The sequence below is a fragment of the Mastacembelus armatus genome, chromosome 8 (assembly GCF_900324485.2).
Source record: "Mastacembelus armatus chromosome 8, fMasArm1.2, whole genome shotgun sequence".
Classification (NCBI taxonomy): Eukaryota; Metazoa; Chordata; class Actinopteri; order Synbranchiformes; family Mastacembelidae; genus Mastacembelus; species Mastacembelus armatus.
The window spans coordinates 8,786,875-8,914,769 of NC_046640.1; the positions used below are offsets into that span (position 1 = coordinate 8,786,875).

The 127,895-nt window shown below is 40.7% G+C and overlaps 9 protein-coding genes across 16 annotated transcripts; 3 read left to right on the forward strand and 6 right to left on the reverse strand.

Moving 5' to 3' along the window:
• Positions 1-958: 958 nt before the first annotated feature.
• On the forward strand, positions 959-9,250 carry ntf4 (neurotrophin 4). The gene is made up of 2 exons (XM_026325178.1): positions 959-1,457; positions 6,592-9,250. The coding sequence occupies exon 2, from the start codon at positions 6,611-6,613 to the stop codon at positions 8,063-8,065; it is 1,455 nt and encodes a 484-aa protein (XP_026180963.1). The 5' UTR covers positions 959-1,457; positions 6,592-6,610; the 3' UTR covers positions 8,066-9,250.
• Positions 9,251-9,375: 125 nt separating this feature from the next.
• On the reverse strand, positions 9,376-31,902 carry ppfia3 (PTPRF interacting protein alpha 3). 2 transcript variants are annotated; one of them, XM_026325177.1, is made up of 30 exons: positions 31,570-31,902; positions 27,342-27,443; positions 26,991-27,230; positions 26,846-26,905; positions 26,162-26,290; positions 25,940-26,032; positions 25,295-25,347; positions 25,091-25,184; positions 24,751-24,885; positions 23,997-24,080; positions 23,583-23,714; positions 23,125-23,187; positions 22,507-22,586; positions 21,761-21,929; positions 20,942-21,135; positions 20,346-20,583; positions 19,433-19,566; positions 18,992-19,146; positions 18,719-18,818; positions 18,536-18,617; positions 18,218-18,418; positions 17,154-17,219; positions 16,652-16,678; positions 16,296-16,471; positions 15,875-15,972; positions 14,414-14,589; positions 12,704-12,772; positions 12,452-12,614; positions 11,812-11,873; positions 9,376-11,522 (listed from the first exon to the last, which is right to left on the reverse strand). In XM_026325177.1, exons 1-29 carry the CDS (start codon positions 31,900-31,902, stop codon positions 11,821-11,823), a joined length of 3,699 nt encoding a protein of 1,232 aa, XP_026180962.1. In that variant the 3' UTR covers positions 9,376-11,522; positions 11,812-11,820. The 2 variants fall into 2 exon arrangements, with proteins under 2 accessions (XP_026180962.1, XP_026180961.1); XM_026325176.1 differs by lacking the exons at positions 9,376-11,522; positions 11,812-11,873; positions 12,452-12,614; ... (1 more) ...; positions 14,414-14,589; positions 15,875-15,972 and having other exon boundaries at positions 16,469-16,946.
• Positions 31,903-36,702: 4,800 nt separating this feature from the next.
• Positions 36,703-41,516, reverse strand: nucb1 (nucleobindin 1). Its single transcript, XM_026326237.1, has 13 exons — positions 41,432-41,516; positions 40,397-40,520; positions 40,177-40,284; positions 39,907-40,039; positions 39,591-39,694; positions 39,269-39,454; positions 39,057-39,147; positions 38,912-38,970; positions 38,698-38,790; positions 38,492-38,581; positions 37,384-37,554; positions 37,188-37,305; positions 36,703-37,112 (listed from the first exon to the last, which is right to left on the reverse strand). Exons 1-13 carry the CDS (start codon positions 41,503-41,505, stop codon positions 37,027-37,029), a joined length of 1,437 nt encoding a protein of 478 aa, XP_026182022.1. The 5' UTR covers positions 41,506-41,516; the 3' UTR covers positions 36,703-37,026.
• A 794-nt stretch (positions 41,517-42,310) lies between these two features.
• ccndx (cyclin Dx) lies at positions 42,311-44,062 on the reverse strand. The gene is made up of 4 exons (XM_026325863.1): positions 43,796-44,062; positions 43,495-43,710; positions 42,678-43,007; positions 42,311-42,460 (listed from the first exon to the last, which is right to left on the reverse strand). The coding sequence occupies exons 1-4, from the start codon at positions 44,060-44,062 to the stop codon at positions 42,311-42,313; spliced, it is 963 nt and encodes a 320-aa protein (XP_026181648.1).
• A 3,355-nt stretch (positions 44,063-47,417) lies between these two features.
• Positions 47,418-54,051, reverse strand: tbc1d17 (TBC1 domain family, member 17). The gene is made up of 17 exons (XM_026325940.1): positions 53,951-54,051; positions 52,794-52,889; positions 52,624-52,701; positions 52,402-52,513; positions 52,128-52,311; positions 51,902-52,013; positions 51,468-51,638; positions 51,210-51,335; positions 51,010-51,113; positions 50,537-50,631; positions 50,311-50,427; positions 49,840-49,940; positions 49,407-49,506; positions 48,941-49,038; positions 48,558-48,674; positions 48,368-48,454; positions 47,418-48,176 (listed from the first exon to the last, which is right to left on the reverse strand). Exons 1-17 carry the CDS (start codon positions 53,975-53,977, stop codon positions 48,015-48,017), a joined length of 1,887 nt encoding a protein of 628 aa, XP_026181725.1. The 5' UTR covers positions 53,978-54,051; the 3' UTR covers positions 47,418-48,014.
• A 1,945-nt stretch (positions 54,052-55,996) lies between these two features.
• akt1s1 (AKT1 substrate 1 (proline-rich)) lies at positions 55,997-60,725 on the forward strand. Its single transcript, XM_026325936.1, has 6 exons — positions 55,997-56,132; positions 56,632-57,400; positions 57,484-57,745; positions 57,830-57,913; positions 58,001-58,176; positions 59,096-60,725. The coding sequence occupies exons 2-6, from the start codon at positions 57,005-57,007 to the stop codon at positions 59,231-59,233; spliced, it is 1,056 nt and encodes a 351-aa protein (XP_026181721.1). The 5' UTR covers positions 55,997-56,132; positions 56,632-57,004; the 3' UTR covers positions 59,234-60,725.
• Positions 60,726-61,582: 857 nt separating this feature from the next.
• On the reverse strand, positions 61,583-67,385 carry LOC113141326 (tripartite motif-containing protein 16). Its single transcript, XM_026325673.1, has 5 exons — positions 67,331-67,385; positions 63,269-63,295; positions 63,037-63,099; positions 62,736-62,875; positions 61,583-62,371 (listed from the first exon to the last, which is right to left on the reverse strand). Exons 1-5 carry the CDS (start codon positions 67,383-67,385, stop codon positions 61,961-61,963), a joined length of 696 nt encoding a protein of 231 aa, XP_026181458.1. The 3' UTR covers positions 61,583-61,960.
• A 4,723-nt stretch (positions 67,386-72,108) lies between these two features.
• On the reverse strand, positions 72,109-76,243 carry emc10 (ER membrane protein complex subunit 10). Of its 2 annotated transcripts, XM_026325409.1 has the most exons (8): positions 76,087-76,243; positions 75,897-75,963; positions 75,468-75,580; positions 75,073-75,186; positions 74,431-74,615; positions 74,007-74,100; positions 72,943-73,039; positions 72,109-72,417 (listed from the first exon to the last, which is right to left on the reverse strand). In XM_026325409.1, exons 1-7 carry the CDS (start codon positions 76,177-76,179, stop codon positions 72,953-72,955), a joined length of 753 nt encoding a protein of 250 aa, XP_026181194.1. In that variant the 5' UTR covers positions 76,180-76,243; the 3' UTR covers positions 72,109-72,417; positions 72,943-72,952. The 2 variants fall into 2 exon arrangements, with proteins under 2 accessions (XP_026181194.1, XP_026181193.1); XM_026325408.1 differs by lacking the exon at positions 72,943-73,039.
• Positions 75,595-127,658, forward strand: mybpc2a (myosin binding protein Ca). 6 transcript variants are annotated; one of them, XM_026325401.1, is made up of 30 exons: positions 75,595-75,655; positions 96,538-96,573; positions 96,736-96,744; positions 96,885-96,908; positions 103,120-103,203; positions 103,306-103,454; positions 104,216-104,333; positions 104,573-104,621; positions 107,433-107,489; positions 107,593-107,759; positions 108,033-108,165; positions 110,373-110,497; positions 113,201-113,306; positions 113,811-113,980; positions 115,177-115,342; positions 115,850-115,956; positions 116,051-116,080; positions 116,818-116,957; positions 117,205-117,364; positions 117,858-117,962; positions 118,105-118,293; positions 118,433-118,567; positions 119,303-119,470; positions 119,924-120,012; positions 121,398-121,593; positions 122,741-122,880; positions 124,162-124,321; positions 125,838-125,974; positions 126,860-127,046; positions 127,383-127,658. In XM_026325401.1, exons 1-30 carry the CDS (start codon positions 75,631-75,633, stop codon positions 127,415-127,417), a joined length of 3,396 nt encoding a protein of 1,131 aa, XP_026181186.1. In that variant the 5' UTR covers positions 75,595-75,630; the 3' UTR covers positions 127,418-127,658. The 6 variants fall into 6 exon arrangements, with proteins under 6 accessions (XP_026181186.1, XP_026181188.1, XP_026181189.1 ...); XM_026325403.1 differs by having other exon boundaries at positions 126,866-127,046; XM_026325402.1 differs by lacking the exon at positions 75,595-75,655 and adding an exon at positions 82,343-82,402.
• The last annotated feature ends 237 nt before the right edge of the window (positions 127,659-127,895 follow it).

Genomic DNA, 127,895 nt, shown 5'->3' on the forward strand with positions numbered 1-127,895 from the left:
GAACTGGTAGAGGATGTGCAGGGGTTGTCAGAGTACACTGTATCCTTCTGGATTATTTTTGGCCTATTCACATGTATCTGGCATATGTTGTGCATTTATGCTTTTTATAAATATAGTGACCTGTGTCCATAAAGCATGAAAGGAGATCCTAACAACAGCAAATTAGGTCATCAGGATCCACGCTATCCTGTCAAAGGCCCCCTCTCTCTTCAGCAAGACATCTACCTGTCAAAGCAAACAGGAAGCAATCTGAAACACATATTCGGATTTGGCATCAAAACATGATCCGTCCTCATGCCTGGTGGTGCCAAACGGGATTATGTTGCACCCTGACGCAGACCCTGGACGGCTTCACTGCATGTTGTTTGTAATAATTTGCCCTGTTACCAATGATCTCACACGACGTGGACCCGAGCCAACACACTGCTGATAATTCATCAAATGGGTTTGCTTGTGAAGTGCGGGGTGGGGATCTGAGGTTGGGTGGCCGGGAGAAGGTAAAAAAAATATCTGTCACGCACATGACAAGTCTGACAATTGCTAGCTAGCGAGGAAATGTGACTTTTTGGTAACTTTGCACAGTAAACCCTTGATAACTGTTTTTCTTTTATATCAGTCTGTTTAGGAAACGGGTCTTAGATAGTCCTGCTCGCAAAGATATTACTGGTTTCTTGTGGGTCTCTTTTCAACATACTAACCTCCTGAGGGAAAAAAAAAAAAACTTCGTCTTGTCTTTGCGCTTCCCAAGAGAAATCGGAGTCGTTAGCTTGTCAAGCTAGCGGTAGCTAACGAGAAAAACTGCTCCGGAAGTAGCTGTTTTTTCCCCTTTGAAATAAAAGCACTGTCGCTTACCGCCCGTTTGTCTTCAATACAAGTTGCGCTCGAGAAGGTTTAATTTTGAAAGTCGTGACCAGAAGTTGAATTTCTAACCCGAGCTCACTTGACTGTTTGTCCGACTTTACGCGATTCAGGCGGAGTTCGGATCTTAAAACATTTGGACAACTTCTTTACCTCTCCACTTCTTCGTTCACATATTTGAGCTGAGAAACCTTGTTCCCGACCTGCCTGGGCTGAGTAACACCTCATGGGATATCTACATTTTAGGGCATATTTTCATTTTTGATACTTTCCTGGGCTTACTATATAACTTACTGCCTTTTTTTTTCCAAAGTAGAAGCGCTCACAGGGCAGGAGATAGTTTTGTGGTTTGTAACTTCTTTACTTTCCTTTTTTTTTTATTATTATTTTTTTTTTTACCTCGTCTGATTTTGGGGGGCCACGTGCGATGTCACGGAGTATTAAAAGACGAAAGAAATGTTTGTGACCAGTGTTGTGATTAGCATGCGAATGTGTTTTTTGACTTTATTTTTTAAAACCAGTTGAGCAACTGGCGACAGGACTCTATAATCAATGTGGTGTCAGCTGGAAGGACGCGGGGTCCGGATCTCACCTAAACGGTATGGACTGAAATCATACACGTAGGCCCCAGACTATGCGCTTTAAACAGAGATTAGGAATAATTAACATGCATTAATTAGCATGGGCACATATTAGTTAACTTAAGGAGAGACTACTAGTTAGCCTACATTATGTAACAAACACCTATTTATTAAATTAGGTCAGTTTATTAACCTTATGTACGTATTAGAAAATCCTGTATTTTATAATTTGGTATTTATTAATGTATTTACTTAGTTATCTATCAGTCAGCCCACTTAATGCATTCTAGCACGGAAACATATACTTATATATTGTTTTAAGTGTATTTTTTAAATTAATTTCATGTTTTGCATTTTAATATCCAGTGTAGCAGCTTTTTCTCCCCCCGGTCCTTTGTAGAAGATTCAGACATTTGGAGCACTCGTAGTTCTGCAGTATTTCTCATTTTATTGTCCTTGGCAGCGCTGCAGCTAAATCCTATTTTGCATTTGTGTTTTCTTTGGTAGTCAGTCAGGTGAAGTGAAAACTAACGAGTGACAATCCAAACCCGCAGGTAGATCGCACAGGTCGTCTTTTAAAAAGCTTACCTGCACATGTCCAAATCCAGTGCTTTCAACAGTTTGGGTGTTCAATATGCTCCGTGGGACACTTACTTTTCTGGTGCAAGTGGAATAATCACTAAGAAATCCAGCACCTATATATTTTTGTTGAAAGTCACATTTGTCTTTGATCACCATTTATATGAAGTTAACCTTTTAAAATACCTTTTCTTTTATTGCAATACTGAATGTACAAAGCTGTGTTATTGCCAGCTTGTGTGTGTAAAAGAGAGTGATTTGAGAGCGATGTCACTGATATGGAGCCAAGGTTAGAGAGGAGGGGTCTGGATCTCGCAGGCTGAGCTTGGTATGAAACAGCCACAGACCTGGAATTAATGGGCTGTTTGCACTGTAGGACAGCAAGGCATTGTAATTGAGCACATGTGAGGCTAAGGCTTTTACTGTACACATCCAAAGAGAAGAGAGGGGGTAAGAGAAACACAGAGAGAGAAGGTAGACAAACATTTACCTTTAGGTGTTTTCCATGTCACATGGTGTCACTCTTCTTGTCACTGTTCTAATGGTCATACTCACATGCGTTAGTCTGACTGAATCTGTCCAAAAGAATCTGCTAAAAGATGCGATGTGAGGTGTAAACTATTTTTAGAAGAACTTCCTCCAATCAGCCAAACTCCAGACATCTTCCATCCCATCTATCTTCACGTTACAGGCTGGATTAGGACAGGTCTCCTGTCCTAACACTAACACAGAATGCATTATCTTTCTGACAGATGGACGTGTCTGACATTAGCCACACACGAGAGGACGGATTAGTTTGTTAACAGGCTAATAGCACAGCAGCCACTGCCAGGTGTGGGGCTGCTTTATGACATCTGTTTTCTGGAGAGGGTTTCGCAGTCAGGGGGCCCTCTGCATTTTCCCTGATTCCTCCTTCATTCGTGCTGTCACATCTGGATTAAACCCCCGTGGTTCCCACTGATAACACTCAAAACAGAAGTCAAGGCAATTTGCCAGGTGCCAAATTTAGTCAAGAAACATTTTATTTTCACGTTTCTCTGTTCACGTTGTTGTCTGTTATGTTTCTGAACAAAAGTCTCACATCAGCAAGGAGCTTTGTTTCATGTTTGATGAAATAAAAACAATTTTTTAAACTCCAGAAATTTGTTGTTTAATTAATCAGTTAACTAAAGAAACAACTTATCAATTTTAATCAATCATCAATTTGTCATTTCTTAAGCAGAAACGTTTTCTTTGGCTCAAGCTTCTCGAATGTGAGAATTAGCTGCTTTCTCCTTTCTTACATTATAGTAAATCTAATTTCTGTGGGTTTTGGACTATTAGTGGAAAAAAGTGAATGAACGGATTATAGGGAAATAAAATACTGAATAGTGATACAGAGCCAGGGAAACTAAATAGCATCTTAAAAGACAAAAAAAAAAAAAAAGTGAAATAGATCTTTTTGAAGCTGTTACTAAAATGTTCACTGATATCCTTGGACACTGTTAGAATATTGCACAGTGTGGGAGAAGAGTTGAAACAAGTTGCATCTTCAGGTTTCTTCTGACTGTGGACGTGCTTCTTTCTCAACATCTAAACAGCGAAGGTTTAGAGTGAAATAGCAGGGAATATGAAATGTGCTGTAGACTAGTCATTAGATACTTAGAGATCAAGATTCAGCCAAAAGGGCTTGATAATCTATGCTAAGTGATGCAGGGAGTCACTGTAGTTTATGGAGATCTTACAGTTACTGCCAGAGTTTAGTCTGTTTAGTTACATTTACCCTGTTTATTCATGCATTTTTGCTTGATGAGGTGGTTGGTTTCTGTCTGTTGGTTGAGGCTCTGTCCTTTGGTTTCATGGTATTATTCCTGCACTCATTTTGGAAGAAGTTCAGACTACGGAGATTAGGATTAACATAAGTGTGTTATGTTGAGTGGGGTTTTTTTTTACTAAGTGAGGTTTTAGAGAGACTCGGATTTGTTTCTGTGTCTGTATGTGTTCTCGTCTGGAGGAGGGGAACTCGGAGTGCTTGGGTTGGATCCAGAGGGTGAAAGAACGTCGTGGTCCTTGTCCAGCCTGGCAGGGAGCTCAAATGATGCGTGTCATTGTAACAAATGGAGCATGGTGATGAAGTGCTGCTGCCACTGCTATTATGCAAAGAAACCATTTAGAGAGTCTGCTTGCCCGCCTTCTGTGTGGTGTCTGAGTGCTCTGAGGAAGCCCTTAAGAAGCATATAACTCTCCAACAACAGAGCATGTACTCACGTAATTCAGATTCTCTACATTTTTCCTGGATATTTTCTACTGGCTCCTTGATCTTCTCCTCCCTTTTCTACAGAGTTCACTGTAGATGCACATACTTTGTTTTTGGCTTTAATTGCCGTTGGCTGGCCTCTCTATGTTTTGAGGGGTGTGTTAACAGCCAGGTTTACCGTTTAATCCGCTTTTGTCACACAAAACATTATTTGGCAAGGCCAGCGTGTGGATCAGTAGCCTGAGCAATAACCTGAGCAAACAGGAAGCTCAGTGCACTTTGATGTGATTTATCATCAGCATGACAAGCAAGCACTTTGAGCGCCCCAGGTGACTGCATGAATGATGTGTCAACCAAACGCTGTTGGTCTTCAGTGGCATTATGTCCAGGGTGTGGCCCTGCTGAGTTCAAGTCCTTTCACCGAAAGGGTTTTTGTTTTGTCACTCGTTCACATGCTGGCACACAATCACTGATGGCCACCGGTGAACCATCCACTCAGTCACTGTCACACATCTATACAGACGAACACAATAACAGTCACGTCATCCTCTCCTTCAAATGTGCTTTTTTTTCCTGCCCCTTCGCTGCCTGAGGAAATCATGAAGAAGCCTCATGAGTAAAGCTGCATCACTGACATTCTGATCATTCCACCTATTTTAAGTCTTTCCAAGTGACCTTCTCCCCGCTTTCAAACTAATAACAAAACTGACGTTCACGTCTCCTCTAAGGAGGCTGCTGCGTGCTGGTTGACTGCTATCCTACTGCATGTGCCACATGGACGGGTGACTGGAATACTTTTCCGGTTAGTCACAGGTGAATCTGACTTTGAAACACAGATGAATGTGGTTGACTCATGATCTCTCTTTAATCCAAATGATGTCAGACATGGCAAAGTAATAGTCTGCACCAGCTAAGTCTTCTGTATGTCAGGAAATGTTTATATGTGGATTACACTAGGGAGTGCTTTATTTGAGTTTTGTAATAGTTATTCTAATGACTTTTCAATGTGACGCCATTTAACATTCTGCACTAATTAAGAGAAAAGAAGGTGTTTCTTTGTTATTAATTATACATTTTAAAGTGAATATATGTCAAACTTCACCTTTTCATCAGTGTAACATTAAAGTGTATTAAAAGAATTACATCTATAATAGATAAATGCAAATAGCATTGGCTATAATTGAATAGAATTAAGTCAAATGTGCAATGTGAATATGCAAATTAACCAAATAATTAATTAGCCAATCAATCCGCCAATTAATTAATCAATTAATTAATTTTGGTTAATTGATTAATTTGTTAATTGTTTAGTCTAGAAAGCATTAAACAGTCAACAATGTCCATGTTTCTGGTGTAAAATAAACTTTTAAACACATTTTAGAAAATTGCTCAACATGTTTTAATAACATACTGTGCTGTCAATGACTTTTGCAAACCTACTCTTATTTTTTTTTTTGAATCAAGCCATAAAGGAATTATTTAGAAGACTTTCTTCAGTATTTGTTTCATATTTTTGCTATTCAAAATCTGGCACTTATCCGTTTATGACAAGTTGCACAGTTTGGATAATGCAGGTTCCAGCAGGCAGGATGTTTACAGTGGTGATGGTTGGACTATAATCAAAACACTTCCATTCCAGCATGGCTAATATATTATCATATTTCTGGCACATAGTGTTTGTAAGAAAAACAAATTTACCCACAGTCCACGTGCGATCAGGGAGGATACGTGTGATGTGCTCTGGCAATACCAGCATGTTTTCTTGTAATGAGTGAGTTTTGGCAAGTAGATATAATGCAGGCCATGTTTGTTACCACAGATTCAAAGGCTTTCCCAGATTCATGGATCCTAGAAAATATTGTAACAAAAGAACAGAAAAAAAAGGAGAAAAAAAACACATGTCCTTGAAAGCTGTGAGGGAATGCCTGTTTTCTCCGGTTGCACATCTTTTTAATCCTTTTTCTTGGGCTGTAAAGTTTCTGACTTGCATACATACCAGGTTGTCAGTGTCTCCATGTAAAGGTCAGTCCTTCAGACAGCAGAATCTACAGCATTTGTAGCTGAGCTCCATCTTCCCACATAAAGAAGCAGAGGGTGACCTCACTGTACTGGGGCCTTTTTTTCACAAGTTCTGCCAAGATTTTAAAGCCATACATTAAAGGTTAAAGTAGCATGGTTATAAAAGCTGCAGGCCACCAGTAAAACCTCTCATTTTACAATATAATTGATTATATAACATATATAATTCTTTGTTTGACCACATAGGACACAGTTTGCATTGTGTAAAAATAACTTTGTCTCTCTCTTCCTCTGTGTCTGCTCTCCTTGAACCACCAGCTGATACGTCTTGGGAGTGATGCACTGGCTTCCCCTGGTTGCCATGGTGATTGCCTCGGCCCTGCCCTTCCCTCACAACCCCGTGTCCAGGATTGCTGCCGCGATTACAGACCCTGGATTTGACGACCGCAGAGAGCACCGTCATGACCCGGCCTCTCGCCTCTCAGATCCCCCTGTGGATTACAGCTTTCATGGAAACGCTTCACAAACGGACTACAACATGCCTGCTGCTCTTAGCCAAGACACCAACAGACAAAAACTCCAGAACCATAAGGACTATGTGAAATCCTCCGTGCATGAAGACACCTCCACCCTCAAAGTGGACAGTCAAGGAACCTACCAGTCAAATAGCGACTCAGGCAGCGAAGACAAAAGCAGTGTCAGTTTGGATGTTCCCACAGGAGGAACACTCAGGACCGAGGGTATTTTCGAGGATCATTTTCTATCAAAGGACTACAAAGGAGACAGCAGCAGCAGGCAAGACCCCCACTTTGTAGACTCCTCAAGAAAGGACAGTCTTCATGACTCTACAGATAGACTCTCTGCAGTGGAAATCCATAATCCCGTCAGTCCTCCTGCTACTCTAAGGGGTCAAAGAGGACCAGAACCGACCACTCCTTCAGAGCACCTGAGAGATGCAACGACAGTCGGGATGGGGAGTCAACAGACACTGGGGGTTGGAAGAGGTCTGGCTGAGGTGAGCCTGACTTTGGAGGCAGTGTTGGGCATGGGGACTGGGCTGGACAGCGTCCTAGAAGGAGACGAGATGTTTCTGGATGCACATCCACGAGTCCTGTTCTCACCCTCCCCATCGCCTCCAGAACACCCCCCTCTGCTGCTCATGTTGGAGACTGGCATGCTGGATGATGACAGGGCTGGAGAGGAGCAGGAGGACATGGACGGATACATCGAAGGCCATGGGGACCGGGCAATTGATCGGGGAGCAACTCTGAGTTGGGCAGATGCTTCCAGATTTACCAGTGAGGTCGCCCGTCCTCTTAAAAGGGATAAACGCTCGCATTTGAATGATAGAAGGAGAGGGGAAAAGTCTGTGTGTGAGGCAGAAAGCGTTTGGGTCACTGATAAGAAGACTGCCATTGACTCTCACGGTCAACAGGTCACCATTTTACAGGAAATCCAAACCCAGACAGGACCACTCAAACAGTACTTTTATGAGACTCGCTGTCGTCAGGCTGAGCAGCAGACCAATGCCGGCAGGTCAAACGGTGCCGGTGCAGCAGCGAGATCACTGGGGACGGGTGTAGCTGGGGCTGGCTGCCTGGGTGTGGATAAAAAACAGTGGTTGAGTGAGTGTAAAGCCAAGCAGTCGTACGTCCGAGCACTCACAAAAGATGCGAACAACAGAACCGGGTGGAGGTGGATCCGCATCGACTCATCCTGCGTCTGTGTGCTGCTGTCCAGAGCAAATCAGACACCGGGGAGGGAGGTCTTGACAAGGAAGGGGAGAGGCTGAGAGAGTGAGGGGGAGATGGCAAGAAGTAGAACGTGACACAGAGCAGAGCAGCTGAGACATCCTTCTGTGTGCACTTTCACTTGCCGTTTTCCTTAAGAAGATGGAAGTTATTCCTACCTTAATCCCCAGTTTTTCTCTCTTTTCCAATCCCTCCCTCCACCACAACTTCAAATGACTTATGAAAAACACCAGGAGACCTCAATACCAGATCTTAGGGATTTTGTCATATATAGAGATTTTACTTTAAAAAGTACTGTTTTTGTATGATTTGTCTTTCATAATCTAAGTTATTTTTGTTTAGTATGTAAGCATGTGTATGTCTTTAATATTAATATATTCCTTTATCTATGTGTACAATATGACACCAGTATACCTTTATGTACGAAGCTATGTATATCTGTGTATTTATAGAAGAAGTCTTCATGGAGTGGTAGGTCTCTCCAGTGACTGATGATAATTCCAGCCTCTGGTCCGTTCAAGTTGTGAGAGGATGGAGCGCCACCTACTGAGGCTCCAATTTACTGCTCCACACGGCGCTTTTACAGTCTGACGAGGGAAATGTATTCGATACACAAACTACAGCATGGGCACATTTTAGCATTATTTCACTCAGGCTGATGATTTCGTAGTGTTGTGGCAGGATGCATCTCCATCTGGAACTTGTTAAATGTGGTTCATGAATGTAAAACCACATGGTTTGTAAATTGTAAGACAATTTTATCATCTGCTGGTTTGTTCAGTTTGCCTGCCAAATGTGGTAATAAAGGATCTTTGTACTTATTATTTTTGTACAGCATAACTCATGTACATGTAGAAATACAGAATTGATTTCTCTAGGCACTCTGGGATTTACTTGCTAAAGATAACACATCATGAGTGATAAATTTCATGCCTTTTCCAGGCAGTAATCTGCTGGTAAAAACACCTTCCTCTGGAGACCACCAAAACATTAAACTACCGCTGTATAAAACACAGACATAGCGGGAGAATTGTTCACATGTGCTGCCTTAGTAAAAGTATCAATAGTACAATTATTACGGTTATTAAGTTAGAAGTAAAAGTCCTGCATGTTTTGTAGAGCCTGGAAATATGTTGTAGGCAGCAAATAACTTGTGTGTCGTATAAAATGTAAAGTGTTTGCCCTACCAATGTAGAGAAGTGCCATAAACAGAAATACTCAATTAAAGTACAATAGTCTCTAAACTGTAATACTTGACCTTAATTACATTTAACCGCTGCAAACATTTGGATGCTTGCAGAAAACTAAAAAACAATAATCAATGGGGAAAATAAAAATGGAGAAAGTTTGTGACGATCAGCAGATCCACCTGGATTGCTTTATTTTTTTTTTCTTCTTTTACATCACCATTTTCATTATCATCATTATATTTATTATTCTTCAGATGATATTTTCAATTTGTATTACTATCACTTTTAATCATGGAAATCTGTTAAATCATTGCACAATTTGTTCTCAAAATGTACACATACAGTAGCGTATTTGAATGACCATTTTCAGTGTTTCATATTTACTTTTAAAACTAGTTCAAATGAAGTAAAGAAGGAACAGAACATGTACATACATTTATCCAATACATACCTAAAGAAAATAAATACTTATCGTAAAAAATAAAAAAATACAACTGAAAAAAATACACACATTTTACAAATTGATCCCCAGGCTCCCACTCCCTGTAGGTTTATCATACAGATATATATTTTTGAACGACACCTCAAATCATCTTCACCACCAAAAAAAATGTTTTTAGGTCATTGTCGTTTGTTTGACATGCATCGTAAACACGGAGGCTAAAGGTTTCATGTCCTGGGCTTCCTCGGGCTCGCCCCTCTCTTCCTGCCTCTCTCTGATCTCACCCCCCAGAGAGCTCTTGGTTTCTGTTATGGCTTGTGTGTGCAGTAAAATGACCGGCTTTTTCTCCATCCTTTTTTTTTTTGTTGTTGTCTTTCCACCCTGTCGTCTCTCTGTCACCTCTCCCATCATCAGGATTACCCAAGACCCTGAGCTGATGATTACAAGTCATAAACCACAGAACACCATGGTGTACTAGTGAGGAATCTGAGTCTGGCTTCACAGACATAATATATTTAAAACCTCAATACCACTTTCTAGTAAGACGCACTTTACAAAGGGTTTATAATCTTTAATTAATGACATTTATAAGTTACTACATCACTTTTTAATGCTTTATATGCCAGATATAAGCTACTGTATCCTACTGTGGCTCATTAGGTTGTGTAAAAACAACTTGGCTTGTAAACTGAATAACTTGTATTAGCTTCACTTAAAAGTCAAATTGTACAAATGTCACTCCATTAACAACTTATTAACCTTTTTAACCCCATCCAGGATGGACGAAGGAACTCTTTATTCATGCCTTACAAAGATAAAGACTTTACAAAGAGCCATACTAGCTGCTTTGAAAGGTTGTACTTGACTGCAGTGCTCCTTCACCATTGATAAAGCCAAACGTTATAAAGAACATATAAACCCTTTGTAAAGGACGCCATTTACAAAGTGACACCAACACTAACTTTATGGATTTCCTGCTATCGACATCATTTAACACAATGCCTCTGTAGCCTTGCTCCACCCTGTCCCATCCGCCTCCCTGCCTTTGATCCTCTATTATGGACTCTATTCAAAAGAGATTACTCTGCAGATCGACTTTCAAGGTGCCAACAGACAAAGCATGAGGACGGTCCCTCTGATGTGGCCGGAGCTAAACGGTGGTCTGAATTCGGACGTGTTTTACTACACTGCTCCGACCAACTGGGGACACTTTGGCCCTCCTGATGGGGCCATACAAACCAACAACAGAGCCACGACGGCTGACGCTTGACACCAGCTGGGCCGTGAGCAGAAAGGAGAGACACCAGTGTCGTTTACAGGTTAAACGTCCTCTCAGTCCACTAGTTTTTAAAATCAGAAACTTCGCTGTAATGTTAAGTCCTGCCCCGGTTGTCAATAAAAACACCTGTTGTTGAGCAGAGGTTATAAGGCGACATGTTCGGTTGTTTTCATACTGTAAGAGAATAAATGGCAGCAAGTGGTTTCCTCTGAAGGTAGGAAAATAAGCCCTGATATTGCCAACTCTGCTGACTGTTTGCAGACACCGACAGGAATGAAGAGAGGGGAAACCTGCACGACTGGGCAAACCAAAGCAACACTGTCATTGTCACGCTGAGAAAGAGCAAAGACAGAATGAAAAGAAGAGAGAGACAGAGAGAGAAAACAGCTATTCCTGCTCAACCTTCCCAGTCTGGCCGGAAAATACATTCATACATTCTTCATGTCATTTTCCCCTTTATTCCTTTGCTTCTGTTATTGCAGAATGGTCAGACCAATAGATTTATTTTAAAGTAAAATGGTTATATTCATTGCTTCTTTCTCTGAGGATGAGTGAGAGGGTCCTTTAGTCCCAATCCAGTGAGTGCCCTGAGGAGAAAAACAGTATTATTCCCACGTCACTGCTTCTGTGGCCTTAATTTAACTGTGCCTAAATCCCCTCCGGCCAAACCTACCCCTTAAAGACCTCAGGGAAACTACTAAAATCCCAAGCTCTAACCAATCCACTACAACAAACAAATATATAAAACAACTAGGTTCAAAGAAATGTGCTTGCCACATGTGCAAGCCTTTTTCCAAGCTTAAAGGCACACGGCTAAAACCCTACACAGATGAAACTCTGCTACACGGTTTTATTAAAGTGGCAGACAGTTCTCACCTCAGCCCCTCAACAGGAGTACGTCCTCACTGAGGCAGATTCACCCCGGGCACCAGAGTTGGCTGTGTTGACCAAGAGACAGACACAGATGGGGTCATTACTGTTAGTTCGGTGTCTTAAACAGCACTGACCTTCTGAGGGCTTTTCCTATTAAGAAGTGGAATGAGGGATAATAGTCTTCCTCTGCACTTTGAAGCGTCTGTTCCTTGTTATTGCCAATTCGTTTGCTCAAGGAAACAGAAAATTCCTCTGCCAAACTAATGGCAGAGTTGCATGAAAACAACCAACTGCTCTGTGCATGTCATGGCGCTCTGGTTTTACATTCGCAGAGCAGCTTATATAATGTACTGTATGCTGGGTAAAGACAAATGTTTCTGTTCAGGGCTCATTTCCAAGAAATTAAGATGTAAACACATCTTATTATTTATTATAACAGCTGCAGAATAGTTGCACCTGATCAGAGTTCGCCACGTAACCAAGCATACAGCATACTTTTTGCTTAGATTCCTGTCATGCTCTTACTGTGAGTAATGCATGTTTCCACACATTACCTAAATTGGGACGCGCCTCAAGGGCTCCGAGGAGCTGAACAAATGTAAATATGAGAGGAAAAGTGTCAGAGGTCGTGGGTCGTACTCACCATCACTCTGAACCTTTCTCAGGGTAACGGAGGGCGTGGAGATGGCTGAGGCACGAAAGTTAGCAGGCAGGGTCTCGGCAGAGTCAGAGGTCACGCCCCGTAGGTCTTTCTCCCTAAACATCTTCCTCCACGAAGGCGAGCGGGTGAACGTCTTAGTCCCATCCTGCCAGAAAGACAGAGTGTGTGAAAAACCAAAAACAGTCACCTCAATCAGTCACATGTGTTATTTTTATTTTACTCAAGCATACCCACCTCATCAGGTCGTCTCTCGGTTCCCATGGAGATGAGGGAGTTGTACTCTTGCTCCAGGAGCTGTCTGGCCTGCAGGAGAGAGGACATGCAGCTTTGAGATTAGTCCCGACGCAGGGTTTCATGTCTGGATATTCTGCATACTTCAAAAGTGCCGTTGTAGCAAAGTGTGAAGTATCTTTTCTTTTCATTTTGACACTAATTACAGGCAGCAGAGAAGTGACAGGAAATGATGCAACAAAGGTAACAAACTCTGACAAAACCTAAACGTTCGTGTTAAAATAAAAGCTCCAATCATTATTGTAAAATTCAATATTATTAATGAAGACGTATTTAAATCTTGTTCTGCATTAAATACTGTCAGCCAGATACTATATGTTGAAACTATAGTATGATGATTAAAAGTCTCCTTCAGCTCTAAAGTGTGTTTTGATTACTGTCATTTCACTTGGCTGTTTGAGCTTCACTGTGCAGAGTCTGACATCAGAAACTGTCTTCACATTCATCTTGTGACAGAGCAAAGTTTTTCCATGCTCAACTACTTTGGAAGCAAACTTTGGTCCAGGGTGATATGGAAACGTGAAGCCTGCAGCCCAGAATACTGTACACAGAGTACACTGAGACTTTACAGTGAAGCAGGAGACATCTTTTGTCCACATTTGAAGCTAAAATCTTGGCATATTCATTGAGTCTGTTTTAAATTAGGACATTTTTAATAAGGTTTTTAAATTTGTACACATGCACTTTTTTGATAGCTTTCTTTACTCTAAAGTAATAACAATTGTTCCTAAGTGGATAATGAATAGTTCTATATTCCTAAAAGGAAGAAAAATATAAGATGTGTATGTGTTTGATTGACAGCAGCTTGCTACTCCCTCTTCAGAAAGTGTTTCCCTCTCATAAGAATAGTAGTTGCTGTAGCACTTCACCCCAAGGTCGGGGTTAGGGTTTAGACTGGGGTCAGGTCAAGCCCAGCACAAGACGACTGGTTAGGGTTAGGAACCAGGTTAGGCTCAATGTAAGTTAAAACTAAGGTAGAAGTGAAAAGCAAAAATATAACAAGTAATGAAAAAATAAGGAAACAACAAAAAAAGAAAAACTTTGCACTGTAGCTCCATGTCATGTGGATGGTGTATTGTTATTGGCGTAGAGGAATAAGCACCACATCATGTCTAGCTGTTAATTTGTTTATTTGTTGAACACAGACCGAGATGTGTTCATGTTTTTAAGTTAGATAAGAACTTAGCTGGAAAGTTAATGTTGCTTGTTGTTTAAAGTCTGCAGTGCTTAAATAAAAGTTGCTGGTCTTTTTTGGAACATTGGACTGGCTGCATCAGCAGAAAGTTTGACTCTAGATAGATGGACGGTGGAATAGTATTTACTCAAAATAATACCAAACCAGAGCGTGCCATCATAAAATAAAAAAATATTAAAATAAAAATATCTCCCTTTTGGCTTCCCATTTTGTCGCTTTAGTTTTTCCTCAAAGGAATAAAGTATGATGCTCCAGACAGAAAAAAAAAAACAAAAACTGCAGTTTCATTTCAGTTGGACTTAAAAACTTGTCTGGAGTGGTTAGGCTGCGTGTTACATAACCACAATGCTGCTTGTTCAGTTTGGGCTGCCCTTAAAAACTACTTTAATTGCTCTACATATGAACAAGTGAAGGAAAAGGAAAAGATTGTTGGCGACTTTTGACGACCTGCCCATTACCTGTGTGTTCTGATTGGGGATCTGGAGCAGCAGGGCCAGGTCAGTGTAGTCAAAGGTGTCGTCTAAAGCCAGCAGAGCCCCGTGGACGCCACTCTCACGGAGGTTGTCGGCGTACTCCTTCAGGCCGATGGTCTGCACCCAGCACATCACGCGCTCGTTGGACCACACCATCACATCTGGAAGGAAAAGAGGAGAAGGTAAAGGGAGGGAGAGGAGGCATCCATCTGCTAACAGCAAGCTGTCTGCTCTGTGTTTTTATAAGACAGATCCGGTTTCTTAATATTCTGCTCACTTCCTGAAGTTAAAGCCAGATGAGACATGCAGATCTATTTGGGCTTATTAATGGTCTTCTGAGGGGGTTACATTACCTGTTAAGTACTAGTGAGTGATCAAGAGAAATCTTGCGATGTTCCCGCTTTACTGATTTATTTCTGGAGTTGGACGGCACAGTATATCATCAGACAAACCTACAACTCACAGATTTCCTCATTTGGGAAATTCCTCTGTGGGGAAATAAGCCAAGATGAACTGACTGTAAATGTACAACACGTGTATCTCGTGGTGCGGTGGTGGTGGGAGAGCGAGAGGTTTGGGTTTGTTTAATGACTGAGCGTGCTGACATTTATGCAATCATTATCCACCCAAATTGCACTAGAAAGTTGTGGTTTATAATCTCTTCGAAGTATGAGCGGGTAGAGAGGAGGGAACCGAGGAGCGGTCCAAACATCTCCCGACAATGTGGGAGAAAGTGAAAATCAAAGGAAATGTTTGTTTTGTTTGCCATTAAGAGGTTTGTGGTATTTTTTTAAAAAGTAAGCGTTACCCAGTACAAATGTATTATATATCCTAAAGCTGTTGTAAGAAAGTAACTAGTTATTTATGGTTTAATGATGTGAGTCAAAGGGAAGAAGATATTTCTTTTCCACTTAGGTCAACCTACCTCTGGTAAAAGTAGTAGACCAAATCCTACTGCTACTGGCACTCTTAATAATACCATGTAATGTGGCATAGTAATATGATCATCATTTAATAATATGTTCTTCTGGATGGATCATTCATTTTAAGACAAATTTTATTCATGCTGGTGAGGAGATATGTTCATGTGTGAGAAGTGTTAAGTTACCACTGCAACAGTGTTTTTGGTGTCTTATAGGCCATGTTACTGCACAACATAATAAATAAGATGACTAAACAGACAACCAAATGAAAAAAAGAGAACGTAATAATAAAGAATAATTGATGTTAATTAATTAATAATAGGCTAATAATAGTTATAATCATATCAATAGACACCTGGATATAAGTGCAAGGATTTATATAGTAATCACTAAGGTGTGCTTTGAAGAAGACAATAGCAAAGCATGAACAGAGGAATCAATGACGTGTACAGGGTCAGAGAAATGTACAATACCATCTGTAGCATGAATGGTGAGACAATGGCAGAGAAAAGAAAGAGCCTACCTTTGTTCTGGTGGATGCTCTCCTCCCTCCTCCTTTCCAGCTCCTTCCGATCGTAATTCAGACGCTTCAGGCACATGATGCCATAATGCAAACTGACCCTGGGAGAGGTCAAAGAGCCAGAGGGTGAGCACTTCAAACAGGTTAAATGAGGGCGTGTTTCCACTCTCACCTGTACTCAGAAAGCATTAACGCAATCCAAGGCCCCCCGACTCGTTTAAAAGAAAACTTCAAGAGCGCCAGGGGGCACACACCTGAACAGTGAGAGTGTCACAACAACCGGAACTCTGCCGACATGTACCTTCATATTTGAGGTGCCACACAGGCACAGAGAAAGTCAAGAGACATGACAAATGACAAAAGAGTATGTGTCATATGAGTTACGGCTGTAAACTAGAGCGGGCACGCACAAGCGGAGCTCTACCTGTGGAAGCTGTCCACCATTTTGAGCTGTCCCCTAAGGTCCTTCTTGGTCAGGTGGTCCAACATGCGGGCATCCACCAGGGACTCCATAAAATAGCTGCGATATTGTGGCAGGCCCAGGCTGGGCAGCCAGTCGTTGCCCACCCACTCGTGATTCATATCGCCATAGGCCAGTATCTGGAGGGTACAACCACAGAAAATCAACACTGAGTCATGCTTGGTTTGTTATCTGATGGCGGTGCAAGCCAGTGGCTCATGACTCACTGCGGTTGGTCTGACTTGATATGAAAGTCCTGACAAATATGCAAGTTGTGTTAATTCTTTTCAAACTTTTGAAAAGGTGCAGCAGATCCTTACCTGATCCCAGCTGAACTCCTTCAGCTCCTAAAGCACAGACAGACGAGGAGAGGCAGACAGACACAGGCAGAGCCAGAGAGAGCGTGATGTGGAGGTGGTGAGGGAAAAGGACCAGGGGTCAAAAGCAGGGTGGATAGATGGATAGAGGAGAAGCAGAGGAAGAGGGAGCAGCAGCAGCGGCAGGAAAACAGGACAAAAGGGAGGAATAGTGTGTTAGTGAACGGGCAATTAGTTGGAAGCAGTTCACACTAAAACAGCAACCAGAGGAAGAGAAGAAGAAGCTCAACACTATGGCCTGGGCCCACACAGAGACAGATACATAAAGACACAGTGACAGAAATACATAAGAGAAAGAGTGAGAAGAGGAGGAAGGGAAGACACCCGTCAACAAAATTCAGACCAGACAGGATGAGGAAAATAAATTCCAAACTGGGCAAAATAATAATAATAAAAACATAAAAGTGGGTTTGCTGCACAGAGACGGGACAGGCGGGACACTAACCGGAGGCTTGGTGGCAGCGTTCAGTGACTCCATCTCTGCGTGGGTCATCCACACGTTACTGGTTGACTGAGGTCACATGAACAAGGGGAAAGTGAAAGTGTGAGATACCACATATTGACTTGACTAAATGAGCCAGTAAAAAAAACACATTTCAAGACACCAAGTAAAACAGCAGAACAAGAGATCTGACTAGTTCATGCACTAGTTCTGTTAATCAGAACTATGTGACTGATCATTTTCAACATTTCATCACATTAATGTGATTATTGCTGTAAATAAATAGGAGTCTAAGCAGGGAATAGAGAATGCCACACTAAACTAAAATCTGGCAACCAGATGAAGATGGCTTTTAACTATTCCTGATTTTATCTTTCTTAGAACAGGAGACATAAAACACAGCAGCACAAATGTATGTGCATGCAACACTTTTACAACATCTGGAAACATCTGGTTTATCCGTGATGCTTTATGAGGAGGCAAAGTCAGGGAAAATCTAGCTTTTGTTGCCAGGTTTTATTTCCAGGTGAAAGAGGTGGAACTTTATCACTGCAGCTTACTACCATTGTCCTTTGGAAAATCAGTGAATACTTTTATTTATTTTGACATTTATCACATGCAGAATTGTACATGTTCTTATTGCAGTCTACATTTTCCTCTATGCACCTTTCGCTCCTGCTATAAAACAAAGTCCATCTTTATATTTCCTATATTTTGCTTTTCATCATCCCTATTAGAAATGATATCCTCTCAATTCTATTTTAATTTTTCTGTCCTGTTTCCAAAAATGATCTCATCTCATATTTGCTGCATGCATCTGTAGGAGATAAATTGTTTTGCAACAGTCGACATTTACCTCATGCTGGATAAGTTATTAAAATGTTGGCCAAGATGACCTGATGAAAGCATAAATCATCATATGAAGGTGTTTAAGGTCTTAGTCTACACTATTTAAAGGCTTCGTTACCTTTAAGGGATGCAGTCTAGACTGGGTTATTTTATTGCACCAGAACATATTTGTGGCTTTAAGGTGAATATGTTAAATGTATGTGCAGTCACAGACTCACAGAGCGAGTGCTGGCTGGAGCAGACGGGCTAGTGAGGGAGACCATCTCCTGGATGGCCAGCCGCAGTTTGAGGCGGTGCAGTGGGTTGCTGATGCCGATCTCTCTCTGGATCTCTGTGTCGGACAGATTGGCCATGATAGCGCCACTCTTCACGTTTGCACGACAAGCTGCAACATACCAAGCTGGCATTCCCACCCAAAGCTGAGAAGGGCAGATAACAGATTAAATGAATAAGAAAATATGAGAAGAAAACTATTTGGACCCTGTCTTTTTCCAATTTCTATCTTTGTTTTCTAAGGTTTCTGTAACTATACATACCTCCAACCAAGACACAACTGTAGGTCCATCCCAAGATGCAAAGGGAAGTCCTTGGCGACATGCTTCTTCCAGTAGTTCATGCCTGTTAGGAAGTGGAAGTGTTAAAAAAGACCTTGTTTAGTGTTTTTTTTTTTTTTTTTTTTGAGAATCAATCAATCAATCAGTTGTTTTGAGAATAATCACTTCTTCTTGCTGCGGCGGTCTTTATCTGCTGGACCCAGAGTCCCAGTCTTGTTCATCCCCATAGGGTCTCCAGATGCCAGATCCTCAGATGGTGTAGATGCTGGATGACATACAGCAAGGTCAAAGGTCAGACGAATGGCAGTTAATAGACAGACATGAATACGTCAAGACTCAGAGCCAGAACCGCTCATATGTGTTTAAACTGAAATGATGACAGTGTGGATGACTCATATACTGTCAGCCTTATCGGTCCTTTATCCTCCATCTGTTTACCAAGAGAAGCAGATCCATCCCGCCCAGGCTGGCCCATCCTCCCTTTCTCCTTCTTTCCAAAAAGCCGACCAATGGAAGACTTGATGCTTTTCTTCTTACTGGACTTGTGGAGAGAATCTTGGCTGCTGTTGGAGCTGCTGCCATCTGCTGAGAGACTGGAAGGAACAAAGGAAATTACAAGGAGGAAAAGGCTAAATACATCTTAAAAGCCTCATTGTTGATATACTGGCATCTTTTAGAGGTTTTATAAGTTGTAGTAAATGGCTTTATTATCGGTTAATAAATTGTTTGTTGATGGATCACAGTTATAATTATCATTAACAAGAACAATTTTTAGGTTGCCAGACTGCAAAAAAAAAAGTCATCCTCCAGCACGACACTTTGTTTTATCTCTTTTATTCAGATATATCTGTATCAGACCTCACGCCATATCTGCCTTACCTGCGAAACTCCCGTGGGTCATCAAGCATTGCACCTGGATGGGTGAGGGTCATCCTATCCAATCGCAGTGCACGAGGCGTGGGAGGAGGTGTTGAGTCCAGAAGAGCAAGGGACCTATCATCATCTTTACTGTTCTGAAACACAAAAGGTAAAAAAAAAAACAAACAAACAAATATTGTGAAGTTTGGATGTGCACCTCTGTAGACCTACATACAAATGGGATGTTTAGAACCAATTTTTGTCCAGCAAATAAATCACTGAAACCTGAACTGTTCACAATAATACTTTTTTACTGCGATGCACAGACTCTGTCAGACAAATTGAGACTACAAACATCTTGTTCCACCTAATAAAATGTCTCATGTCTCCCCATAATACTCTTGGATCTATAGATTAATGCTTTTTACTCCTAATTGGAATATAAAGTTGAACTTGTGAGTTTTTACCACTTCTCTCTTGTGAAGCACAACTGAATCGTGAATTTCCTGCCATTTTTTTAAAACTCCATTATTGCAGTTTTAATGCCTTAAATTATGTTTTGTGACATTTCCTGCTTCCTAGCTTAAACAGCTCCTTCCACATAAATATGATCTCTGTTTCGTTTTATTTATTGCATTAGCTTTTGTAATGTTGTGCAAAATATAGCGTATCTGTTGTACTTTGCAGTGTAGTGGAACATGAGTGTCTGGCACCAACCATCACACCAACCTACAAGTCACAGGAGTCCATTTTGGCCAATCCTAATATTCCTACTGAATAATAACTGAACCTCTCTGACCCTGTCTGCATGATTTACTTATGCTTTATTTACATGAGTCACTGTCTGGAGGAGTTGTTTGCATAAACAGGGAGGTTGATATCGAGACAAGATAAAAAAAGTTTAACATAAACAAAACAGAAGTTCCAGCTGTACCTGTCTATCAGTCTCGCGGGCAGGGGAGTGAGGCAGGCGAGGGGTGGAGTGTCCAGAGCTGGGTGGGGAGGGGGAGGCCAGGGTGGAGGATGTGATGGATGAGGGGAGGAAGCCCCGTCCTGTGCTGTCTCTACCCAGGGTGGACGGAGGGATGGGAGGACTGTCCAGAGCCACGCTGACTCGGCTCTCGATCTCCTCAGCTCGCAGCTCTGTATTCTCCTTCTCCTCTTGGATGAGTCTGATTTTCCATGGGGAAGGTGAGAAGAAGAGGAGAGATGAAACATTTGGATGACATGAACTGGTTATTTGCTTTAGTTAAATGATAAGACCCATATCATTTCATGTCTGTACACTAAATATGAAACTACCACCAGCAGTTGGTTAGTTTAGCTTAGCATAAAGACTAGAAACAGGGAAACAGATTGCCTGGCTCTCTTCAACGATAAAATTATTCACAGCCACCTTTGACGCTCAACAACTGACATGTTATATTTGATAGGGTGTTCAGACTACCTTGTGCACTGACGTGTTCCTAACAGTCTCACATCCCTGAGACCCCTCCCTACCAGCTGCTGCACAGAGCCACCACTTCTTACTTGATCTCCTTGTTGATGGCCTCCAGCTGTTCCTGCAGCATGATGGCCAGGGTCTGCACATCTGTCTGTCCACTGGGTGACAGCAGCTCAGAGCCAAACCTATGCTCCCCGTCGTCCTCGTCGTCAGAGCAGCCCACGTCCATGCCTGGTTCAAACCCAGTCCCCAGCAGAGCCCCGCTCTCCCAGTCTGGGTACTGCACACAGAAAGACAAAACTATACAGTCATCATGCCATCCCATTCATTATCTCTGTTTCAAAACTATTTTTTGGTCATGCAAGCAGCAGAGCTCTAGGGTTAGCAGTCTTGTTTGTCCACCAGGTTCTGGATTATGGATGAACTTACTGGATGGATTGTTGAAGACGTCATGGTCTCTAAAGGATGAATAGTAACCTTTCCACCACCATGACATTTACATTTGATGCTTTGACTGTCATGTTACAACAACTATTGAATTTGGTACACAACTTTATGTGCCTCCTAGAATGAACTGTAATAACTTTGGTGATCAATTCACTATTTATCTGGCACCTTATTCAAGCCAAGTAGATTTTTCAACTCACACAATAGCAGCAGGAGATAAAATGCCAGAAAAGTGGAAAGACAGATTTCCAATTATACTGTATTGACTTGATGTAACAGGAACAATAATGAGTAATGACAAGCTTCTGCTTCTAAGAAGTTAACGTGCAATCAAACACTAGATGAGTCAAGGAGTCTACATGTTGCTTCAGGCTTTGCTAGGAAAAGGATTAACACTGCAGATGGATGAAAATAAATCTGAGTTTTTGTGGTGGATTGTGGGGATGTGAGATTCTCACCTTTGTAGAGTCCTCCCGGGCGGAGCTCCAACGGGCCCGATGACTTCGCCTGACCACGCCCCCTGTGGAGGTGTTACCAAAGGGATCCAGGTGAGTGGTGGAACCTGTTGGGAGGGACCCGCCCCCGTGGGAATACCTCAACTCCAGAGCGCTACCTGGTAGAGAGCGACTGGAGAAATATAAAGAAAGATGAGATGACAAAAGATAAAATGATAATTATCCCTTCAAGGGGAATAAGGTCCTGGCGGCAACTACAGTAAAATGGTACAACAAAGAAAAACACACACCAAACAAGGTGAAGGAAACAAAGCTGCCAAATCCAATCCTGAAATATCCACACTAGATATATGACAAAATGTACAAAAGAGAAAACCAAAGGTGAAATATGCCAAAAAAAACAAAACAATCTGAACATCTAATAAAAAGCAATAAAGCTTTCTTGTCATGTGTGTAAAAGTGCTTTTTATTCCCATTAACAGGTCTGCAGAAACTATAAATGAAAGTGTGAAGACGTGCAGAAGCCTTGGCTCTTGTGTGTGTTTATGCAACCAGTCAATGAGTGTGTTTACATATCAACACTGCTTTAGCCCTGCATGTGCTGACAGTGTTAAACGCCTCCAACGTGAAGTGATTTGTCTACAATGTCTGACAAGATAAGAGACATGACGCTGGCACCTTCACATTTAGGCCATGCTGGAGAGAGAAAATAATGGTTCAAGTTTCAACAATTTTTAAATGGCACCAACCTGGAATAGGAGCCACCGGGTCTCGCTCTCAGCTGATCTAACTCCAGCTGAAGCCTTTCCAGCTCTGCTATCAGCTGGTCCTGGGGATGGAAAAGAGACACAGTTGGATAAAAAAAAAAAGCATGTATTTTTAACATCACATATAAATGAGGTCTAGATGTGCAGTCGCCTTGTCCTGAATCTCCACTCAGGGATTAATAAAACTTATCTTATCTTACCTTATCTTATTTTACCTTATCTTACCTTACCTTACCTTATCTTACCTTACCTTATCTTACCTTATCTTACCTTACCTTACCTTATCTTACCTTATCTTACCTTATCTTATCTTACCTTATCTTACCTTATCTTACCTTATCTTACCTTACCTTACCTTATCTTACCTTATCTTATCTTATCTTATCTTACCTTACCTTATCTTACCTTATCTTATCTTATCTTATCTTACCTTACCTTATCTTACCTTATCTTATCTTACCTTACCTTACCTTACCTTACCTTACCTTACCTTACCTTACCTTACCTTACCTTATCTTACCTTATCTTACCTTATCTTACCTTATCTTACCTTATCTTATCTTACCTTATCTTACCTTACCTTACCTTATCTTATCTTACCTTATTAGCCAAGAGATCATCTTGGAGTTTCTTCATGTTAGACAGCTCCTCAGATAAGGCATTCTGCAGTGGGAAGAATAAAAAGCCATGAATCATGACTGTTAAAAATGAAAATAAAAACAGTACTGTTTGAACTGATAAAGCTTAGCTAGCTTGTCTTTTGTAAGAGGACTGTTGTCCTGTAAGAATAGGCGGCCCAGCGGTGTGGTGGTTAGTACTGTGGCCTATAAAAACTTGTTGGTTTGTGTTATTGATGATTTAAGTTTTTTGGTTGATTACTGGATGTAGAGCTTACAACCTCTTGGTAGTTATGAACTAAGGTGTTAACTGGTCATTTTCTGAGGGACAGAAGTGATTGACCAAACGCAACACCTGGAGTTTATTTGGAAAATGGGGCAAATCCTTAGGATTTGATTTAGGGGGTTTAAAAACAGCTCGCCTTCATCTGATTTGGTCACCTTTTCTTCCAGGGCGGCCATTCTCTCCTTCAGATGGAGCTGCAGCCTCTCATTGGACTCGGACAGTAGCTTGTCCACTGTGTCGGAGAGACGTTTGTTGTGTTCATCGTTCATCCTCTCCCTCTGCCTCGCCTGAGGGGGAGAGAGAGTGAGGCGGGTATGACCGAAAGAGGAAAAAAAAAAAAAAAAAGAAAACAAGTAGGGAGGAAAAGAAGGATGGTAGGAGAGTTAATAACAAGCATTCTGCTTCACTGAAAGCAAGAAACAAAGATTTCTATCTGAATGTGCACAGTCACATAGAGGGTTTAGAAATTAGCGTGCCTTTGTGCAGCCTGACAAAAGGGACGGCATGAATGAGGGGGAGGATGAAAACAGAGAAAGAGAAAGAGAGATGGAAAAGCAAGCATGACTCACTCTCTGTAGCTCCTGGTTCTTCTCCTCCAGTTGTGCCTCCATCTGTCGCAGTCGCTCCTCAAAGTTACCATGACGCTCCTCCGCCTGGATTATTGGAGAGGAAGTAAGCAGGGTTAGAGCGTGAACCACGTTGCGGCAGTAACACAAATGAACACAAAGGAAACAGCTTGTTGACCAAGTCTACCAATTAGTTACATGCCTGTGCAGATCACAGCATAACAGAAACTGCTCTTTGCCTGTGTCCTACAGGCCATTAATCTTACCCAGCAGCTCTCTTGTCTAAACATGTAAGTAAATTCAGGAGAATTGGCTAATGGGATGAGGCTGAATGTAATTTTTTTTTTTTTTTTTTTAATTTGGCATAGGTGAACACTGTGTTTACGGGAACATTGAAGGGTAACAGTGGAATTGAATTAGTCAGTTTTGAAAAAAAAATTAATTATTTGATGTGCAGAGTGCCCAAGGATCAAAACACTTTGTTGAACATGTGCCCTGATGTGGCTTTTATCTTATGATCGTTTGCTTATGAATTACTGCCAAATATTTGATATTCCATCAGTCATTTGATATCTCAAGTTTCATTTTACTCACGCATGGATGCACACAAATGCACATACATTTATTAGAGCCTACTTGTCCACACGCAACGCAGTCTGAATGAGAGTCTGTTTCCCACCTGCACAGATTTACGCAAACATGCAAACATGCAGTGAAGAGATTGCTGTACACTGGCAGTACAGTTGCAGACACACACCTTGTTGAGCGCTGCCACTCTCTGGGCGAGCTGGGCCTCGATCTCAGGCAGAGTCTCTGCCCTCTGCAGAGTTTGCTGCAGCTTCTGTTTGGCATCATCCAGGCGCTCCTGAAGCTGCCGGTTCTTCTCCTCACTCTGCAAGATGGCAGAATGAGATGGAGCGGAGGTGAAATTTGGAGCGTGAGTGAAGATTGCCAAGGGCGGCAGACATGATTAAAGCCATCAGGAGAAAAGAAAGTGCACCGATGGCATGCTGTGTGTGCCAACGTGAAACGTGGCCAAGCTGCCAATCACCAGCAGGAACATGGACACACACGGTGATGAAAGAGCCGTTTCCCACCTGTCTGTAAAGAGACTCTTTGCTGGCCAACTCGTTCTCCAGTTTATCTTTTATGTCGTGGAGAGATGTCGCCTCCCTCTGGGCGCTCAGGTACCTGCATGTCAGAACAAAACGGCAGACAGCGCAGTGAGTGGAGCGTATTTTATAGAAGAAAATCTCTTATAAGAACAGCAAAAAAAAAAAAAAAAAACCCCCAAAACAAACCTCCGTTCTAATGTGGTGATTCTCTCCTCCATGTCTTCCCTTTGACAGAGCGCCTGGAAAAATCAAAGATAATAAAGGTTAGATACTGATGCAGAGGTAGAAAAGAACAGAAAAAAGCAGGAAAGGGCAAAAGTCAAGTCCACAAGGTGTTGATCCAAAGGAATTCACTGGGCCCAACCAGCTGTTTGCTAAAGAATGATACTGACTAGTTAATAGCTGCTGACAGATTTCATAAGCGCCCACTTCAGCATTTGCTTAAGTTCAAGGGAGGCAGGGGGGTTATGGGAAAATAGGAGTGATTTAGAAGGAACAAAGGAGAAAATGTTTTACGGGTAAACTAGAAACAGTAGACTACCCCTTGTTCCAAAACATGCCAAATACCTTTCAATCAACTACCAACCCGATGACTAACAGGTCTGCCTCCATGTGGAAATGCTTGGAGCTCTACCAATGGTGCTGTCACCAGGGGATAGAGTTTCTTGTGGGTACAGTAGAAGCAAACTACTGCCAAATGGGCTTTGTTGTGATGGTTTTGTTGCCATAGAGAACTGTTACACATTTTTGCACGAGCTAAATTGACTGTGCCATTGCGACAGACACAGATTGCAGCCGTTTACTGCCAGTCAACAGCTCAGCACGTTTCACCTCTTTCACATCCCTCTGTAGTTTCTGGTTGGTCTCCTCCGATCGGGCCAGCTCCCTCCTGGCAGACGTCAGCTGCTCCTCAATCTCCCCGACCTGATGGGAAGTGAGATTATGGAACACAAGGTTGAGTAAGCACACATCAATTTGCGTTTTCCAGCTTGTGATATTTTGTTTGTTTTGGTGAAAGCATCAGACCGTAAGTGCCATAAGTGAATCGAGTACCTGTCTGCACATGAGGGCCAGTCTCTCTTTCAGCTGTCCCAGCTCTGACCTCTGACGCTCTATCTCCCCCTCCCTCTGTCTGTCAATTTCTCCGTCATCCAGGATGGAGGAAGGCCCGTTGGGAAGCCGCTGAACGAAGAGCAAAGACTGACTTAAATCAATGGTGCAACCTATAACAGACAGTTCTCATAATATGGGTAATAAAGTAGTGATCAGTATGAATGACTCAGCTCTGGGTTCTTGGTTACACTTCACGTGCTCACATGGATTTCCCATCTCAATAATGGGTGATGGTACTATTCTTCGAAATTTGAATTTTATAAAACAAGCCTGTCTCTCTTATAAATGCTATGATAAAGTTGCACAGGTCCAGGACTGTCACAGCAGATAGCAAACTCCCTCATTTCAGGCATTTAGTGCTAATTAAACTGCTTCCATGAAGATTTTTAAAATATGAATATGAAGTGTTTTCATGTTAGTGCCTCATAGAGGGCTGCAGACTCTTATTGTTTCAGTATATTTCATGTCAATATGTTATATTAGCAAGCTGGCTCATCTCACTTGGAGAAATGAGATGTGAGAAATACAGGCCTCTGTAGGCTGACCTTAATGTTGCAGGATCTCTATGAGGCATGTACTGTACGTTTCTGAAATCTGTAAATGAAATGCATGTCATTACTGTACCTCTTTGCCGTTGTCCAGTCCCTGCTGCCGTCGTTTGATTTGTTCCCTTAAAGACAGGACCTAAAACAGCAGAATCATCAGGAGACAAAAACGGTCAAAAACGGCAAAAGAAAAAAATCCAACAAGCACAGAAACATGAACTCACCTCTTGAGAGGAGGACTGCAGCTCTTCCTCCAGAACCGCTACTCTCTCCAAAGCCACCCGTAGTCTTTCCCGCACCTTCTCATCCAGCGCTTTGTGGTGCTCAAAGAGGGATTTGAGTGCTTTCAGGACCTCCACCTCACTGGAGACCCCTGCCGGGGACTGGGCCTGCCTCTTTACCACAGTCATCCTCAGGCTGCGCTCGTGACGGGACACCAGGCACTCCAGATGTTCAAGCAGCAGCTGGAAACACATTTGACATAAGAACTCTCCACTGTGTAACTTGTTAAGAAGAGACCAGGCTTCAATATAAGACCTGAACACCAGGTTAAACAGACAAATAGGTATACTGACTCGTGTGTTGTTCCTCTCTGCCTTCAACTCGGCTATCTCCTCCTCTCTCTCCAGCAGCTGCTCCCGGCAGAGGTTCAGCTCTTTGGTCAGCACTGCAAACTCCTGCAGGGTCACAAGAGGGTGCTGTTATTGACTCCGTGCTGTTACTGCTACTGCATGAGGTAATGTGTGCATTTTATCCACACTGAACACAAACGCTCAATAAATTGCAAGGTTCACTGCATCCACAGGTTATTTTGTAATGAAACAATGTGTTTTCCCACATGCACACACCCAAACAGGCCTGGAAGTATCTCAGCATGTGGTTGGCTCTTCTTCCTCCGACCAGTTACCCCAAGGAATAAGAAACATGAGTCACTAAACATAAAAACTAACAAAAAGACTCTGGGCTGTAAAGTTTACTGCCAATATTTATCTGTTTACTCGCAGTGGGATAAACTACGGTGAACAATTTGACAAATCTTGATTTAATAAGCGAACATCCTCTTACACACAAAGCGTGCACAAAGCCATTAGAGTGCAGGCATAAACCTGGTTTAGCTGGTTGGTTTGAAGAGGTGGAGGGATCAGTAACATCTAGCAGGGGAGTGAAGGTTTCCAGTATAAATCACTACCTCATGTGTTATGGCTTCAGTGCAGATGCACCGCTCCATTTTTAGTAGGTTTCTGATGATTCATACTGTAAATGATGAGTTCGAGCAACTAAAACCAACAAATAATTTTATAATCACTGAAAATCTTGTCACACCATAATACTAAAAATGGACTGGAGATTTCTCAGCACGAGGTTATTGTGTCTAACTTTGGACTGTTATACAAAACAATGAGAAACACACGCCACTACCCCAAAAAGACTAGAAGGTTTACTTCCAAGACATTAAACTGAATCATAAAGCACAATTACCTACAGCGCATAATGTGAGAAACGCGATGGGACGTTTTCTTGCATTAGAGACACGCATACATGCACAAAACTGTGGCTACATGTTGGCTTGTAAGAGGAAATGACTCACTAAAAACCAGCCCATACAGCACAATCATTGCCACATCTACCACAGCATTCTCTGTTCATGGCTGGCGGGAGTCTTAAAACAGGCCTCAATATAAAATCTAACAACCAGGTTTACTGCACATGTTTCACCTGAAATTGGTTTAATTGCACAATAACTATGACTGGCTGTGTGTTTGCCCATCATTAAAATAAAAGCCTGGAGGTTAAACAAGCATGAGAGTAATAGGAATTAGGCCAGCGCAGTGTAACGTCTTATATTTCCAACTGACTGTGGTCCAGTTCAATTGTTGTGATTTTGCGTAATTTACCCCAATTATGTATAATTGTGAGGTTAGCAATGTGATGATTAAAATCTGTTGCCTTTAATGTAACTAAAGGGTATCCATGGCAACAGATCAACAGAGGCAGGATGAGTGACACTATCAAGTACAAGTCACTTGGATTGGGTTTAACTTTCAGCAGAGACCATCTGCCTTGCTGGGATGATGTCTTTGTTTCTGTAATCACAACGCTCCTCCTGGTGAAGTAAACCAGGACTCTGTGCAAACACACTGCACCGCAACCGCCCGACCACGTATGATGCAGAGCACACAGCCGTCCTCGAACACGTGTGTGTCAAAATCATGCGCATTGTCAGAAAAGGCTTATGCAAACGAGCCGTTAAAGGCCACTGAAGCATGCATGAAGCTGCTATCTTTGTTATCTTTACACACCTTACCTAACACCATTTTCCAGCCAAAATGCATTTAAAAAAGTACAGCAAGAACAGTTCATATCAAGCTTCTGAGCTGATGGGCTCACTGTGCTGAAATAGGGGAGGGTGGGAGAAAGGAGTGAGAGGAAGAAGCTTATTTGAATAGATGGAAGAGGAAAGGATGAAGGAGGAAATTGCTGTGTACAGATGACACGTTCTGGGCCCAGAGGATATCATAATTCTAGGATTAATTCATGTAAGAGATATCAGACACTTTCTAGATTCCTCTCTGTGTCTTTCGATCTTCATCATTTTGGTCAGACACATGCTACAAATCATTCTGCTCACAACTGTGCTGACATTCACCTCTTCCAGGTCTCAATTTTCCACTCTCTCCCATCTCAATCCTGCCATTCTCCCCCTTCATCCATTTCAATCTTCCTCTGTCATCGTAGTCGACGTCTAAAACAGACTCTAGAAGACACCTTATTAGTATGCAGCAATATGCAAATGGTCTTGATTTGTCAGTCTCTCTGTGTTTCATATCAGCAGGATTTAAAAAAAAAATGTTTCTGCCTGTGCCATGCTGTCGCTCTCTCCATCCCCTCTCTACGATTTTTCTCTTGGCAACGTCTACACGCACAGACAAACTCAGTGAACTCATCTACTGTAGCATGTATCACAGCACTCCATGTGTTCCTCTATATGTGTGTGTGTTTCTACAGATATGTGGGCCATATTGATCTCCTCTCAGCGGCCTTTACTGTCCAGTCGCTCTGTGGCAGAATGTGCGGCACTGCTACATCTGTTATTTCATTTTGATATTTCAGTCGTAGTGACAGAGAAAAATAGGTACTAACAATGAGGGAAGCATCGTCGCTGCCTGAGGCATCCAAAAGGACTCCTGTCTGAAAATAGAGATGAAGCCCTCGTATGTTGAGTGGACTTAAAGAACGATTAGCTCACGGCCACTGGGATGTGGGAAAATATTGACTCCTGTGCTACAGAGGAAAATGTACCATTTCGCCATCATCTCCAGGTTTGAGGTAGACTTGGTCTGGGCCTCTCGTATATTACAATCTTTCCATCCCAGTCACAAAGCTAAGCATCAGATTTTTCTACAAAATATAAAGTGATCTTTGAAGAACTCAGAGGGTTGTTTAACGACACTTCCTCCAACTCTGAAGTTGTTTTTCAGAAACCTCAAAGACTCTGTCAACTACCTGGAATAAAACATCAAAGATATAAACTGGGGTTAGATTTTTAGAAATTAGAAATATCCACATAGTTACTTTGTGGAATAAACTCGTAAATTCAACATGACACTCATAATAAAAAAGTATTAGAGAGAGAAAAAGAGCAATCTGATCTGAAAGCATCAAAATCCACAAAACTGGAACTATGAGGTTTTTCAGCCATGCTGCTGTACTTAAAAATCCCCAACAGTGTAATAAAGAAATCAGACTCAGCGCCACCTGGACCAGCCACAACATTAAAATCTGCTTACAGGTTCACACATCAATAATTCAACACTGTGATAGGAACCATTTTCACTAGGAGTACTTTTGATACAAGAGTGCATTCTTCTGATAATACTTGTTTACTTTTTCTGCAGGCAGGTACTCAATGCAGGATTTTGACCAGTGATGGCGTAGCTGCTCATCATCACAAAGGACATACTTGAAGTGCCTTTGATCACAACCAGGCTGAATTATGCACAATTTATTCTGGTATTTGGGGATTGTATTATATTCTATTCTGATATGTGTTTAATAAAATGTTAATTTAAGATGCATTCTGAAGATAAATGTGGTAAATGTGGTTTTTACTTAGCACAGAGTTCTTGTTTTCCCCTTTTTGCAACGGCCTTGTAAAGCGAAACATTTCTAAAACCTGACCATTAAAGATGCAGATCATTTAGGGTCAAATATCCAATATTCACCTAATCATCTCCTCTATTTTCCCTCAGTGATAATGCAGCTGTAAGACGCGCATGTGTACACAGAGCATTGTGGGTAACGAACAGAGATAATGATGTCGATACTGCACTTTTGCATTCACAATACATTGCGTTTGGCTGCAGACCCTAATCTAGTGTGGCATTTTCTGCTTTCAGCTAATCACAGACTCTTCGCGTAGAGCAAAAAATAAAATTGTCACCATACACACAAGACCATGGCACAACAGTGTGTGTAACCTCATGACTAGTATACATTTAACTTGCTATCACACAATTCTTCTTCACTCACACCTTCAATCTGACCTTGGTAAGTTAAAGACAAATATCAGCTAGTCAAGTAGCTAGATATGCTTCCCTTACAATGAAGGGGCTGGGTGAACTGAGTTGTGTGTGTAAGGAGATAAGCTTCCTCCACAGCTGGAGTCTTGTCTCCACAACAGTGTTCAGATCATGTGACACCAAACCTCTAAAATGTGAAGTAGTGAGGTTCTTTCAGGCAGATGGATCAGCAGCTCCTACCCCATCTTGTGAACGTTACTCTGAGCCCATTCGGTCTTGTTACCTGTGGCAGGGCAATGGACAGCTGCCTCTGGAGTGACTCCTTCTCGTGGCCCAGCTCCCGCAGGCGTAGATGGGCTGTCCCCAGGCTGTCCTGGGTCTCCCTCAGGCTCTCCAGCAGCCTCTCCCTCTCCGTCAGCATGTTCACCATCAGCGACTCCAGGTTGCCTGTGCTACCCCCCTCATCGCTGCCGCCTCTGGGATCCCGGCTGCCATAGCCCCCCATTCCTCCCATCCCTCCGCCCATCCCTCCACCTCCCCCTGCCGGGGAAGACGAGCCACCTCCTCCTCCACCTCGCCCGTCCTCTGAGATGGTGGGCATCACCTCGCACATCATCTTGAGGCCTGGGTGTGATAGGCGTTATCTGACGAGATGTCTAGGACACCTGAGTGCAGTGTCTGGTGAGGGACAGATCAACACTCGTCATGAAATGCTCAGGGGTGACTTTTCTATCAGGGGTCTCTCGTCTCAGGCTGACTGGCTGATGCTGGCGAACGAGGAAGTACCACTGGGGGGAGATGAACTGAGTTACTTAGTGAACGGGTGTTTGTGAGTGAAATGTGGTGAGACGGATATAAGACCAGAGTCCCAGTGACAGGATGAAACAGTGTAGGATGACAGAGGCTGAGGGTCCGGTGTGTGGGGGTGAGGGTAGTGGGGTGTAGGATGGGAGTGCTGGGGTAAGAGGGAGAAGTGCAGACTTGGTGGGCGACCTCTGACCCCTGGCCCAGGCTTCACTGAGACGAGATACGAACCTGTAAAGAGAAGAAGAAATGGGAGATAATGTGAGTGGATGTGAGTGCAGCTGCAAGAGGAAAAACCATGGAGGCCGCACATTTCCCATCAGGCACCACATCATCACTCATATGGATCCATCCTTGTACACACACAAACACACACAGAAACAGTACATGCATGTTTCTCAGGGTCCTCCAATCATGAAAGGAAATAGAACCACTGCTGTTGCAGCTCTGCTCACTCCTCCACTGACTGGCATCTCGATACTCAACGTCTGGAGTAATTCATCCATCAGTGCATGTCTCCGCTTTATGTATCCGAGCGTCCACGGTCATAATGGGGATAATGAATGCGCATGATGCACGGAAATGAGTCGTGAATGGTGGCTTTCACCTCAGCAGGCGACAAAAATAAAGAACAATCTCCGGGCTTGTAGGTAGGAGAAAGATGCGGCGCTGTTTCATACATTCATGTGAAAAAAAGGGTGTCATCATGAATTGTAATTACGGGCTGTAGCCAGGAGGAAATAGCCTGCTTTTCTGCGGCTCATCCCATCTGTAAAAATATTCTGGGTGAATCGGGAGGCTTATCGTTCTCAGACGGGAAATGAATAGCTGTCTTAACAAAATAAATGGACTAAATGCTGGGGAAACGGTCTATTTTTACAGCCTATTTAGGGCTCACACCGCTATCACATCATGGTGGGAGGTGCCAATCATCCTGTAAATGATGTAGGCCTAATTACCTGATCACATCACAAGATATTACGCAATTGGATTATTTTTAGTGATTTGATTAACCTTAATTTCGGAAAGCTGTGCGCCTCTGTGGCTTTATTCCGACTGCAAGGCGTCTATTTCCTATCAACACCCCCCCCCCCCCCCCCAACACACACACACACACACACACACACACACACACACACACACACCACCCTGCCCCCCTCCCACCCATAAAAACAGCTGGACGGTCTAACGCACGGTCAGATCTGTGCACCCTACATCACCGTGGTTTTCCGCCGCCACCAGAGAATTTGCGTGTCTTACCCTTTCCATGACCGACAGAGAAAGGAAATAAAGGCGCATCGTTGGCCGGTTCACTCCATCAGAGCATCTGAGAGACGGAGGCTGCAGGTTATCCCCGTTACAGCCCGGTTACCAGCCTGCCCCATCCCCTCCCTGTCCCTGCCGCGTCAAACTGCGCGCAGGACGCACAGCCAACATCCAGACAGGACTTTCAGAATAAAACACGCAAGTCTGGAACAGCTGATCTGGGCAAAGGGCCACAAGGAAAACATGACGAACCCAAATCTAGTTTTATAGACACTATCATTTATAGACCCGATCAATGTACACTCATTTTAATGGCTGTATTAAATCTATTTATTTTTAAACTCTCCTGTATTATGCTGTAGGCTTATATTTCTTTTCGCTCAATTTTACTCTAATTATTATTGATAATTACACCGGTCTTATACCACTTTTACCCAAAGAGAGCTGGGATAGGCCGCACCAACCCCCGTGAGCCTAAATAGGAATAAGCGGCTATAGGTAATGAGTTGATGGATGTTTTATGGAGAAAATAAATATATAAATAAATAAAGGCTAATGCAAATAAACACACAAAAAAGAAATGAAAAAAACACCAGACAACACTTTAAAGCAGCATACGCATTGGGAGCTGGGAAACACTGATTTACAACACAGACAGCAGACTCAGGTGAAATTAGCAGGTGTAAGGATACAGATATAATAGGCATAGCCTACAGCTTATGACTATGCTTTGAGAAATGAGCAACATACCATAATTTCTGTGAAAAAGAGAAAAAGTTAAAGGCTTATAAATTTCATTATAGGTTAGTGGAAGGTGAAGCATTACTCTGAAGACATGTAACAGCGCTTCCTCCTTCCTGCCTGCTTTTTGTATGGACCTTGACGGCCTCCATCGTTTATCTTCCCTCATCTCTCCTTCTCCTGTGAAGGATGCTGGGTTTTAAAGAAACAAGCGTGTACCGGCTTTCACCGTGTGAATCCCTCACATCCTCACACTGTCTGCTATTGTCTGTCTGCAAACACAAACCCAACACAACCTCATCACAGCAGCTGTATGTGCGAATTATTCCTCTTTTTATTCCTACTGTGGTATAGGAAACAAAATATTTAAACAAGTCTGCCCTCTAGCGTCTGGACTGGAGAAATGCAATGCACTAGACCCATGAGGTTTTAGGCGAAATGTCTAGATTGAAGGCAAATGTCCTGGATTCCTGGTTTTAGTTAAACTGGAAAAACTTTTAAAAGATCGCAGGCCTCTATAAACATCACCTGTTTTGTTAAAGGTTTATACTGGACTCAGATATTAAAAGTTATTATTATTATTATTTGGGGGTTTACGGGTCTCATTGTGGATGTTCATTTATTTGATATAAGTGAATACAATTAAAACTGGACCATATTTCTTTCACATGATTAAATGAACCTTTAATCGTATCTACAATAAAACTCACAACCACCAATCATTACAGGGTCCCTCAGCCAATCAGAGCTCAAAGGAGGTGGGCACTAAGGAGGAGGAGGAAGGGGGGAGTGATGTAATGTCCTCTTCAGAGAGGGTGATGCAGAGTGCATCCAAATTAAATTTACAAAAAGTATTTTGGAGAGATGGAGGGAAGAAAGAAAGAACAAGGACAAAATATCACAAAGGAAGGAAAAAAGGAGGAGGTCTGACACAATCAGCAAACAGCAGATAAGATCCTGCAGTGACTTTAGAAAAAAGCTCCCTCTCTGAATCAAGTCTTTTAGTGGTGAGAGCAGCCTGAGAGGTGAGTCACACAACAACGAGCTAGTTTCTCTCTAGTTTCTCACAGACATCACAGACTGCAAAGACCTAAAGCCAAATAAACCTCAAATCACAACTTCAAAAAATGTATAGAAAGAGATTAGATAATGCACCAGCACCTACGCATAGTGATTAGGGAGAAACACAACACAACAAGTTGAACAGACAAAGAAAAAATACCAACGTCTCAGTCAAGAACAATACTCTACTAGACGTAAAAGTTCTGCTTTTAAAGTGGAAATGCAGTAAAGTAAAAAGTTAAATAGCAGTTTAAATAAATAAAAAAAATGTAATAAGACAGTGCAGTTATATAATTTCTGGCAGTGTTATTGAGGTTTTAAAAACCAGATTGGTATTTTCCAGTAATATTTAACCATTGAAAGACTGACAGGGGAACTGGCATTCTGACTTCACTGCGACTGCACCACTTAATACAACAGAGAAAGGAGCAATAAAAGATGGTCTTCATAAATCAGTCTGCTTAAACGCAACAACGTAGGGAGAATATCCATCCCATAATGTGCATGCCTACACTCACATGAGATGGGGTCTAATGTAAATACAACATCAAAAATAAAAGTGTGCAGATTCCTGAGCCAGGCAGCGTCTTTAAGACGTCTTCATCTGGCTGATATGACAGCAGTGACTGACAGGAAGCAGCTGCATGGACACCAGGACAGGAGGGGCCATGCGGGGTCATGGCAGGTCAGCGGGTTAGAGGAATGCTGATAGGAATGCAGGCCAGGGGAGCACCTCCTCAGCTGGACAACAACAAGGATCAGCAGGTCCCTGGGGAGCCATGACAGTGGACAACAGGCCCAGAGTCTGCAGAGACACACAGTGACCCAGAGGAAGAGGAGGAGGGATTCATAAAAAAAACACACACACACACACATCTGAGCAGGGTGATACCACGGTGTGTGTTACACAGACATTCAGGACACTGACACTGCTCTGCTTCACCATTGTCCTGATCAGTGAATATTTTAAATTGCTTAGTTTATATTTCTATATATATTATACTAGATTTTATTTAATAATGTATATTTCATCGTACTATACTGTTATAACATATCCTGTTATATTACATTACGTTGGTACTTCGATTACAATCTGTTCTATTATTGTTAGAGTATTTCTATTCTATCATATTTTCTATTTCTATCATATTACTCCTACATTTAATAATAAAAGCATATGAGTAATGTGCTACCATAAAACATAATAATATAATAGGTAAATATATATTAGTTTATTATTCTATACAGTACCAGTGTATGTTATAGTCTATTATTACATTGTATACTAATACTAAGAAATTCAACCTCATGTGTTGTTGAAACGAAAGTGTAGCGTGAGAGATCGAAGGAAGAGGAGAGAAAACTTCTCATTTCTGCAGTTAATCTGTTAAAAGTAAATCAACACAATAATGTGTCCAAACCGCGAAGGGGTCTGAATTCTTTCTAAAACCACTGTAGTGATGTGATGTTGTGCTGAAGAAAATACAGGCGTTTTTATCTGTGGACACTAGTCCCCCAAATAATTTGAATTCAGGAAGCCTTATTTGGAAGTTTTAAATTAAGACTTTATTTGAAGTTGTTTCTGATACTTTACACAAGAGACTCTGCATGAATGAAAACTTCATTTAAAATTTCTTAAAATACATACAGCGATGTCTGTTGTTCTGAGAGGTTTAATCTAGTGTCGACCACAGAGATGAACGCACAGTACAATATGTTCACAAACTAAGTCTGTCCGGAGTTATACATACAGCTGATATAACTGCGTTTGTAGAATCCATCTGGAGGGCATCTGTGTCAGTGCAAACCCGAGTGTGTGTGTGTGTGTGTGTGTGTGTGTGTGTTAAGGCTGACAGAGCGTGCTGCATTAAGTGTGTAAGGGCAGATTCTGTGGAGGCTCTGCAGGCAGATTATTCTGGGCTTCAGCTTTGTGTTCAGCTGGGGCCTTTGCCTCTGTGGGAGACAGAAAACAATTATTGCACAATCAAATATTATCATATCATATATATATTATCATATCATATATACCTTTATCTTCAGGTTTGTGAGTTCCTGGCTGGAACTGTAGTTCTCCATTAGGACCTGCAGGAGGCTGTCCGTCTACTGGCTGCAGCTCTTTCTGTCTCTGGGACATCTCTAATACAGCCTGACATTAAAAAAATAACCACTTTGTAGTTCGGTTTCAGAAAGTCTGAAGCAGTAAGCGATGCGATGGGACAGTTACCTGTTGGTACTCTCTCCTCTGGGCCTCTAGGGCTTTGCCTCTCTCCTTCAGCAGCTCCTGCTCTTGGCGCAGAGTCTCTGCCCTCCTCTTCAGCTCCTCCTCTTTGTCCCGGAGTTCAGCCTCAAATCGTTGGAGCTCCTCTTCTGTGTACACAGGCTTTGTGTCCAGGGTCTGGAGAGACAACAGTGGAACGTATGAAAACTGCTGGGTTTAAATCTCATACAGTGTATGTTTATAAAAGGCTAAAAGCGAACTGAATAGTTTCTGATTTCTTGCTGGAGACAGGAGCCATCTTTATAATTTACCATTATCATGGCAAACAAATTGATCGATTGATCATAAAGTTTACATGAATGTTTTTCATGTAAAAACCTTACAATTTTTACACTTAATTAATGCTTATATTAACTCATTTAATCTTAATTTAATCCTGAAGCTAAACAATGGAAATATAGGTAGGAGTATTAAAAAGTCTATTTCCCTGTGAAATTTAGTGCAGCATAATACAAACTATCATAAACATATGAAAATAAACTACTGCAAACTGAAGCTTAAGTACACTACATTACTTAAGTGAAGTACTATGAAAATTTTCCTTCTTATCTTCTGTCAACAGTTTGAATGGTCCTTTGTGTACACAACATGCACATTTATGGGATGTGTAATATCCTTTTCTTATTACGCACACTGAACACAAACATCGGTTTGCAGGTTTACATGCACAAAGCTAAAGCTAACACTGATAAAGGCAGAGCTCATTCTTGTTTTCTCAGCAGCTTGTTCTGCCTGTCCATTACCTCTATTCTTAGGATACGTCTACACATTTGTTTTAGCAAAAAAAAAAAAAAGAAGAAAAAGAATAAATAGAATATAATATATATAATATTTAGCTTTGACAGTGACACATCTATAGAAATGGAATCCAGTCCATATTTGATCAAGCAGCACACAGTAACAGTAACTAAACAAAACAAAACACTTATGCTAACGTTATTCACAGTAGTCAATGCAGGGAGCAGCACCAAGTGCATCTGTTTGCTCAGGGAACGGCTCACAGTCCCCATTTAACTTTACCACCCACATTTCCCACCACCTCTGGGCTCCTTACCTCCCACTCTTTGAGATTACTGAACTCCTTCTTCTCCGTAGACTTGAGGAACTCCTCCAGGCTGACGAGCCGGTCTTTATTTGTATCCACCTTTCAAAACACAGAAACCTTACTGGCATCAGTCAAGGCAAAGCAGAGAAAAAGCTTGACATGATGGCTGACAGGATGTGATGAAGGCAAAGGTACACTGAATATCTAAGACTCACGTTCTTCATGACATGCTCTCTCATCCTGAGCCTTTCTTCCTCCATCTCCATCATATCATCTTCCTCATTCTTCGGGTTGTAGACCTTTTCCAGCTGTTACATGAAATACACATCACTGCTGTCAGGTTCTAAACCTTTACTTCCAAAAAGACTGCAGGAAACTTCAGTTTTAGCTGAAGCTAAACTAAAAAAAATGTACTGTAAGATTCTATACCTCCTTAGTGAAGAGTGCCTCCAATTCCTGCTCATCTAAAACACCATCCTCATTTGTGTCTAAATGGGGCAGAGAAAAAATAAAATCAGAATCTTCATATCAAACTAATCAGTCTAATGAACAAGAACACTGATTTGTTATCCACCATGTAGCTTGAAGAAGGTTTTGGGGTTGAACTCCTGAGGATCGAGCCCATCCGTCTCCTCCCACACTTCCCGTAGCTGAGCAACGCTACCCTGATCAAGATGAAAAGCACCAGAAAGTGGGAAAAAGGACAAAGAACAAAGAAACATAAGAGAACGTGACTGCTTGCATTCATTTTTATTAAAAGTCAACAGAAATGCTTTTGTCACCCACCGGAGAGTTGACTTTGGGGTGCTGGCGGTGTTTCTCCTTCAGCTCCTGCATTCTCTTCTCCTCTCTCTCCCTCTTCTCCTGGTCCAAACTCTTCAGATACTCTCGCCTCTCGTGCTCCTTCAGCATCTCGTACCGTTTGAACTCCTCGTGCCTCTCGGCGTCATAGTTCTCCAGGTCCTTGGTGGCCTGAATAACAAACCAGAGGGAGACAAAGTCATCATCTTGAAATTCTGTAAAACCTTCCATCAAAAAGCGAGGTCAGATATAACACAAAACTGTTTTGTCTTGTCACTCTTAAAACAAAAATGCTGCAGGACTTTACCGTTGAGATTAGCAGCTCGAGGTCTTTGGCCTCAAAGGTGTTCTGATTGTGCGGATCCAGATGTTCGAACTGCTTCAGTAAGGAGGCGTGGTCCATCTGCAGGCCTGCACAGCAAATACATAGTTTACAATAACAATATGTTGGAATTGAGGCGTGCATGACTTCTCCAATACACATCACTGACCAGACTGAAGTTATGTTTATCTCTCAATGCTAACCTATTCAGTTTTTGCTCTGCTGACCGTATGTTGCTCTCCTAATGGTAAGAAAAAGGCAGATTAATGACAATGAGCCAAAACATAACAAGGTCACTCACTCTGTCTGTTTGTGCTGTCCAGTTTGGCCTTCAGCAGCATCCTGAGACGAGACACCTCCTGCCGCTTCAGCTCATCGAGTCGAGTCCTCACATGGTGACTGACCAGGTCCAGCTCTTTACTGAGACGACCGGTCTAACGGAGGCCACGTGGCAGCCCAGGTGAGACGAACACATTAAGCATCAAACCTTCTTGTTGCATGCAGAAGTGAAACGAGGGAAGTTCATGGGTGAGAATGAAAAAGAAAGCCAGCAGCGGAAAGAGACACTAACCTTGATGTCCTCTGTGTTTGCTGTCTGCAGCTTCTCTCTGAAGTGAGGGTCTGTCTCCAGAACCTCTATCACCTCTCTGAGGTACCTGTCGTAGTACAGGCCAGTGTCCTGTGAAAGTGTTGTATAAAGGTCAGGTTACACGTAACAAACTGAGTCAGATTGTGAAAAGTACATCACAGAGTAAAAGAAAAACTGGGTTATCAATTACTGAAACAGTTACCACGCTCTCCTCCTGTACTTCTTCTTTAACTTCTTGGTTGCCTCCATTGCGATCAATAGGCACTGACCAGACCCCAGCAGAGACAGAGAGAAGCAGCAGCCAGCCAGGTTTTAAGTTCATCCTCCTTCAATAGAAACAAGGACAAAAATGACCAGATTGTACCTAACAGATTGAGAAATCCGTGTTAGCAGTGAAAAACACTAGGTCCAAAACTGTCAGGTTTCAAATGTTGTTCACCAGATTCCACAGATTTGGGTCTTACATATATATCTCTGTAGTTTTTGTTAATTCACCAAGCAGCACTTAAATTTCACATTACATAACTCTGTTTCTGTAAATTATGAGTCTCCTTTAAAACACAATAACTAGAGGATTTATATCACTGTATAATGATTTTATCCCTTCAACACCTCTGGGGAAAAAAAACCCATATCTTTCTTTGCTAACTCTGCAAATGCAAAAGTATTCATTGGTAATCGTTTTCATTTGTGACTTAGCCAATCTTATTCAGATTTTAGTGTATTTCATGGTTCGCTGGAGTGTATGTTGTTTGCCGATGTAAACAGGAGACTTCAGATATTTGTAAGGTATAAACTTATCATCTTTTTACACATGTAGCCATGTTCCATTAACAGCCGTAAGAAATATCTAATTTCTTAAGTGGAGTTTGGCGTAAGACACATCTTCAGAGAGAAGATGTGGGACAACACGTATACGGATACGAGGTTTACAGAATGAATACAATTCATTACAAACCTGGTATTTCTATAGATATAGTCAGGTGAGAGTTTGAATATATATGTATTTGAAATAACGTTTTATTTCTACAACACTTCAACCGCTATTTGATCCTAAAGGTAAATTTACAGGTGATGTAACAGGTGAGCTCTAGAAAAATCTAGCTCCGTGTTTCCTGCGTTGTATCCCACGATGTTTCTATGAATTCCTCACGTAAACGACGCCAATAATAATAATAAAAACACAGTGGAAACACGTTTACAACACAAACATGTCTGTAAATAGCTCGTGTCTTACCTCAGTTTGTAGTGAAGCCCTGATCCAACGCTCAAAGCACCATCTATACTGGCGTCGGATAAAATTGACGTCATGGCACTGCAGCACCATGCCTTCACGTACGGTCGGAAATATTGAATTCATTTTTTTCTTCATGAATAAAAAGAGATAATATTATGGTTGAGTTGTTGAATTCAGATGACGAATGTAAACTAAAAGTAATGTCAGCTCATTGTGAAAACTGCGTCTAGTAATTAGTTAAAACGCTGCTTATATTGCATTCATTTTAGGCTTACTCCATTTTGTGCTGTTGTAGAAAATTAGTCTTAAAGCAAGGACTGAATGAATAACAAGTAATAAATAAATATAATTCGCTTCTGTCGAAGACCAGCTGTGGAGTTCTCGTGTCCCACCAAAGGTAGATAAACGGGCAGTGACGTACGGGCTTATTGATAACACGTGAATGCATCATTACCCCCTTAGTAAATAAAACACAAAGGTTTTTAATTGGTTTGAAAAATAGATTTTCTCTGTATTTAATTCAGTACACAAACACAAAGTCATGGCAAATCGAAATAAATTAACATCAAAGGAGTGAACAATTGGACGAGATAATAAATAAAAGTTATAAATATTATGCATCAAAATTTCTAAGTCTAAAATAAAGACAACAATAGATCATAAAATATGGCACATAGAAATCACGTATAGTTTACAACTTGTTCACCAATAAATAAAGAACAAAACCGTAATAATAAATTAAGAGTTAATAGTAATTTCAAAATAAATAAAAGCATGTTTGAACTTTTGTGGTCGTTTGCAATTTATATCAGTTTGACTGATGAATGTGAAGGCTTTGATTGATTCACACTTTTCAATGCAACAGATGATTCAGTGTGTTTAGAAATCAATCTCTCTCATGTCAGTAGGTGTCCCGGGTCTCTCGTTCTCCACCTCCTCATCTTTCTCCATGGGGCCCCGTTGATGCCCACTCCTCAGCCGCTGTCGGAGGGCATATTCAATCATCTCACTGTAGCACTGCAGTACTGCCTGGGATGCAAGGCAAAGAAAATTTTCTCTTTCTGCATTCAGGATGACTATGAAACAAAGACATCCCTCAAAACACAGGTACACTTAATCTGTCTGCTCAAATGACATCATTCATGCAACTCCCATCCCTTACTACAACTAACACCATAAGCCTAAATCTAATTGTAATCAAACAAACTGGTCTATTTGCAATCTCTTCTCTTGCAGGTCTACTCACCAGGTCAGTCTGGCATAGGTCTGCCAGTGTTTCACTAATGAGAGCCAGCTGGGATGGCCCCTTGTTGCCCAGACCTCTCAGGGCACAGTTCAGTGATGCTGCAGCAACAAGGGATGGTGGTGCTCCCAGAAAACGGGAGTCGCAGACACACATGGCAGACAGTGTGTCGCTGTGCCGCCGCAGGGTGGAGAGCCGCTCCTCCTCAGACTCACCACCGACTTCATTGGCTCCTCTCTGCTCCACAAATGCAAGAAAATGTGGGAGAAAGTCCTGAGGAGTGACTGCTGCTGTGTCCCAACGGAGGGTGGCGAGGATGACACGCTCCATTTCCTGATGAAGGTAAGAAGGGAAAATATAAGGGTCAGAAATGGTTGTGTGATGGTAAAATTATCAATTGAATATACAACTAATTATCAGTTAATTGCATATACAGGTATTATTTGCTATATGATTTACTGCTTCTACTATTCTGGTACATTTACTAGACTGAACAATTAACTGATTAATTAAAAGCTGTTATAGTGATATATAATGGAACGTATGAGAATTCTTGTCTGTATCATCCACATTCATTAGTTTCAAAGAAAATCAATATTTATAGTTATTCAACTATTTCAGTTTCTCTTTAGACACTTTCTTTGTACTTTGCACCTAAGCTGCCCCAAAAACTCTAGTTTTTTGAAATATGATGGGTGACAGTAGAAAACTTAAGGGTGTTCAGAGTTAGTTAAGCCTGCATGTGCTCCACTGCAGCACTGATCGCAAAATATATTAAGCAATCAGGTTTTTAAGCATGTTTTAATGCTGGGAGACTCACCCTCAGGTTAGAGGGCTGGAAGCTGTACTCAGCTGCAGCACAGAGAGTGTCAGCGGTGATGTTGTCACACTCTGTGAGCTTGGAGGCGATGAGGATGCAGCCGGCGGTCAGGCAGTACGGTGAGACAGGTAGAGACAAAGAAGCAGACAGGAACCTGTCCATCAGAGAGACAGACAGAGGGAAGACTGCCTCATCACAGCCGCACTCACAGCACACCTGCAGAGGTTGAAAATATGTGAGACAGCTGCCACCCAGCATCGCGAGGCAAATTAAGAAACCTGAGCCGGAGAAATTTTCCTACCTCTAGGGCCCATTTGGTGAGCTCCTCCCTGCGCTCTGGGTCCCGCTGGATGAGGGTGATGTAGAGCATGGAGGGCATGTACCTCTCCTCCACATGAAGCAGCTTCTGGATCACCCGGTGCCCTGACACGGTGGGGTCCCAGGCAGCTCGCACCTGGGACAAACCTGTGATGTGGTCCTGGGTTGGTGCCTCAGCCTGACCCTGGTCCTGAATCTGGTCTTCCTCCACCTCCTCACACCACAGAGACACAGACACACCTCTGTCCATCTGCACAGCCTGATGGGTAAAATATAAACTAGTTAGAGTCCTACTGAGGCACAGCAACTACTGTCACCTCAGGAGCTGTGCAGGTAAACTGGTAAATCCCTGCAGAAGCTCCTTTGTGTCCTTGAAATTTGAAATTTTGACTTTGTCTTCCTGTGGTGCTCTGCTGAATACCACCCCTCAGCTGTCCTTAGAGTTTTATACCCAGCAGGCAGAGAGAGAGAAAGAGAGAGAGAGAAGGGGGCGTGGCTGAGAGGGAGAGTGACATAAAAAAATAAGAAGACAACAATGCGGTCTGTGCAACAATTGTTTTAACAGGTGGGGAGAGGGAGAAAGAAGGAGAGCGAGGGGAGAGAGGGAAGCAGGGGAGGAGGAGAGAGGAGCAGACAAGAGAGGGAGTGGCCCACAGGGACAGGGCAACAGCTTGTCTTCGACAGTGAAAGAGAGAGGGGAGGAAAAGAAAAGACGGCGAGGGGTGAGAGGCAGAGAGAGAGGAGAGAAAAGGTCATCTCCAGACTCTGACAATGAGAATGGATGACAGAAGGATGAGTGTATGTTTACAACGTGAGGAGGGCAGGAAATACCTCCAACACAAGATGCTCAGTCTTAAATTCTGATATTTATTAATTTTTCCAAACCTACCTTAAATAGGTACTCATATTCTCAATTAGGCTACATTAATACAATTGTATAGAATTAATTTGAACATTTTCTATACTACTATAATACTTTCAGTAGAAATTCTCACACATTTATTTGGGTTGCAAACGTGAAGGGTCGTGATATGATTCAGGGAGAGTTTTAGTTAGATGTATGTTTTGCTTCTTCCTATTAGATACTGAATAGTTTTATCTCTTCTGGGTAAAACACATAAATGTAACAAGAAAATAAAACTATTAGTCATTTAAATGATTATTATACTGACCAAAAATCAGTCAACAACAATAAACATGTTTTCAAGCAACAATGCTTGAAGATGTGCCAGTTCCAACTTTATTCTTGCCAGTTCCAACTTTATTCTTAAATATTTTAGAATTGTAATTTAAGTTTTTGTCTTTTTAAAACAAATAACCTTTAGTGCTTATATTTCTTACTATAGATAATTCCATGAAGATAGTTAAACTAAGGTTTTAATGAGATATTTATCCTTTTGGTAAATGTGTTATTCTAAGTTTTGGCACAGTCTCTCCTCTCATTGTCAAAGCAACCTGTGGCCCTTCAGCCTCCCCTCCCTGCGCCTGTGGCAATCTGCTGCTCCTGTTTAAAGAGCAGCGAAGGGCTGGGCGAGGTATGTGCAGCAGACAGTGGAGCTGGGCAGGTCAATGAACCGTATTGTCTCCCTTTACAAATCAGTGTCAGACAACAGCCCCTGGCCTTCTGCCTGCTGCTGGCTCCTCACACACACTTCACACATTCACAGGGTAGACACACTTTTCACACGCTCCCCGGGGACTCCTCTGGTGGCCACAATAGGACCGCACTCACCAGTGGAGAATACAGATTGTATTTGACACAGTCATTACAGGTGGCTGTTCACACGTTAGAGCTTCACTGGCTGATCACGTTTCATATAGGAGTTAAATGGACGGCCACACTGACACACGATCGGCATGACTTGATCTCAGCTGAGCATCAATAATTCATGCTCTATTCAACATGGAGGTGATCACCATTTTTCACTAATACGACTAAAAGTAGATTCACATCATGCTGTTGACATAAAATGAGATTTAAGCCTTTTTTTTGTGAAAATAAATACATTTCACTGGACATGGATCAATCAAGTAACTCAGGTAATTTTTGATACTTGTATAGAATTGATCCCAATTCAGAGCCTTTTTTTGAATAAAAGTAGCAATACTGCAATACAAAAATCCAGTACTAAAAGTATAGCTGTCTAATGAAGTAACAAGTATAATATTTGCCCATCACAGTGGAGCAAAAATAGAAAGTAGGGTGAAATGGAAATACTTAAGTTATGTACTAGTATGTCAAATTTGAACACACAGTGATTTCTCTGCTGTACTTCTAAATGGGGAATGTACTCCTGGATAAGATCATGGATGAGCTCTGGGCATGAAAAGTGACTGGATTTAAAACATCTCCATATCATTTTATCATTTACTAAGTATTTAATACTAGGCAGTAAATTATTGATTACTTTTATAAATAAAGCAGATAAAAGCAGTTGTACTGTTTTATAAAAGAAATTCAAAAACTGACTGAAGTCATACTCCTGGTTTTTAAAATCAAACCCAACTAGCTCATCGACTGCAGAGCAGATAACAGCTTTTTTAAGACACCCAGCACAATCACAGCATGAAGAGACCATAATCCTCCAATGCTTAGTCGATTGTAGCATTAGTGAGAGAATATTGGGTTTAAAGCTGTCGACAAGGCCTTTAGCTATAAAACAGGCTTTCACTGAGGCTGAAAGCAGATTGAGTTTGAATGAAGGACTGAGTAAGTTTGGCTCTGCCCTGTCAAGCGAGGTCAGGGTGGGGTGGACGCTGAGTGTGTGTGTGTGTGTGTGTGTGTGTGTGTGTGTTGGGGGGGTCATGAGTAACAGAGTGACAGATCGCCAGCCTGTTTAACACCCTGCTAAATTCATACATCACAGCTGTATTCAAACAACATGGATGGAGGGGGTAAAAGAGTGACGAGCCAAAAGAGGAGTGCAGTGGGTCCTGAGAAGGGGGTGTGGTTCCCCGCCCCTCATTTTCCAGCTCATTTCCCAGGACAGTGGAGAACAGAGGCCCCATTTTCCCCTCAGCCATTTACCTCATACAGACACCTGCTGGCCAGCGGGGGGGAGGAGAGGGGAGAGGGCAAAGTTTACCCAGTTCACAAGTTAAGACACTACATAAACAAAATGTTGTTGGAATAATTACAGTTTCAGTCTGATGCTAAAATTCTGCATAGTTGGCATCTTTACTCTCTCGTTTCTTTCTGCTAATAAAGTCGTTTAATAAGTTGACCTATAAGTTTATAAGTCAACATTTAACTCTTGATAGGAAGTTCACACAAATGAGATTTAGGGTGGAAGGAAACTAAGGACATTCTTCTCAAGTACTGCACTTAAATACAATACTACATTTCAGAGGGCAATGCTGTACTTTCTCACCTTTATTTTACAGCTTGAATTACTCGTTGCAGTGTAGTTTAAGATTTTACACAAAACCTATGTTTCATTTATCACTAACACAATAATGATACACAAATATAAATTCACCTATGCTTATTACCTTAGTGTTATACTTTAGTACATCAGTAAATGTTCTCACTATCACTAAAAATAGTTTCAAGATCTGGCTGTGAGCACACCAGAGAGACAGACTGGCAAATAAAGGTAAACAGAAAAAAAAAAATGGTTTCAACCATTTATTCAGTAACAATAAGTGGATGAAAATGTTATAAAGATAATTTCCATGCCACATATGGAAACTATAAGGCATGCAACAACTTTGCATAGGGCTGGAATGGCATCATGAGTTGATAGCCTCATCTTCCTCCCTTTTCATAAACAGCAGTGAGGGGAGGGTAAAGAAATCTAAACCAAACTTAACCAAACGCACTGAAAGGAGAGCGACAAGCATGAATGAGTACGGTTATTAAACAAACGATAAAACAGCAGCATCAAATGGTGGCTGGAGAGCAGGGAGAACAGCGGAGGCACAGAGCACGTAAACAAGTGACAGGCGGTTGTGGAAAAGGAGGAGTGCAGCATACATACAGGAAATGAACACAAACAACAAAGTACGGCTATAGTATTTAAATGTGTTAACATTCATTAAAAGAAAACTGCCTCAACAACGCCCCCTGCCTCTGACAACAGTCTCCTTTCCACCTCACTGGTCATACACAGTATGTTATTTATTTATTTTGTCATACATAAATATCCTCCATACATGTCTTGACAGTCAGTGACAGTCAGTCCATCAGCTGACCTACAGATTTAAGGGTAAGTGGGACCACAAGCTGAATGAGAAGAGGCAGCTGCAGCGTGGGGCTGTCCCAGGAGGCGTTGTGTCTCGCTGGACTGTGAGTCTGGACTGCCCTCCTCAGAGCTAGAGGGGACGCAGACACCCAGAACCTGCTGCACCTCAGGTGGGAGCTCCTGGGGAGGGGCAGAAGAGGAGACGGGGAGTCAACAGGTGCAGGAAAATCCATGGCATAAGGAACAAGCAAAGAACCTTGAGCTGCAATGCTTCACTGGTTTAGCTCCGTTTCATCAAGCTCCTGAAGATTTGTTGTCTTTGCTTGTATTTCTAATAAAAACAGACTGACAGTGGAGTGCGAGATACTAACCTTGCACTGAATCAGCTGCAGGTAGATGCCCTCTGCTTCACGGAGAACAGTCTGCAGGTCCAACTTCATCGTCAGCTCATTAATGTGCTGCAGGTCAAGACATGTTAGCGCAGATGAAAATGCATCTGTTACACACAAAGCTGCTCCACACGTGTTTACACATACACACACAATCTGCACACACACGCACCTTTAGGATAGTGTTGAAGTCGTGGTTTGAGCCGATCAGCTCTCCTCTCTGGGACTCAAGGATTGAACAGGCGATCAACAGGTGGAAGTTGTTACATGGAAGGCGAGTCCAGAGGACCTGAGAGAGACGTGTTGTTACAGAACGATAGACTTTGATAGATAAGACACATGATTAGATTATACTGTCAATTGGATTTTTCCTCAGGAACAATGCAGTTGGATTTAATAACATTTTAATGAAGAAGATATCTCATTAAACATCAATAAACATGACATGAAACAACGTTATTTATACCTCATCCAGGTTTGAACGTGTGCACTTCAGTTGCTTTTGAATTAGAAACTATTAATGTATGTGAGTAAATGCAGCTGTGGTGCGCTCACCTCCCACAGAATGAGGATGTCCTCGAAGGAAAACTCTCTCTTGAACCAGATGAGCAGCCAACGGAAACAGAAGCAGAGCGAGCCGCTGTCCTGAGAGTCTGAGGGACGACAAATGAACAACAAGCTGGTCGTTAATGAGTAACATCACTGATTTATGTATTAGGCACATTTTCAACCCGTGTCATGGAAATATATGAATTCCAATTACTTCCTATCATTTAGCATACATTTTCATGCTTATTATGCATTCATGGTGTGCACCCCATCTGCAGATACTTCTATAATTAATAGATTCTAATGTGTAGCCTAAAGTGTACATTATACAGAATAGCTTCTCCTTTGCTTTATTCTTGTTTCTGCCCTGATTTCTTGTTGAATTGTCCTTATGCCAGGTCTTTGCCTCCGGGCTTGTTAGGGGTTTATCTTAGAGGAATCCAGCCCGAATGGGTGAAATGAACTGACTAACCCAGGAAGTGACACAGCTCTGGGTCCAGAGCCCGTAGCAGATTACTGAGCTGATGGAGCTGCTCCTTCATGGCCTCCTGAGACTCTTCAAAGTTCTGGTGCTGCAGAGAAGGAAAAAAAAAAACAAACATAAAAACAAAAAAATGCAGAGGCCTGTAAAGTCGTAACCCTGTTGATATGTGTTCATAACTGAGCAGTCTCATTTTGTAATAAACAGCATGAAGCTTTAATAAGAAACACACATGTGTGAGTTCTGTTTTCATTTTAAACAGAACTGCTGATGAAGCAACTGAGTCACCGGTGAGGAATCAATTCATTGGCCAGACTCACAATGTCGTACAGCCAGGAATCTCTTCTGATGAACATAAACAGGGGGAAAACAAAAACTAGGCCTGTTTTTGACTAAAAGGCCCCAGAGAGACATTTCTACAAACCACCAGCTCCATGAAGCCTGTCAGACACCAGAAGGACTCCACCTCATTCTGGGTGACGAACAGGAGAGGGGAAAGCAGGTCACTCATCCCCTGAACATAACCTGGACACACAGAAAGAGGTGAAAAGTGTCAGTGATTAGAAAATCATGTTCAAAGGGTCAACTGTAATCAACAATGTGTGTATTTGTGTTGGTTCCTGTACATATGACATGAATATATATGCCCTGCTTTTCTGATTCTTTTTCTTGTAAAGCGATTGTGTGTTACAGAAATAAACTTTGAGACTGAAGTTTTTTATGTGCATAGTCCTTCTTCACAGTGTTGTGTGTTTTAGAGGACATGAATGAAAAAAGGATAAAGATTAGACCTTGTGAATGCTGAACGTCTTCAGTAATATCCTTAATATTTGTATTGGTACCCAAAATGTGGTGTTAGTGTACGTCTGTCTGCCAGTCATTCATAAATCCATACCCAGATCAAAGTTGTACATGCAGTAAGTCATGAGCACATCGTGAAGCAGAGTCAGTCCTGGATTGTCGTCCCCAGAGAAGAAAGTGTTGTGTCTGTCTGTCCTGCTGACATCTCTCTCTGTCACAACAGAACAAAGACAGTTCAACCTCAGCACCTCCTGCTCTCACAGTCAGCTGACTGATACCATGAACGGATCATCTGTTATGTGACGGACTGCAGGGCTGACCTATCAGGCTTCTATATCCTCTGAGGAGGGAGTTCCTCATCTCCTGCTCTTCGCTGACGGACTTCCACTGCACCTTCATTCTGAAGTACTCATCCCTGTAGGCAGAGTGGTCGACTACCGTGAAGTTATGGCTTGAAATTTTGGAAAATACACTTACTCACCATCCTAGCTTGGCGCAAATGCTGCACATAGGGGGAAACAGTTAACTTGGCTATGTCTGAAGGTAACAAAATCTGATTACCAGCACCTCTACAGCTCACTAATTAAAATGGTAGACTTCACCAATTCACCAATACAAAATCCAATGTGAAAATGTTTTATCGTCATATAAAACGGTGCCGGCACAAGTTGTCATTCTTCTCATCTAACGCAGGACAAGAAAACAAAAGCATTGACAGCACAAAAAATATTAAAAGTAAAATATCAAACCAAGAAAAAGAAGTTTTAGACGGTAATAAAAGAACAACACTAACGTTTTGACCCGCAGAATATCTTCCCTTTCCTTAACAGTGCTGTTCCATGGATAAAACCCCAGGAGAAACTTCCAGACCTCTTTCCTCAGCGCTGGCGTGATGCCCTGCAACAGGCAGGAACGACAGACAGAGGGTTGAAAAAATAAACAGAAGGGGTCCTCCAGACAAAAGCTCTATTGCTACTGTATTGTCACTCTTACCCCCCTGAACACAAGCTCTTTGACTTTCTCTGGGTTCTTCACACGGCCCTCAGGGTCCAGAAAACACTCCCATTTGTCCAGAGGTTGCCCCCTGGTTACATCTGGTCTGGGGCCAAGCTCTGCCCCCTTGAAGGAAGACAGAAACAAACATGCAAAACTGATGTCTAATTTTCATGTCTTTTTTTGACACCTATAACCATGCTGTAATCAACATGCTAAAATATTCCCTAAAAGGTTCTTTTTGCGTCCTTCTCTTACACAGGTGATGAGTTCAAAGCCGGGCTCTTCATCCGACTGGGGGGGCACGTTAGGATCCTGAGCAGTGCGAGAGTGGATGGGGGACTCTGGAGGTCGAAGTGCGTCTTTGAAGAAATTGGTAACTTTGGAGAATCCACCAAATGTTGTGGCATAAGGGTCGTGGATAAATCTCTGTTTAGGCAGGAGAACAGGAACACACACATGAGCAGACGTTATGAATTTCAGTTGCTGAGGGTTGGAGTGTGACTTTAACCAGTTATTGATCAGCAAACTTATAAAACCAAAGATTTTAGGATCAATAAAGTGCTGTGTTGCAGTTTAATATTAATACCTTTATTGTGACAACATTATTGCTTCTTTAAATGTAGCATGCACTGTCTTTTTTAATCTTCCTTCTTTTTAAATGTAGCAAAAAGAAAATAAAAATTAATTACCGAGACAAGATCGGAGCCTCCATTATCAAGGAGCTGCAGCTTGTCGAAGGAACGAGAGAGAGCACCTGAGTCGTGAGGGTAGGCAAGAAAGAGCCGCCCATCAACCGGTGACCTGATGTGACAAAGACGTAAACGGCTCTGTCAGAAACTGTACACCAGCTGTTTCAAGAGCTGTCATGATATTAATGCTACTACAGTGAATACTGCTGGTCGTGGTAAAACTTACTGGTCAAGGATGATGTATCGCTGCAGAGCCCTGAAAAGTTCCCTGGTTCCTCCTCTGTGGAAGTGCAGAGGTGGCAGTGGGTCACCCCCTCTACTTGTCAACACTAGGAAGTTTCGCCCCAAAGAGAACCGCGTCCGTCGAATAGAGTACAGCTCAGAGAGAGGCAGAGAGAAGGACCACTGACCTGTACATGAAATAGGAGATATTTAGTTTCACACATCCTGTCTCAACATACAGTAAGTCTTTGCCCAAAGTGATGAAATGTAAACTGCACCTGACTCCTTGACTGGAACGTGTTCTCGATCTTTCTTCACGGCGCTGATAACGGCCCAGTCTGGTTCATAACCAGGGTCAAAGTTTGTATCCTCCTCCCCACCTTCTCCATCCTAATTAGTAAGAAAGTGGGTTTGTGGCTTTTATGTTTTTATAGCTGAGGTAGAAAAAAAATACTTGTACAGTCGCTCTATTAATGTGTAGTAAGCAGATAATTACTGACTTTTTTGGAGTAGAGTACAGCGGGAGTGCTGCCACGCTCATCGTGCAACGGGCTCCACTCTAGAGCTGGCATCCCAGCCTAAAAACAAAGACATGGTTAATAAGCCAGGTGTTTTTTTTGATCGCATTCTTTCTGATCAGAACAGGCCAGAGTCACCCAGATTTGCTTACCCTCTCCACAATGCGGATAAACCCAGGTATGGTGGTGTCCTGGTTACTCCTCTTGGCATTTGTGTGGAGGTACACCCCCTCCTTCTCAAATATCAGCTGAGGGGGAAAAAATCCCAAATAGATATAAAATACCCAAAATCAACTGAATCAAACTGACTTTGGTTATTATTACTCAATCTGAAGATGATTTTCTCACTTATATAAATTATTTTCCCATGAAATGCCACATTAAACATTAAGAAGACATATTCAAACTGATTGCTTTGGCTGACAAACAGCCTCAAATCAGAAGTTGCATAGTGTACTATCATTTTGAAGAGAGAATAAAACCCCAAAAATCCTCACGTTTGTGGAGCCGAAAGTGGATTAGACATGTAAACATTACGACTTCTAGATGTCTTTCATGTTGTCGACACCTTTCCCCCTGTTGCTTTTCTTACCTTACTTAGGATGGATTTCTACACATATACTAGCCTATACTAAACAAACTGTGAACAATCATTTTAGTCTGATTTAAGACTGTCTGACCTGTTGTCAGGGGCAACAGAGGTCAATTCACCTTTTTGTTCATGCTGTAAATGTTCTTTAATGTTGACTGATCAATTATTGATTGATTTTTCGGGACTGACTATGGTCAGAATGATTGTGGAATAACTTACTTATTAATTCGGTCAATAAAAATCAGATCTCCTTAATTTTATTGCAAAATCGTAATATTAATTATCAGATAACATATTTAAAGACACTCAGCAGCACATACTGATCCATAGCTGTGACAGGCAGGTGAGATGGCCTAACAGAGTCTTGGTAAATTAGCACATCACATGACTGCAGCGTGTCAGGTCACTTGGCCAGAGCCTATAGAAAAACTCGGCTAAAAAAAAACTTTGCTGTGGAGTAGCTGTGTGGACGGACTTCGTTAGACAGCTATTGTGTCTGTACGACTGCAGATAGAACAATCGGCTAGATAAACAACACTGAACTGTAAATGTCTGCCAGGTAACAATTAGCTGACTGCCTTATGTGACCTGAAAATAGATATCGATCGCTAGCTCGAATAGTTCACCTTAAAATGTCACAGCCGAATGAGAGGAAAGCTGACAATATTCAGAAATGTAACTGTCGACAGTAATATGTTCGTAAAAACTCGAGACTACCTTATAATCCACAGCGTTTTGCTCCATTCTTCCGCCGCTTGTGTCACTGCTTCGTTCTTCCAAAACAAATGTACGTCACACTTCCTGCTTTCGGACAGCCACGCCCACACACGTCACGTTATGCACGTACCAGTCTTACCAGATTTTTTTTTTTGTAACGTCAGAAAATCATGTGCTTCCTTTTGTAATGGCCATTGTTGTTAGTTAGTACTAGTTTATTATTTCTATTGTACCCATTTTACCATTTTTATTTATTTTTATAATAGTGAAAATGGAGAGTATCTATATGACACCGTGTAGTTTCCCAGATTGAGCACTAGAGGGATTCAAACACAATTTTTCAGAATACCTTGACCCAACCAACGATTGTCCGGGCCCTGCAGCGGCCCCTGAGGGTTAATCAGTGCAACAGCTACCTGGAGCATGTGGCAGCATAGAAAGGATCAAAACACCAAACAGCAGGAAGCACAAAGTTAGCAATCATTACCCACATGTTTTCCTCTGCAGAAGATCAAATCAAAACTAAAAGTGGACATTGAATATTGACCTATATTCTTCTTTACACTATTAGATTTGATCATCAAAACGGCATATACATTAGGCCCATTGGTATCTGCTGCAACAAACTGACATATGCACAAAGAATAATAAATGCATAATAACACAATAACCCAGAGCCTACTTACTGCAGGCTGAAGTTAGATGTCAGGAGGTTTGATATATATAAAAAAAAAAAGATATATTGGTGTAATTAGTGCTGTGAAAACGACCTGTGAGCAGCTGGTGGGTGAGTTTCATGGTGGAGGAGTAAGTGGGCTATACACGTGCACGAGGACTAGACGGGTACGAGCCCGCCCACAGAGCTCGGTCACACGTACAACGTGCGTTCGATTGGAAGTCAGTATACAGGTGACGTCAGAGCTGCGTTAAGTTAGGCAGAGGCAACGGATGCAAAACTGGATAAAGAGTTGCGTTTAGATTTCAGTTTAAAAGCGTCTATTTATTACGGCTAAATACGACTAAAGTAAATAAATGTTAGGCTTGAAATTGGACTAAAATATATTCTTATACACAGGGTAAATGGATTATTACTGGTATATCATAATGATAGTGGCTGACCAATACATCCAGCTGATAACAACAGTTGTGTACTCACATCACTATTAGCTATACTTTCATAGTAAAAGTAAATAAACTCATTAGACAGAACGGTCATTTTCAATAGATGTAAGTATTATTACTACTGTTGCATTAATTGTTGTACTGTGTAATACTTAGGTTACTTTACCCAATGGATTAACACTGTGTGGTAACCAAATTTTCATTTTCCAAGAAGCTTCCTGGAAATACCTATTTAGCTTTATATTTAATTATGTCTAAAATAGCAATTTTCTTAGCTTAATTTATAGAAGTTGTTATCATCCTATAACTGGGAGTTTTTTTCAATGAATATTGCACATTATTTTATGTTCAGCTGACTTGCTTTACTGTGACCAATATTCCCTCAAGCAAATTCCATGGATATTAACATCAATTGAACACAGTCTCTGTTTTCCCTTCCACAACTTGTTACATAGTTCTTTCCATGTTGGGAAATAAACCAAAATTATAGAATTGAATAGTAAAACATGCCTGAAGGGAGTAATGTGGGTGCAGACACCAATAAATAATATTCAACTGAATGTCACCTTGAACATAAAACAAATATCTTATATCTTATATCAAATAACTTATATTCGCACACATTTCTTGTTTGGATTTGATACCTTTATGTATTCAAAGCCATTGGTGCAAAAATAATTAAACATATTGTGTAAAATTAGTAATATCACAGCGTAAAAACACACTATTATTATTATTAAGTAAACTGCAAAAAAAGCATTTTTAACAAAGTCACAAGAAATAAGAGAAAATGAAGAAAAACATCTCTACCCAAGATTGTAAAATCTTGCAACCTCTACAAACAAAAATGTACATTTATAACCACTTATTTAATTCGACAGGGCTTTTATTTTGAAATTTTGGGGCGGAAAAACCTTTGTGCATCCTTGCTAGCTTGTTGCTGGTGTAGCGCCTAGCTAGGGGAGAGTAACCGTGGGTGAAGGTAGGAAACGTATGATTTAAAAAGGCAAAGTTTAAGCTCCGTAAACATCTGGCACCGCGGAGGAAAGAAACTGAACAGGTAGGGCAACCTCTTCCTCGGTTTCTGTAATTTATACACGTGCACCTCGGCTCTTGCTAAAGCCTGAAAAATGGAGGTGGTTCCATCCAGAGGAGGTTGCACACAACACTGGGTAAACAACCAGATCAACAACAACAGCTGCAGCGACCGTGCAGAAAAGTCCGTGGCATCGGGTTTAAAACGAAAGCAAACATGGCAGTAAGGGGTGTCGATAGATATCGGGGTCGTTAACAGTTACAGAGCCACGGTAGCAGAAGAGTTAGCTTTGGTTGGTGCCCTGCTGCTTGTCGGGGGGTGGGGGGTTGGGGACGACATTAGTGTGAACAGGTTGTGATTATTTGTTTACTTGCACGTTATGAGATGGGTGCAGTCAGTGACTTCAGGCGCAAGAAGATGCACCCATTTACACTGATTAACATTTTGAGTTATTGTGACTATTTTATTTTTTGTCAGCTAATCTTGGTTGTGTTTTTTTGGGGGGTTTTTTTTTTTTCTCCAGGTATCACCAGCAACTTGGCAACACCTCTATTCTCCCCTGGCTCTCCAGTGCGTAAGGACACCGCCCAGTCTATCATATCATAGTCACCTAGTGCCTCTCTGCCTGATAGATCATTATACCCCCCTGCATTTGCACCAGTGCTAAAACTAACAGTACACCAGCAAGACAGAAGAAACATAACTGAAGTGGTTTTTCATCCATTTAAGTCAGATACACCACAGCTACCAAAGTTACCTGTGTACCTACTTAACAAGTAGAAAATAAACTTGCAATTAATCTAAACCTCAAAACTTTTCATCGTCCATCAGCATTGCTCAGTAGTTTCATCAAGTCAGTCCTTTAAAGGAATCTGTAAACAGCACCTACCACCGTTATGGCCTCCATCACCCAGTCATCCGAGCCTGAGATCCTAGACAACCACAAAGAGAGCTGGCTGGTGCTACTTTCTGCTGCGGAAGCTTATTGCCAAAAGTCTGGCTGCGACCTGGCCATACTTACAGCCTGTAAAAAGTTCCGGTCATCGGCTAGAGATGGAGACGGGGTAAGGAATCCGGAGAGCAGCAGTGCCTTGTCGAGAGAGTGTGATTTCTCTTATAATGTATGGGGTCAGGGGTTTCTAGCTGAGTCTGCACGCCGCTACATGGATGACATCGCTGTGCTGCACTCCACGACCATGCTCACAGCCCAGAAGCACACACGGCAGGCTGGGGGAGAGGGGGGAACCAAGCTGGTGGTTGACCTGACCTCTGACCCCGGACACCCCCGAGGAGTGAGTGGCCTGCTTGTGCTGCATACTAGACCGTGACATTCATTCAGAAGCATCTGTGACGTGTTTGTCTGTTCTAATTTCAGAGCTATACAGGGGACGGCGGGGTGGGTGGAGTCAGTCCCAATGGCAGACTTTACTCCCAGAGCTACCCGTCAATATACAATTCTGGACCTGGTACCGGCCAGGGCACCGGACAGATCACTAACAGAGAGAGGGAACGGGAGAAGAATGAGGCTGAACGGGGTAGGCAGAGGTCTGGGATTGTGGACTTGGAAGAAGAGTGTGAAGATGAGGAGGAGGAGGAAGACATGGATGAGAGGAGGCCTTATGGAAATGAAAGTGCTGGTGAGGAGCAAAATTGTTTATTTGTCTCTTTAAATACTCTGATGTGGGTCAGTTCTGAGGCTGAACATCATTATTCTGCTTTAGGTGTCTTCTCCATGGATGAGGACTCCTTGTCCCGGGACTGTGAGCCATTCTTTGAGTCCGATGGGGAAGAGGAGAGTACTGATGGTGAGAGTTTAGTACACTGAGAGAAAATAGTAAAATATGTGCATTGGCCTGGCGAATTGTCCACATTAATGTTTCTGTTCATTTTAGGATCACTGAGTGAGGATGCTCCTCCACCATCGCGCAGCATGGCTGTGGGTCAAGCTGCATATTTGTCACGTCATGCCCACCCCATGGTTCTGGCCCGCTCGCTGCCAGTATCTGTGCCTGTATGGGGCTGCAGGAGCAACAGAGCTGCTCAGGGAGAGAGCAACAGTGGGGAACGGGTGAGCACATGGCATTTTACAATGGACAGAGTTGCTGGTTTACGTGCAGCGATCACCTGTTTAAAATATTTTTTTCATTTCCATTTATTAGTATCAGAGTAAGACAATCTATGGAAAATGTGTGTGTTACCTTTGTGGATTGTTGCACTATAGTCTAATGCTACAAAGGTACTCTACTGCTTTAATCATGCTACCAGTGGTACTGGTGGTTTATGAAGCCAGCTAACCCAAAGAGAGCCAGACGTCTTAAACTGTGTCCACGTTACAGGCTGCTGCTGCACACAAATATATGAGAACTGCTCTAGGCTATTATTCTAGTACAGACCTGTTAGGAAATAATTACAGGAAGAAGATCTGGTGTTTGTCTGTGCTGATTGTATCTGTGACTAACAGTCCTCAGTCCACCCAAATAATTCCAAAATAAGCAATGAAAAAAAGGTATAATAATAAGTAATGCTACTCTGGCAAACCTTCCACAGTCCAAAGACATGCAGGTTGGCATTATTTATGAATCTGGTGACTAAATTGCCTGTAGGTGGGAATGTGAGTGTGACTGGTTTTCTATTTCTATGTGTCAGCCCTGTGATAGACTGTCCAGGGTGAGCCCCACCTCTCGCCCAATGTTAGCTGGTTAAAAGTTCTTATAGTTGTATATTTAACTTGATGAACCCTGCAGAAACCTTCAAGTTTGTTTTCTAATTCTGAATCAATACATGGATTAATAGCAGTCCAATAGGACAGAGCATTAGAAAACACATTTCCTGAATGTTTAATCCAAGTGTTGCACATATCATTCAATTTCCAATTTGAAAGCACATTGGGAGATTGGAAACTAATGTTTAGATTTTCTTTTTTTCTAAATGCCCCTGATCCTCCTGTGTCATGTGTGTTATGGGAATTCTTGTGTTTTGTCTTTCAGGTGGGCTGTGCTGATCTGGAGCACATCGCTGCCAGCATGAAGGCCTTGCTGGCCCCGGGAGCCACTGATGGAACAGAAATGTTCGGGGCCCTGCCTCGGCCCCGCCTGAACACGGGAGACTTCTCCCTCAAGCACTGAGGGGAGGCTGATGGGAAAGAGATGGGGGATATGAAGAGAGACCTAGAGTGAAGAAGGAAATGCAGAGAGAAGAGGGGGTGTGGATTGACTGGCAGATGTGACATACAGTATGTGAATCAGTGTAAAAGCTAGTACCTCCATTTATTTCTCACTAACCAAAATTAACGGCACATGCTTTGGGGAGTAACCGAAAAAGAAATGTCGTGAACACTAAACATTTTCAACACTATGACCCCCCACCTTGTCACCACACATTTTGCAATACTAGAGACTACACATCTCCCAACACTACTTTAGTATTGGACCTCAAGGTGTGTGCAGTGACCCACTGCACTGACCAAAAAAAGACACTAAATCTCGCTGTGTAATAGTCTAACTGGCACAGGTGAGTGATATAAACCTTATGTATGGATGTTGAGTTTTTGGGAAGTTTGCCCTTTGGTCAAATTACCTGTGAAGTGATGAGAAGTTGGCGAAGAGCCATCGGTACCTGATTAATTGTCTCCAGTGCTTCACGCTAATGTTGCTGATGTTGTGCTGAGTGATATTGGCATTATCCCAATGTGTATTAGCACAATGCAGCAAAATGTAACACTTGGTGTGAACTTTTTAGAAACATCATACAGAATCAATTTTTAAATAGTTTAACTAAAATAAAATCAAATCCGGAAGTGAATGGAAACAGCTAGCTCCAAATTTCAAAAATATACCTACTAGGACCTCAAAGCTGATAGTTTTAGTTGTTCGGTGAGGAACAGTAGGCCCTGTAACTATGTCTAGACAAACAACAATTTATCCATCCTCCCAGCAGCATCTCTGGCTGTATGGTACCTGGAAGAACAGGGAATTCGCTCTTTATTCCTGCCGGGGATTGTTCACAAATAGTTATCCCTTCTATCCTTGTAGTCACCTCATTGAAATGCAATAAATTAGCTGCTTTTACATACATACTAATGAAACTAAATGTAAATGGCATGGCTCCCTTTTTCAATGAATGGAATCAGTTGTATTAGTGTTTGGATTTTATTATGTGAAACTTGCTGGCAGTGGTGGTTTTTGCCGGCGCGGTTAAAAGACACTACTGTAGGTCTTTTCATCTCCAACGTTACATGAACTTTGTTTCAACTCGGTTGCTTGTAATGACAATCGAACTAGTGTCTGGTAACATTGTGCAGACAAGAAGACTCCAGGAAGTCACTGCTTCTGTGTGTTTTTGACAAGAAATACTTCCATCTTACAGCCCCTAGAGTCATCATCTTTAGATTTCCATGTGTAGAGAGATGTAGGCCTTAAAAGTGTCTGTAGACATACTTTTGAATTTCAGATAGGCAGGCTAACTCTTTCTCTCTCTTTCTTCTCTAGTTCCATAGTCTTCTCATTCTAAAAGAAAAGCGAATAAGCAGATTTTCACATTTTTTTTAAATTATTGCTTGAAACTAGCATTGGAAAATCCAGTCTATGTAGTGGAGATCACTATCTGAGAATTTTTTTTGAAAAAAACAAATTTCGTTCCATGACCTGTATGAAATTAATATTATAGAAAAATGTTTTGCATCTATAGGTTGTGAACTTTATAAAGAAGACGTTTTTGTTATTAATTTTAATAATAATACTTCTGTATGGTCTTTGCTTTCACTCAGCACAACATATATTTAAGTGTTAGCATTGAGCACTGAAGTCAGTAACTTCCCATAACTACGACATGGGAGATTTCTCTGCGTGCCCCCATTGTTTACTGGGTAAGATGACCAACAGGCCAGTTGTCCCCAAGAGACCCCCCTCCACCTAAGAAAACCATCCTTCTGTTCCTTAAAGGAATAGAAACCAGAGAAATGGTTGACTTAACCAGAAGCTTGTAGCTTTTCAAAATGTGAGTGGAGGGCACCAGCACCTCCTCATACATGCCTATTTGTACTTTTACTTTTGCCAATGAATGACTGACTGATAGAATGATTGTAAATCAATATTGAATTCTGGGGGATTTTTTTTTTTTTTTTTTTTTGCTTCAGGTAACTTTATTGAAATGATGGAATGAATGGGAAAATGACTGTGTGTGAAGGAGGGTTGCTTCGAAAGGAACAAATGTCTGTCTCTGACATTTAAATGTTCAGTTAAATTCTTTTATGTTTCAAATAAAGGAGCAACACCAAGAGGAGGAAGACTCATTGTATTATTATGTGGTAAGATGCAATAATATTCAAAGCCTCTAGAGGGCCTCAGCACTCCGCTGTAGGTGAAGAAAACAAGTGCCACACTAAACACAGCATCAGTGTTGTGATCATTGAATTTATTGACTACATGTAGCACATAAAAAAAGGCACTCTAGCACATACAAAGTCCTTTGTAATAAAAACATACACAACTTTGTCTGTTTTTCTAAATATAATAAAATAAACACTTACACAATAGTAAATACTATAATTGCAGATACAATACCGGTCAAAGGTTTTACAACACCCTGGTTTTGAAATTTAGGCAGTTTCAAGTCCAGTGAATAACCAACCTACGTTCAGACATTAAACTGCACAAATTTCAATAGAAAATGGGAAAATGGAGGCGCTCTAAAACATGTGACTGACAGTGTAATGTGAAGTAAATGTTCTTCATGCACCACAGAGGCAAACACAGTCTAAAAAGATGCCACAATATGCTTCAGTTGTGCTTTGCAGCTTTGAACACTTGTTCCCCAACATGACAAGCCTGCATGACCCCCACATGCTAAACCCTCTACTGTGTCACTGATCCTCTGCGAATAAGGCAGGAGGAATTTGTGCCTATCCAGAACCCAGGGAAGATCTTCTCCTGGATGTTGATTTTGAACTTGTGAATCAGCCGCACCTCCTTCTCGCTCTCACCCTCCACCAGGAGGAACTTGATAATGCCAGCGGGCTGGTCGACGTAGATGCCTATGGTGTGGGACAGGGGCAGCTGGATGTCCACGTTCTCGCCGTTGTGCCACACTTGGTAACAGGAGCCAGACCAGCCCACACCCCAGGAGCTGCTGTTCTCCCCGAGGCCGCAGGGCCCGTCCTGGCCCTTCCGGGGTGCGCTCTCACAGACCACCCCGACCACCACCCACCCATCATAGTCCACCTCCCAGTAGCCTCGATAGCCCAGTAGACTCTCCTTACACAGCACCTAAATGGAGAGTAGTGAAACAGAATGAAGTGAGGTGAGCTACAGTTCAAATGACAAATCTCTGGTAATGTCATTACAGCTTTTCTGTTTTACACTACTTTATACTTCTACGCTAATACATTTCAGCTTTAACAGCTGCAGTTACTTTTCAGATTAAGACTTTATAAAGAACAAATGGTTGTGGCACATTGGTAAAGATTAAAGCAGTGGTTCCCAAATATCTCCAACTACCAGGCACTACGTTACTATTGTTAAATACAAATACAATAAAGATAACATGTTTTCTAGTATTGCAACCAATCACAACAACACTGTAGGACTTATTACTTTCTGAACACAGGCTGTTGTCCATGTCGAGAAGTACCTGTGGTGAGTGTTCGTATCTCTCAGGCCTGTTGGGATATGGACAGACTGCATCTGCTGTACGTGCCACTTTAGAACCGCCCTCTGAAATCCACAGCAGTTTCTGTGCCGTTTTATCATCCAGAGACAGTGGGAACCAGTCTGAGAGAACCGGGAGGGAAAGATACAGACAGAAAGACTGAAGGCGTACAGACAGACGGACGCAGTGCGGATAAGGATGGCACGAAGTAATGTGTCAGCTGAACTGGATGGGTGAATTATTAATCATTTAAAATGTAGCTTCCAAAGACAAAAAGCCTTACATTTCATAAAGTCAGCCCTGGTAGTTGGTTCGGGGATGTTTGGCTCATATGGCGGCAGCTTTACTGGAGTGACCGACAGGAGAGATTATAGAGAATTAGAGCGGGAAGCATTCATCATTATCATGAGTGGATAATCAAATTTAAACAACATTATCTATTTAATTTAATGAACTAATCTCATTATACTGTGATGGTTTACAAAGACTTTCCAGCAGCAATTCCTTATGTTTACCTTCTGCAGCAGAGCTTTTTCTCCTTCCTGGAAAAGAAAAAGAGAGAGTGTCATTTCACTGCAATCTACCACAGCTTGTGAATGTGACAAATATATAGAATAAGTTTTATAGCCTCCCCTCGCACATTCCTCCCTCACTGGCTTGTATAACAGAGGACTGAAATGCACAACATGGCTCAGGGTGGCACTGAAAAGTAAACTCCAGCCAGATACTTGAAACTCTCTCATCTCTCTCAGTAGCCGCTCTCTTCATCAGTGCTTCTGTCAAGCACTGATGCCAGTCGTCTACAGTAAATCACCTGCTGCTCTCAACACACAGCAAATCACAGAGGAGTGTGTGTGTGTGTGTGTGTGTGTGTGTGTGTGTGTGTGTGTGTGTGTGTGTGTGTGTGTGTGTGTGTGTGTGTGCGCGCGCGCAGTGTCGGCTCAGTAATGATACATGAACTTTCACCGTGCTGCTCAAGGTTTAGGTTTCGACGTAAGGAACCTGGAGGCCCGAGCATACGTTTGTCAAAGATACATCATCAGAGCCACTAACGGCAGGAGGCTCATTCTAAGAATATTCTCTCTGTTACTTCACACCACCCGGGGCTACTTGTCACGTTGTGGGCTGGTGTGTAATCTCCATTTGTTTGTTCCTCCTCCAGTTCTTGAGTCACTTCTGACATTCAGAGAAAACTGTGATCCAACACTGACCAGGCTGGTCATCATTTGTCACCCCCCCCCCCCTGCGAAGGTCATGTTACTGTTTCTCAAATTTCACTGACAACTCCTTAAAATTCTTACTGTTTCAGACTGTCACGTAATGGCATCAGCTTGATTTATGTATCCTTTTCTATTGCCATAATTAGAGAGAATTTTCCTCTCATACCATCTACAGTTTCTTCTAGTAGCTCATGGCTGTGAAGGAAATGACATATTTGCTTAAACCTAACCTTACATAGCAGTCATAATTTTCTCCCTTTCATTTTAAAACTAGTCATTTTCAGCTCAGTGTCAGGAATAAGACATATATTCTGTATTCGCTTGATCCAGATTCTCTTCAGATCAGTTTGACATATATAGGAAACTCATATATCTGTGACTTTAAACAATCCTCTGTCATTTTTTTTGGAGAACTGTGGAAGTGCTGTGTGGTTCAGGGTTGAATTTTACAAAAAACTGTATCACTGTATCTTATATTTGTGATGCTTAATCATGAACCAGTACTTTAGTGCTTCAATTGGTTTGTGCAGAATGAAAGAAGATAAAACAAGATAAACACTGTTGCATTCAGCCTCTCATCATCTACTTTCACCTTACCATGAATATATTGTTAATTAATAATGTTACCACATTATTGTAGGGTAATAGTTTATCCATTCCCCACTGTCAAGATAAATAATGTAATTCAGGAAAAATTATATTTCCTACTGAGAATTTGTGAAGTAGAAGCATAAAGTAGCATAAAATGGAAACCCACATTGAATTTCTGTAACCTTTAGTGTTTCTATCATTTAACCTTATTCATGACACTTTTTTTGTATTATTCCTATTTCTATTCTATTTCTATTCTCTAGATATAAATGCACTGTACATCCCTAATAAATGTCATTTCATCTTAACTGTTGGTCTTTGATTACAGTGTTGTTGGCGTCTATGTGCCTGACAAGGAGAGTCAGCTCTTTCAGGTGGGATGGTGTGTTTGAGCCTCTCCAGCCTGCATTACCCTCGCCTGGGGAGGATGCCAGCAGGGAGTGTCAGGGATTGTAAAACATCTGCAGACATCAGATGTAACTGAGGGTACGGCGTTGCTTTCTTTGTATCATCTGGCTAAATAATCCACCACTTTTCCTTTAAAGTCTTGGTTTGATACTGTAATTAATAATCTAAATATATACAGTGTCACTGTTAACACAGGAGACCATTATATTAAATACAACTACCTGACCAAGGCCACTAGGACCAGAAAATATGAGAATTGACTGGGCATCAAGACATACTAATTGGACCCTACTGAGGCTGAGGGTCCACTTGCAGACCATTTGAGTTAGGATTTTGTCTGTGTGTCTTCATTACCTCCAGAGCACCATGTGTTGCTTTAAAAGAAAAGTATTCATACATTCGTTAGGTCATGTACATAATGCTGAACATCAGACTGATGGTGCATGAGCGGAGTAGGGGAGCTTTGGCAGAACAGAAAGAGATAGAGTAAAGGTCATGGGAGAGAATGGAGAAGAAAGATGCTGGTGACAGGTCACTTCATCCATCTTCTTTTTGGATGGTTCTTTCCCCGATTAAAGGAAAGAACAGGTGAATCAGGGGCAGATGAAAGAAAAACTGTGCAGAATAATGTTACATTCATGAAGGCATTAGGAAGAATTACTGAGGAGAGATTAGAAACCATGCGTTCAGAGAAACACTACACTGTAAATAAATTCATTTTGAAATCAATAAGATGCTTCTGGCTTCCATTCGAGGGGAATGAAGCGAACACCCTGGGTAACCTTGGAGTGAGATATCAGGCTGGCAGTAAATAAGTAGGGTGATTTGAGATATGCCAGCTCTCTGCCTGTGGTGGTCAAACCTCCATGGATGCCTGTCAACACTCATAAGGATCAAGAGGAGAGACCCACTGTGATAAACAGATACTCAGAAAGATGGATGACTTGACATCACAGCAACAGAGACATTGAGGAGAAGGAGTGGGATGCAAGAGTCAGGCGTGAGACATAAAAATATTTAAGAGCGGAGGGATCATAAAACTCCTCAATCAAGTGGTGGATGAATATCTAGATGAAAGTCTTGCTCAGCAGGTCCAAGTCAAAAAGGTCAACACTGGATCCACCCATGCTTAATGAGGACTGTTTGTTTTGGATGGTCGTGAGATGGACTTTTTCCCGCCCCAGATTCCCTTCTCAGTGGGATAGAGCTACATTATCCATGCAGATCATGTTAAAAACATCCCACTGAGGCAGCAAGATCAGGAGATAGTAAGATGTGGAAGAGGGAGGGAGAGATGAGCGTAGGTGGCATAGTGCCCAGACTCATCCCAGTGGTCCCTGTCAAGTGTCAAGATGCCTTCTGGACAATGAGCACATGTGCATGGGCAGGTCTACAGAGGGAGTGAATCTAGTGATCTGTAAACTATGATGCCTTTTGTCATTTCTGCAGCCAACTTTAACTAATTGCATTATTATTATTTTATTAGACTACCTTTCAATTAAGGTGATGGAGTAAACTTTCGATGGTACTAAATTCTAAAGGGAAACCGTCGTGGGCTGTGGATGCCATGTGTTACATAATGGCAGAATCAAAGAGTCATATATAAATCCAAGATGGGCTTTTACATTTTGGGATTTGAATTAGTGTGCTGCATTTCACACTTCATTACTGTCGCTGTCAAAGGAGGGATTAGTAACATTTGGGGGGTGTGCAGGGGGGCTGGCTGAGTTATGAAAGCTATTATGGAGAGGGAAACACTGAGCATGGATTAGAAACATCCAAAAGAAGCAGGAGGGGCACAACAGATTTTCATACGGGGCAAACAGAAAGCGAATGAAGGAATGAAAGCATGCTGAGACAGTTGCATCACGTGGTGTAGGGAGAGAAACGAGAAGGACAGAAATATGAGCTCTAAAATTACAATCAGGCCCTGACACTCGAGGGAATTTGGTAAATGAAGCGTAAAAAGATCCATAACCACCCAGGGAGAGCATTTTTCAAGCAAACTGTCAGAATCCAAGGTGAAGAAGGATGTTTGGCTCAGAGTTGACTGACAGGGATGGTCAGCAAGAGGTAACGTCAAAACACACACACACACACACACACACACACACACAAAGTACAGAAGACAGCAATAGACAGAATTAGGAACTGAACTGTAAGTTTTAGCAGCCACATGGCACTGAGCAAACATGAAGAAAATGTCACTAATTTAAAGGTACAACTTTATCTGACGTCATAGCAAATAAGACTATGGGCTGTTATAATTTCAGTGGTAAATGACAAACATGATGTTTTGGCTCATTGCATGTTTCTAATAAGCTCCCTATAGTGACTCAGGTGGGGATGGTTTCTTACCTGCATTTTTGGGCACAGGCATGATTCCTTTGCTGTTGGCGGTGCTGTTTGGCATCAGGCGACAAGGGCTAGTGACAGTAGTGGCTGGGTGTCTCTGGGGGGCCACTCTTATTAACGTGCAAATGACTGCGGAGGGAGGGGAGATGAGCAGGGAGGAGGGAATGTGCATAAGTTTTGGTTGGATGTAACACTTACCCAAAGGGATGTTCCTGTCACATGAAACTCCTGATCCTTTCTTGGGATCAGATAAATGGAGACCAGCAAATACACAGCATATCCCAAGTATGTACGCTTATTTGCATACACATGGACTGAGCATGTGCACGAGGGACCCCCCCTCATATCTGACAAACACATTCATCTGAACTTATGTAAGAAAAATTAAGATTGTGTGATAAGTGGGAAGATAAGCAGTCATGTTTGGGTTAAAGCTGCTGCCCACATCTTTCATAGAGTTTAGTGCCTGAATGTACTTGTACCACATACTTTGCTTTTTTGTCATGACTAAGTCTGACATAAAAACAAACAGCCACTTATTTTAAAACCGAAACTTAAATTGACCCTGACACAAGCTTGGTTGGGTGTTTCTGTGTAGAGAGTGTTTTTAAGACAGAAGCCAGCTACTCACTGGGGGAGCTGTCATCAATCCCAGATCCCATCAATCAGCGGCTGCTGGAAGTGCACCCTGGGAAAGAACTCAAGGCAAAGTAGACTGAAGTGCTGGTGTAGTCTGGGCTTGGAAATAACAGCTTGTAACTAGTCTGTGTGTGCAGATGATGACATTTCCTTTCAGCTGTCTGAAGTAACTAAGCTTAATTGAGCACATTTATTATGAGTACCTTAATATTTTGCCTTTTCCCCCAGTATTTTACATTTGCATTTTTAAAATCTTGTTGGAAAGCAGTATACATTACAGTGCTTTCATTTATTTTTATATTACCTGATGTAGATTTTTATAGATTACTATTTAATTCCGTTTTTGTCGTTTTCCTTATAAAACACTTGGTAATCTCTTGATTGGATGAACACATTTTTATTCTTATTGGATTTATTTAGAGTCCCCACTGTCCTAACAAATTATATGTTTTATCATGTTATTATTATGTTGGCACATGATATGGATCTCGCACCCATGAAGATGGATAATAAGAACTAATAACTTGTGCAAACAAAATCCATATCAATCCATACTGTGTGTGCACAGGATAAAAAATTATCTTTCGGGACCTGGGGCCGCCTTAACATTCGCTTCCTTCAACCAACTGCATGTCTGTGTCAAGCAATTAGCCCAGCAGTCCAACAAACCCATGACTTTGGAATAATGTTAAACTGTGTCACTTGTAACAGTCAGAAAGAGCTAGAACAGCCTGAGAACAGAAAGGATCTTCAGACTCAAAGATCAAATGGGCAAATGTGCTTTCGCTTATCATGCATGTTATAATGTAAGATCTCACTGTGAAAGGTAACTAGTAAATATTGCTGTAAAACAAATGTAATGCAGAAAAAAAAGTATATTTATAGTATAGTTATATTTGAGTTGTATTGGAGGAAAAGTACAAAGCAAAAAATTTGAAATACTCTAGTAAAGTAAAGTGCAAATCACTGGCAGTACTTGAGTAATGATCATTTCTCACCTAATAAAATCCTAAGGGCTGTGAGAAGCCTCATTCATCACTTGGTCTATTTGGCAGGGAACCGTGGAGGAGATAAAACAAATGTCATAGGAGCAGCTTTTAGTTTTATGTTGTGACTGAGCGTCTTTAATAAAATGTGCATGGCTAAACTGTGCGGTGTGAAAAAGGCAGAGCAAAATCAAGCGGTCCCCTATAGCATTACTGCAACATAAACCATCTAACTGCTCCTAAATCTCAAGCTGTCATACGAGGGGGCGGGGGGTGTCCTGCCTAACACATGATGTCATGCTGACACTGGTGGCCGCAAAACAACAGAGAGCCATGAGATTTATGAGTGACTGCTGTTATGCAAATGGCAGCGTATTTCATGCAATCTTTTCTTTTCTCTACAGCAAACATCCCATCTCGTTTGCTCTGTGTTACATTATTTATGGTTACCATTACCCCTTAGCCTCTCCACGTTGTTAAACCTGTGCGAGCACTTCAATAGATTGTCAGTTAAGTCTTAAAGTTTGCAGTTTTACATAACATAACTTCAATAAATCACAAATTACCATCAGCGCATCAATATGCTTTACATAACAGTTTAAATGATTTACATCCTCTGCTGAGCTCTGCTGCGTTTTAGTTCATGCATTACCAGGTTGAGCTTAGTTGGCAATGTTGACAGAAAACAGGAAAAGTTTTAAAATATCTTTCTTTATCTTTCAATTCAACACAGTGAATTTTAATTTTGAGAAATCTTGATGGTGGGATATTTGCCATGTTGCTAAATAGCTATACTTTGTGGTTATGGTCAAAACTGAGCCAGGAGGAGACTGAATAACAGAATTGAGGTAGATGAACCTTAGTTCATATGACATGTCTGAAAATGGCAAAAATGTTTCCGAGTGTCTTGGGACGATCATGAGCTATGACCTACTGATAATAAAGAGAACAGGTGAAAATATAAAAGTGTCTGACATGAACTGCAGCTGGAGCATACTGACAGAATATTCATCATCAGGCTGCCAAATTAACAACTCCAGCTGATTGGTGAAGACTTCAATTTGCTGAAATTCTTGCTTCTGGCAAAGAAGTAGGTAATCGCGTATAGATAGCATGGTTTGTCTTGTTTTGGTAGAACAGACATGTCCAGAGAAGTGATTTATCATTGTTTTTGATGGCAGAAGTGAATGTCTCATTGGACTGTGTTGAGGTAAAATGTGGCACAGTCCTGGAAAGACTGTGCTGTGCATCCACCAAAATTATGTTAAATAGCATTTTAAAAAGGAAACACAGCAAAACAATAATTTAAAGCGTATAGAAACATAATTTAAAAAAAAAACTATTATAAACTATTAGAACTGTAAAATGCAGTTGCTCATAAAAGCACGTTTTAAATAATTTTGTCCATCATTATCATTATCATAAGGTTTAACCTGCTTGGATATAACTGTTATTTTTAGGTGGATGGTAATTCTAGCCTGTACTCATTTTTCTTTATGTTGCTGAAAGCAACATATGTTTGTGGCCTCAGTGTAGCGGCAAACACACGTGAATCCATGCCTAAAGATCATGTGTCTCTCTATCAATGTGATGGACATATATCACAGCCCATGCTGATAGGCCTCCAATGATTCATGTGTGTTTATGCTGAAAGCAAATCCATAGCTGATAATATGTGTTTTGGGTTAAAAATAGAGCAGGGCAGTTTTGGTAGGAAACCATCCAAAACAGATTTAAAGCTTCTAACATTATGTTACACTGATGGTATTTCATAAAAACATGTGGACTGTGGTCACCAGCTGTTCTCTTGGTTTAACCTCTGTCTCCTCCTGACAGAAGCAGATCTTTTTACAAACAGGTGACCTTTGTCATCCAGTTCATTTTAATCCAGCTCTCCTCTTTCCCTCACCCATCTCAGCAGAAGACGCAAACGGAAAGCAGTCACATAGCAGGAAAGTGTGTGTTTGTGTGACTTAGTGGGTCATTCTGAGAAATGCCCAGCTGGTGATTGGACGAGGGCAGAGGGCACTGAAGTGTTGAAGCTCAACGCTGAGCCTCGTGAAATAAGAAGATATTCCTCACAATTGGAGACACAGACTGAAACCAGCCAGACTGACAGGAGGGACAGGACAGGGGATGTTGACAGGTATTTTGGGATATTCTGTTACATGTTGTTTTGAAGCTGTGGTCTACCTCCCTAATTCATAACTATAAATACAAAGATAAGTGGCAGGAACATGGTAGTGAGTCGACATATGAACGTGTGTAGCTCGACTTTAGACACTGTTCTTTTTGTTAACTGCATAAGCCTTGTCTCATGTCTTTATTTCACATAAATGAAATAATGTAGAAATAACTAAAAACACCTAAAAGGTAATGAGACATGGGTAATGTCCACCCACGGTATGAGCAAGATACCATATGATATGAGATGCTGGATAAAATAAAATAAGAGAGACCAAATAAAGACATTCAAATAATTCGTGTTTTATGTTTTGGCCTGAATGTCTCAGATCATGAAACAGCTACACACAAGGGTGGGTGGTAGGGTACACCCTAGACAAATCCCCAGTCTGTCACTGGGCTGACAGATACTCACACTCAGATTCACACCTATGGGCAATTTAGAGTCACTGCTTAGCCTAACCCCAAAGTACATGTGTTTGGACTGTGGGAGGAAACCGGAGTACTCTTGAGAAAACCCACACAGACACAGGTAGAACGTGCAAACTACAGACAGGGGTCAAATGGGATTTAGGGTGACAGTGCTAACCACTTCCCCACTGTGCCATCAGGAATACTCCATAATGAATATTTTACAGTAGGCACTAAAATATATTGTGTACTTTCTGGCTTAATTTTGTATCTATATTAAATCTCTATCCAGTTGCAAGGTTTTCATGTCTATGGATATATTTTTCCTTCCTTTGCACGTCTTACATTAAGTTTAGCATCAAGATTAATTAGAATATGTAGCCAGCTTAATAGGTTCAAAGATTGATTTTCCCTTCATTGATCAACACTTAATTATATAAACAGCCACTACGTATTTCATGTGTATTTTATTTTGATCTTTATATTACTGTATTGATGTTACTACTAAATCCAGGTCAAATATTGAGAAATAAAAACCATCAGTCTAAGTGACATACAAAAAACTGTTCAACTAATAAATACTTTATTTTCACATTAGTATTAAAAGGCAGTCATCTGTAGGGCACAATATCTGCTCTGTACTGTACATGCTTCAGTTGTGAGTGACAGATCTTTTTTTCCTTACATGCCATTATGTACAGCAATTAAAAACTGTTCAAGAGACTTATTCCTCAGTAAATCTTCACTAAAAAAAAATTGTGACAATCATCGGCCACCTCCATTGGCTGCTCCACCCCCGGCCCCACCTCCTGATTGGTCCTGAGCTCCAGACATCATTAAGAAGAGAACAAGAGGCACGATGTACATCCACTGGCGAGAAGAGAAAGAAAAAAAAAAAGCAAGTAAATTCAACAATATTTTAGTTTTCAAGACAATAAAATGAAATGTCAGAAGTGACATGTCTTTTCAGCAATTCCAGATTTGTAATCCCCGATTAGGCTCAATTTATTTTCTGAACAGAAGAGAAGAAAAGGTAAAGTGTAAAGTGGGTGAGACACTAGATTATTGAAGAAATCTCAGGATCAAACACCAAACACATGCTCAGCATTTTAACATTAACAAATTAAGATCATATATTTATTTGTTTCTTGGTGGATTTGCATGAATGTTGTTCAGTATTTCCTGATAGGCCTGAATTAAGAAAACAGGAGCATTATTTGATTTTGTAGCAGTGTGAAAGGTATTTGCACTGGACCTGGAAGAAACAAATGAGTGGAACATAAGGATTTTAATCAAGCAGGTGGGTGATGGTTAGTCACATTGCTTAGAAGTTAAATGCAAAACGTGACAGAACGGGAAGGGGGACAGGGCAAGCCACAAGTAAGAGAACAGTACTTCAGTGGAATCAGCTCTGCTCTCTGTCTCCCCCTGCTGGGGGTTGTGCCGAATTGGTGGCCATGAGGAAGATTGCTCCTCCCAGAATCAAATACCACTGGAACACAGCACAGCACCAAGTTAACACAGGTCACCGGATGCAGCAAGATACACACAGCACAGTGCACAACAAGACTGAGTCCACAAAAGATTACATGAGAGATAGGACATGAGAATGGGGTCCCTATGGAAATCTTTCCAAACATGAATCTTGAATGGAGAGGGGCAGCAGGACCAAATACAAGTAAATATTCTGTTTGTTGTGAAATATCACAAAGACAATTAGCATATAATCTCGTTTAAGAAGCTGGAATCAGAAAATGAATGAAAAACAAGCAATTATCAAAATGGTTGCAGATTGTTTTCAGGCAGCTGACTAAATGGATAATTGTTGTAGCTCCACTCTCAGCTGATAATCCTCACAACAATTATTACTTCATGAGCTCTTTGTGACACCAGAGCAAATGCATAAACACAAAGTTCAAGACAAAGTGCTGCATAATTGCTAGAATTCAAACCTCCCTATATGAGTCAGCTGATGGAAGATGACAACTGCTGAACCTGCCCCATCAGTGAATTCCCGGTTTTTACTCTTGGTTTGTTGGGAAAAAGTGCATATGAGAATAAGTAAAACCAAGTCTAAACGGCAACAGTCCAAATTGTTCCCATTGGTATCAACCAAATGTACCAAACTATGGGTGTTAAAAAATCCCTAAACACAATTGACTGAAACAAGCATACACATCTAAAACACAGCATTCAGAATTCAGCAGTGAGAGCAGACAAAAGTGAACACACATTTGGACATTTTAAATAAACATTACCACTTTCCTGCCATAAATATTGGCTAATGAAACAGTACCAATACTATATTTTGGCACATTGTACATGTATAGAAAACGATGAGAGACATTCTCATGTATTGGTTAATTATATGGTCCATTTCAATTCTCAGAGCCTGATTTCAGAAGGTGGAGCATATCTTTAGGCAGAGCCTGCTAGCAGCTTTCACTGTGAATACTTACATATTTAGCAAAGAAGGATTTCTGTTCTTGTGGATTCTTTGCTTTCTTCTCAGATTCCTGCTCCATTCGCTCAAGGAACAGAGCCGTTTCAGGTCTGGAACAAAGTTGGCAATTAAAATTCAAACGAACCCCAAACACAAAGTGTACCGTAAAGGAAGAAAAGTGTAGCAAGACTTGTACCACCTTTGGCAAAATTATGTAAAGCTGCCAAGCCAAGGCAATACAGTATAACAGAATCAAAGGCATCTGCATAAACCACACTGAGATACACAGGAGGATTTCACTAATGCACAGACAGCTACAGACATGGAGGGCAGAGATGAACTAACAAATTTTGATTTACCAAGCAATTAGGAAGAAAACCAAAGGGTTGCTGATATTTTCAAGTATGGAAAAAATAATTAGCATGCAATCTAGGACTGACCCAGGTGCATTGACAGGAGCCATGACACTTAGCGTGGTGTTGAAAACCTCGAGATCAACTTCATCCTCAACTTCAGTGCCCCTACAGGCACCAGGTAACGTTACTATGGAGACACCCATGAGGTACCCAGAGACGTCAGAGTGGAGGGTGATCACATCGCTCAGATGGGACTCAACCATAGCACACTGGGGATAAAATGAAAATGTCGGTTCATATCAGCTTTAGAACAATATTAGCCTGTCACTATCCCCCACCACCATGTCATACAATGGATATGATGCAGTTAGATCAATATCAATATATAAGATCAATATCACAAAGATGAAGATGTGCTTAACGCTGATTAGATATTTCAGATTTCAAACAAATGTCCATTAATTTTTATTTACCCGAGATATATTTATGGTACCTGGCATTAATACACATTGAATATTTCTAAAACCACCTAACAGCTAAAAGGGCAAAAAAAGTAGCCAAAACCTGTACATAAAATTCCTCTTTAATAGCTAAAAAACCCTGGGGGATAGAGTAAATAAAAGGGCTTCTTCTTCTTTACAAACAAATCACATGCTTTTGTAGTTACTTTCTCAAACACTGATGCTCTTACTGAGCAACTTCTTTTCAAACGAATTAAATACATACGGCTCTGACAAACGCTGTGAGGTAACCTTCCATCTGCCACTCTGTCTGTCTGTCAGCCTGCAGGAAAACACGAGGTACTCTGATTCTGTACAGACCGTCCACTGCAGCCACTTCCTGTGGAGTCACCCAAGTTCAAAAACAGCCATCAGAGATGCAGTTTCACACAACACGATGCTGATCAGACTAAAGTCCTTCTGCACAGCACATCTACCATCAGACTGGTTGTCTATTACTCAAATCTGCTGTGTTTTCTTCTATTGTTAGGATTTCTAACAGATTTTCCATTAAACCAGTAATCCTGTATTCGCATAGAACAATAACCAATAAAAATGTATTTCAATCAATCAGTGTCACCCATCAGCCCACATTCCTCCATCCTGACCATCATAGTTTACCTTCAGCTTGGTTCTGTCTTCCTCTGACAGCTGGTTCTGGCTGAGTGAGACGCTCGGCTCCCTTCCAGTCTTCAGCACCAGAGCTCCACGAACCTGAAACCTTGCGACATCATCTGAAACAAGGACGACGACAGGAGCAGCAGCCAGACCAGACCATGAATACATGACTGACAGAGACGGACCCACAGGTACACATTTTATGCAGCCCAGGTATTAGGTTCTTCGTGACTCGTTAGATAAACGGATAGAAAACGATTTGTCAATACATAAAAATATCAAGCTAACAGATTTCTGAATGGAGTTTGGTGTGCGGGTTTCTCCACTAGGATATGACGCTGTTAGCACAAGGCTATGTAATTAGCCTGCCGGCGTTAGCAATAACACGCTATACAACCAAACAGCGATACAGTGATAACAAGAGTTTCTCACCAACTTCAAATGAATGTTCAAGAGGCACAGAGAAACCAGTGAACTCACTGTCCAGTGTGTCCCCCACCTGTGAATAAAAACGACATTTACCGTCAGCCTTTAGCTGCTGACAGGCTAATGCTAACCACTTAGCTAACAGGTGCAGCTTCCACTCAAATATTGAAACAAATCAAAACTATTTCGCACGTACCCTTCTGCCATTATTACAGCATACAAAGTCCATGCATGCTGAGAACAAAACAGTGTAAATAACTCCAATTTTAAACAGTAATAGACGAGCCATTTCGACAGACAGGACTACCGGAAGACTGCTAAAAGTACTACAACAACATTAGTATTTCCGGTGGTTTTTCATAGGAAAACCCTATAAATTAAACAATAAAAAATAAACAGATACATCTATTTTTGTCTAAATTTTTAGACATGTTTAACTATGTGTAAGGACTTTTGTAGGTCTCATATCACGTAAATAAATTATGAAAATTAATGTTATATATACATATATATATATATATATATGTGTGTGTGTGTGTGTGGGTGTATATATATATATATATATATGTATATATTATGAGACAAAGATTATCTTACATCATTATCTTGCCTGGCCTAAATGATTGACAGCTTTGTTATAAAGTGACAAGGAAAATGTTATTTACAAACACGTCTTAACATGAGCAGTTAATTTGTAGATGCTGAGCTATTTAAGATCTCTGTTGACCTACTTGTGCCCACGTTATTTATATGTATCTCTCAATATTATACCATCTTACCTAGTCTCATATGTCTACTTCTGTTGGTGTGTTTGTGCTCAAAGTTGTCATCTGCTGTGCCACTGCTGCTGCCTATTAACAATATTTACTCTTTGGATTTATATTTTTAGCATTTTGGGTTTCTTGTCTGCTGACAGAATGCCACTAATGAACTAGGTCTGGATGTCTGCTGCTGTCTTGTAATATGGCGCTTGTCAGCACCAATTTCTCGTGCAATTTAGTTTTCTTGACAAATACAAGCAGCTCATATTTCTGTTGTAGTCTGTCTAAATTTCAGCTTAAGTTGCTCTATATTTTATCAGCAGCATAAAAGTAAGGATAATTTACTTACAAGACAGGATTTACTGTAAACTGCCTAAACATAATGTGTCCCAATTTATTTTGTCTAATATTATTTACTGGACAGCTAAGCATTACCTTGTATTTACAGTATTATCTGCTGTAAAATTAAAATATGTATTTGATTAATAGTCTTGTATCTGCGGTTCTCTGTCTGTAAATCCAAATGCAATATGTCAACCCCACCATATCCAATGTCATGCTCTATCTTGATGTGCATATGCAGAGACATCCAGGACCAGCAGAGGCTGCTAACAGACCAGACAATGCCCCAAACTACCTCTTGCTGCCCCCTCCTCCTCCCTGAAAGCACTCTAATAGTTCCATTTTATCAGCTGAACAATAAATATGTATGTGCAGTGATGAAGAGGGTTATTCATGTTTTTAATTCCTCTACTCAGCATTCTCTGTTCTACCTCAGACAGCTTTTTTTAACGAAATGCCTATTAAAGATGTAAATCTGTACTAGCTGGGATGAACTGAGTTCACATCTGGGAAAATCTGCAAGAATGTGTGTCAAATGAATCTCCAGTGATCTGTTGTGATCAGGTTTCACTTCTATGCTCAAATCTGTTTTTAACTGTGAGAAACTGTGACCATTTACTTTTAGTAGTTAGCACAGGCTGTAAAACTTGATAAGAAGCTTACAGTGGGTATTTGATACCATATGTCTGATTGCAAATGCTTGTCCAAGTTGTTCAGAACAGCCATAGGCACATTTACTGTACCCAAGAGTGCCTGGGAAGCTTGTGAAATTATGTGCATGCTGGGACTTCCTATTGGTCTAGAGGTTTGAGACTTTGACCATGTAATTGCAATGTTCCCTGTCTGAGTCCCACCAGTGCCTTTTGCTACATTTCTTTTTGTTTCATTCCCGTCCCAAGTTGGTTTGCTGTTTGTCAATGGAGGAGATCACTTGAATGTACACTTGTTTTTATTTATTTTTTTACCGTGACTCTTAATTAAGAATTATGGATTGGAATCTAATTTGTCCACAGTAGTTTCTGACTTCAGTCACATCTGCTTTTAGAGCTGCTTACATGTGATCAGATTGAGACTCATCCTAATACTAAACTGAACTGTCCATTTTGACATTGTGCGTGTATCACATACTGCTAGAATGGGCATGTTAAATGCAGGCGAGACCCGACTCTGGGTTACACAGATGAGTTTACTCCTTGTTATATGGCAGCATTGCGTGCGTTTGTTTATTAGCAGCATTCCACAGATGAGCTAGCACAGGCTACTATATGTTGCACCTCCGAGACAGAATTTATGGATTGCTGTTCTTCTTCTCCAAGCTTGCGTGCACTGAATATCCTGGCTTCACTTGGTAATTTAACCAAGTTTGCAGTTGCCAAAACCCAGCTGAACAGTCCAAGGGTCAACTAAGGGGCAGAATGCTTGACTTCACTTATTGTGGTTGTAGCCAACGGAGGCCAAAACTTAAAAAAGTAAAGTAAGGAAGAAAAGACAAGCAGCGGCAGGCTTGTGCCAAATGTGATTGATGTGATTTATTTCTCAATGCTTATTCCTGGCTGAAGAGTTCTGCTGATGTGCAACAAAACCTCAGTGGATACAAGTGAGAGGCATCCATCATTTTAAACTTCAGCATTTCAGCATCAAAGTGCTAAAAATGAGTTTTGAGCCCAGTGTTAATCCTTTAAAGTTTAGAATATCAAGAAGTCAAGTCTTAATGTATTTTTAGATATGCAACTTGTTTTCACCTCTTTTGTGTTCACTCATGCAGACGTCTCAGTAAAATTACTTAGTTGAAGGGTATTGCACCTCATCCAGCTTAATCTCTGCCCTGATATTTGCAAGAATGACAATTTGACTCACATTAGCAGATCACTGCCAAATTATCAAATGTTTTTCCTAATAACAGCAATGCCCTGGAAGAGGTCAAAAATAAGGGCAAAAAAATTAAGCAAAGGGGTTATGTGGTGGCGTAACTCTGATAACTTGCATATTAAAGTGTCTTTGGGGTAGTGAAATGAATCATCCCACCTTCCGACATCTCCTAAAGGTCTTGCCTGACACTATTGGTGCTGTTTCTGCCTTGCTCCTGCTTAACTTGACGCTGGGGGAAACGCTTTGTATGGAGCATATGGTGACTGAAGTGATTCCCCTGAGTTCTGCCCAAACAGTATTTATTCCCCCTTTAGTGGGACAGCCCATTACTCTCTGTCAGCACCCTAAACAATGGTGTCACCTTACTATTCTTAGTCAAATATGAAAGTGTGTGTATTTATGTGAAGCAGGACCTTGAAGAAAGATGCTGTCATGTCCTGTCAGCCTCTGTGCTGTTAAAAATGGAGCATTATTACAAACGAGGAACAAAGTCAACAAAATGTTTTGAAAGTCTGACAGCATACTAGAACTGTATACCCAGTGTTTGTGACACTGGACAAAACAGAATTTGACCTCTGTGATCAAATGCATGAGGCTGCCACAGTTTGGGGTTAATCATCATAAAAAAGCAGAAGGAACAGTGTAAATAGAGGTTTGTGCTAATAGAATTTATATACTGTAGTATTAACTACTGTGATCAGACACATCAGCCAGTTGCACATAATATAAACAAATGGATTTAAATATTTCTCCTCAGTGCTAAAATGGCTCATCCAACACAATTATTAAAATTTTAAACGTCATATCAAAGAAGCAGCTTTTGCACTGCTGCAGCACTCTGAAGAAGAAAACAGACTCTAAAATCTCATTAGTGTTTTCTGATGGGATGTGGCATCAAAGCAGCCATGATAATGGGGGTAGCATGTTATAAAACTTGTAAGGTGTGGATAACCTTGACCATACACAATTTTGATTTCTGTTATTTCTTTTCACCACCATAATCCACAAAAAAGATTCAAAGCTATTTAGTTTTCTCTTAAACATAACCATATTTAAAAAATATTGAGTTTTGATACTTGGCCCACTGGCAGCTTTAATCGCTAAACTGGTGCACATCAGTCATGGGAAAACTGCTGCGAAAATGAAGACGACTTGCTTCAGTTGGCTTAACGTGTGCTTCAGTGAGGCTTAACTAATGCAAGCATTAAATAACTCTGATGTCATCCTCTACAGATCAGTGGATCATGTAGGACATCTAGTCTCCTATATCCGCTTTAAAGCCACAATATATGAATAAATTAGCCGCAGTATAATCGTCAGTGATGACCTGTGAAGGCATCAAAATGACATATTAAAGATAATTCTGCTTATAGGTAATGTAAGGTTAGAATACACAGAAGACCCAAGGACCTTTAATGACCTATTCAACTGCCATAATCTTTCTCCAGAGTATTTTGTTCTCCTTAAACATCTGAATCTCAAGTTACATTGCCTTAAATAGCTGTTCTTCAATCTCAAAAATTAAAGTCTCAAAGAATGTTTATTGTTATAGCCAAGGTTATGGCTGCCTGGGCAATTTGGGCATCAAGAAAATGAGCACAGAAATCAGACAAGGGATGACTGTACACAGACAAATGATTGGAAAGTGAAAAGCAGCTCAGATGCATAATTTAACACTGACGGTTAATATCCAAATGGGATTGCCATTTAGAGTCAATGGAAGGAGGAAAAATGCAACGGCTTCTATCACTTCATCACTGAACATTTGTGTTTCTTTAGAAGTTCAACACCCTCCCCAGGGTTATTAGCATTTTATTTGGATTTTCATTTGACGTGAAATTCAATTAAACTCAAGCCTGATTTCAAGGTTAATATGTTAAGGGGAGAGTCATTTTTACATAGCTCTAATTGCTCATTAGGAGCAAAATTAGCAATTGGCAGTTGAACTTTATTTTTGAACCAAGAGCCAAACATGTAGTTATGAACAGTCACTAATCTTTTCAGTTCATTGAACAGGTTGGATTTTGCAGAACATGCATTATATTATAGGTTAACTCTACCATACAGTGAAACTGTCATTGCAGAATAATGAGAAGGGGACTGTGGGTGAAAAATGGCTGCTTTTTTAGGGAGAGATAATGTTCAGTTTCTACTAACTACTAGAGTTTCACATCTAAAAATACGACTAGACACAAAATTATTTCAGAGACAGAAAGAACTGCAAAAAGATGCAAAATGACCATAAAGAGACACAAGATGAGTAAAAAGAGGTAAAACCAGCTACCAACAAATGCAAAAATGATCACATGTGACTGGATGAGAGTCTGATAAAGGATCTTATGTTTCGTCTGTGCTAGCAGCACATTTTACTGTTAGGTATCCTCTAGCAATAATAATGAGGAGTTTAAGGAATGCACATGAAATTGTTCATGTATAGTGAGAGGGTTTGTATAAGGAGAAGTTTGGGGTGATTGGACAGGTCGACAACAAATTGGACTTGAACACAGAACAGAACATTTAATTTCTCTTTTCACACCAATTATCGTTGCTTGTTTTGTGCCCGAACCTAACCAAACAGTCCGAAACCTTCATTGTGGTGACAAAGGTCTGGTGACGTTCAGGAGAAGTTCCTCTTATGGGTCAGAGAGTACAGGGACAAATGACCTACATGGTTCTTAAGGTTGGAGAACTAGGAAAAGAAATGACTGCAATGAGGCATAAAACAGCCTTTGTCTCTTTTGATCTGTGGGTCTTGCTGCTTTGTTGGTGGGTGGAGGGCCTTCTGTGTGTTTGCTCTGAGGGAACCGTTGTCTCATTATCTGTCCAGGTTAACCCCTCTAATAACCAGAAAATAAGGCCAAGATACAGAGACATGATAGTCTCCTGCGTATGATCCAAGTGAACAAAATGTTTTGATCTATTTAGAATTTTCTTGATTTCACAGTAAGTCTTACTGGTCCATTGAAAAATTAACCACTCCTGCTTTCCCAGAAATGTCAGACCACCCTCCACCAAACAAAAAGAAAAAATATAAACATAACCCTGGCCCCTTTTTAACCAAACCTTCCCTTCTAGTAATTTCAGAAAGATCCAGAACATGTACGAGTTAAACGCTGATCAATGCAGCGTCACTTCATCAATTAGCGTCAGTCAGTTTGTTAATGTTCGGCCAGCATCAGCTGGCAGGTTTTCCTGAGGGCTGGCCTTTTCTTCACGGCTCTGAAACATTTTTACCGCTCAGTGTGTCTTCCTTCTCCTCCCTCCTCCTCAAAGTTCTGCAGCTCCTGCCAAGGTTTCAAGTGACAGCCATTCTGTCACTTTCTTCTTTCCTTGTTCCACTTGTTGGGGTGGGGGTGGGGTGGTGGTGAAGTGACAGTGGTACTGACTGTGTGTGTGCGTGTGTGTTTGAAGGGGGGTGTTGAGGTGATAAAAGGGGATGGAGGGGGAAATGCAGTCAGATCCAGAGAGAAGGAGTGAGGAAGACGCTTTCAGAGGATTCACTATAAACAGACACAGACATGCCTGAGCCCCAGAAGCCAGGTAAGATGGTCCTGCCTGTGGGATTATAATAGAAAATTCACAGATCAAACTTGGAAGCGGAAGCTGATGATACAGTGAAATGTTCAGATATGTAAAAACAACCTTTAACTCATAACTTTAACACATCCTTGACAAAATGCTTAAATTTTAAATGAAAACTGTATCTGCATCAGTGTATTAGGGTGCATCACAGCTTGACCTTTTATGAAGTCATTAGCAGTTTATTTACTCCCTTAGTAATAAAGAAAACCTAATGTAATACCAAAGTGTTTCGAGCAAAACAAGTCAGGGTTTTTATTTCATTAAATTCTATTGTAAAAATGGAAAAAATGCTATATTACCTGTGATTTGGTCACAGTAGCTCCACAGTTGCAGTGCAGTGGACATTTGAATCACAGCTGTTAAAGATGAATTTGTGGTACGAGTTTTAGATTTCATTAGCTACAAGCTCACGCCTTTAAAAACACACCTTCATTATCCCTGTGGTCTGTTTCACTGGCAATGTTCAGCCGACACAGGGCTATATCTATATCTTACAGCATGAGTATTAATTTTACTGTGGTAACACGCAGGGAGAAAAAGACCATGTGGATTTCTTCCTACTCCTCTGTGAAATGTTTGTAATGTTTGGGTTTATTGGTCACTCAGTATTTATTTTGGTAATGGATCTTATGTTGTAGGCCTCTATAGAGATAAATGTGTTATGTTAGAGGGAATCCTCTCATGTATTTGAGGTTTAATAAGTTGAGGAAAGGAAAAAAGGAAGGAGTGGTGAAGGGAAAGCACACTCAGCAATGTCTGATAAAAGGTTACAGTTACTTCTAACTCAAACAGTTAAAGGGAAATTAATAGTTACTGTATATGTAATGAGTTTATGGCTTTTATTGTGTTTTATACAAAAACACAGTAGTTGTGTACTTGATGTTTTCAACACAGTACAGGCTATGAGAAAAAGTTAAAATGAACCCAGTTAACTCTCATGCTGCAAATCTTGTTGTGCTACCAAGACAGCTGACTGAGTTTGATTTGTTGTGTACATACATCTATAAATTTTGAATGAACTGAAGTTTAAGGTCTAAAATATTTAAAACAGGGCGAGTAAAAGAGTAAACGCCAACACATTGGCTGACCATTGTTACTTTGCTGTTTTTGTGACAAACAGTACAGGCTGTAATACATTACATAATGTCATAGGGTCTAAAAATCCTTTGCTGCCATTGTGAACTGCAACCTCAAAGTACCATATATCAGGTGGTGGCTTGAAACCTGAAAACGAAAGAAGAGGCAAAGGAGGAGGTAATAGATAAACTGGAGCGATGATTTGTTAGGGGGAGCTCTGCCAAGCCAGGTGTAACGACGTTGGGTTGACTCTCTGCACCTCAGACACCTAATCTATCTGATCCTGATTGCCTACCTCACTCTGCTACACCATGTCCTTCACTGGCATCCATCTCCCTTAACCAATCTTCAGGAAGTTCACTAATACTGAAAAAGGCAGCTTTGTTTTATTTTTATCCACAAATTTAAACCAAAAATACACGGATAAGAACAAGACATGTCTTTTTTTGGTTTCTTGGACATGCATGTCAGTGTTGTGGTAAAATTTCTTCATGAAAGGATTTGATCTGAACTCATTCCCCTTCAGAGCAGTATATACCCTTTCCCTTTTTATTCTCCATCATGCTGTAATTCCATCTCTGTATTTCACACCAATTTGTCACCAATCCAGTGTCCTGACATCACACATATCATATTCCCAATGCCACATTACTACCTTCTCTCAGGCTCTTCTTGTTCTTGTGTTTCCACCCATCCCAAATCGTTGCCCCGCTTTTTAACGTCATCGCACTTTCATAGCTTTGGGGCCCCTCTGCCCCTGTCAATCAGCTGGTTACGGCTCGTGATTCCCATGGTAGATTCTTGTTCTTGTTCTGGTTAAGGCCGCCCTGGGACTCAAGAAGCCATCGAGATCTGAAAGCAGTATGTATCCTAATAAACAGCCACAAGAATAGTCTAGGCGTGTTGGCTGTTGCTTTGTGACTCCACAAACAGAAAGGGACACCGCACCTCTGGGACGGGTGGGGTTTGTCGTCTTCGGTTACACCCTAGTTGACCCGTATTAAAAAAAAAAGAAATCAACAGCTCGAATCACTGTATGAGACGAGCTATTGACTGTTGACTTGTTTATTCAAAGAAACCAGTCAACTCTTTGGATGTAGGGCCCACTGAATAATGAGACCTTGTGCACCAGTGTTGGTGCTGACAATTGCAGGGTGCCAAGGTTCACTGGTGCTGCCCCTCTGCTGAGTGTGTGCAGAAATAACAGGCCAACTTTTAATTACCAGTATTACTGCCAGAGGCCAGCATTGATCTTTACACAGCCCCATTTCCCCTCTTAGCACAGGGGACAGGGAACAGTTTCACTAAAACAGACTTTAACTATGGCTTATGTCCAATTAATAGTCAGACTTCGCATAGACATGTAAATTTATCCACGGCATAAAGTTGTGTAGTTCTTCGCTATCTTAAGCTCGACTCATTTCTATGAATTCTGGGTCAATTGAGACCCCTCTCAATACAAAAAAACACATCTGACCGAATAACGGTGTCAAAAAAAAACTCCTCCAGCAGAGGGAACTTTTACAACAGTCACCAGGACTATACAAAAAGTATAAAAATCTTTAGGTACAAAAAACTAAAGCACAAGGCATTTGGCATTTTAAGTCCTGCTGAGTCTTGGCCTTAACTCTGAACTATTTTGTCTGTGTTTCCATGGTAACAGTCGGTGAAACCTGGTGACCCCTGTCCCACCATAAGGGAACATAATGAAAAATGACTTGAAATTTGTGGGTTTCTGTTTTTGAGTGAGGGAATAAAAATAGAAAGAATGTCAAGAGGCAGAGCAGTCTAGAGAAAAAATGTCTTAATTTACGCAGAATTCATGACATAATAGTCCTAATTAATATAGCCAAGGACTGCACAGCTTTGTGAAAGAGATGAGCTCAGATGTCTAGTTTGGTGGAAGGTAAAATCCCTCACATAAGCCGAGGTTAGAAGAAGGCTAACATCCTGTAACCCATCTTAACCGCACGTCTAACAACTGGTCCAGTGTAGCATTACCTCATACCAAGGCCATCATCAAGCTCCGACAGATATGCACCCACTACTTGATAGATTACAGACAGATGCACAGTCAAGCAACTGAGCCACAAGGTTCTACAAAGGCTGTGAAAAGCTAACTGAGCCCAGATATATCATTAACAAAGTCTCTCTAAACACATCCACAGCAGTTTGTTGTGCGGAGGATACGCACACAGCATTTTTCCCTTATTCTAAAACCTTCCTCTGTGATTTGAGAGAGGCCTTGGCCTATTTGGAGCACAGGCTGTGTTGATGCGAGCTGGAAGACAAAAGGAAATGAATGGAAAGCTGAAGTGGATGACAGCTTAATATGGCATTTAAAGCCGCCTTTGTTTACCAAACACCACAGATTCCTCATCCCTAAATTAGAGTTGCATTTAGCAATTGTTTTCTTGTGTTGAGACTGCTTTATTCACATAATAACAATTCATTCAAATCGTCAGGAAAGTTTACAGCAGTGCCATAAAATCTAATCTTCAGTTTCACACCCCTTTTATTCCTCTTCCAAACCCTATTAGAAAATCCTTGCCTTTCTCCTCGCTTGTTCATCCATAAATCTTCATGCTCACGTGTGGCAGAAAGGAGGAGAGAGGAGGAGAGGAGGGGGAGAGAGACATCACTGGTCCAATCCAAACAAGTCATAATTCCTATCATCATCACTATAACCCAGTGTTAAATACAGCTGTCCCATTCCTTACAGTCCGTCCACAGGCTTGCATATCCAATCCCTCAGTCCTCAGCCACAACAGGCTTTATGCATGATCGCGACAGCCTGCACACAGATTAAACAACACAGGAATGTCAGCACTTCTAAAGGTTTTATCAGCTCGTCTCTGTGGAAGAAACATTATTAGTGACCTTTCCTTGCATAAAAACTGTCAGTAGAGCTCAATGCGTGCTGCTGAGATCAAGATGAAATATAAAAGAAAATGAGAAGAGTGGAAACGGTGTATCTTCACATTAATTTTGCATTCTTGCTTCAATATTAAAACAAAATGAGGACTAAATATTTCAGTTCTAGAAAGATGAGAGTGCAGTCATCTTGACTCCGAACACATCAAGAGTAGCAGTTCTCAGGTTTGTAGTGCAACAAAGGTTTCCATTAATGACTAATCTGCAGATTATTTTGAGGCATTTGTTCTCTACTTGTGTGCTTCTGTTTTACGCTGCAGTATGTTATCCTTCATCAGAGGAAAATTTAGATTTGACAGGAGTAGTTATTATTTAATTACACAAAGCATACTTGTAATAAGCTTAAAAAATATAATGCATTATTATTGATTAAACTACTGGTTCCCTATCTTTTTGACTTAAATGTTGTTTGCAGTTTCACTAGATTTTCCATTTAAAGCTCTCAGATATTTAAGTTAAAGCCCCAAAGGGAAACATTTTCTAAAATTAGAGAAAAATCAAAAAGTAAAGGAATACAAATGTCTATCAGAATATTGGTTGTTATTTCCAGTCCGCACAGGGCTCTATCTTGTGACCCTTCTTTATAAAAAAAGTACTTTCAGTGATAATTACTTTTGTACATTATGTATAGTTTTTGTACTTGGATTTGAGTTTTAGCAAAGTATTTGTTTTGCATAGTTGTACTTTTAATTTCCAGAACCCAAGGTGATGTCTTCTGATATATTATTATATATGTAATTCAACCAACGGTTCAACATTAAAACCAGCAAACAATCAAATCTGTGAAGCTTGGAGCAGCACTCTCTCGGCATTTTAGCTTAAATATATAAAAAAAGATTATTATCAAAAGAGTTATTTCACCAAAATTCACCTGACTAAACAGTATGTTTACTCCTCTACAGTACAATTTATTATTTTTGTAGCAATCATAATTATATAACATAAGCCAGTATTATACAATTGTTTTTATGTCCATCAGCAGCAAAAGCTGCTCATTTACACAGGACAAGAATGAGATGCTGCACCATTATCTTCCAAAGTTTATTCGAAGCATCTGACAAGTTCTCATACGGGTTTGTCAGAAATAAATCCTTTAAAATATTAAAAAAATATATATGTATATATTTTTTTACTCATTCCAGCTCAAGCTCAGCAGCCAGAAACAAAAAGTAGGTCATCCAAATATGCAAACGTCTCTCTCTTCTTCCATTCCTGGTCAGTGGGTTTGAATTTGTGAGCTCTTATCCACCATATAGAATAACCAGCTCCCACACAGTCTCATTTACAGGTGAAAAGCCACAGCGAAGATGAAAACGGACATTTGTCAATCCAAAGTTACAAATACTAGAAGTCATTTCCATATTGTACATCGTGCTTCACTCAAGAGCAAGCTCTTAACTGGGTCTTTTGCACTTCTAAGGTGACCTGGTTTTTAAATGTTAAAAGTGCATTTCAAGAAAGTTACACTACAATGAGACTCAAGAGGAATATTCAAAGCACCCTGGTGTCATTACTCTACTTGATATGATCACTGTATAGCGTTTCTATTCACTGGAATCTCTGGAAAATCTGTCCTGTGGTGTTGTTTTTACAACATTCATTTCTAAACTGCATGTCAAGCTCCTTTTTAATCGTTGCTCTGAGTTTATCCATCCACCTTCCCCTGCTACAGGGCGTGATGCTCTATACAGTATATGATACAGCTGTAAGTCAGGTCGGCTGTCATCAAGATTTCAAATTCAGCTGGAAAATGATTGAGTGATAGGGAGGGCAGAGGCTTAAGTGTACCCCCAAAATCTGCCGACTGCACTGCTCTTCATCCTCATCGTAAAATGGTGAAACTCCATCAGTCACGCTCTGACCCCAGCACGTATGCCAGCCAAGTACCAATAATACCAATGATACATATCCACACTCTCAGTTTTATAAATAGAATAGTTTGAATATTAATCTCCTCTTTACACTCCACTGCCAATACTCCCCATTTTGATGCATATTTAAAGATTATTACTAAGACAGATTGCAGTCTGTGGGATCACCATGTGGTTTAAGTAGCAGTGGTTTGGTCATGTGTGATCATGAAGGAAAGAGCTTCTTTTAAAGTGGGATTATGGTGCTTTTAAAGCTTTAAGGGATTCCCTGTTGAATCGCAGTGGCAAATATGTCTAGAAATTGAAACAGAGTTGAGCTTTAGCTACTAACAACATCATACAGAAGAAAAGACGGCTTGAGTTCAGTCTACACATAGGTCCAGTTTTTATCTTTAATGTTAATTATTAAAATTATATAGTTGTTAGTTTTAAATTCTAAATCCTTTGTATGCTTTAGTTGGCATAGGAGCTTCCTAGAAATCAAAGTTGGTTTTACAGCTTACAGCTGTTTTTACAGGCTGAGCAGTACTCACCACAATGAGTAAACTAATCTTCACGTGTAAAGTTCTTGGGTTGTCCCTTTAGAAAATAATCCTCTATTATGCCTTTTGTTTTTCACTGCGCTCCGGTTTACACTTAAATATCAATTCCCACAGTTGATTCTGCGCCTTTGTAGAGAAGGTGCAGAATCACGCCTTTCTAAGCTATCTAGGAAAAACAAACTTTTATAGACTATAATCACAGACTGACATGTGAGATGGCTTTGGCTTGATGTGCACTCAGTTACAAGGCACAGATGTTACTTTCTTGTGTAGTTGAAACAGATCCATCTTTTTTTTTTTTTTTTTTTTGAAATATACCCCCTTCGTTCTGTTTTTCTCAGCTGCCATCTGCTGACATAAACTTTTACGCATCTTAAGAAAAAAATGTTCAGTATTTTGGATTTTGGGAATACCATGGAGTAATACATGGTTGTATTATGAAAAAGATTCTGTAGCTCTTGACTTTTGAAGATGAGCTCAAACACTTTTGCCTCCAGAGCACGTGTGACTTTATAAAGTCGCTAAAATTGCAACCTGCTACTCTCTAGGTCTGTATACAGTCACGTGCTAACAAACACACATGGTGAAATGAGCTCATAGATTCGCACCCATGGTGTAGTGAGGTGCCACTGGGATTCTTTGTGAAAGCACAAGAGGCTGTGTTAACAAAGTATGAGCAACGGGAATATGTCACCACCATTTGGCATTATACTCAGCCACTGCGGAGGCCGGGTTGGCCCCAGTCTCTAGTTAACATGTCTGCTGTTGCCACAGCTAATGGTTGTAGACACGCTTAAGTGACTTAATGTATTCAGCAGTGCTTCAACATCAAGCTCCAGCTGAAAAAATAAAAACTTAATGGTGCATTCCTCAGAAACAGCACTAGAGCGTCTGATTTTAAAGCGACGGCTGCTCGGTATGTAGCATCAAAACGCACATTCAAACAACAAATGCACGGGAGAAAATTGTGCCGTTCCAGGCTTTGTTCAACGACGAGAGAGAAAGATTTCAACAATCAAATGTTTGGCTTGGCCTGACTCCTTTGGCTCAGCCGACTGGAGCAGGAGATGTGTGCAGCAAAGGAAGACAGGGAAATGTCAAGAGAGATTAATGAAGCACATTCCACAGAGGTTATCCTTCAAAAGCACAACAAGAAGAGAGAGAGAGGAGAGAGAGAGTTAGAGATACTGTATGGAGGACGAGCACAGAGATGTTAATCTACTCATTGTTTTTTGGTAATATGCTGCTGATATTTGTTTTCAGGTGTATTACAAAATAGTTCAGAAAATACTTTAGTAGTTAGTTAGTGTCCATACTACATGAATATGATGAGAAATTATGATGTAATTGACATCTTGTGAAAGTTTTGAAGTAGTACACAGGCTCTGGTACTTTCTAGTACTTTCTCCATTCTATTAAAGAGAGTATGACAAACACTGGAAGTATCAATACTACTGATAAGTATTTTTTTTGAGTATTCTTGAGTATTAATACTATTAATACTAATGTCAGAAATATCTAATCAAAACAATCAAAGTCAGCTCTGTCTCTTGATTATTCACATTCGGGGTATGTTTCTCTTCTGCTGTTTTACTTGCACATAGTGATCACCTTGTTAGTTACAAGAATTCACACAACAAATAAATAAATACAGCCTCAAACCCCATCAACAGAAAGCCCTAGAAAGCACTGAAAGATTAACAATAAGCACAATGCATCAAATACGTGGTGGGGTAATTGTGGTGGCCTGCAGCTGGATACACCTTCGATGCACTTCAATATTTTTGGTCAATCTGGAGCACAGTTATCTGTTTTAAAGCGCACAATCTGATATGGGAAACTTGTATGAAAACATTTGTGGATTCATGACCTTTCATGAGAACTACAATCCGTCAACCCCAAAATGTCATGAATGATGGAAAGTATATGCTGGCCAAATATATTAGTTATAACAACAGTTCAGCAAATGTGAAAGATTCTTAAAGCAGCTATGATCAATGTCTCTATATTAACAACAGATCAAATGATTAGAATAGAGAATAAATATGGGATCCTGGCTGATTCTGACACTTCCCTCAATGGCTAAATGTAAGGGGTCCTATGTGTTTCTGTTAGAATAATGAATATGGAACAACATACTATTAATTTTTTTAAACCCTCAACTATCTGCTTTAAATTCTGTGGCAGACAGGCACTACAGTCTCCAGGTGGTCAGAAACATGAGAGCAAATGCATGTCTGTCTGCTGGATGTGTGAATGACCCACTGATAATACTTACAGTTACATGATGCCATGATTGGTGTAAAGATCAACCCAAACACAACTCTACGCTGCAAAATTATGAATAAAACACATATAGAATTTTGCAGATGTGCATTTTGTACCTTAAGAATCTTAAGAATCTTAAGAAACCTTCAAGAATCAAGAATCCATATCGGTACATTGTGTGTATCCACAGTCAGACAGAAATCCCTGACCTAAGCGCTGTGAGCTTCAAAAAACACTTCCCTGTTTTGCACATACAGAAACCCACCGTATGTCTCATCTCGGGTATAATTACTTTACTTAAGCTTAACCAGTTTAAAGTTAGAGCATGAAGTGTTGAAAATTATATCAGTGATAAGCTTATGGAAATAAAAATGGTCTATAATTGTGGACGCACAGAGCACTGAGTAGTGTGTATTTAAAGAACGTGACGACAGGGACAGGGTCAACAAAAGCAGAATAAATTAAATCCTTTTTCAACAAGCATCTCACATGATATTTGTTAAATATAAACAGTGTATATGGTATCTCATCTTCCCCACTGATGAAACCAATCCTCAGGCTCTTAATGTGAGGCTTCACACCATCCTTGACCCTATGCTGGCCTGGCTCATTCTTCTTCTCTCTCCCCATTTTAGCTTCCACCGCTCTGCTCTCCATCTTACTTAACTCTTTCTTCAGAAGAAAGTGGAATCAGATTAAAGTAGGACAAAGAAACAGGGGGACAAAAAAGTGCTGAGAGTAGGGATTTGTATTAAGTGAAAAGGAAGAAGGAACGGAGACTGCGAGAGACGTTATCCATTTAACAGATACCTGGAAGACAGGGAAACAGACGACAAGAGGGTGAAATAATCTAGGCCAGTGAGGACCGCTGATGAAGCGTGGGCAGTAATGAGAGCAGAGACAGATTCACACAGTGTTTGTCAGCTGTGCATTAATGCAATGTCAAGGTTCAAAGGTCACAGTGGTCCTGGTTATGGTTTGGTGGCTTGCTTACAACTTTTTCTCATGAGTAGGGCAGACAGGCCTGTGATACAAAAAAAAAAAAGCTGAAGTAGGCTGAAGGACAAACAGGTCACTTATGGGTAATTACAGGAAAAATCAGTTTTTAAAGCAGCACTAGGCAAGATTTTTTTTTTTTTTTTTTTTGTAAAAATACACCCATCTTATCAACCTAAATCACAAAGTGGAGCTACAGTAGAGAACGACGTCACAGCTTCACTAATTGAGATGCTGCAGATTTGGCCTATCTGTTCATATTAAAAATGAACATTCGGTATGGAACGGATGAAACCTGAAACATAAATTTAGTCCTTTTTTAAAAAAAAAAAACAGATAAGCCATGTGGCTCTGGTGGGAATCTGTCAGTCAAGTTCACCACATTGGTCCAGGCTGAAATATCTTACTTATCTCCAATATCTCAAAATGCTTGATGGGCTGTTTCAAAATTTGGTACAGACACTCAGGGTTCTCAGAAGATGAGCCATGTGGCTGACATTTGTAGTTTCATGTGAAATGTCCCACAGTGGAAGAAATATTACATTCAGATCTTTTATTTAAGTTAAAGTAGCAATAACACAGTGTAAAATAATAAACAATAAGTTAGTATTAGCATTTAAGTATACTATACTCTTTATAAGTATCACTGTTGTTGGAGCTGATAAGTTTGACTATGTTTATACTGCTTTATAGCTTAATCTATAAAAATACATCAAAATCTTTGCTGGGTTTTATATTTATATGTATAAAAAGGCTAATTTTAATCTGCAAAGTAAAGTTTAAGATAAATGCAGAAGAGTGAGAGCCTCCAAAAATGTATGGCCTACAGCAGCACAGCTGGACAGCGGTACAGCATCTGTAAACAACGCAGACAGTGTTTGTAAATCTTGAGCATGCGGAGTAGACTCTTGCATACATTTTGAAGCTCTAAAAACTTATAACCATTCAGAGCCTTTGGGACAATATTTTTAAGAAAAGTTCGGGGCATATGTGTCATAATGAAGAAACATGTCTGCCAGTGTAGCGGTGTGTGTTGCTGATGTGCTTTTAATACAGTGGTTGTTGAACAGTAACGGAGGCCCACAGCTCAGGCCAATATAGCTAATGCAGGTTGGAGAGTGACAGACGTTAAGTGTGAGCAGTCAGAGGCAATTTATTAATGGTTTTACATGAACTAGTCTCTAAATGGGGATTGTTGCAAGTGCTATTAAAAATGACAGGCCCTATCCTTTAACCTGACGCCTAACCTTAACTTATCTCTGTCTATACCTGAGCTGCTTATAAATGAAAGGCTCCCAACTGGGAACATGTTAGCATAGGTTACTGATGTTAGCATTTAAATCAACAGCACAGTATCTAAGTACAATTTCAGACATGCCATCATTGCAGTTACATTAGCCTCTTAGTCTTCATAGGCCAGATAACTCAAAGAAAGCATGTCATTTTCAACATATTAACTAAATAACACACAAACAAACTGTCTCTTAAACAGCGTCCATACAGAGAAAGATGGTCTCACTGTTGTTTGACTTTTTACTTCTTTTATCCCTTTGAAACTTAAGGGTCTGTGTGTGTTTTACACATCTCATCCATTCTGGGTATTCAAATTCATTTTTTTCCTAAACACTTACACCTCATTGCTGCTTTGGGCTGCCAACATAAAATATTCTCTCTGTGTGGTATTTTTGATGTTATGTAATAATTTGCATTTTTTTTGCTCAGGTCATCTGCAAAGTCTTTCACCTGGGACATACGTGGAAATTCAAAAGCACTTACTGGATATCCAACTCCATACTGTAAACTACCTAAATGGGAAGAGATAAGCAATACTGAGCAGTGAAAAGCTTATAAACTTGATATAAAAGGGTGATCCTGATAACATGCATAAAGGCCCTATATAACCATCCGTAGAGGAGGTAGCAGTGACCTTGATGGTCTAAAAATTCTTATGTAGAAACTGAATTTACTGCACACACAAAGCTGCTGGAAGTAATAGAGGAAAATGCACAGTGATCTCACTGAATCTCACTGTCCTGCCTCTGTGCAGAGAGGTGGTAAAAACATCTTATGTTTTATGTTTGTTATAACCAGCCTATGATGTTTGGGCATCTTATTTTCAATTCATGATGTATTAAACAGTCTACCATCCCTGAGAAATGAATATCTTCTAGTTTTTAAAGTATTTTCCACTTTATTATGTGACAGTCATATTTAATGTATTCATATATTGTTTATAGACTGCTGGATGCGGCACCAGTGTTGTTAAAGTTGTTTTAATAGTCACTGTCACTAAGTTTCAAGGTGGTCGAATCTTGACCCTGATGAGCTAAAACTGTTACTTCAGATCGTACTTTGAAGTGCATCTAGTCCGCTGAAAACAAAAGAGGCTCTGACTGGGTATTTATTTAAACTTTTACATCTAAGACAGCTTTATATAATCAGTTTATTGTGTGGAAATGACACACCATGACACAACGTCGGGCTACTCACATTTTCCTTCTGTTCTTATTCATAGTGGTTTGAATTAATATGACATTACAGGTATAAGGGTTGGACAAGCTTGTGCATCTCATCTCTGACAAGACGAGATGAAAGGATGTCCTCAGTCAAACAGATCAAATTGTCTTCACAACCACAATTTAAAAATCAAGTCCAAATGTGAAAAGGTAGAGTAGGAGTGAGTTGCATTTTTGCGACAGATGACTGAGACATGGCAGGCACTTTCTTGTATTCTACTTTCATGTCGTTCTCAGAGGTTTAATCTTTTATGTGAAATTTCCCTCTCAGAGCCTCTGATAGTCTTTTACAATAGCGAAACACTGATGGGGCTGCACGTTTAAGATTTTAGGGTTTTTTTGGTTGTATTATTAATCACATATCTGAATCAGCAGGGGTCTGTTTTTATGACATGTTTAAAGTCCCACATGTGCTTCAGAATGAGAGTTGTTTCTCAAAAAAAAGCCTTCCTCCTGTCTTTTGTTATTTAATGGCTAGTCAGAGATCAAATTCTACGTGCTAACACCATGACATCAAGGTAAAATACTTGTAAAAAACTCAGAACCAGAAGAAGTCCTAATTAATCTCAAATTCAGTGACCGACTTTTCTCTGATTTACAGTCAAGGGGTCGAATAGATGCTTCAGCAGGAATCTAAAGAAAGTTTTTACTGCCTGGTGCGTCATGGATCCCCTCTTGGATTGAAGTGCTGAGAGAGGCATTAACAGATTGCTGCCTGAAAAACAAACCTTATCCAAAATAGAAGTGTTGCCTACCTACCAATATGCCAGACATAGTGTGCCAGCCTGGACCACGAGCAGCAAGCCAAGGCCGAGTCTTGATATCTAAGACCCACTGTTGAGTAGGCTCATGGGACATTTGCTCTGTGGTGTGCTGGTTGTTTGGAGAGATGATAGCTGTCAAGATGATGTTCTCCTTCATTTCTGTGGCTCAGCCTTTTAAAACTCTTTGCTGTCTCAACTGTATCTCTCTGGCCAAGAAAAGCACTGAAACCTTTTTAGTATTTAAACAGAGGCCTTAATGAGGGTACAGGCCTGTGGAATTATTGAAATAGATGGTTAAGATGTGAACGCTGCCAAAGCTGAATTATTACTGTGCAGCTGTGTGCTTTAGTTTGTCTGGCAGACAGAAACTCATGCCTAATCTGCCATTGCATTAAACACCCTTAAGCATCCACAATAACCTAGATCTGGGATCCTGGAACTTTGATGTACTTATCCTATCAAAAGCATTTTTGTCTTGAGGCTGCCCCTTTCAGAAATTTTTAAGTCCAATTATTCCTCATGATGGCTGAAAAAATTACTTATATTTTTCTCAGGCTCACTGTTTCTGTAAACCATGGCTCATTTGAATCATGCATTATTCCCCAGTTGATATCCAATATTCTCTCTTTGCCAGAGGCAAATCCTACAGAAATCAAGAAGTGCACAAAGCAAGGCTGCCTGAATGTGACTTCCCTGTGGTACTTCTGAACATGTGTTTATGTTATTTAAATGAAAGTGTTTATTTTAAAGTGTACATTTAATTCAGTTTTTTTTAATATTTATAAAGGTGTCTGAATTCTTTAGTAATTCAGTGTGTAGGTGCTGTGTGGGCCTTCAGATTCTCTGAAAACATTTGTACACACAAAACACACACACACACACACACACACACACACACACATATATAAATAAATAGTACTGTAGATAAGGAGGGTGATGAACCAGTGCCCTCACTTAAGTATATCAATTATTAGTTATTGACTGCTGAAGCTTCAGATTACAAGATGTGGCTCTTTAACCTGTTTACTGAGTTGCAGCCATGACTATCCAAATGCTGCTGGTGTTGTATGATATGAAATAATGAGAATGTACAAATTAATTTACATAATTGTCGTTTAATTGCAGCAGCTAAGGGCGATAAGACTGCAGCAGCCCCTGCTGGTAAGTGCCTTCATGACATCTAATCTGAACCCATGAGCTTTGAAGCAAAAATCCAGTTTATTTTTGAGTTATGCATACAGATAAATTACAATTAATATTCTATTAAAAGCTTATGGTTATGACTGATTCCTTTTTTGATAGTTTCTCTTGTCTCCTTTTCAGACAAAAAGGGTGAGAAAAACACACTGCATCCTGGGTTTGTTTGTCTGCGTATCAAATAGATAAAACTGTCCTTACATCATCATCATCATCATAATCATCATCATCAGTATCTCATCCACAAAATAATGCATGTCTTTCCCCTCAATCAGAGAGGCCAGCAGAGGAGGAGGAGGGTAAGACTTGATGATAGAACAAACACACAGAAGCAGTGAACTTCTGTGGTGATGGGACTGAGAGTGCAGATAGATGCATGATTCCCACTGTGCACTAAATGTAACACACACAATCTTCACAGTTTTTAAAATTTCATTTGATATTCCTTAATTGGGATGTAGGACAGTTATAAGTGCAGCTTAAGCACCAGAGAAACTAATCATAATAGGTGTGAAGAGCAAAATAGAAGGTGTTTAATACTTGTAGGCTTCTACGTATACACTATATGTGTGTGTCTGACTTACCTAGTTTAGCTTGGATACACTTGATTCTGTGAATGCACACCGTACATGCAAATTAGTCTCACATTTGTCCTTCTGATACATTGTAAAAGTGTCTAGTTAGCAGTGTTAGCATTTAAACCTTATAGGTGCTGACAACAGCTTAGTTAGGAACAATGCATTTTAAAAAGTGTAGGCACTGTTTTTGAAGAAACGCTCTTGAAGCTTCATTATAAAATCTCTCATATAACTAGAATAACCAGTTTCCCCTCCATTAGTATATTTGGTAAACCTCTATGCAGTGCAGAAAAGGACAGGTCTTTATTGATGATGTGTTCAGGGAGGCTCTGGCACAATTAGAGAGACTGGCTGCTCATGCTCTGTACTGTAGTCAGAAAAGCATATACCGAGGATAAATGTGTAATTGGGACACAATTCAACTTTTTAGACCACTAGTTATGTAATTTTCTTCAGTAAGAACATTTTTTGAAATCAAGAAATACATTTAGATAGAGGTAGATGAGATCCAGTATGTCTAATTTTAGTTTCTGTAGATAAAGTCTGCTTACATTTTTAGGTTGAAATCATCATTTCAATTCTGGTATTTCTTAATTTTACAGGTTTGTAAATTTTAAATATCTTCCTAGTCAGTTCCCTAGATGATAATATTGATAAAAATGTTTAGTTGGTACACTTGGAGAACTTGAAGAACCTTAAATCAATACACAGCATGTCAATGGAAAATGCAACAACGTGAAATTTAGCCACGGTCAAACAGCAATTCACCATAATAAAGCATGAAAAATAAGATTTACAATAATAGAATAATAATGTCTGAATTTTTAATTTGTCTCAAAATCAACTAATTCAGGTTTTTCTGACATTTGCTGGTGACTGGTTGTGTCCATTTTTTTCCACATCTTGATTGTTACCTTCCCGATCATTCACTGATCATTCACGTCGGCTGCAGGTAGCAAGATGGTACTGTTTTATGCTGTGTTTTATACTGTGTCTTATACTGAGGTCTGAGAGAAACTGAGGAGGTTGCTCTACTCAGTTCAGTTCCCCATGTGCCTCAAAACACTGACCTTTCAAGTCCAATCCATAGTTGAGGGTAATGCAAAGAGCTTTATATGGGAAACAATTGTGAGTAAGTATATCAGTTTAAAGCAGAATCCCTACAGTACATGATATGTGAGCTATATTGTAGATGTACTCTGTGTATGGATGTAGGGATCTGGAAGAATCTGCTGCTGTAATGCAATATTGCATGTTTTTATTTATGAAGCTCTAGATTACCGAATATCCATGTAGGTTTATGAAGATTTCCTCTGCCAGTAGCAAATATTTGGTAAGACTCCCTTGAGAATGAAACGCACTTTGTCGCACATTTACATGGAGAGTCTATTTGAGGTTGTGTACAGGTTCAGTTCACCTTGTTAGATAAAATGTTAATCCATGTTGTGGTGCAACTGTAGTACAGGGTACAAACAAGAAAACCTGTGCCCATGTTTCTCTGTGTGTGGGTGTGTGTATGTAGTCGCTGTCATTTGAGATTAATTATTGAATAAACTTTCTGTGGCTCGCTGAGAGTGATTAACTGTTTGTGTGCGTGTGTGTGTGTGTGTGTGTTTGTGCAGGTGCAGTGATAAGGTAGTGAATTATATTTATAATTCTGCTGATTTTTGCTTTGAAAGGGAACATTGGCCATCCTACAAAAAAAAGTGAATTATGAAAAAGGAGTTATTAGAAATAAAGATCAATAAAAAAGCAAACCAATACAACTTCATTCTTTTATTAACACCCTGACCTTCTGTGTAAGCAATAAATTGGGACCTTACCTGACCAATTACACTAAATATTATTTAGACTGGGCCTGACAATGGTCCCAGATGAAATATTAGATACAAGCAACCAAGTGGACCCATTACCTCTTCTAGCTAGTGCTGATTTATCTCAAGAGAAGAAGAACTTTCCACGCATAAAAAAAAAAACAGTAACAAAAAGTGGGGTTTTATAGATATTCTATCACAATTTGAATACACACTTGTAACAGCAAAGCAACATCATTTTACATGATTTGAGGGGGTCATTATGTTGTGTTCCCCTGCAATTAAAATGTTTAAAATGGTTTCTGCTCCCCTTTACATTATGATGTCAGTTTTATTGGCAGAGATGCAGCCTGCTGTAGAGGGTCAGCACTGTCCTGTGCTGTGTCACTGTGGCTTTACTCATCTGTTAAATGAAACGCATTGATTTATCTCTAAAATAGTCACCATAACTCACAGAGAAATAGCTGGCTCATGGAGCGAAGTGTTGCTCTCTCACACTCGTATGTGTTTATGTACAGTGTACACATGTATGATATGCAGTGACAAACTGCAGAGCATTATATCTGCATTACCACTCATTAGGTTCAGTTCATCTGCTTAATCTGTGCTTATTCTTCATTAACAGATGTCCAGTCTGCTTTAGGTAAGCGCTTTGCTTTGTAATTCTTTGCCTGCGTTTAAACGTTTGTTTGTGTGTGATAATCGAAGTGTGAGTGTAGTCCCTGATTGTCTGAAGATGTTGTTCTCTCAGTGAATGGGATTATACTGTACATTGTCTTTAATCCATTCATAATCATGCACACACAGCTCTGCAGTTTTGACCCTTCATTGTCCACACAACTTATTTCTGTTTACCAACTGTTCATTTTAATTCAGCCAACGACGAGCCAAGGGATGGTAAGGAAAAGACATGGCAAACCGTTTCCCAGCCTGCTTTCTGTTTCTGTGCCTGTTTTATGTCAAACGACCAGTGCATAAGGGTATCTGTCACCGAGTGTAATGCACTGAAGCCTGGGATTGCTCTGGTGATGGCCAACACTGTTGATCGCAGCTGTTTCACTCCACAAATGTGTTCATTGTGATCATTTTTGCAGGGAGAGCAAAGCCTCGAGGATTTCTGGACTTTTGAGTATAATAATAACAATCACAACATTAACTTTATTTTTATAACAAATTGAAGTGACAAACTGCCTCACAGCAAATAGATCAAGGAAAATAAAACCAAAGCCTGAAAACAAGACAAAGACATGACTTAAAAACAACTCAAGTCAAAGCAGATTCATCACATAAACTGTCAGATTAAACAAGCTGACAGTGAAATAAGTGAATAAAATACAAACAGACAACAGGAAGGTTTAAGACAGTGTTGAAAAAAAAAAACAACACATTTTCAAATTTAGCTAAAGTATTATGTTTAGATTGGTTCCACCAAAGCATCTGAGAGAGTGTTTTGAGTGTTGATGTGACATGAACCTGAACCTGAAATGAAGTGATAAGCCCTGGTTTATAAAAAGTGATATATCCTGCCTCTATTTCTGCTGGATATATATTCTGTGTGTGTGTGTGATATCTAGAATAATACATTGCAAGCTGATGTTTTTTTAATATTAATTATAAGCTAAGTGTAATTCATTCCTTTATTCGTTTCTTTACAGTATATGCTGTGTGTACAACATGATATTGGAGAGATTGGAGACACTGTGTTCTGTCTGGCGGTGCTCTGATTATAAATTGATGACATACTGAATAAGTAATAACTATGAAATTACAGTACTATATTGTAAATTCTATCTATAGCACTGTGTTTTATAGATGCAATAGTTAGATACGTTAATGCAGTAATACCCAGTCTGAAACTGGATAGATTTTACATTCTCTTATTTCATAGAGCCATTAGTTATTTCATCTCCCATGGAGGTTTAGTGGAGATAACTATACGGTCTGGGACTCATTAAAAATATAATACAGCTAATGCTAAATTAGTAAACAACCAAATAATCAATAATAAATAAAATAAAAATAAAATTGTGTAACTTACATTTTTAGTCACTATAAAGCAGGTCAGATAAATATAAATTTACATGTATGTATAAACATTGTGTGTACAATGTATAAATATGTACAATTTGTTAGTAGGCAATTCAAAATCTATTGTCTGAATAATACAGTGTCTAGTCATTGAATGCTTCATAAATCTTTTCATGGGTTTAAATATAGTAGACCTGTCAAGGAAATAGCTATGAAAATTAACAACAGCTTTTAAACTCAACACAATGAGTCAAGCAAGGCAAATGACAGAATTTGTCATTGGTCGTTGTTCTCTGGAAGAATTTTCTCAACGGCCTTAATGGCAAGACAGTGCTTTTAAAACAGTTCCATATGAGTGTGAAAACTAAACCAACATTTACTTGAGGTAAGAAATGGAAAACAGAAAACCCTTTGGCTTTGTAATAATTTCAGTGACTTTTTTCACCCAACTGAGACATAATTTCTACAACTGCTGGAGGGCTTTGTCACTTGGAAACACAATCCAAATGGTAAACCTGTAACATAAAGTGTTGTTCCTACAGATTGTTCTCACTCTCAAAAATAAAAAATAAGGCCAATTAGCCCCAGCAGGACTTTGTTTTAAAATTCCCAGAGTCAAGGACAGTTTCTGGAGTTAATCTCACTTAGCAACCGTGTCCCAAACACAGCAAGTGTCCAGCGTAACAGTGTAAGGGTGTAAACACTGAACGGTGTCCCCTGGGTGCCATTCCGGGATCAGCTTTACTCACTTAGCATTCAAACTGAAACCTTTTAAATCATCCCGAACATCTGAACTTGGATCTCTCCTCAGGGGCACTTTTGATTAAAAGATCAAATTAACTCAGCCCATAAAAGCAGAGAGAGAGAGAGGACAAGGCACAGACAGTGTGGCTCTCTGAATTTATGGAGGTGCATGACCTTATTTGACATGTGACCCTGGATCCATTCTCTCAGCAACTGCTCTCGGCCAATGGATGTCCACCCAGGGAATTACTCACTCTACCTGATTGGTGGTCTGATGTTTATCTTTACCTCCTGCTTGTTGACCAGTGTGTAAAAGCTAGAGTGCCTGTCTCAGATTTTGAAAGAAAGATGTGTGAGAATTAAGTACACTTAATCTCCTGACTTCAGCAGAATTAAGGTGATTTTTGAACTTGACTGTCAAAGACATAACTCATTAACAGTTGTGTGTTTCTCTGTAAGAAAAAAAAAAGGAGAGGATTTGTTAATTAGAGCCAGAGAAAGAAAGATGTGCTTTTTTTGAGTGTGAGAGCACGTGTTCCTCACCTGAAGTCAAGATTATGATTGAGCCAATTAACGCTTGTGTTTAACAGCACAGCACCGATACTGTACAGACTGACGTGTTCTCCGCTCTTTCTTTTTCTCCCCTCCGATGCAGAGTTGCCTCCTGATGGTAAGAGAATTGAACGCATTAGCGTTTCTGTAAAGTATTTCAGCTGACAAGCAAACACCTTACAGAGGTTACATCAATTCACTTGTAAAAGAAATAAGTGAACGGATAAAAAGAGCATCTCGTTTTTTATCACCAAGATAAGAGTATACACTTTCAGTTTATGTTCTGTCAGGCTGGCAGAAGATTGCAGAGAGTCAACCCTGATATGATGTCTTCAGAGGTGATCTGAGGAGCTTCTTTATTCCCTGGGGCCACTTTCTTCCGGGGGCCTCCTTGGTCGCCTGTAGTTTGTCAGACGGTCCCAAATGGCTTATGTAGTGCAGCAGTAAAGGCTTTACGCAAACACACTGGATGGTTCTCCCTCACGGAAAGACTGTTGCTCATTTTCAGTGCTTAATAACCATAAAAATACAAGAGATCCTTGTGCTCAGAGGTGGTATTTAGAGATTTGAGAGTCATATGATACATATGAAGTTTCCCAGATGATCAACAAATAGGTGTTTTACTGTAAAAGTCCCATAATTAAAAAGACTGCTGATTTAGAGGTTTGCTTGGTTGACTTGTCTCCTGTTGTCATCTATAGTCTGTCTCTTGCACCTTTATCTCAGTGGTGTTCAGATCAAGACTCCAGCTTTAATTTGTCCATTGTGATCCCTCTACATAACACACATCACAGAGCATGTGCCCGGAGAGGGTCCTCAGCAGTCCGAGCTGACCGGCCTGTTTGTGGTGAAGCCGGAGAGTGCCACAGCAATAAAAGGTTTGCTAAAAATAATCCCGAAATGTTAGTCCGGAATGAACGGAGTTGGAATACAGACAAGTTCATCTGTTTTAATGAGTCACCGTGTCTCGTTCTTGGCAGGCAAGGACATCTCGTTTGTTGCTCAAGTGGACTCTTCAAAACTGACGAGGAAGCCAAACATGAAGTGGCTGAAGGGGAAGTGGCTCGACCTGGGCAGCAAAGCCGGAAAGCACCTGCAGTTCAAAGAGTCCTATGACAGGAACACCAAGGTGTGCATGTTCATACTGTGCATTCACACAGACGGTTTTAACTAAACTTATCCAACTCACACATTTGAGTATGCCAGTGAAGAATTTAATGTATTAATTTATTAATCTATAAATGATTTTCCCAAACAATTTAATATATTATAAATATAGTCTGAGTCTTATGATTAAAATAATTGATTTACAATTGCATCTTTCACAACCAACTAGTTTTTTGTCAATATTTTAGTCAATATTTTAATTTTGCTTTTGATATATTCACTGTAACATTTGAAATGTTATCAGTTTTTTGACACGCTTAACCAAACTCAATATTTTGTTGCTTCTGGAGGAGCTCCAACCTTTTTTTAGGGAATTAACCCTGCCATTCCTCCCCTGTCAGTAAAATATTGATCACAACTTCTTCGTTCAATAGATTTCTCATCTCTGTCAAACAGATACGTTTGCTGTGCCAAGACTGATGTACAACTTCTGTTAAAAAATTGAATTTGTTGAATTGCAGACTCATTGCAAGTTCCCGAAGATGCAGAGCCCTAAGTTGTTTTTGCATTGAGGTCCAAAAACAATAAATGTGTAGTCAACCATACTAGTGATACCACTAATCGACTCCAGTCCAGTATCAAACCCAGTGGTTTTTTTCAGCAAACCAGTATGGGTCACATTGTGTAGTCTGTTTGCTTTGCACGCTTGTGAGCAAGTACTGCATATCTGTGCATGTATGTGTGCATGGGCTTTCATTTAATCATCCCCTTTCCCTCTGTCAGATCTACACTTACGAGATGAGAATCATCAAAGTAGTGGATGGAGACGCAGGTGGCTACCGCTGCGAGGTCACCTCCAAAGACAAGTGCGACAGCTGCACATTCGAGGTGTCTGTGCAGGGTAGGTCTGGAGAGAGACACTTAATCACATTATTGTCATCTTCCATTCAGCATATCCACTATTATTATGTAACTGGCTTTGTCAGCCAATAACTCAGCGAGTGCGATACACATTAGGCCCTATCATTTAGTGGCCTAGCGAGGTCATCAGTCCATTATTCCTCCGCTGCTCAAGCCTGCTGTGTAATGAATTAACCTAGCCGAGCTCTCACCAGTCTTTCACCTTCTGTGTGGTTTCAGCTTTACAAGTGGAGCAGCAGGACAACATCTTGGAGGCATTTAAGCGATCGTGAGTGTCAGTGTCGGCGAGGGTCTGCTCAACGTGTCACCCGTCGCACTGTCTCCCATATGCTCCTCTGTAGATCTCTGCCTCTGGGCATCTGTCAGTCTCAACGAGTGTCTCTGCATGTGTGTTTGCCTATCCCTCAGCTGTAGCTGACTGTGCAAGTCAGTCTGTCTGCCATTTTTCTCTGTCTGTCACGTCTCAATGCGCCTTGCTGTTTTGCTTCACCTGGAGTCCCTCATGGTTTAGCATCTTATGTATTTCATCACGTCTCAGTGACAGTCTCTGAAGGGACTTTTTTTTTTTTATATGTATCTGTTTCCCTCACTGTCTATTTCTGTCTCTCCCTTTGCCTAGAAGTGTATCTATGTGTGTATCATGTCACTGTCACTGTGTAGCATTTTTGATGTTTTTTATTTCACCTGTTCTCAGCCTGTGTACAGTATGTATGGTGTATGATGGTATATCAGCTCACACTTTTACACCTCGAGTCTCCATATTTATTATCTGTGTTTAAAAATATAATTTCCTTTCCTCATTAGAGCTCAATCACAAAGGCACAGGTAAGATGAGAAACACAACGTGCAAAAAGACAGCACCAGAGCGATATTGTGGTTAAGACAGGATGTCGGTGTGCTTATTTGCAGACTGCTGATATGTGGAAGCGAGAAGACGAGGGAGAGAGAGAGAGATCGGTGTGATAAATGAAAAGTGAAAAGTTACTTAAAACCCAGATATGTTGCTGGAGAGATAATGGATGAGAGTGTTAAACACCTTGTTATGCAGAGGTTATGCAGCTCAAACCTCCATAGGTATGTTTCCTATGGGATACTCATCTCTGTGTTTATTTATTACAGTATTACACCACAAATGCATTCAGGACAGTGATTCCTGGTCGTATGTGGATAGACAGAGCAAGTCAACTAATTTAACAAAATAGAAAAATGCGATTCAATTCCACATATTAGCTATATTACCCAGATGTTGCTATTGAAAGTAATGTGTAAATGGTTGAAATACAAATAATAGATGAATAGTTTAAACAAAAATATATACATATTATTAATAATAATTGATAAATAAACAAGTAGAAATAAAATTATGCTAGAATTAAGAGTACACTTACATGGACCAGATAATGTTGCTTTAGGATACTCACTCCTGTTCACTCATTGTTCTTTTTTCCAGATATGGTGGTTTGTGTGTGAATTAGCCTCACCTCTCCATCATTATGCCCATGGCACATCAGGCTATTTTTTCTCGTTCATGTTGGCTGGCCATCTGAAACCAAAGTGAACCAGAAAATATTCTGTGGAATACTTAAAATATGTTAATGTGTATGGCATTGTGCTACTGTTTTTTCTCACATGGTGTAGAAAACGCTGTTTTTTTGCAGTTGTAGCATGCAACACAGTGGGTACAAGCATGTCAGTAAACATACAGTATTTAGACTGTATGTGTCAACAATGTTGACCAGAGGTGAATGCCAAAATAAAGACAACACCAAGTGGTAATCCTGTGGGAGCCAATCCATAGACAGGATTCACCAAAGCATCCATCTAGCACTGAATTTCACTTGAATTAAAAAAAAAAAAAAAAAAAAAAAACATGGCTCATGTCACTGCTGCAGCACAACAGAGACTAAGGAACATGGTTTTTTTTTTTTTTTTTAGCAGCAGGCAACTATGCAAGTGGAAGTGCCTGAGGTTTGGGAAGGTGAACCTGGGTGTTTTTGTAGTTTACCAATGCGAGCTCTGTGAGGCTGAACAAAGGGTGTTCATCATCCTGAAACAAGCCTGAGTTTAGTGTGGGAAGGAAAAATGTGTGTGTAATTAAACATGTTCTTGCATGAGGCCCACTGTCTCATTTTGATCCTCAGGTTTGTACTGTTAATGTTTGTGTCTCTGACATTTGGAAAGCATTCTTCCAAGTTTTCATTTCAGTTTATGTTCATGGTCAGGTTCAACTATACCAAGGATGGTCATCATTAACCATTTTTCCTTATGATGAACAGAATTACCCAGAATGCCTTTGAACTGACTGGTGCTTATGTCAGTCTATGAGGTGTTCGCAAAATACAGTCCATGCTGTAAAGAAGCTGCTGAACCTCTTCACAGTAGAAAACAAGCCCGTAGACATTTATTGGCATGTGCCACACAACGTACTTGTCACCTTGTTAAGTAGGAGAGGGTGACTCATGATTGAAGACCATGTGATTTTTTTCTCAACACAGTCAAACAGTCATATTTTCCTTTCTGTACAGTTACATTTATACTCTAGAATCTGAAGTATGTAATGTTATGAAATTATTATTCTGTGTGGGGCTGATATTTGATATACCTGATATTAATCATAATGAAGAGTTTCCTACCTGTGATATGTACAATGTTTGTGTAACAGTAGGCTGTTGCTTCTTTCTCCTATGTCTGTTGCTTACATGTTTCTTGTCTATTGTGATTTCTATCATCATTTGAATTTAGGGCATGATGGTAACTTGTAGCCTTCATCAAAAGCTCTGTTCTATGTTGTCACATCCTATTTTGCATCTATCTGAGCACAGGATGAGAAAAGGGTAAGTTTAAATCACAGGCAGTAATTCATTAGAAATCTACTGTGTGTTGTTGCATTTGCGCATCTTGTCTTTGTTGGAAATGAGTCTTGTAATTTCTGTGACTATTTCTATGGCTGTGTAGCGTGAAAGTCATGAGATTTCTTGTTGAATGTATATAACTGGTGCTGTTTTCTCATTATCTAATTAACCAGTGTTGTAAATGTCATTGATGATAATCACCCAAATATCTTTTCTTTGACCTTCAGTGGAGATGCAGGTGAGGATGCTGGTGATCTAGACTTCAGTGCTCTGCTCAAGAAAAGGTACGGCCATCTACATTTTCAGAGGTGCATCCTCCATCTTCACCTAAATTTGCTTCACAGTGGTTTTTATCTTGTTAACAATCACATGTACACATATAATCAGGGAGAAGAAACAGGAGGAGCCCAAAGAAGAAGTGGATGTATGGGAAATCTTAAAGGCGGCCAAGCCCTGCGACTATGAGAAGATTGCCTTCCAGTATGGCATCACGGACCTGAGGGGCATGCTGAAGAGGCTGAAGAAGATGAAGGTGGAGCCCAAAAAGAGTGACGGTGAGGAGCGAGGGAAGAGACAGGAGAGGGGTTTATGAGGCAAAATCAGACTGTGCACTGGGAGTGAGGCAGCAGGCAGGAAACAAGAGCTCACTAATGCAGCAGGCTGAAAATACCAGCAGCATTTAAAGGCCTCGGGGGAGAAGTCATATTGCTGGGGACGACAGGTGGAATGTGTGTTAGCATGGGTTTGCTGCTGGTTGACACTCATGGATTATTTGGTTATTAATTAAAGCAGTAGTAAACTGTACTAACAGGATACTTTCTTGTCAGCTTTCCTGAGGAAACTGGATCCAGCCTACTCTGTGGACAAAGGCAAGAAGATCCAGCTCACTGTGGAAGTGGCTGACCCTGACGCTCCTATCAAGTGGCTGAAAAACGGACAGGAAATCAAACCATCAGCCAAGTAAGCCAGTTATTTCTATTTAGGAGGCGTATTGTGAGGTGTCTGTGTCTGTGTATGTTAAAGGTGTTAGTGTAGTGGACCATGACATGGGTAAGTATACTGCTGTGCTTTGTCTGATAACTTCAACCTGGCAGCATCCTTCATGACTCAGAGGGTTTAGGCTAAGACTCCTGTGTATCACGTAAAATCAGGAACGCTCCCAAACGTAGTTCTCCGTAAGCCTATAATATCACATTATGAATATTTAAAGAGAATATGTTTTGTTTACCTAGCAAAAGGCAAATAACTGTTCTTTTACCTGTATTTTGGTATTCAACATCTCTGACAGTACTATAGGGTCTTTTGCTGCTAAATCCTCCACCGTGGAGCATATTTACTTTGTTCAGATAAAAATAATGCTTTTTGCAATATTAATCACACTGTTTATCCCAGGTTTCCGCCAAGACACACTTCTGACGTAGCTACACTAGCTTCAGCTTTTGGAAAACAAAATGCAGTAACTTTATTATACAAGTTCAAATCGACTGCAACTCTGCATTGACTTTGCAGTTGTGGCTGCTGCTTGGTTGGTATTTTATATTGTTTCAGTATCAGTGTTATCTGACAAGATGGTAATTGCTTCTGCTATTGAAAAACATTAATGGTGGCTTGAAAGTTAATAGCTAACTGGGCCTGGAGTTAGATCATTCAGCTTATTAACTTGGATGCTGTGATTATGTAGCGAACATCATTCCAATAAATACAGCTGGTGTGTCTCTAAAGTAATAACTTACTGTGTAAGTCCACAGAGAACCAGGAGACCATTCCTGTCAGCGTAGAACAAATCTGAGGCTGCAGTGGGCTCAGGTCATCAGACTTGCATCCAGTAGTTTCAGTAGATTTGGGATGTAGTGAAAATAATGGAGGGTCCTGTTAGAATGGCGTTAATAATAAAGTGCACCATGTGGTTACTGGTGGTGGTTTGGGTGACAGTTTGGTACAGTTTGGGAAACTCTGTGTTGATGTATCACAACATCACCCATTGACTGAAAACCAGCCTGAGACTGACCACAACACTTATTAACAGTTAATTTAAATATTATAAGTTTGGTTTATGACTATCACTTGTTAGCTTTGAGTGTCTTTACCCGGCTGAACTCTCTCTAGTGCCTTTGTTGCTCTCCTCTTCTCACCTCCTCCTTCAAAGGCCTCTTTTGGTGTTTTATTGAAGAGGCTACAGCTGTTGCGAGTGGTATTTTTTCAATGACTTCACCATCTGCCAGTTTGAGTTTTATACTATTCACTGACAGTAAGGTGGCCTCTTCCTGTTTTGATTAAGACAATTACACTTGATGGGATGGGGGATGTGTGTGTGTGGAGAGGGTGGGGGGGGTGGGGGACTTTAGCCCTCACAACGCCTCTTAGGACAGAAGTGCACTGTGACCATCCAATAATAATGACTCAACTGTTGGGGGTTGTAAATTTAGGGGATTAGGCTTTTTCCTAGATAAAAAAGATGATTTCTGTGTTTCTGCTGCATTGATTTCAACTGCAGTATTCTGCCTTCAACATATAGAAGGGCCATGCTAAATGGGTAAAGACTTTGAAAGTTTGAAGAAATTTTGTTTTGCAAATAAAAAAGGCGTACTGTACTGAAAAACATACAAACATGGATGCCCAACAGCGCCTCACATTATTTGTTTACTGAAACTAAATTCTAATTTAACGCTATTTTGATCGTAAACACTTCACTCCCACACAAACAACTCTGCCTCAGCCCTGCAGCAGATAACTATTCACTCTGGTTCCAACGTGCACTTACTATTATTGCCAGTGGCCACCTTGAGGTGTTCGATGATGCGAATGCTTGCAGCTTGTAACCATGGCAATGTTTCCTCTCACTATTTTCAATCGTGTATGATGAGACTGAGGAGTTCTTTTGATGTTTGTCATCGTGCCAGTACATCACGTCAAATGTACGTGTGTGGGAGCACATACACATGCGAATGCAGAGCTGTGAAGGTCTGTACAAGCATGTGTGGATTCTTTGTCTTTACCCTCTATGAGTCACTGTGTAGTCTCCAGGTCCTCTATGTGTGTGACTGTGGCTGCACTTGCTGAAAGCAGTTATTCATTATTCTCTCGCTGCTCTATTTCTTTGTATCTCTCTCCTCATTTGTTCCTTATCCTTCTCATGTAATCTTCCCCCATCATCCCTGTACGTCCAGGTATGTGTTTGAGAGCGTGGGCAACAAGCGGATACTCACTATCAACAAGTGCAACCTGTCGGATGACGCAGCATACGAGTGCGTGATTGGGGAGGAGAAGTGCTTTACGGAGGTTTTTGTCAAAGGTATATGAGTCACTGTCTTTGGAGGAATCCTTCTTTCAGGAGGGAGAGGTTTTTCTGCTCGGTTTAGCAAATGCTGTCATTTGAGCGTTGAGAGGCTTGACAGCTCTGTTCCCTCCATGTGTCTGTGTTTGTCATTTGTTTATTTCAGTGCTTTTATGCCACACAGTAGCACGCTGTGCTCTGTTGTCTGCTCACTCATTTTTAATGGGTACGTGGCGAGTGAATTTTTTATGTTCTGTTTATTGTCATGTATCATTGTCACTGTGCTGTACGTATTAATGTGCTGTCATATTTATTAGAGTTTGACTGAAGGCCACTTTCAACGCTGTTCAAATGAAACATTCAAATCAATACACAATATTAATATTAAGATTTCTACTTTATATTTTATACCATCATATTCCAAAGCAGTACAAGGATTCAATGTTTCCTGTACTGTAAAGTTTTATTTCTGTCTGTAATGTAATGTTTTGTAAAAATGTTAATAGACAAGCATTATATTATTTTATGTAATATTATATATAACATATTAGTCTGAAGGTGTAATCAAACACACACCGGTGTCAGTCTGCCCTGACTCCAGTGCATCCATCTCAATGATCTCGACTTTGTCCTTTTTTCTGAGTGAGCAGAAGAGGGTTTTACCAGATGTAATTGGGTCTGCTGCTTCTATATTAATCTCACGCTTTGCACAGAGTGCTCACTGCTGCCCATCCTTCTTTTATATTATCAGAAGCCATAGGAGACGGTAAGCACTTCACCAGAGACACTGCTCCCATGCAGCTACAGTGTGGTGCTGTGTGTGAGTACTGTATGACTGCTGGTGTCCATAAAAATATCCTTCACGATGCTGTTTGCAAACATCTACATCAGTAGCTGTTGTCGTCGATTCATCTTGACATTATTGAGGGCAGTGGGGAGTGCAGCGGATGACAGCTAGTCAAAACTAGCAAACGCAGTACTTTTAAAAAAGACATAAAGTACTTTGGCAAACGCTTGGGCTTTGGCTCTGTTGTGATGTGAAGTGATTTATTCAATGTTTTGCTTTCACCACATGTCATCAAAATCAACACTCACAAAGCTTTGTGAAATGAGAAGCATCTCCCACATGCAGATTAATGTGAAATCGTGTTCCTACATTAAATACATACTTATTTTTTACTTACTTACTTTTTTCCTTCACTTTTACTAAGATAGGTAAATTAAACTTTATTGACAGTAATTCTGGAAAATTCTCTTATTCACTGTTTTGCTAAAAGACAGATACCTTTCTCATGTGAGTGGTACTGTAAATATAAAGCTGCTTAACCTATTGATATGAAAGTGGTGAGTTTTTAACTTACAACAAATATGTAAATAACACAGTTATAAAGCAATAGTTTAATTGTGAAAAGGTTTGGTTTAAAATAATAATATAATCTATAACAACAAATGTTTAGGCATCTAGGCCAGAGTTGGGGGTGAAGATTTTTAACTCTCCACGCATTTTTTTGTGTCAAACCACGACTTGTTTTTCTAGTTGCGTCTCCTCAATAAACTCCTGAGGGAAATGTATTCCTCTCAGTTTTTTTTATGTGAATAGACCCTGCAGCTCATTTCACAAAACTTTTTGAGAGCCACATTCATATCGTACATGTTTCTGTGGTGCTGGGACTGTGGTACAGAGTTGCCGGGTTCTCCAGCTGAGCTTGGAGAGAATTGAGACGTCCAGAGGGGGGCTGGATGCTGACAGTGACAAATAGCTGAGGCTAGCAGAGCATCAAGCATCATACCATGTGGTTACATAATGTGACTCCCACCACCTCATGAGACTTGAATACCTTCCACCTCTACAAGACAGGTGTATTTGGTGGCACTGACAAGGACATCAGCAGTATATTGTGGTTTTATCCAAATCTATAAGAAGACTTGCACATTATGTCTTTTCTGATTATTGAGAACACTAATATAGTGGCCACCCATCACCCATTCAGAGAGATGGAAAGAGTACATAGTTATCTGTAGTGACATTATGTTTACTCAAACAAAACTATCAAGGACACTATCATCATCTGTGGAAGCAGCTTAGCCATAGTTAGGCTTTATTAGGCAGCCACTAGCAGCTGTGGTAATAACGAGAGCAAAGAAGAGAGTTGGGAGATGCTGCGAGTGATAGAGTCAGTATGAGGAGGAGGTGGAGGGATCGAATGAAAAAGTGAACTTTAAAACAGGAGACTGTGATTTGTTTCCCATTATTGTTTCTTTTGTAACTAAGACAATTAAAAATCTCTGAGCTTAATGAAGTATTAATTTAAACCCAAACTGTTTTTTCCCTATATGTATCCAAGTTGTTTGTTTGTGTGTAAAATTACCCAAACAGTAGCTGTTTTGTAACCCTTATTATGGTTTGTGTCACAAAGTGGGCACAAGTGACGTACAGTGTATGGTCGCTGAGTCTGGGGGGCTTGTCAGAGGTAAAACCAAAGCTGTATCCACTAGGGCTGGACAGTATGGTTGGAATCAGTCATAAAATTAACCTTCTATTGAATGATGTTCAGACTCAACTTTTTGCATGTTCTAGGATAGGATACTCCTTTTACCTTGCCCTCTTGTTCCTGATCAGTGATTTTCCCACATACAGGGGGTGATTTTTAACAAAGTACTACCTGACTCAACTGGTTGTTGTTTTCAGAGTTTGACTTAAGGCTTTCCATTTGTCTTCAGAGCCTCCAATCACCATCACCAAGCTGCTGGATGATGTCCACACCGTGGTGGGTGAGAAGGTCGAGTTTGAGGTGGAAGTGTCCGAGGAAGGCGCCAGCGTCAAATGGTGCGCTAGTATGCCCTGTGGCTCATTCAGAAGTCACTTCAATGGGGAGTGCATTAATTATTTTATAATCTGTGAGATCATACATTGCTGGAGGCCTGTATCTTCCAAATATCTCAGCAGAAAAGATAAAACCTAGCCTTTTGAGACAAAGCTTTTCATGCTGTGTAAAACAACATCAATAAAAAGTCTGATGGGAAAGGTTGGCATAACCCAAACAGATAAACCCTTGCTACGAGCAGCACCCACATATTCAAACAAAATGATATCAATATTACTGAAAACATACTTTTTTCCTATACAAATTTCTCTCAATGCAGCATCCAGATTGAAGAATCTTTCATCTTCTACACCCTTTTTTAAAAATGTGCCAAAAATTGTGATCCCTGAAGGCTCAAGCCATTTACAGCATTGCAGACATGTCAAGCAGCTCCTCCTCATTTCTCTCTGTGTTAAATTGTCACTAAAGCATTAGTGTTTGTGTGTGTGTGTGTGTTTTCTCCTTAGGATGAAAGACGGAGTTGAGCTGAATAGAGAAACTGCAGGTTCAAAGTACAGATTTAAAAAGGATGGGAAGAGGCATATTTTGATCATAAATGAAGCTACAAAGGAGGATATTGGAATGTACCATGTCTTCACCAACGGTGGAGAGTCGAAGGCAGAGCTAGAGGTTGAAGGTAACGTCTCCTCATTAAGAGTATTTTGACACTGACAGTGAAAACCTACTGTCCAGGCTAACCAGGCATATTACAAAAAAGTAACAATATAATTTGCAAATCCTGCATCCCTTAACATTTATCTTACTCTGTATAAAAACTGTTACTAAGTCAGTTCAGGGAAGTCACAGGAAATTTATACATTACACGTTATCTATGTTGATGTTTTCCATTCTGACAGGCATGCAAGGCAATAAATGAGTAATTACGCATCTCAATTAATATTAATTCATTAATTCCATGTATCACTAATTCAACACACTTTTCATTATGCAAATTTTCTTTTACACCTCCAACCCTGTTGGTTGGGTCCTGTCTCAAGCTTCAGATAACAGGCTGTCTCAGTTGCTACAAACCCGTGAGGCAGACTAGTTTGTTAAATCGATTAGAGCGTGAGAAATCTTCTGTCCATCCTGCTCAGTGGACACTCCAGTCACAGTTAGGCTGGAGGTGGACTCTAACTATGGACTAAAAGGCTAAACAGACTCCCTGCATATAGTGCACTCCATAGGATGGAGGAACATCTGATTAGTGCTCCACACTATGTGCTGTAGCCGACATACACAGAAGTGAAAAAACACACACCCCAGAGGGACACTGCCACAATCATTTCTCACCAGATAAGTTCCCAACATAGATTAAGAAATGTCCTTCTAGCCACCAGGATATATGACAACAATCACGATATGTTAAATTCAAAATAATGTTTTAAAGGCTAAATTGTGTTTAGACTGTTTTTGTTTTCTTGCTAAGAATTACATAAAAACACTGATACCAATCTCATATGATGTTACAGCCAGCAGCTTGTTACTGTAGATTACCACAAAGATTGGAAACAGCCCTCTCTACACCCCTGGTAAAGCCACAACATCTCATTTTGACACTTTGGTTTTTGTACAGTATAAATATACAAAATTGTACCTGTTAATTAGTGAACCCTAGAGGTGCTGCTTGTTACCTTTGGACAGAACCATTTCTAGTCTTTGTGCTGAGGTAAGCTTACAGTATACCACACATTCAGCGCTATTCATTTTGTTTATGTAATGCTTGTCTAACACACTGTAAAATAACACACTGTCACCTGACACTGGATTATTTGTCTGTGTAAACAAATGTCTTTATGCTTCAGTATGTGGTGATCAGTGTTTTTGCTTCAGATAAGGAGCTGGAGGTTCTGCAGAGCATAGCTGACCTGACAGTGAAGGCTGCTGAACAGGCTGTGTTCAAGTGCGAAGTGTCAGATGAAAAAGTGACGGGGAAATGGTTTAAGGACGGTGTCGAAGTCCAGCCAAGTGATCATATCAAAATAACCCACGTTGGAAGGTATTATATCATATTGCTAAGGGTCCATGTTTGAATGTCAGTTCTCTTCGAGCTGTCCATCGAATCCAACATGGACAATTACAAACACACACACACAGATACACAAAATCATATAGCTCACAATAAGCACTGTCTGCCACAGGCTTGGCAAATAATTACCAAAGGGTTTTCTTAGTTATTTGACCCATTTTTGAATTGGCTGCAGTCTGTGAAGCTCTACCCTCTAAACAGGCACAAACAAACTCACACACACATACACACACACACACACAAACGCCATACAGTAGCCTACACACCCTTAGGGTCTCAGTAATCCCTCCATCAGAGCTGCCTATGGCAGGAGATATGGCAAGGCGTCAGCGGTCACACAAGGTGAAAGCCATTTAGTATGTTTCTCACTTTGTGATATTGCCTCATGAAGTATGTTGCCAGGGCAACTGTCTTTTGCATAATTGCCGGTCACAGTGAGTGTTGTCTCCTTGGTAACATCTGGTAACATGTCCCCAGGACCCACAAGCTGACAATTGATGACGTGAAGCCTTCGGATGCTGGAGATTATACCTTTGTCCCTGATGGCTATGCTCTCTCTCTCTCTGCAAAGCTCAACTTCTTGGGTGAGAACAACCAAAATATTTTCTATATCATATATATGAATTTTCTAACTGAGTTGGAATTTGAAAGAGACTGATTATGTATCTTTCCTCTTAGAGATCAAGATTGACTATGTTCCCCGACAAGGTAAGTGTTGTTGTTCATTAATTGTGTTTCTGTTATTCATTGTCTACCATCACAGGAAATAGCAGAGGGTGCTGCTTTATTCTATAGGTCCCAGAGTTGGTGTAAAGTTGTAACGTCAGCAGCAGGACACCAAATGCCAATTTGCTTACAGATCTACCACTGTTCTAACTATAAAAACCTGTGTGAAAACTGCCTCACCCTGTTCACTGGGGCTAGGTAGACTGCTCTGTGATTGGTGCTTGGGTATATAAGAAGTGTACTTTGGTCCACTTGTAACCACAACCTGCAGTGACATGACAGTCTACCGACACATTGTGAAGTACATGTTAACATTTCTGCAGCAACATGTGAAGCTGAATAACTGGAATTCAGCAAAAACATGTTTTTAGCTGCTCTAAACTTTGCTCATGAAATTCTTGGGTACCCACCCCTGAAAAGATAATATTGATAAATATTGAATTGGTGCACACACACATTGGAGTCACTATACACACACAAAAAAATCAGCGTAAATGTTGAAAATGCTAGTAGTGCATGGTGGGTAGTGGACACATGCTCACTTGTTTGGCTGCTGCTCCAAATGTAAACACTAAATGTCACTTTCAGAAAACTGTTTGAAATTTGAAAGAAACAATATTCTGTCAATACAAGTGGAGTCAAACAAACAAACATCATCCTTCTCATCTGAATGAACTCTTTCTTCCTTCATTTTCTTTTTTTAATGGTCACAATGAAAGATCCTCCCAAAATCCACCTGGACACCAGCAGCACCGGCAACAAGAACACCATTACTGTGGTGGCTGGAAACAAACTTCGCCTTGACGTTGAGATCACAGGAGAACCGGCCCCCACTGTGTGCTGGATGAAAGGAGATAAAGTGAGAAGGAATAGATTCATTCAGTTGACATCTTACACACTCGGACACGTCATATAGTTTTCTCTCTGTGCCTCAGTCCGAAGAGCCACACATTAGTCACCGAGCATTAGGAAACAAACATGAACTAGAGTGGGAAGGTTGACTCACCTGTCATTGTGGCAGCTGTGCTGTCCTCGTACAATACTGTTCTCAATCTTGGCTTTTGTCCGGTCCGTCTCTTCTCACTTTGTCCCGCCCCATGTGGCAGGTTGTGGCTGAGGCCGAGGGACGGGTTCGTGTGGAGTCGAGGAAGGCCCTGAGCAGTTTTGTAATCGAGGGGGCGGAGAAAGAGGATGAGGGCCACTACTCTATCACTGTGACTAACCCTGCTGGAGAGGACAAAGCTGAACTCTTTGTCAAGATTGTGGGTCAGTGGCTTGTTCGCACTTTTACCTTTTTCACCTTTCATTTTCCTTTCTTTTGTTGCTCCCATTTAATTTCTCGTGGCTGGCTGAGCACTATATGGCCTTGAACTGAAATTGGGTATTTGTCTGAAAGAGTTGAGTGAAAACTCTACTGCCATCTGTAAGAATCTGTTTCATCTGAATTTTAGGTCTATACCAATTGGTGTTTACTGAACATATGAATATTTTTAGACTGTGACATATGAAAGACATAAAAAATAACTGAATTTGATTCAAAGAAAAGCTATATATATAAAAGCTGATATATAAAAGATATATGGTCTGAATACAATCATTTGAAAAGGTTTTCTCAGTAATGTGTTTGTGCTTTCCATGCCAAATCTGTAAATCTACACTGTACTGCCTAAAATGCCCCACTTCCTCCAACTCTGTCATAGCCTTTTCTCATTTCCCTGTTTCATCTCTTTCCATTTCCAACTGTAACCTGCCTTTCCAGATGTGCCCAACCCTCCTGAGAATGTCAAATGCACATCAGTTGGCGAGGACTCTGCCATGATCACATGGGACCCTCCTGCATTTGACGGTGGAGTTCCCATTAAAGGTAACCCTGAAACACACAGAATCTAATTTTCACATCTGATGTCTCCCACGAGAAAACAGCGCTTTAGAATTCATTCTGTTTATCGCATTGAAATGTTTTCAACTGAGCCATTTTTAATGTGTTGATATATCGCTTCCTCCAGGGTACCTAATGGAGAGGAAGAAGGTCGGCTCGTCCAGATGGACCAAACTCAACTTTGACGTGTTTGAGTCCACAACATACGAGGCTAAGAAGATGATTGAAGGTGTACTTTATGAGATGAGAGTGTTTGCAGTCAACGGCATTGGCATCTCTCAGCCCAGTGCAAACTCAAAGCCCTTCATGCCCATTGGTGTGTTGCCATTTGGTATTAGCAGAATGGCTAATTAACAAAGGCTTTTCACACAATGCTCATTTTGAAGCAGCTTAACCTACCTCCCATCCCATCTACACTGGGTATTAACGTATTAATTAGCTCATGTCTCTCTCAGCCCCCACCAGTGAGCCCACTCGTCTCACGGTGGATGATGTGACAGACACTACCTGTGCACTCAAGTGGCGTCCTCCAGAGAAAATTGGAGCAGGCGGCATCGATGGTTACATCATTGAGTACTGCAAAGAAGGAAGTATGCAAAATGGACACCACTTCACACTAAAGTGTTATAGAGGGGTTGCAATTTGTAATTAAATCACCTGTTACTGCATATGAAGCTTTATTTATTTATAGATAGCTCTAAATATTTTTAGCTATAAGAACACTTTTTAGGTAGCTAACAAGTGAAAGTCCATACTACTAATGGCTGCACCATCTAAGACCAGACCACACACCAGCAAACCACAAACCCAAAGTTGTTCTCAGCCTTTCTAAAACTAATGAAAAAGTGTAAGAAATGGAGTGAACAGTATAAGCTGCAATTGCAAACATTGCTGTCAAGACCAGAGCATGCAAGATTCTTATTTTAAAATGCGTCCGCTGGAATGAAATTGTCAGCTCTAGACAGTTTGTTCAACAAACTCCTGGGGCTAATGTCTGTTTAATTTGCTTGCTAGCCACAGCTGATAAAATATGTCATACAGTCATCCTTTCTGCCAGCAAGAGCTGACAGTTGCTAGGTAGAAATGGGAAGCCTAGTTCTGATGACTTTTCTGTCTGAAATCAGGGATCCAATGTTTTAAAAAGTATTATGAGTGCTAAATCTGCCACTGTTATCATTAGAATCAGCATAACAGTAAGTGACAGTCGATATGTGAACCGTGTTCATGCCTGATGATTCCTGATCAGATGCATTGTTTTTAGTATTCTTATGTCTTCCTTGCTCACTCTGTCTCTGTCTCTTCCTCTGTTCTGGCTCATCCTTCAGGTGACCAGTGGGTGCAGGCTAATGAGGACCCAGTGTCAAAGACCCAGTACAGAGTGAAGGGTCTCCCAGTGGGGGAGAAGATGCTGTTCAGAGTGGTGGCTGTCAACATCGCTGGGCGCAGCCCCCCTACCATTCTCTCCCAGGCTGTCACTATCAGAGAGATCATGGGTCAGAGATATGTTTTGAGTTGGTCTTCCATCATTTTTCAATAGGAATTCAACACAGAGCTCGTATTTTAATATGGGCCGTGGTGCTCTTGTTGGGAAACATAAAATATCTAATATATTCACATCAGTATTTGTCCTAGTGCTTATCAGTAGCTGTGTTCAGCCACTTGCTGGAAAAAAACGAGACATTAATTGAGACAGTTACTAATTATTATGCCTAACATGGCTCTTAGCTAAAATTAGTGGAAGCCTTCTTATGGATTATTAACCATGCGCTAAATCTAAAAAGGAATAATGTATTTTCATGCCTCAATAATTTATATTTATGGTTCACACTGCTGTGTACACACCATAACTGTATATGCTGTACATTGTATATATCTACACGTCCACACATCACCCAATTTGACTTCCTGTGACTCTTCCTTCTCTGTATCTCGTGTCCATCACGCAGAGCATCCAAAGATCCGCCTGCCTCGCCATCTAAGAACCAAGTTTATCAAGGTTGTGGGTGAAAAGGTGAACTTATTCATCCCCTTCCAGGTTAGTCTGCCACTTCTTGACAAGAATTTTTTTTTTCTTGTAGTGTAATTGCACTAGATTTTACTTTTGCCAAACTTGCTTTACTAGTTTGTTTTCACACTGACCTTGCACAAAATGACTTTAATTAACTCTGAAGCGCTAAAAGGCCTCGGCAAAGCAAATTTATTTATATAGCGCATTTTAAATGAAAAGGTATGAAGGCTACACAGATACAGCACAAAGGCAAACAAAGCACAAGCGGTTGAAACAATGGAGGTAAGTTATGGGGTTAAGGACTTATACCTGGTCAAAAGATCATGACTCATGATAACGATTTATGGATAAACTATAGTATTTTAAATTTAAATTCAATTTTTTATAGTGATCTGAGAACAGGAACTTTTATGCTGTTTTCTTGGTATATCCCTTCTGGATGAGTCCAGTGCAATAATCCAACCTTGCAGTGATAACCACATCCACAAGCCTCTTGAGACCATGATTTAACATTGAATTTTTGATCTTTGTGTTTGTCTTCAGGTGATAGTTATCTGATTCTGTTTCAGATTGTATGTAGCTAGTGAAATTTAGGTCTGAATGTTCTAGGTTGATTTTTAATAGCTAATTCTTAAATTGTAAAATTGAAAATAACAGCAGCGTTTTCTTTTAATTGTGGCTGTTCGTAGTTTTCTGTTACATGCCCACATGTACTTTGCTTGTGGAAATACCCAAATAACAGCTTAAGGTTTCCCTAAGGCTGCAGTCTGATAGGGCAGTTTTCCCTCTTCTGAAATGCAAATCAGATCTGTAAACTTTGCTGCAAACAGAGAGAGCACGAGCTCAAAGGACACAAGGAGCATTACAGCATTTGACAGCAACTTGCAAATTATGGCAGCGGTGAAAAGAAGCTAACCGTGAGGAGCAAATGGGGAGCCATTGTTATAAATAAAAACAGACAAGAAAAAGTGAGCCTTGACTCTGCTTGCTTTTGAAGAAGCAGATGAAAAGACTGTTCGGAGACAGAGGACGGAGCTACATGATGTTCTCCTGAGAGAAGAGAGCACCCACAGTTCTGTCGTCTTATCCAAAAGCTGGACAGACATCCAATGGCTGTTGTCACACTGAGGGAATAGGGGTGTAACTAAAGATGGGACATGTTAAACTAGAATAGGATGCCTCAACACATTTCATAACCAAAATATAAATTCTTTAAAGAAAAGTAAATACGTTTAAAAAATTCTTTGAGATTGACTTGCATGATACATTTATAATCACGAGCGACTTCCCAATATGAACATAAGCTGATAATAAAGACACTATGGTTTTTTTACACCAATGTGAGTTATTCTTCTATTTCACAGATTTCTTTAAGTGACTGTTCTGAATCATTCCCATCACTCTGACCCCAGGGTAAGCCTCGCCCTATCGTGACTTGGTTCAAGGATGGAATTCTCCTAGAGGACAAAACGGTGGGAACTCGTACCAGTGACGTGGATACCATCCTCTTCATCCGCTCTGCAGAGAGAATCCACTCTGGAAAGTACACGCTGTCTGTTCAGATTGAGAACATGTCGGACAGCGCCGACATAGACATCCAGATTGTAGGTCAGTCCTGTCAAGGCCCCAGGGTCTCGTCCAGACGCACACTCCTTTTGCATGTTCTCTGATGAAGGCTAGAGGGCACTGCATAGTTCACACTTCCCAAGGTGCACGGCTAATAACCTGTTTGGAATCGGATGATGGCTTCAGCCCATTTCTGTGACATGTCACAAGTTTTTTTTTTTTCTGTCCAATTTGATGATTCCTAATTCCTAATTTCATACTCCTTAGGATCTGTGACTCAAAGTAGCAAATCATCAAAGTTCTGATTTCACTCGCTAACATAATCCTAGCTCCTTCACCGCCACTGCGGCCGCCAGCTCATGCCTCAGTTTACAGCTCGTCTCCCTGGGTCAGGGTGCTGGGTGGATTATTTGGCAGGGCTCTGCAGGGATTATGTGCGTGTAGACCGGGATTAGGCTTGGATTTTGAGGGCTACTTTGTCACTTCCTCTGCTCAGAAGGTTGAGCTAATGAGGGACTGGGGCTTCTCTGATCCCAGCCCCCCCTCAGCTGATCTGTCACTGTACTATTTCTGAGAAACACAGTGCAGGAAGGATTAGAGGACAAATAACAGCACTGCTCACTGTTTGTACTGTACTCCACAGAGCAGAGTTCGCAGAGTAAGATTAATGACAAATAGGCCTTCATTATTATGATGTGCAGTATTTCTGTACTGTGCTGTGTACAGTGTACACAGATGGATTGATGATAAAACACACTGTATTCATCTGCTCTGTAATCCAGGCAGGCAAAGCGTATTATTTCTGTTTGTCAGTTCCATGCCAGCACAGTGTTTCTAGTAATGTAAGCGGCTATCATTGCCTTTCCTTGAACCTCTTTTTTGTGCTCTGCTAATCTGTCAATCTTTGCCAAATCTCTACTGCCGCAACTGTTGATTTTTTTTTTCTCTCTGTGGGACTTCTCTGCTTCAGATCTGTTTATCAATCTCTCTCTACCACTATATTCTACATTTCTACCCAGGGAAGCGAGTTAGTTGTATCAAGCAGCTATGTAAGCACGGGACACTTATTCCCCACCCTGGGAGCTTTTCTTTCCTGCTCATGATTGTCTAATGAACCTAGTCTGCTTATAGTTTCACAAAAATTCCTCCAGCTCTACCTCCACTCTGTCTTCCCTCACAATCCATCCAGAAAAGCCTGGTCCACCCATCCCGGTGCGTGTCACAGATGTCTGGGGTTTCAATGCTGCGCTGGAGTGGAAGCCGCCCAAAGATAACGGCAACTGTGAGATTATCGGCTACACCATTCAAAAGTCTGACATGAAGACTAAGGTATGCACGAAGAGAAGTGTATCAGGGTGTACGTGAGATGTGCAGGTGAGGTAATTCACTGACAGCTTTAATGGAGGTCTGCAACTCTTGAGCAACAGCAGCTGTGACCAATAAATAAACTGTCTTTTATATATGTATCTTTTTAACAGAATAATAAAAAAAGGATCTCTTCAGTGGCAGGATAACATTTCTGTAAAGCTCTTTTGAGGCTTGTGTGGAGACACACAATTGGTTTTGGGAACCTACAGAAAGATGGGGTTGAAGAATCTTGCAGAGGAGCTGATGTTCACACCTCCCAAATCTCAATATGTAGGGCAGACATTGTGTTAAACAAGCTGTTTGGTTCATCCAGCACCCTGTTGAGAAGTTTTTCGTTATTTTTCTTTGAGTGCACTTTTCCGCATAGCACCACAAACTTGTTGTTCAAGGCACATAATGTTATTGCCCGTCTTGTCATTGTCCCATTCATTTCCACTGACAAATCTGAATTCTTTTTTGCAGACTACAGGAGATGTAGAGAATTTGATGTCTTGATCATTTTTCTTACATTGTGTTTTACTGCACATAAGAGGAATGAACATCATTACCAAAACCTACTACTTCAGATGGTTTGATGTCATTATTATCAGGTCACTGTGGTGCTCTAGATTTCTCCAGTAGCAAACACAGGAAAAATAACCTCATTTAGTAATAGCACAATAGAGTATACTAGTCACTATGCCCCAGCTTTAAGGAACACACTCTATTGAATTTTGAATTCATCTGGGTTAATGTAGATTGAATAGCTTTAACAGTAATTCACATTTAATAAACATTGACGGTCCTGCTGTGGACCTAAATAGGTGTGAAACAATAAAGTTAACAATGTCACAATCAGGTTTGAAGAGATCTATAACTTTCCTTTTTTCAGACTATAGCAAAGATGACAGGTTATTTGGGGTAGTGTTAGTTTCACACCTAATTGTATAGTATGCAGTGAAGACAGCAGGTGCAATTTGAGAATAAAGAATGCAAAGGGAAAATTAAACATCGCTTGTTATCAAGAGACACCAACATCCATCAATGTCCAGTGGACCTTCATGATGGTTCTTTCTGTGGCTGTTAGGAGATTTGTCATGTAACTGTAAAGCCTCACTAAGGATCATGGGCATTATGTTGCAAGAATCAGTAGGAAGGTGGAATAGAAGAACATGGACACTGTGGAAATCTTCTATAGATCTCAATCTTTGACTGTAAGCCTCTTTGAACCTCTGCTTCTCCTCTCTCTCTCTTTCACATCAGGAGTGGTTCACGGTCTATGAGCACAACCGCAGGCCCAGCTGCACTGTGTCCGACCTGGTCATGGGGAACGAGTATTCCTTCCGAGTATTCAGCGAAAACATCTGTGGCCTCAGCGACGAGCCAGGCATCAGCAAGAACACCGCCGTCATTACCAAAACAGGTAATGAAATCCCTGCAGAGCATCGTGCACTGTAACCTGATAGTACTGCTTTTGATGCCAAAGAACATTTAATGCATGCTGAGCTGTAAGCCACTTTGTATTCAGTGAAAACACACACTGATCATTGGATGGAGGGATGATGGTTCACGCTGCACATGCAAACATCACTGAAAATACATTATAGAATATACAGTGTAGTAGTAGAATTAGAATAACTTGTGATTAATTACTTGAATATAATGTGGAGGAAAATACATTCACACTGATTATGCAAAACATAGATATTCTTTGACAGTGTTAAATAACATTTATTACTAGCCATGGATTATGAAAGCAACTAGGCTGGGAAATTAACACCTGCCACCAGCCAAATGCTGCCACTGTTGCTGTGTTGTTGCGTTTGCTTACTCTACCAGAAAATTTGGCAGCCAACCAGCCGATCTCTTTTGTGTTCCAAGGAAGCAGTCTGGTCTATAAAACTGAGAGAATTGTTTATTGCAGTATCCATCTGACCCCAGGATGAATCAGATCTCAGATTACTGTCTCGACCATTCAAATGGTGATCTGCAAATTACAATTTGTTAGTGTAACATAATATTAAAGGAAAGGAATCCAAAAGCTGCTAAAAGTAATTACAGCAGGTTACAAATGAACTACTTCAGAGTATGTGTTGCATATTCCTTGGTCAGATTTGTGATACAAACGGCAGAAATTTATTGCGGTTAAATTGTCACAGGAGTGTCAAAATAAAACATGCCACACAGCTCTGCTTCAGTACGCCACACTCTTTTCTAATGTTTTCAGCTATCGGGCCTTTACCAGCCTGGTGTCTCAGTTTCTAGATTTCTTATGTATCATATAATCCATTGGTGTGACATGTGAGTGATCATATTGTCACATTACTGCCAGTGATTCAAAGCAATATTATACCAAAACAATAAACATTTGCAACATACTACTCCTTTATTTACAAATTTACATTAGAAATATGGATACTTAATATTTTTCTGACATTCAATATTAAAACTTTCTTAAAAAATACTTAAAATACAGAATACAAATTTATTCTTTCATTGTAATCCATCAGTGGGGTTAAAAGGTTGAATATCAATCTTCTGCATTTTCCAACCTGTCATTCCTCATATAAGGGAGCTAGAAATAGCCTCAGACATCACAATGATGAAGGCCAGAAAACTGAAAATGAAAAATGAATGAAGTGACGATTGAAGATAAGTTGCACAATGTTTAGTTTTTATGGTGTTGCATCAAAGCTCACACTGGTCTGCAGCTTGTGTTATGTGTGTTCTCCATCCATCCATCCATCCATCCATCCATCCATCATCTATACCCACATATTCCTATTTAGCATCACAGGGATCTGCTGGAGCCTATCCCAGCTCTCCTTGGGTGAAAGGCAGGGGTACACCCTGGACAGGTCACCAGTCCATCACAGGGCTGTGCATGTTCTAAATGAAGAAAATAATTTAAGACATGTTAAACTTCTCCTCATGTCCAGGTTTGGTCCATAAGCTTCCACCCTTCAAAGAGATGGATATAAACTGCTCCCCCAAGTTCACAGCACCCCTGGTGGACAGAAGTGTGGTTGCAGGTTACACAACCGCCATCAGCTGTGCGGTCCGTGGACACCCCAAGGTATGTACATCCTCACAGTGAACGACCATGGCACCATATTTTTGCACTTAATTATTTATTTTAAAGATATCTTTAAAAACCTCAATCCTGTATGGAATTTCGTTGAAAATTACTCCATGGCCCAAGAAACAACTGATTAGTTTTTGGTGGAGATCCAGGAATGTTTTAAAAAATCTCTTAAAAGACACTCTTGACTTTATTTTCTTCTGAATATCTTCCTCACAAAAACTGGCAACTAATTGTTTCTGGCAAACATCAACTTCAAATGCTGATCTGGATGCAGGTCAAGTTGAAAAGCGAATGTACAAAAAATACAAATACAATGCAAAACATATGCACTGCAGAGGATAAAGTATGCTGCGTATTTCTGAAGTCATTATGAAAGGAAAAATGTATAGCTTTCATTTAGCACAGAAATCTATGGATTATACACTAGGCATTGTCCCAACTGTATCTTGCAAATGAGCATACTATGCACTACAGCATCAACCATCCTGCTTACACTTTGCCTGCGTTGGCCCCTGTGAGCTTTGCTGCAAGGGTACACCACAGATGTCATGCTTTGTGTTTTCTAGATGGAGTGTACAGGTTTTGAGTGTCAAACAGTGAGTGTAAAACAGTCAGAGAGGATTTTGATGCCTCTGCAGCAGGAGTATATTTTTATGTCTGAAGTTAGAACAAGGGGTGGAGCAGAAAGATCTGTGAACACACTTTTTTTTTTTTATCCCACCGAATTGGCAAAGATTTGTCAAGCCGAACTGTTGACCCAGTTTCACCTCTCCCTCTTCTCTCGCTCTGCTCATGCACTCCCTCCTCCTCTTCTCCTCTTCATCCCGCCAATTTTGCTTTTTCCTTCATCTCCTCCTGCAACACACTGTTCATCAGCCACAGATCATTTGGATGAAGAACAACATGATCATCGGCGAAGACCCCAAGTTCCGGATGCAGAACAACCAGGGTGTGCTGACCCTGAATATCCGCAAGGCGAGCCTGTTCGATGGTGGCAGATATTCCTGCAGGGCCGTCAATGCTCACGGACAAGCCGAGGTGGAGTGCAAGCTCGAAGTTCGAGGTATGCAGCCTGAACTTCACTTCCCATAATGCTATAGTTCCAAAGTATTGAGCCATAGGATGACTGAGGTCAGGGAACTGACAGTCTTGAGTAAAGCTCAGAACGACAAATCTGCAACGATCAGCTCTTTGATTGAGCTGTTAAGTCTATACATATATATATATATGTATACACACACATACACCCACACACACACACACATATATAGACGTGTAAATCATTTACTGAATTTGTCAGTTAAGTTTCAAAGCCACAGAAGTCTCTGAGTGCTGTACTTTCTTCAAATGGGATGATCTTTCGGCCTCTCACAGTGATTTAAATGTCTTTTTCCCACAGTCGTACAAGAAAAAGGAGAGGAGGCGAAGAAATAAGAGACAGCATGAAACAGCAGCGGATACAGTCGAACAGGAATAGTAATGGATTATGCATAATGGGATAGTCATGAATAAATATGATTAGAATAGATCACTGGTGAGGCTCTAGAGCCTGTCCATCTGCCCCCTCTTCCCCCTATATGCTTGCATTTCACTGCTGCTATGACAAATGCTACATCAGTAAAAGGCCATAAATTCTTACAGCAAGCTGCCACCTTGTCATATCCTGACTAAGGGAAGCCACAGTAGTGTAGTACCACTGCCCCACTGTGACCGCACACAGATGGATCCTTCTTATCTGTGAAGTGGACCTGTCACTGAATACACTTATAAAACAGCCTTTCATCCATTACGGCTCCCTGTGTTGTCTGTTTTGTGTGCGGGACGTTTTTATAGTTTGGGATGAATTTATGATTGTGATGCAGCTGTAGCACCGAAACCACCGCAGTGTGACCGACCAGCTGCGCACCTCTGC

What these genes read in the sequence shown, in the direction of transcription:
- ntf4 (XM_026325178.1), top strand. Translation starts at nt 6,611, where the DNA reads ATGCACTGGCTTCCCCTGGTTGCCATGGTGATTGCCTCGGCCCTGCCC.
- ppfia3 (XM_026325177.1), bottom strand. Translation starts at nt 31,902, where the DNA reads ATGATGTGCGAGGTGATGCCCACCATCTCAGAGGACGGGCGAGGTGGA. An exon ending in ATGGTGGACAGCTTCCACAG is followed by an intron (nt 15,973 to 16,295) that starts GTAGAGCTCCGC and finishes GACCTCTCCCAG; the next exon opens with GGTCAGTTTGCATTATGGCA. An exon ending in CCGAGAGACGACCTGATGAG is followed by an intron (nt 12,615 to 12,703) that starts GTGGGTATGCTT and finishes TCTTTCTGGCAG; the next exon opens with GATGGGACTAAGACGTTCAC.
- nucb1 (XM_026326237.1), bottom strand. Translation starts at nt 41,505, where the DNA reads ATGACGTCAATTTTATCCGACGCCAGTATAGATGGTGCTTTGAGCGTT. An exon ending in CAAACACAGAGGACATCAAG is followed by an intron (nt 40,040 to 40,176) that starts GTTAGTGTCTCT and finishes GGCCTCCGTTAG; the next exon opens with ACCGGTCGTCTCAGTAAAGA. An exon ending in GTAATCTCAAAGAGTGGGAG is followed by an intron (nt 37,555 to 38,491) that starts GTAAGGAGCCCA and finishes TTGTCTCTCCAG; the next exon opens with ACCCTGGACACAAAGCCTGT.
- ccndx (XM_026325863.1), bottom strand. Translation starts at nt 44,062, where the DNA reads ATGGACAGAGGTGTGTCTGTGTCTCTGTGGTGTGAGGAGGTGGAGGAA. An exon ending in TCCAGCCCTCTAACCTGAGG is followed by an intron (nt 43,008 to 43,494) that starts GTGAGTCTCCCA and finishes TACCTTCATCAG; the next exon opens with GAAATGGAGCGTGTCATCCT. An exon ending in ACCTATGCCAGACTGACCTG is followed by an intron (nt 42,461 to 42,677) that starts GTGAGTAGACCT and finishes CTTGCATCCCAG; the next exon opens with GCAGTACTGCAGTGCTACAG.
- tbc1d17 (XM_026325940.1), bottom strand. Translation starts at nt 53,977, where the DNA reads ATGGAGCAAAACGCTGTGGATTATAAG. An exon ending in CGATACATCATCCTTGACCA is followed by an intron (nt 52,014 to 52,127) that starts GTAAGTTTTACC and finishes TTGTCACATCAG; the next exon opens with GTCACCGGTTGATGGGCGGC. An exon ending in ACTTCAACACTATCCTAAAG is followed by an intron (nt 48,455 to 48,557) that starts GTGCGTGTGTGT and finishes CTTGACCTGCAG; the next exon opens with CACATTAATGAGCTGACGAT.
- akt1s1 (XM_026325936.1), top strand. Translation starts at nt 57,005, where the DNA reads ATGGCCTCCATCACCCAGTCATCCGAGCCTGAGATCCTAGACAACCAC. An exon ending in TTATGGAAATGAAAGTGCTG is followed by an intron (nt 57,746 to 57,829) that starts GTGAGGAGCAAA and finishes ATTCTGCTTTAG; the next exon opens with GTGTCTTCTCCATGGATGAG. An exon ending in GGAAGAGGAGAGTACTGATG is followed by an intron (nt 57,914 to 58,000) that starts GTGAGAGTTTAG and finishes TGTTCATTTTAG; the next exon opens with GATCACTGAGTGAGGATGCT.
- LOC113141326 (XM_026325673.1), bottom strand. Translation starts at nt 67,385, where the DNA reads ATGCCAAACAGCACCGCCAACAGCAAAGGAATCATGCCTGTGCCCAAA. An exon ending in AAAAAGCTCTGCTGCAGAAG is followed by an intron (nt 63,100 to 63,268) that starts GTAAACATAAGG and finishes CGGTCACTCCAG; the next exon opens with TAAAGCTGCCGCCATATGAG. An exon ending in GATACGAACACTCACCACAG is followed by an intron (nt 62,372 to 62,735) that starts GTACTTCTCGAC and finishes CTCTCCATTTAG; the next exon opens with GTGCTGTGTAAGGAGAGTCT.
- mybpc2a (XM_026325401.1), top strand. Translation starts at nt 75,631, where the DNA reads ATGACTGACAGAGACGGACCCACAG. An exon ending in GCCAGCAGAGGAGGAGGAGG is followed by an intron (nt 96,909 to 103,119) that starts GTAAGACTTGAT and finishes CACACATCACAG; the next exon opens with AGCATGTGCCCGGAGAGGGT. An exon ending in AAAGCCCTTCATGCCCATTG is followed by an intron (nt 118,294 to 118,432) that starts GTGTGTTGCCAT and finishes TGTCTCTCTCAG; the next exon opens with CCCCCACCAGTGAGCCCACT.
- emc10 (XM_026325408.1), bottom strand. Translation starts at nt 76,179, where the DNA reads ATGGCTCGTCTATTACTGTTTAAAATTGGAGTTATTTACACTGTTTTG. An exon ending in GCTGTAATAATGGCAGAAGG is followed by an intron (nt 75,964 to 76,086) that starts GTACGTGCGAAA and finishes TTTTATTCACAG; the next exon opens with GTGGGGGACACACTGGACAG. An exon ending in AAGACAGAACCAAGCTGAAG is followed by an intron (nt 75,187 to 75,467) that starts GTAAACTATGAT and finishes GTGACTCCACAG; the next exon opens with GAAGTGGCTGCAGTGGACGG.